General features: G+C 47.0%; 2 protein-coding genes across 4 annotated transcripts; both read left to right on the top strand.

Moving 5' to 3' along the window:
- The first annotated feature begins 22,935 nt into the window (after window positions 1–22,935).
- LOC146194707 (uncharacterized) lies at window positions 22,936–139,349 on the top strand. Of its 3 annotated transcripts, XM_084596101.1 has the most exons (8): window positions 22,966–23,079; window positions 29,513–29,568; window positions 30,248–30,356; window positions 52,549–52,658; window positions 52,921–52,992; window positions 73,569–73,604; window positions 75,320–75,424; window positions 100,221–100,353. In XM_084596101.1, exons 3-8 carry the CDS (start codon window positions 30,343–30,345, stop codon window positions 100,328–100,330), a joined length of 447 nt encoding a protein of 148 aa, XP_084452227.1. In that variant the 5' UTR covers window positions 22,966–23,079; window positions 29,513–29,568; window positions 30,248–30,342; the 3' UTR covers window positions 100,331–100,353. The 3 variants fall into 3 exon arrangements, 2 of the variants coding, with proteins under 2 accessions (XP_084452226.1, XP_084452227.1); XR_014705472.1 differs by lacking the exons at window positions 29,513–29,568; window positions 75,320–75,424; window positions 100,221–100,353 and adding exons at window positions 133,692–133,793; window positions 139,135–139,349 and having other exon boundaries at window positions 22,936–23,079; XM_084596100.1 differs by lacking the exon at window positions 29,513–29,568 and having other exon boundaries at window positions 22,936–23,079.
- Window positions 110,910–114,174, top strand: LOC146194708 (uncharacterized). Its single transcript, XM_084595945.1, has 3 exons — window positions 110,910–111,066; window positions 111,145–111,325; window positions 113,590–114,174. Exons 1-3 carry the CDS (start codon window positions 110,910–110,912, stop codon window positions 114,092–114,094), a joined length of 843 nt encoding a protein of 280 aa, XP_084452071.1. The 3' UTR covers window positions 114,095–114,174.
- Window positions 139,350–144,179: the final 4,830 nt, after the last annotated feature.

Here is a 144,179-nt window from a genome sequence, read left to right as displayed (position 1 = left end):
TGACCATGCAATAAGAATGTGCGCGTCTTCTGGATGCGTTATTAGTAGCTTGAGTACCCGCTAACAATAGAAAGCGTTACTGATATACCCTCGAAGATAATTCAGTGCAGATGGACAACGGTTACAGTGGCCACGTCTGCAATACAGGTGGTAATAGCGAAATTAGAATGGCCACTCGAAAGCATCATTCCCTGCGTCCGCCCCCGAAGCGGGTAGACGCACGCAAACAAGACAACTACGAGACTCCCGTCGGAGTGCCAGGTCGCGCCACGATCATGTAGTCAAGATCAAGCCATGAAACAGCACACTGCTAATACAAATCGACATTTCGATCAGGGAACGTCATTGCAGCGAATAACGATCCAGATACGCACTTGCTCATGGTCACTTTTTGCTTTTGGCATATCTTTTTTTGCGGCTGTGAAAACCCTGCCTGAGCATACATCATTACAACTACAGGGGGTGGAACAAGAAAACATAACGAGATAAAAAAACATTAAAATCAGGTTGAAGCTAAATTCATAAATGAGATGCAAGGTAAAATGAGCAAACAGACGCGATCTCGTTAGTATCCTCTTGCTAATTCATCGTTTGAGAGCTCACTTTCGGACGTTTTTTACACTATGTTAGACCATGCACCCTTTTTCGAAGCAGTCTATTGCTGAGAAGGCCAGCCCCCGGCCACGTAAAAGATTAAGGTTATGATGCATTTGGCCCCACCCGTTCGTAGACATGTTGTATTCTCCTTTGCAAAAAGGGCCTTTCTTCTGGAGACATTTCCTCCGTGGACGTTTTTGTGGGCACCCTTAGGGATATAGCAAGCAATGTTTTCATTCTGTATTTCTTGAAAACTAAAAAAAAAAAAAGTTAGAGAGCACACAGCTAAATGTACCCACAAAAATCGGGCATCGCTTCCCTTTATGAGATACAGCTGAGATGCGGCTAGCAATTTTCATGAGGGTGAGTCACGTGTGAGCCTATTCGAGACGCACTGCAAGCGCTAATCGCGCCCGCGTGATTTAAATTCCTAATAATCAAAGCCCGGAGCCAGTGAAATTTTCTGCCTGATTTGTTAAAAATTTTCGATTACGTTTTATGATGCTTGTCTTAATATTTATTACCGTCATTTCCCCATTGTCATCTATCATTCTGTTTCAAACTATGTCCATTGCGTTATTTACCTTCCTGTGTATTGTGCAGTGCCATTCTTGCAATGTGGGTCGCCAAATGTAGGCTGCCGTCGTTTGTCTTCATGAAACAATAAACCAATCTATCTGAAATAGTTTAGAGCCGCTAATCTACACAGTGTGCAGGTTTATAAGAATAAATAATCACATGTGCATCAAAGCTGTTTCGTAGGTACCCTACGCAGACAGGCGGACAAAAAAAAATGTAATTGCGCTTGTCAACCTCCTATTGAAATACGAGTTTTTAAATTGGATACGGTCACATTTCCAGACAACTCCTATTTTTAGAAATCCTCTAGACTGCGTGTGTTGCCAGATATTGAGCTCTAAATATTCAGTTTTGGTACTCGTACTCATGCGCGTCACGATGGCCGCCTAAACGGCTTCAGCTAGGAAGAGGTGTTTCACTGCACTCCATGCGTTACTGACATAAAGCACTAGTCTTTACTTTTCGCTTTTGGATGCCGAAGTGCAAAAAACGTCCGGATAAAAGGCTTACCATCGAGGATGTGTTTCGTGCGCTCCCTGTCGTGCGTACGTATTCACATGAATATAATGGTAATCTTCGGTCCTGATGTCTCGCAAACCGCATGTGCACTGGAAATGCAACCGAATGTAGTAACCTAGGGATGAGGGTGTCTCTAGTTTTATAATGTGAAAATGCGCGGTAGCAGATGTTGGGTATTGTATCGCTGATACTCACAACATGCTTGAACGTAATGGGCAACAAAAGAATCTAATCGTGTCTAATAATACTTCTACATTAGGTGCAAAGTGCATGCAAGGCATAGATGTCCTGCTGTTATCTCATTGTGAAAAGCTAGAAGAATTTTCTCCCTCATTAATTGGGGCAAAACAAGGATCTTATAAGTTGGCGAGCCACCACAGAACGAAATGATCGCTCAGAACCCTGAATGGTCGTCCATAGAAGAAGGGGTATAAATTGTATTTGCCGCAGATGACGGCAAGCCATCTTATTTGTGTTGGAATAATTGGCTTCAGCTTTTGACCGTGAGCGGCTTGCGTACGCGATAACGTTTCCCTGTACATTAATTTCCTAAAAACTATTGAAAATCTTGATGGAAATATACTTGTCAATAATAGTTGATAACAGTTGTTAGAGATTTCGGGAGACGCAATTGGGGCAACGTAAATGGCAACTTAATTCAGCTGCTTTCTTGGAGGCGACGTGTTTACGCTCGTGCCATTGTTATGAACCTACGGCGGTGATGCATAGCTGGTAATATTGTTACCGGATAATATTGCTACAATATCATAGAAATAAGTTCTTGCCTTGCAACTTCCGTTAACTTTCTCAGCAACTTTCTACGCTCTAGAGAAACATTGTTCACTCTATACGTTGAGGCGTTAGTTAATACTCATCAATTTAAGCCAGTAAATGCGTTATTGACGCAGTTTGCTGGTAGGTCTAGGATTTGATTAAAAATTTATAGCGAGCTATTATTTTTAGAAATAGTTCTTAAGATTTCGCAACGTAATTATATTTGCGGCATTCACGAAATGAATAAAATTTTCGTGGAAAAAAAAACAAAAGCCTTGAGGTCGTAGGAACCGCACTTAGCAAAACATCCACTCTTCCACTTACTGCTGTTGGCCCGCTTTTTGCAAACTTCAGACTACAGATTTTATTACTGAGGTTAATATACCCGGTAAAACACGGTACTTACTTGCCGCTAAAGATTACATAATTGGATCCAAAAGCGCAATTTTAGTTTACTCCCCGGGATTAGGATAATTTATTCTTTGAAAGAACCAAACGTTATCAATTTTAGGAAATTTCGAAAAAGAAATGGCTACTTTTTGATGGCCAGCTGCACATCTCAAGTCAAGATTTGATATCACCATTAAGTAATAAACTAAATAAACCTTTTTTGATAAATGGCCTACTTCTCAAAGCAATTGAATGGCATGGACGTGTCAGCTAGAATCCCGTTCTCTAGAAAATGTGGTGTGCCATTAGGTAGGAAAACATTTCCGACCGTTACGTTAATTTCTAATTCGACATTTGAGTGCAGCTCATTGCCTGTTTCAACTTTTGCGTAGATTGAGACAAGAATTGGTGCTAAGCATGTATGTAGAAAAATCCAAGCTCCTTCCCTGAGCAGTAATATGAACAAAGGAGGGGGGTTTCGGAGAGCCAATACTGCTGTCAGGTATCTTCATTGCTTCACTAGGCTGAGGTTGGATAGGGAGGATGATTGGCGGAAAGGAAGTAGGTTTCCGTCGCGCGTCGGCGGCGAGTGCATTGTTTTCACCCTGTCCTTTCCAACAATTCGTGACAAGGTTTTTCATGCCGCCTTCAAGTGCATGCGTCTTGGGCGGATAACTTCTGCTGAATTTGGTCAGCATAGAGCGACCGCAACCGGGCAACCTTCTTACTTCAACTCTGCCTGCGAATAATAAAATTGTAATTTTCAAACATATTCCTTCTTCAAGAAACAATCCCCCAACGGTTCTTGTTTTTCATGAAGGAAGAATTGTGGCCGGAGAAATAGGTGGAGATATGCACGACTTTCTGCACTAATGCCTAGTTCTCAAAGACGAGGTCTATGCAAGTATTTCACGAGGTTGCCTCACCTGCATGTGGGAGCGTTAAAAGTGAGACTAACGGTATATTCTTCCGTATAAGTAGTTAGAAATGTCTGTTTGTCTTTACATCCATATTAAAGTTCCTTGCTACTTACATTGGTGCGAATAGATGGATCGTGTTGCTAGAAGAGCTCGGGCTCGCGCCACACATTGGAAATTTCTTTTCCTTAGCGTGCGTTATTTGCAGTTGAACAACTCATCATAGTGTTATTTATAAATATAGTTAGTTTACAGGAAACGAAAGTCGCTGTATTTGACACATTTTCTCCGGCATATATGCCTAGATGGTACACTGACGGACCTGTCGCGTGGCGTTCCATGGCGCGCGATGAAGTGTGGGATTGGAGATGGCAGCAACGCTAGACAGGGACAGATCTCGCAGCATCTTGCGAACAGATCTCGTACATGCGAGATTTTGACGATGGCTCAGAAAGGCTTTCCACTTAAAGTGCGTCAGATACTGTGCTTTTCCTTTCCTATAGACCGCTTTTGCGACGGGGTGGAAATTAGCTTTGAACCGGAACACGCAACGCCACTCATCCTGTCTGGCATGTGGGATGCGGTGATAGGAGCGGGGGCGCCAGGGCACTATACGGAGATATTTTCGCGTGCGTCACGCTGTTGTTTGCAGAGAAAGCGTCTCGAATAGTCTAAAATGGCCTGACCTGCTCAGATTACGTGAGTAACGCGCAATCCTTACAGTCTTTTCATATTTTTTAAGCTTTTCTAAAGCGGCACCCCACCCTCGTCCTTTCTTTTCGCAATTTTCTATCCTTCCCCTCACTGATTGTTACATTTTCGCCGGCCGCAGTGTAGGGCCGTGCCCGAGGATAATCACTTGCAGGTGCGCGTCTATGCACGGCGCCGCCACCCGCCTGTCTGCGTCTGGTATTGTAGAAGCGGTCCCCCTTCTACAAGTGTGCCGCGGGTGGGGAGAGCCAACCGGACCGTCGGCGCCGGATTTGCGGGACCGTTTTAGCCGAAGGTCATTCATGGGAACATGCGTAGCGGAACGTGTTGCCGGGTGCTGGCATATATGGCACCCTTCGTACTGGCCGGTAGCGAGCACCCAAATGACCCTTCGGCCCTTTTTATTTACACTGCGACTTTGAGCAGTGCGAAAGGAAGTTTATCCTGTCTGCAGGAGCAGGCTGGCCGGCTTGACAGGTGGTATCTTCCGACGTTGGCAATCACGGCACTTCCTAACATAGCGTTGAACCATAGCGGCAAGCTTGGGCCAGTAGTACTTTTGCCGTACTCGTGCCAAGGTGCGCGAAAAAACCGAGATGTCCAGCAGAAAGCTCGTCGTGGCATGCCTGCAAAACGTCGGCACGGAGCAGCGTTGGGAAAACCAGCAGATACTGAATGTCTGTGGAAGCGTAGATTTTCTTGTATAGGACGCCGTTAGGCAAGCAGAACGACGAAAGGCCATGCGTGAAAAGGCGAGGCGGCGATGAGGCGGTTCCTTCGAGGTAATCGATCAGGGGCCGCAGTTCGGTGTCGTCTTGCTGCGGTTGAGCGAGATCTGGCGTCGAAAGAGCGCCGAGGAAAACGGAGTCATCTGTTTCAATTGAAGAGCACCGGATAGGGTCTCGGGATAGGCAGTCAGCGTCACTCTGTTTCTAGCCGGACGTGTACAGAATAGTGACGTCGAACTCCTGTAAGCGGAGACTCCAGCGGGCTAACCTGCCTGAAGGATCTTTAAGATTCACCAACCAACAGAGTGAGGGGTGGTCGCTGACCACTATAAACGGCCAACCATACAAATACGGCCGAACTTTTGTTACCGCCCACACAACTGCAAGGCACTCCTTTTCGGTAGTAGAATAATTCGCTTCGGAACGAGACAGGGTGTGGCTGGCGTAAGAAATTACCCGCTCATCGCCCTCTTGCGACTGAACGAGAACTTCGCCGAGGCCAACGTTACTGCATCGGTATGCAATTCTGTGTCGGCCTCCTCGTCGAAGTTGCCAAGTACGGGAGTCGTTTGAAGGCGCTTGCGAAGCTCTTCGAAGGCCCTTTGCTGCTCGTCGGCCCAGATGAAAGGCTGGTCGTCATTTGTTAGAAAAGTCAATGGTTCCGCTATTCGGGATAAGTCGTGCACAAATCTCCTGTAATATACACAGAGGCCCAAAAACGGACGTACGGAACTTTTATCAGTGGGGGTCGGGAAAGCAGCTACGGCAGCCCTCTTCTCTGGATCAGGGCTAATTCCCTCAGCCCTCACGACGTGACCCAGACACTTGAGCTGTTGGAATGCAAAGGGGCATTTTTCTGGTTTTAGTGAGAGTCGGGGCCCCGCAAATGGCATTTAGCACGGCCGTCAATCCTTTGAGGTGCTCCTCGAAGGTCGAAGAGAAAAGGACAACGTCGTCAAGGTAGACGAGGCACGTCTGCCATTTCAGGCCGGCTAGGACAGTGTCCATAATTTTTTGAAAGGTTGCGGGAGCGGAGCACAAACCGAATGGAAGTACCTTAAATTCGTACAGTTCATCAGGAGTAATGAATGCGGCCTTCTCTTGATCACGTTCATCGAATTCGATCTGCCAGTACCCACTGCGTATATCGAGCGATGAAAACTATCGGGCGTGGCGGAGTCAGTCGAACGAGTCATCGATTCGAGGCAATGGGTAGACGTCCTTTTTCGTAGTTTTGTTAAGCCTCCTATAGTCGACGCAGAATCTGAGTGCTCCATCCTTTTTGTGACGAGCACAACTGGTGAGGCCCATGGGCTTGTGGACGGCTGGATCACATCACCGCGGATCATTTCATCAACCTGCGCCCGAAAAGCCTCTCGATCTTTCGCCGATACTCGGTAAGGGTGTTGGCGGATAGGGCGCTCGGTTGGATCAACTAAATTCGATATTTGGTTAGTGACGTCTGTTTCACTTTGGAAGTGACGGCAAAGCAGTCACGGTAAGTGTCCAGAATTGCTTGAAGGCGGCGTTTCTGGGTAAAAGACAAAGCTGGATTCACGTCAGTTTGAACAGAATGTCCAGTGCTCTCGGGAGGGTTCTCGTTGGCCAGCGAAAGGCCGCCTGGGCGGATGGCGCACTGACTTCGTCAAAATAAGCGATAGCTGTACCTTGCGGTAAATGGCGATATTCGGCACTGAAGCTCATTAAAAGCAGCTCAGTTCGTTTATTTCTTAAGGCAAAGACCCCCCGAGCGACGCAGACTTGTAGGCTCAACAATAAATACCCGTTCGTTTCCGCGAGGCCTTGAAAGGCGGGGGGTTGTCGCACTGCAATGTAACAAACAATCTGGTGCGTGGAGGTAGAGTGACATGGTCGTCGTACACTCGGAAAACTGGCCTGCCTGTGTAGTCATCGCTGTGCTGTCTGTACTCGTCGGAAATTGCGCGGTGCCTGGAAAAAGTCACCATGAAGTCACGGAGGTCGATGGCTGCGTCGTTTTCTCTAAGAAAATCAAGGCCGAGGAGAAGGTTATTGGAGCACGCTGCTAGCACAAGAAAGAAACACGAGAAAGTTACGTGGTGAATCAAGACACGAGCGGCGCACACTCAGAGCGGCGTTACTACATGCCCCCCGGCTGTCCTTATCGGGGCTCCGTGCCAAGGAGTCAGGGCTTTTCGCAGAATGGTAGCAAGGCCATGATTCATAACGCAAAAATCAGCGCCGTCGTGTTGTGGTTATCAATGACTATCGGTATCTCGGCTGAATGTAGCTCACCGTCGACAACGTGCGGCGTGTCAGGGATCGTCGGGCTGACGGGTCGTTCGTTGTGTCGAAACGCGGCGTCGAAGGTAAACTTCTGTGATCGTCGAAAAGTGGTCGGACTGGTGGTCGGAGCGAAGGATCGGAGGTTGGTCTGTGTGATCAAATCGGTGAGCAGAGGATATTGGTTGTAGTGTTCGTCGACGGCGGCCCTATCCCCGAGGGTCACCGTCTTCTGTTTTCCCGGTGCGGACTTGCGGACTGTCTGAAGGAAGAACGGCGGCTGGAGGAAAATTATCTCGGCGACAGTGACCTGGACTGGCGGCGCTTGAGGGACGCAGGTGGGACGTTGTCGCTGAGGTATTGGTCGATGTATCGAGGTCGCTCGCCATAGCGCGGCCGGTGGGCATCAGGGGGAAATCCGCTTAAGCCCATCCGACGGTACGGGCAGTGGCGCAAAACATGACCGGCTTCGCCGCAGTGAAAGCACTAAGGCAGATTGCTCGGCGTGCGCAACGCGTGTGCCTTGCGAACGTATAGTCGAGCTTCCGGCACACCAGTCGAGACTCGATATTGGGGTGGAGGAAGAGCGGGAGGAGCAGGGTTGCAGGGTGCCGATGGTTCAGGCGCAGGGGTACGCAACACATCGCTGTACGTCAGGACGTGTGGCGCAGGCGGCTGGTGTGACGTATACTGATGGCACTGCTTGGCGGAGCTCTTCGCGCACAATATCCGAGATGCCCCCAACACGTGGATGTTGCTCGAGAAAGGGCAGCTTCTGCAGCTCTTCGCGCACGATGCGTCGGATAAGTTCGCGAAGGGCTTCAATGTCGTTTCCGGCCATTGGCAAGCGGAAGTCTACGGCAGCGATGTTCGCAGAGCGATCAAAATGTACAGATCGCTGATTCAAGGCACGCTCGATGCTTGTCGATTCTTTCGTAAAATCCGCCACAGTACGTGGAGGGTCCCGTACAAGGCCAACGAACAGCTGCTCCTTGACGCCTTGCATAAGGTGGCGTACCTTCTTTACCTCCGACATAGACGGATCCGCCCGGTTGAAAAGGCGAGTCATTTCTTCTGCATACATGGCGACGCTTTCATTAGGCCGCTGTGCTCAGGACTGTAGAGCGAGTTCGGCCATCTCTTTTCTTGCATTGTTGCCAAATGTTCCGAACAGCTGACGCCGGAAATCCTGCCAGGTGGTAATGGTAGCCACATGGTTTTCGAACCACATCTTGGCGGCATCCTCTAGTGCGAAATAAACGTTCTGCAATTTCCACTCCTCGTCCCACGCATTAAACACAGCTGGTAGCTGGTCAGCCAGTCCTCAAAGTCTTCGAACTTGTCGCCATGAAACGGCGGGGGCATACGCGGAGTATGGCAGATCAGCGGCTGGGCACTCACGGGAAGCTGAATGGTCGGGATTGCTGCTGTAGTCATCGTGGTTTGCGGTGGGGAAGCAAGAGGACCACACTCGGGAGCTAAGCCTCTCAAGCGACGGCTCGCCTTGTGCATAGGTGTCGTGTCCACGGTGTGTAGATGGGCGTAGGGGGTAGCCAGAGGCTCTTCGTACATGGGATCTACCTGGAAGATCCACCAAAAATGTCACAGAAGCAGCGAAACTGGTTTAGCAGATTTACTCACAACTGAGCAAAAGCACCGGCAAGATAAGGTACGGAACCGATTGGCGGGCGAGCACCGAGAGCGAAGAAGACGAGCGCGTGCCAGTCTCCCGAGCTCGCCACATGGCAGCGCCAGTAAGATAACATGCGGCAATATGGAAGCTTCAGCTATGAAATTTTGTGTCCGTTTCGAGAGCCTGTTATTACCTAAATCTGCTTCGAAATGTGTTATTCAAAATAGCTTGGAAATATGAGCTGCTTTGATATGCGTTATGATTCAATGTCGCTGGCTTCCATTGCTCATACATGAATTTTTACATCAAGGTGCGCGTACCAAACCAAGAACAAAGTCAACATCAGCCTGCATAAACGAGCTGGTTCAGGCTGCTCAATTCAAATCACCTTCAACCCTCTCAGTGCCCAAAAATTCTTTGCTTCTTATACCGTCGCATTTTATAGGTGTATAGTCACATTCAAATATTAGAAAATGCTGCAGCATCTGAAAAACTCAACCAACTCTAATCATTTCAATTCCTCTATAATATCGTGCTTGTTGAACGAATCACGAACTTGGCAATGCTGTGTAGTTATAAGAATTTCTTCAGACAAATGTCAGTCGCGCTCTCCCATGCTTTAAGGAGGACAGCGTTGATGGTTTTTTGAGCTGGTATCCTAAATCTTTTAATCGATAGACAAGAAGATCGCGAACTTCACAGAGGTGTAATATATTCTCAGCTGTTGTTCACTGCTTCCTGAACAAAGTATTGTATACTTAAGATGTTTAGATATGTTGACAATTTTTTGTTTATTTTTTTCCAAATCACAAGTCTTCGATCCGCACTGAGTGTGTGAAAATTCTTCTCTCTTCAGACAATATGACAAAGAATAGCCTTTTACATATGAACGTCGACTACCGTTTCGCTGCAGTTATTAGACCTCAACCTTCAGTTTGGTTTTCATCTTATCTGACCGCTGTTTCTCCCACTAATAAATAAAAAGCGGTCGCAGGAGGACAGCTTGAACTGCACATCATGTTCATTTAGTTCCACTGAAAATTGCAGTGCTCTATTGACGAAGCGCTCCGGGGTAGGTTGCGGATGGCGGAGAAGAAGCGGTTGGTTGGATGGTGTCCGATGGCATCCTGGTACCAAGCGTTCGGCTGCGTAGCTCCAGGATCAGTCCTCGTACACTCCAATAAGATTATAAAGAGCTCTATTGTAAGGAAGCTCGCTTACCAGGGCTAGATCAAGACAGAGTCTTGCTAGACTTGGCTTGATCGGCTGGTGCTCGAGCATCGCGCCAGTGCCGCGAAGCGAGATTCCGTTCTCTCAATGGTATGGATGAATGGATGGATGGACGGATGGAATATAGGAGCGACTCCTTTGAAACGGGGTGGTAGAAGTTGCTATCGTGCTCATTATCGCTCTATTTTAGATTGGTTAACTTTGAAACGGGGTGGCAGCAGTTGCTATCGTGCTCATTTTCCCTCTATTTTAGATGGGTTCACTATACCATCACTCACCTTATTGAATTTGTTTTCTACATTACTAACGTTACGGATCATGCTGTGTAGGGCCATGGAGCTTTGCTGTGGAGCCATGGAGCTACGGAGCTTTGCTGTGTAGGGCCACCCAAGGTCACGGCATAGAGTTCTGATAAAATGGGATTCACTGGTAAAGGTAATGGCAACCCACTACAGTATTTCCTGCAAAGAAATCCCTATGACCAGTCACAATAGCAACAATGATATGGCGCCGGAAGATGAGCCCGCCAGGTTGGAAGGCGACCCACATGTTACTGGGGATGAACAAAGTGCGATTCCAGTAGCTCCAAGACGAATGAAGCGGCTGGGCAAAAGCCAAAAGGACGCTCAGTTGTGGGTGTGTCAGGAAGCGACCGGAAAGTCCGATGTTGTAAGGAGATACATCACATAGCAACATGGAATGTAAGATCTATGACGCAAGGCAAACTGGATGTCGTCAAGCGAGAAATGGACAGATTGAACATTGATATCTTGGGTATCAGCGAGTTCAAGTGGACCGGAATGGGAGAATTTAATTCTGGCGACCATTATGTCTTTTATTGTGGGCACGAATCCAGGAGAAGGAATGGGATTGCGCTCATAGTAAACATAAGAATGGGCGAGGCAGTGCTAGGGTACAACCCCAAAAACGACGGAATGATTTCACTTCGGATCCAAGGTAAGCTTTTCAACATAACAGTTATCCAAGTCTATGCACCAACCACTACTGCTGAAGAAGCTGACGTTAAGAGATTTTATGCTGACCTGTTGTGCCTTTTAGACCGCACTCCCTCATCAGACGTCCTTTTTCTCATTGTAGACTGAAATGCTAAGGGGGGAATGAAGAAATATCCGGAATTACAGGCAAGCTCGGTATCGGTGAGGCAAATGAAGTTGGGCAGAGGGTAGTAGAGTTTTGTCGAGAAAATAAACCTGACCATAGCGAATACTCATTTTAAACAGCACAAGAGGCGCCTGTACACATGAACTTCACCGGACGGTCTGTACAGGAATCAGATTGATTATATTCTTTGCCGGCAGAGATGGAGAAGCGCTATGCAAGCAGTAAAAACAAGGCCTTGGGCCGATTGTGGCACCGATCATCAGCTTCTTGTAGCAAAATTTGAGCTTCGATTGAGGAAAACGCAGAAAACCAGAAGTCCTTTCAGGTATGATCTGGATCAAATTCCATCAGAATATGCTGTTGAAGTGAGGAATCGCTTTCAAGAATTAGATCTAGAAGACAGAGAGCCTGAAGAGATGTGGACTGATGTGCGTGATATAATACAAGAAGTTGCTACTAAGGTTGTTCCAAAGCAAAAGAAATGAAAGAAAGCAAACTGGGTATCAAGAGGCTTTGCAAATAGCTGAGGAAAGAAGGATGGCAAAGGTTATGGGGGAAAAACAAAGATACAAGGCTCTCAATGCGGATTTTCAGAAAATCGCAAGAAGAGATAAGAATGCCTTCCTGAACATACTGTGCCAAGCAGTTGAGGACAACAGCCAATTGAGGAACACAAGAGCTTTGTATAAGACAATCAAAGATATCAGAGGAAGCTTCTGTGCTAAGCTGGGCATGATAAAGGACAAACGAGGCACGGACCTCACGGAAGCCTCAGAGATAAAGAAGTTCAGTTCAGTTCAGTCGTTCAGTCGTGTCCGACTCTTCGTGACCCTATTGACCATGTCACGCCACGCTTTCCGGTCTCTCACTATCTTCCTAACATCACATAACTTCATCTGCAGTGCCTCGAGGATGCCATCTAACCATCGCGTTCGCTGCCTACCCCTTCTCCGGCAACCCTCAACCTTTCCCAACATCAAATCTTTCTCCAGCGACTCCTCTCTTCTCATCAGATGACCAAAGTAGCTGAGCTTTAACTTTAGAATTTGACCCTCCAATGAGCAGTCAGGGTTTATGGTCGACAATATTGACTGATTTGATCTTCTGGCAGTCCAAGGAACTCTCAAGAGTCTTCGCCAGCACCACAATTCAAACGCGTCAATTCTTCGGCGGTCAGCCTTTTTCACAGTCCAACTCTCGCATCCATACATCACAACTGGAAAGACCATAGCACGAGTTATACGGATCTTGGTTGGCAGACTAATGTCTCTGCTCTTTACTAGGCGGTCAAAGCTAACCATTGCTCTCTTTCCCAGAAGCAGGCGTCTCCTAATTTCATGGCTGCAGTCTCCTTCCGAGGTAATCTTGGAGCCCAAGAAGAGAAAATCTGTCACTGCTTCCACTTCTTGTCCCTTGATGCTCCAGGACTTGATAGGGCAAGACGCCATGATCTTTGTCTTTTTAATGTTTAGTTTAAGCCCAAACTTCTCACTCTCTTCTTGTACGCGCATCAGAAGTCTCTTGAGTTCCGCTTCACTTTCTGCAATTAAAGTGGTATCATCCGCATATCTAAGGTTGTTGATACGTTTTCCAGCAATCTTCACTCCAGCTGAAGACTCGTCCAGACCGGCCTTCCTCATGATGCACTCTGCATATAGGTTAAATAGGCAGGGCGACAGTATGCAGCCTTGCCTCACTCCTTTCTCAATCGGAAACCAATCAGTAAGACCATGCCCAGTTCTGACTGTGGCCTCTTGCCCTTCATACAGGTTCCTGAGGAGACAGATGAGGTGAATTGGAACTCCCATCTCTTGGAGAGCTTGCCACAATCTGCTGTGATCTACGCAGTCAAACGCTTTCGCATAATCAATAAAGCAGAAGTAGATGGGTTTCTGGAACTCTCTTGCTTTTTCCATGATCCAGCGAAGGTTGGCAACTTGGTCTCTAGTTCCTCTGCCCTTGCGAAACCCAGCTTGCACGTCCGGAAGCTCCCGATCCACATACTGCTGCAGCCTACCTTGGAGGATTTTCAACATCACCTTGCTAGCATGCGAAATAAGCGCGATCGTGCGGTAGTTGGAACAATCCTTGGCACTGCCTTTCTTTGGAATGGGGATGTAAACTGACCACCTCCAATCCTGTGGCCACTGCAGGGTTGTCCAAATCTTCTGACATAATGTATGCAGAATGTTAACAGCGTCATGGTTGAGGTTTTGAAGCAACTCAGCTGGAATGCTATCAATTCCGCTAGCTTTGTTCTTAGCAAGGCTGGCTAAGGCCCATTCAACTTCACTCTTCAGGATGCCCGGCTCAAGATCAGTTATCACAACCGTCTTATGTTGGGTTTGCACATTCGAGTCCTTCTTGTAGAGTTCTTCTGTGTATTCCTGCCACCTCTTCTTTATCTCTGCGGCTTCAGTGAGGTCCTTGCCTCGTTTGTCCTTTATCACGCCCATCTTAGCACAGAAGTTTCCTTTGATATCTTTGATTGTCTTATACAGAGCTCTTGTGTTCCTTAATTGGCTGTTGTCCTCAACTGCTTGGCACTGTATGTTCAAGAAGGCATTCTTATCTCTCCTTGCTATTTTCTGAAAATCCGCATTGAGAACCTTGTATCTTTCTTTTTCCCCCATAACTTTTGCCATCCTCCTTTCCTCAGCTATTTGCAAAGCCTCTTCAGATAACCAGTTTGCTTTCTTGCATTTCTTTTGCTTTGGAACTACCTTAGTAGCAACTTCTTGTATTATATCACGAACATCAGACCACATCTCTTCGGGATCTCTGTCTTCTAGATCTAATTCTTGAAATCGATTCCTCACTTCCACAGCATATTCTAATGGAACTTGATCCAGATTATACCTGAAAGGCCTTCTAGTTTCCTGCGTTTTCCTCAATCGAAGCTTAATCTTGGCAACAAGAAGCTGATGATCGGTGCCACAATCGGCCCCAGGCCTTGTTTTTACTGCTTGTATAGCGCTTCTCCATCTCTGCCGGCAAATAATATAATCGATCTGATTCCTGTACAGACCGTCCGGTGAAGTCCATGTGTACAGGCGCCTCTTGTGCTGTTGAAAATGAGTATTCGCTATGGTCAGGTTGTTTTCTTGACAAAACTCTACTAGCCTCTGCCCAGCTTCATTTGGCTCACCAAGACCGAACTTGCCTGTAATTCCGGATATTTCTTCACTCCCTACCTTGGCATTCCAATCTCCTATGAGAAAAACGACGTCTGATGATGGGGTGCGGTCTAAAAGGCATTGTAGGTCCGCATAAAATCTCTCAACGTCAGCTTCTTCAGCAGTAGTGGTCGGTGCATAGACTTGGATAACTGTTATGTTGAAAGGGTGACCTTGGATCCGAAGTGAAATCATTCGGTCGTTTTTGGGGTTGTACCCTAGCACTGCTTTGCCCATTCTTCTGTTTACTATGAGAGCGACCCCATTCCTTCTCTTGGATTCGTGCCCACAATAAAAGACATAATGGTCGCCGGAGTTAAATTCTCCCATTCCGGTCCACTTGAGCTCGCTGATACCCAAGATATCAATGTTCAATCTGTCCATTTCTCGCTTGACGATATCCAGTTTACCTTGCGTCATAGATCTTACATTCCATGTTGCTATGTGATACATCTCCTTGCAACATCGGACTTTCCGGTCGCTTCCCGACACATCCACAACTGAGCGTCCTTTTGGCTTTAGCCCAGCCGCTTCATTCGTCCTGGAGCTACTAGGAATCGCCCTTTGTTCATCCCCAGTAACATGTGGGACGCCTTCCAACCTGGGGGGCTCATCTTCCGGCGCCATATCATTAATGGTATTGTGACTGGCCATAGGGTTTTCTTGGCAGGAAATACTGGAGTGGGTTGCCATTACCTTTGGCAACCCACTCCAGAGATAAAGAAGAGGCGGCAGGAATACACAGAAGAACTGTACAAGAAGGACCCGGATGTGCAAATCCAACATAAGACGGCTGTGATTACTGATATCGAGCCGGGCATCCTGAAGATAGAAGTTGAATGGGCCTTAGCCAGCTTTGCTAAAAACAAAGCTAGCGGAATTGATGGCATTTCAGCTGAGTTGCTTCAAAACCTCAACCATGACGACGCTGTTAACGTTCTGTATACATTATATCAGCAAATTTGGACAACCCAGCAGTGGCCACAGGATTGGAGGAGGTCAGTTTACATCCCCATCCCAAAAAAAGGCAGTGCCAAAGATTGCTCCAACTCCCGCACGATCGCGCTTATTTCGCATGCTAGCAAGGTGATGTTGAAAATCCTCCTAGGTAGGCTGCAGCAGTATGTGGATCGGGAGCTTCCAGACGTGCAAGCTGGGTTTCGCAAGGGCAGAGGAACTAGAGGCCAAATTGCCAACCTTCGCTGGATCATGGAAAAAGCAAGAGAGTTCCAGAAACCCATGTACTTCTGCTTTATTGATTATGCGAAAGCGTTTGACCGCGTAGATCACAGCATATTGTGGCAAGCTCTCCAAGAGATGGGAGTTCCAATTCACCTCATCTGTCTCCTCAGGAGCCTGTATGAAGGGCAAGAGACCACAGTCAGAACTGGGCATGGTCTTACTGATTGCTTTCCGATTGAGAAAGGGGTGAGGCAAGGCTGCATACTGTCGCCCTGCCTATTTAACTTATATGCAGAGTGCATCATAAGGAAGGCCAGTCTGGACGAGCCTTCAGCTGGAGTGAAGACTGCTGGAAAACGTATCAACAACCTTAGATATGCGGATGATACCACTTTAATGGCAGAAAGTGAAGTGGAACTCGAGAGATTTCTGATGCTCGTACAAGAAGAGAGTGAGAAGTTTGGGCTTAAACTGAACATTAAAAATATAAAGATCATGGCGTCTTGTCCCATCAAGTCCTGGAGCATCAAGGGACAAGAAGTAGAAGCTGTGACAGATTTTCTCGTCTTGGGCTCCAAGATAACCCCGGAAGGAGACTGCAGCCATGAAATTAGGAGACGCCTACTTCTGGGAAAGAGAGCCATGGCTAGCCTTGACTACCTAGTAAAGAGCAGAGGCATTAGTCTGCCCACCATTATCCGTATAACTCGTGCTATGGTATTTCCAGTTGTGATGTATGGATGCGAGAGTTGGACTGTGAAGAAGGCTGATCGCCGAAGAATTGACGCTTTTGAATTGTGGTGCTGGCGGAGAATCTTGAGAGTTCTTTGGATGGCCAGAAGATCGAATCAGTCGATATTGTCGACCATAAACCCTGACTGCTCACTGGAGGGTCAAATTCTACAGTTAAAGCTCAGCTATTTTGATCATCTGATGAGAAGGGAGGAGTCGCTGGAGAAAAATTTGATGTTGGGAAAGGTTGAGGGTCACCGGAGAAGGGGTAGGCAGCGAACGCGATTGTTAGATGGCATCCTTGAGGCGCTGCAGATGAAGTTATGTGATGTTAGGAAGATAGTGAGAGACCGGAAAGCATGGCGTGATATGGTCCATAGGGTCACGAAGTTCGGACACGACTGAACGACTGAACTGAACTGAACGTTACGGAACTTTTCTCCTTTTAAGCCACCAATCTTCTAATCGTTTTTCGCTAGCTTCCACCGTAGGTTTAATCATCCGGCCACTGGTATCTCTAAACCCCAGAGCATCGACTTCCGGACAGAAACTTTTAATTCGATTATAATATGTTAATCGTGCCTGTGGATTTACCACATACTGTATATGTGTCATCTTGCTTGATAAATTTTTTTTGTAGCTGCGTGTTCTAAGACACCCTGATCTAGCTTCAAAAAGTAAGGCACTGCCTCTTGAGTTATGAACGAAAACTCTCTTCCTGATATGCCTTTTGCCTTTCTGTATCGTTCCACACTGTTTCAATACACCCCAGGTGGTCGAAATTTCTGGAGCCCTCCACTACGGCGTCTCTCATAGCCCGAGTTGCTTTGGGACGCCAAACCCCACAAACCAACCAAATGTTTTCCATCGAATTTATCAAATTTTTACCTTCTGTGTTTTTCACCTGTTGCTTAACGCTCTTTATTTCTTCGTCACTGTGACCAGCATACTTACTGGTTATTTTCCAAGTTCTTTTCCTCCAATGTGAGTCAACGTTTTTTAGGTATAAGTATTTAAATACTTGAGGTCCGGCTCAACCGGAAACGAAACATCGTGGCTGCTGATGTGTCATCGCAAGAAGCCCGTGATCACCTCCTGACCCTCAAGTCCCTCCTCGATATTCCCGTTCGCTCGTTCGAGGCTTCCCGCATGGACTTCCATGTGGGCACTATCTTTGGCGTCGATCGCGAGGTCCGGGAACAGGACATTGCCGAGGGCATTGAGGCTGATGTTGAGATACTCGGCGTCCGTCGTCGAGGCCACCCTGTCTCCGTCCGCTTTGCTGCTCCTCCACCTAACCATGTCTACATCAACGGGATGAAGTTTGCTGTTCGACCACTGAAAGCTCGTCCCCTCCAGTGCACCCGCTGCGGAGCCTTTAATCATGTCTCCGCCGCTTGCACCAGGCCTGATCGCTGCTCCATCTGCGGCGGATCACACCACACTCGGAAGTGCACTTCTAGCACTCCCAAGTGTTTTCATTGCGGAGGTCGGCACAGGGCTGCTGATCCCTCGTGTCCCAAGTGGCGACACCAACAGCAGCTAACCACGGCTCTCCGCAAGACAGCAACACCTGAAGATCGGCGGCAAGTGCTCAACGAGCTCCGCCCTCTTCAGCCCACTGGGTCTGGGTCTACCCAGTTCGAATCCTACTCAAAGGCTCTCCAGTCACGGAGTCCCAAGCACCCCAGCGTACCAGCTAGGGAGCCCCCTCAGCAACCTGTGGCGGTGGATATCCAAGCCACACTCACTTCGGTAACCGAAGCGCTACGACTTGCTGTCCAAGCGCTCATGACCCAGCTCCCACCCAACTCTGGCGCTCGCCGATTGGGAGAAGCTGCTGCTCTCATTACTGGGAGCCCTACCACTCGCCATCATGGCCAGACGTAGGAACAGACGCAACCCTGTTCCCAGGAGACCGCGTGTCTTGCAGTGGAATACCAACTCCCTGCGAGTACGACACGCGGACCTCAAAGATCTAATCCTCCAGAAATCTCTGGAATCTTTGCTTTACAGGAGACCCGAGTCCCAGCGGAGAACCTCCGACTACCAGGATTCACCGGGTACTCTGGCCGCTCATGCTGCTCCAACCAGGACTGCAGTGATGCCCCCTGCCTGGATCCTTCGCATCCACAACACAGGCCCCGCACAGCCATCTATGTGAGGAGTGACATACCCCACACACTGATGGATGTTGCCCAACCTGACCTAGGACAACTGGAGATCTGTGCCGTGCGCGTCCGTATGGGTGACACGGACACCACAGTTGCTTCAGTATATGTCCCTCCAGGAGTTCCTTGGGACCCCTCCTGCCTCATTGCCCTTCATTCCCGTCTAGGTAAGGATGTCCTTATCTGCGGGGATTTCAACTCCCACCACAGGGCATGGGGCAACCAGTCCAGCACCACCCGAGGCAAAATGCTCTTGGACGCCATCAATGCGGCTGGCCTTCGTTTCCTACAACCTACCTCCCCAACCTTCATTCGGCCAGGACGATCTTCTTTCATCGACCTGGCTCTCATCTCTGATGCCTGCCACTATTCGTGGGCCAGAGCACCTGACTCTTTGGGCTCGGATCATTTTCCCATCTTCCTTAACCCCTCTGTGAGGGGTAGGAGGAGGGAAAAGCTCTACCCCATTACCAAATGGGCCGAGTTCAGAGAACGAGTGAAAGACATCCCACTTGCAGGTGACTTCCTGGATTTTCTTGGACGTTGTGCCAAGAACTCCACAATCACCTGCGCAGTACCACTACATGCACCAGTCCCGGACCTACGTCTACTCGGACTTAGGGCCTCCAGACGAAGGGCTGAGCGAGTGGCCGAGCGCACCCACCATCCCGAACATTGGAAGGCCTTCCGCAGGATCGATGCTTGCTGCCGTCGTCAGGCCAATCGTCGTTCCCGGGAAAGCTGGGCCAGCATTTGCCGGTCCATACAGTCAGCCAGACAGTCCTCTACTGCCTGGCGCATCCTCAAATCCCTTTTGCAGGTTGCCTCCAATCGACAACCTGCCCGGGGAGCAGCCATCGCAAGAGGCATTTCCTTTCAAGACTTGGCAGAGCAACTTGCCGACTTCCTTTCCAAGTCAGCCACGCCCCCCCCATCCGCTGGACTTCCAGTGGCGAATCCCCCTTCGCCCCTTCGGGCTACCCCTTCACCACCAGCAGCTTTGGCACAGACCATCTCTGCCCTCTGCAATGAACCCATTGCCCCTCATGAGCTTCAACGTGCCCTCAACCGCTCGAAGAAGAAATCAGCTCCTGGCGCTGACGGACTTACACTCCAGATGCTCCATAATCTGGATGCCCCGGAGAAGAAGCGCCTCCACGCAGTCTTCAACGACACATGGGACAGCAGCATACTACCGGACAACTGGAGAAATGCCATCGTTGTTCCCATCCTTAAGCCCCGTAAGCCGGCTAAACAACTATCCTCCTACCGTCCTGTATCTCTCACATCTGCAGCCTGCAAGACCATGGAGTTCATTGCCCTGGAACGACTCACATGGATCGCCAGAGCAACCAACTTCCTTCCAGAGATGCAGACAGGATTTCGGAAGCACCGCTGTACTGCAGACTCTATAGCAGATGTGGTCTCCACCCTTGAGGAAGCCAAATATACGGGCGATGTTGTCTTCCTGGTCCTTCTGGATGTCCAGTCCGCTTTTGACAACCTGCCCCATACCATCATTGAGCAGGCTCTGGATGCCCTTGGAGTGACTGGGAAACTGCGTAGCTTTGTCTCGGCATTCCTCTCCAATCGCACCTTCCAAGTTCGAGTTGGGCAAACACTTAGCTCTCCTCGTCCTGTTACATCTGGGGTTCCCCAAGGATCAGTCCTCAGTCCTTGGCTGTTCAACCTCGTCCTAGCTGGCCTGCCGAAGTTCGTTCAGCAGATCAGAATCCACAAAGTTTCCTGCTCCATCTATGCAGATGACATAGCCCTCTGGATCCGAGCTCCAAAGAGACGTATTGTCTCCGCTAGGAAGGCTATGCAACAGGCACTGGACGGCGTCCAGTACTTCCTATCATCTAAGGGATTGACCCTCTCGGCTACCAAGTCTGAGGCCCTCGTCTACCATCCCAGAGGAGCACGGAGTTCCCGCCGTCTTGCAACTTTGCATATCGAAGGAACCCCTCTTCCATGGAAACGCCAGGTGAAATACCTAGGTCTCACAATTGACGAACGTCTCACCTGGATCCCAGCTGACAAAGCCCTCATTCCCCATCTTGATCGTGTGGGAAGAGCAGTCCAGCGTCTCCTTGCAAATGGCAATGGTTGCTCCTCCACTTGGGCAATCAAGCTATTCGAGGCAGCGGCGACTTCGGTCATCCTATATGCCCTTCCCTTCGTCTCCCTTCGGTCGACTCGAGTCATTCGTCTCGACACGATTCGAAGGCGTTGGATTAGAAGATTCCTCGGAGTCCCTCAATCCTCACAGATTCCCGCTACCCTTGCGGAAGCTGGTATCTACCCTCTGGATCTTCTCCTCGCCCAGAGGGGACTGACTCACATTGATCGTCTCAGCCATGCTCCAGATGGTGCCTCACTCCTAGCACGGCTGCACAGCAAATCCCATTCTCGTATGGGTAAGCTGTATACAGTGTACAGAGAAATCATCGGTCCTGTCCCAGGTTTCTCAGTCCTACCCCCTCCACCCAATCGACCCCCAATTCCTGTCTTTTTGGATACGGATGGTCACACCAAACGTCACACCCCTGTAGCTGCCTTCCAGCAGACAACTGCAGCCCTCCTTGAGGAGTGTAGAGAATCTACACTCCTCTTTACGGATGGCTCGGTTCGACCCGCTACCTTCCAAGCAGCTGCTGCCATGACAGCACCGCAGCTAGACCAGTCTAGGTCCTGCCGCCTGTCATTCCCTGCCAGTTCAACAGCTGCTGAGCTGGCCGGTCTACACCTAGCCGCACAGTTCATCGCTTCCAGTGTCCCTCCTGGACCTGTGAATGTTCTGTGCGACTCCAGATCTGCTCTGCAGCTCCTGACTATCTACCACGGCACCAACCTCTCGGTGAACATTCTCCGAGCCCGTTTCCTAGCCCTTCAGGACTCGGGGTATCAACTGGCCCTACATTGGGTTCCAGGACATACTGGAGTCCAGGGCAATGAAGAGGCGGATGCCTTGGCCAAAGCGGCGCATGACAACGGCGCCCCAGTCACTGAGGCTGTCACACCTTTTGACTTTTCAAGACCCCTCTTGAGAAGGTCGATAAGGTCTTTCCATCCTGACCGTCGTATTGCCGCTGGTGAACGTCTCCAACGGCTCTCTGACAAACTTTCACGGAAGGACAAATCCCTCCTCCTACGACTTCGAATAGGCTGCACGTGGACTCCGTCCCGCATGTATGCCTGTGGCCGAGCTCCCAGCCCAGCCTGTCCCTCTTGCGGCAATACTGGCACACTGGGACACTTGCTCCTCGTGTGTCCAGCCTCCGCTGGCCATCGCCAGAAACTTCTGAATGGCTATCGGAATCTTGGTCTCCCTGCTGATACGGAAGGGCAATTGCTCTTCCCAGCTCGGAACCAACTTTCTGCTCACCGGCTCCTCCTGATTTATCTGGAGGAGTCTGGCCTCAGCTCTGTTCTGTAGGCCTACATGGGCCTATAGTGCTTCGTGCGGAAATGGCGGCGACATATGCGGCGTCAGCAACCTTCCCCTCCCCATCCTTCCCCTAATCCCAACTTCCCCTTCCCCCTGGTCACCAAGAGTGATGCCACAAAGATGGCTAACATAAGACGTGACCAGTACCCCCTCCCCAAAAATAAACCATAGTCACCACCACCACCACCACGAGGACCCGAGAATAAAGTAGGCTTTTAGTTCCGAACACAGAGTTAGCACCAGCGCACCTCTCGAGCCAACAACCACTTTGTCGTCATCGGCACCAAGTAAGGCAGTCGGCGTCGCTAGGCACGTGGCAATATAATCTTTCATAGAGTAGAATCAGTTTCGAGTCTTCGCGCATCCTTTTATTTTCGTTTGTCCGTGGTTTTAGTGCAATTGCCCTATTCTCACAATATGCCTCAATCAACTAGCCCAATCTACTTACATTAGTGTGTGACATACCGGGTTTTCGGAGCAGGACTCACTTTCTGAAATGTTTTATTTTACTAGAGATGGTGCACGTTAACTGCATAAAAAGCTAATATCTCTTATTACGCTCTGCTTTTGCGAATATACAGATATCATAATAATAAATATGGAAGCATTTGCCATGAAATTTTATGTGCGTTTCGTGAGCCTGTTATTAGTTCATTCTGCTTCGGAATATATAATTCAAAATAAATTGGAAATATGAGTTGCTTTGACGCGCGTTAGAATTCAATGTCGCTGGCTTCCATTGCTCATACATGAAGTTTTACATCCAGGTGCGCATACCAATCCAAGAATGAAGTCGATATCAACCTGCCTGTACGTGCTGCTTCAGGTTGCTCAATTTGCATCGCCAGAGACCCTCTCAGTGCCGAGAAGTCCTAATGATTCTGCTACCGTCGCATTTCTCAAAGGTATGGTCAAATTCAAATATTAGAAAACGCTACAGCATCTGAAAATTTGAACCAAATTTAATCATTTCAATTCTTATATAATATCGTGTTTGGTGAACGAATCACGAACTTCAAGAATTTCTTCAGACAAATGTCAGTGACGCTCTCCCATGCTTTGAGGAAGACAGCGTTGGTGGTTTTGTGCGCTGGTATCCTAAATTAATGAATCGATAGTGCGCAAGATCAGAAATTTCATCAATGTGTACTATATTCTTAGCTGTTTTGACTTCTTACTGAACAAATATATTGAGTATTTAAGACTTTTAGATGTGTTGACAATATTTTTTATTTCTTTACCTAATCACAAGCCTTCGGTCCGCACTCAGTGTGTGAAATTTATTGTCTTCATACATTACAAGGAATAGGGTTTTACTTATGAACATCGAGCTACCGGTTCGCTGCAGTTATTAGACCTCAACCTTCAGTTTTGTTTTCATCCTATCTAGCAGCAGTTTGTTCCACTCATAAATAAGAAGTGGCGTCCTTATGATTCCGCGTACTCCGATATAGGTAAGAGCGTCATGACTATATTTAGCCTCGAATCTTTCCTGACAGCCATGCAGGCATGCAATGCACCCCTCTTTTATTGATCAAGTTAACAGCCGTTTTTCCTCCCGCTTCCCCGACGCGGTTATAGACACTCTATCTGGACATCCTCCCAATCAATCAATCAATCAATCAATCAATATATCTTTATTTCGCAATTTTAGAAGGTGGAAATCTGTCCGGAGAAAAAGCTGCATCACTGCAGCTTGACTGCGCTCCCGCCACCCTTCAGCAGTGGAAACGCGTTATACCAATAAGTTAGAAATAAAACAAATATATTACACATCCCGTACCAGTGCACGAGCATATGGGCATGCAAAAATGAAAAATCGGAGTGGTATTTGAATGAAAAATAAAATGCTCATAACACAGTTGTTATAAAAAAAATGAAAAGTTAGTTCAGAGAATAATATTGTAAGGTGAGAAGCATTTTTTATATACTCCACTCTGCATAAGGTGGAACAGTAATGAATACTGAAAGTAATAAGATAAAACACAAAATGCTTAAGTAAAAATAACAATAAGCTCAAAAATACAAGTTAAAATGATCGAAAAAGAAAAAATAGCGTGGTACCACGAGAGAAAATAAAATAGGAAAACCTACATGATTGGAAAAGAAATGTTCCCTAACTTTCATACAAACAGGCTTGTCAACTCTTCTTTTTTGTTAACGTATTAATGTCAACTTTTATTAAGTAGTAGTAATTTAGAGCTATTGGCAATGCGTACCGAATTCTCTGTTGCCCATATGTAGTGCGGGAAAATTGAACCGGCCAAAGAGGTTAGTGACGAAAAGAATATGTTTTTGTGGTATGTTCAAGATGTATAAAGTCGAGAAACACATCCAATCTTCCCTGAACAGCTTTATTATAAGAAGACAAGAGCGTGAGATTGTATAAGACCTGAATTTTATGATTTGGTATTTTTCAAAACGAGGTCCTGGTAGTTCTAAATAAGCGGTATTTGATAAACCTCGGACCACTTTTTTTTTTGCACTAAAGTGAATTTGTACGTGATTTCACCTGCGATGTTGCCCCATACCAGCACAGAATAACATAGGAGCTAAAAAGCGCGCCATACAGCAACCTCTTAATCTTGTCGGGATAGTATGAAGGTGCCGATTTATTGTTCAACCGCTTTACTTTATTTACCCAATAAGGACTGAATGTGCTGCTTCCTTGACCTGTGTTCATTGAATATAATGTCAAGAGTTTTCACAGATTTTTTGATCGAAGCCTTGTAAGGGTCAAGGGTAATGGATTCAGACATTTCAACCACCGATCCCAGCGTGCGAAATAACACGAACTTGGCTTTTTATTCGTTCAGTACGAGGCAATTTTAATTGGACCATTCATCTAAGCTGCAGCACAACGCATCTGCCTCAATAGTAGTGTACAAAAGATACTTTCCTGAAATAAAGACGGGGCAATCATCGGCATAGACAACGAGTTCGCAATTTTTATTTATTTCCTCTGTGTCGTTTATATAAAATAGGAAAAGAATAGGTCCCAAAATACTTCCCTGCGGCATCCCTCACTCCACATTTCGCAGGGGTGATTTGTGTTCGCATTTTGCAGTATATTGTGATCGATCCATAAAATATCAGCGAATAATTCCTATAATTCCTATCCTACACCTCTGCATTCACAGCGCTTCATTTTACCTAGCATGATTTGCCCAGTAAAAAGCTTTGCTGGAATCCAAAACTAACCTAGTGTCATAATATATTTTCCATGTTTTCTAACATTATTTCTGGGCCAAGAGTGCACTTTGTGTGGAACGGCGTTTCCCAAAACCGAATTAATGGCTTTTTATCAGATCATGTTTGCTTATGAAATTATCGATTCGTGCCTTATTCACCTTTTCAAATCCTTTCTAGAAGATAGGTAAAATTGAGACAGGACATTAGGTAGAAAAAATTCTTATGTTCTTATCCCCAACTTTATAGATTGCCGTAACCTTCGTTACCTTCATGTTGTTTAGAAAAATGCCTGTAGAAATCGCTTTGCTAAAGATATGCGAAATGACAGGCGTGATAAAATCTAGCACGTACTTGACGGGCTTAATTTGGAGGTCGTCAGATTCACGACAATTCGTGTTTTCGAGACCTTGAAACATTCTTTTTTGCTTCTGCAGTAGATATAGGTTGAAACAAAAGAGAATGCGGAGATCTAGGGACACACGTAGCAGCTGTAGAGATGTTAAATGTGTCACCTATAAGTGCAAAGAAGTAATTAAAGCAGTTTGCAAGTTCTTCTCGCTTTAATATAGTATTATTAACTACAAGGTTATCGATGATGTTTGATACATGCAACCCGTTTAATGATGAGTTTATTATCTTTCAAATAACCTAGATTTTATGGAGGCTGTCATTATCAAAAATGCGTCTGTAATATCCTTCTTTTGAAATTCTGACTAACTTGCTTTAACTTATTTCTAAATTACTTAAGCTTTATCCACTTACTGTGATTCCGAGACTTAAGGAAAGCCTGAAACATTTTATCGTTATTCATTTAAGTAGGTTACGAAAAACCTAAGGTTTCCTGGATTTTTTGCTCTTACGAAATGTTTTCATTGGAAAGAAAGAAGAATAGTACTGCTTCAAAAGCTCTTGAAATTTACAACAATAAGCGTTAAAATCTGTAATCAATACTTCGCTTCAATCAACGTGCATTATTCTCCCTCTGAAATCTTGCAATAAAAGTGAAGATATATCGCGTTACTTAATTTCTGCTGTTTTCGTTTCTTTCTTGTTTGCATTCTGTAAACAATCAAAACAAAGGGATATTTCAGGTCACAACCTAGGACTTTGGAAATTACTTGGTTGACATAAGAATTTGTTACAGACATGTATATCAATAATATAGATGAATTCCTAATTTTATTAGGGACGTTATTTCTTTACAAACCTCACAAAATTGTAAAAGTAATAGGAATTCAATAGCCGAGCGGTAATCCTTTAGGACATCGATATTGAAATCGCCACCAAGTGTCAATGCATACTGATTGTCGTTTGCATGCGAAAACAAATTTACAAGAAAATCAAGAAACGCTAGAATGCTACCATTAGGAGGTCGATACACAACGCCGAACATGCTGTTTCCGTTTCTAATGCATAAAAGTTCACAGTCACTAGAAGCCTTAGTAAATTTAGTTGATAGCTGAAATTCCGACATATTTATTTGCAATGACACACCACCATGTCGACTATACACCCAATTCTTGTAGAAATGAGTGCATCCTGGAAGCATGAAATATTCTGGGTCGTCTGTGCACCATGTCTCGGTGAACATCAACTAAAAATTTGCTCCACAAGAATCCAAACGTAGCACTACCTCTTCCCTTTTTGGTCACAGGAACCTCGCGTTTAGGTGGTAAAATTGAAGCCATTTACTTTCATTCGTGTTTCATACGATATTTACAAGTTCTTCTGGGGTAATATTGTCGTTAACCATGATTAAACAGCCCGCTGACGTTTCATGGCCAGGGTGAAAGGCCTCATTCAGATTTCAGTGTTAATCTTATCAATGACACTCTCATGCTGGATTAGCACAGCGAAAGACGCGTTGGTTGGTCGTGCGAAAATGGATCCATTCGTAATTCATACCACTCACGCTCTCGCTTTCGGGCAATGGTCACTCGAAGCAGCTGTTTCACAAACGGACAAAGGTGCTGATTTACCTAGATTGGCGACCCCTGTAACGCGTCTTGTTGCTGATCCTCGGATGATGAAGGCAAGACCAGTACTGCATTGGTCAGCCTTTTCTTTCGCGATTTTTCCGACATCTGATGACGCTTATCTCGTTTGAGAAACTTTACAATTAGGTTCGTCTGTTTCTTGTCTTTAGTTGGTACTCTGTGACCCATATCAATGTCAGTACCTGCTATCTGCTCACGTATCGCCTCGCCTATCCTTTTCAGGATATCGGGAAAGATTTCGTTTGGTGCTTGCAGAACGCCTTTGCTTTCCAGATTCTTGTTTCGCGAGTATTGTTCCACTTTTACAAGGTCGGTTTGGCATTCCTGTAGGCTTTTTCAAGCGTGCTCACTCTCTGCAAAAGCGCCTGATTTTCTTTCTTCACAGCGGTATTTTCAGCAGCTGTAGTTGCTGCCTGACAATTCGCCTCATCAAATCTTGTGGTGATAAATTCCACGTTTTTTCTAAATCTCTTCCAATTCGGCACAAACACTGTGTTCTTCTGTAGGCATGTTTCTGCCTATCGCGTCTTTGAATGCTGAGAATTCGGTTTTAAGTTATGCATTGAGATCCTGGAACACTTTGCCAACTCTTTTGTCATATTGAATCAAAGCAGCATGATCAGAAACAGCACACCAACTATACCATCTTTGTTTTTGGCAGCAGTGACAGCGAAAAACAAGCAAAATCAATAAGTCTAAGTTGCAATCTGCAGAAGATGCGGTTAGGTACAGCAGATATCGCTGTCACCACTGCTCCAGGTTATGCGCTGATTATTTTGCGTGCAGAATTGACGACGCGGTTAAGCCAGCACATGATCTTTCTTGCTGACGAGATGCGCAGAGCATATCCGATGGACAGGGATGTGCAGCTCTTTCCTTGTGATTTCTGCTCCGGTCGGTGACGGCCAAAGATAAAGGCAGACTCACAGAAACCACATTTGTGATCACCACGGCCACCGACGATCCGGGCTCTGTAGGTCTGCACTGTGCAATGTGCAAAAGATGCGGTTAGGTACAGCAGATATCGCAGTCACAACTGCCAATGGATGAAAGGAGGTGAGAGCAGCAATACCCCAATGGCCGCATGCTCAGAAATAAACTGAAGGCTACAGCATATAGGTGCAAAGTCGCTTCAGCAGAAAGAAAATAGCAAACAGGCTCTGCGTCCAAGAACTTTTTTTATTGCCACGAAAGCTTGCCGTACTATGCTGGAGGATCTGTGGCGAAAACGACCAACAAGTGAAACTTTCGTGAACGGTGACATAAGCGTGGTTTATGGAATCCCGCTCAGTTGTGGATGGTGTATGGTGGCTGGACAGGACAATGCGTGAATTAGCGCACAATGAAACATATTCATGCCATTCGTAATAGAGATGTCGAACTTGCCCCATCACATCATTTCGTCCAAAGGCTTTTAGTCAATGCTCAAGATCATTAGGCTTCTATGCGGGAGGAAATATAAAATAGCCTATCAGCTATCACAGCAATTAGAATCGTGCTTCATTTGGGGAAAGGGTGATCAATATATCAGTAACACGTTGGGGGTGGAGGGAGGGGGTTAATGATGTACAATGCTGAATGTAACTTCCTGAGCTGCTCTTGCTGACCGGATTGTGCAGTTGTGATTTAAAATCTTTATCTCCTCCTCTCCTGCTTAGTCCCTCGAGTATAGTGTATATACAAGTATTAACGACAGGGATTAAAATCAGTTAACTGTTTGTACGCCTTCACTCATTTTCCTTTTCTTCCTATGAATGCATTTTTGTGTGCGCAACTGTTTATTAAATAAAACGTTGCGTATGTTTTCATCATATGAATAGGCAAAGCGGATTCATGACGCAATATGTCTGGCAGCTTTGTTACGTACCGCTGTCTCATTGACTGTCGCTTCGTAAATATATGATTTCTTGCTGGTTACACACTAATAAAGCCATGCTTTTAATTAATTACCACGGTGCATGCTTTTTCATGACGTGGCAGGTGCGGCGATCCTGCACTTTTCTCTCCTAGCAAGAGCTGTAATCAAGCGTTAGGACTAAAATGCCGTAGAATTAAAGCACTTTCATTTATTGTTACTCATCATTCGCCCATATTTTTTGGACATGCTCAAGTGGCCATTTATTGAGCATCAATCTCATATCTGTTGCAGAATCATCGCTTGGCTCTCGTCGGTGCTCTTGTCTTTCTGGTTCCTGTTCAGCATCGGTACATGTAATTTGGCAACATATTTCGTCGTGACTATATCCAAAATGTAAACTGCGAATCACCCTCCATCTAGGAACGAGAATACATTATCTTTAAGAGCCAATAAAATTACAAGTACGAACAGCCAGTATGCCTGCTTAGGTTGAATAGTTCTCCAGTGTAGTACGTTTGAGGCTCTAGAGCAATTGTTTCAATTCTCTATTTTAGTGCCAATACATTTTAGCTCAGCATCAACACATCAAGCTATAGAACGAAATATGAAAGTTGTAACTTTAACAGGTGGGAAAGTAGCAGTCTGCAGCAGAGCGTAAACGGCAAAGTCGAAATAACTAAATTCTGGTAACTAGACTGTTCATGAAAACCATGAAACAAATTTTAGAGCCGAAAACCTTTTGTTGGAAAAGAAAGTCAACAAACTATCGCTCTATCTGACACTATTTTAAGAGAGAAGGCAGGGGTACCGTATAGCAGAAAGATGTGTAGGCTATTCATATTACGAACTCATCGATGTTCGTGCGATTCTAAATGCGCGAGTTGAAATTTTGATCATTAATAGAGGTCATTTTTTCTGAATTGTTGTATAGTCGGGCTGGTGGTGATGATGACTGTGAACTTTATTTTTTAAATCTCAGGAATTCATATCTTTTTGTGCTGTCTTGCGCATAAAACCTCCTTGCAGAAAGCACCTGCCAGCATGGATCCGTTTCCTTTAAAGGCGGACTGTACCCTGCAGACAGTTGCGCAAAAGTGACATGTTATGGATCCCAACGACAGATGACTATTGAAACGTAAGTTCTGGTTATTACACCCATGCGTTTATTGAATTTATAATGATTGCCCTCCTATATCGTGGTTTCTACAAGTGCATCAAATTCATCAGGCCGCATGGAAGCGACCTAAGTAGCTGTAGATAATTCCCACGTCTGATGTTAAGCGTTAATATCTTTTAGATAACCTTAAGATCAGACGGAGCCTATATCCGAGCCTCAAAACGGCAATATCCGGGCACCTGACTGATTTAGCTCGGTTTACCAATACTCAGGACACATAAGTCCTACAAGGTCTGTGCGCTTTCAAAAAAATAAAATGGAGCGTCCGGGGTCCCCAAAATTTCATCTTATCTGAAGATGGCCAAAAGTGCCGACCGAATCAGTGCTGAAATTCAAATTTAGGGCGGCCGTGGCCAATGTCAAACCATCGAATTTCTAAAATATAGCTTTGTCCTGATTTTGCTTAAATTACGTTCCAAATAAATTTAATGCATTCTCAGAGATTCCATGCAATATTAGGCGGCCAGTCCTAATGTTGGCTACCAAGCTCCTAGAATTTGATTTGGTGTCCAACGTAATTTTACTCTGGACAATTCAGTTGTGGTTTACAAATTAATTTAGGTCACTCCAAGCATTCTCAGCGCATCGGCCCAGTGAAGCCTGAGGAAATGTATAGCAGGAGGCTCCTTGCGGAAAGCGAAAACCTTTGAGTTACATGCCGCTGCTGACAACAGCTCACTCTGCTTAACAATGCCATGTTTATGTGGTCGCTGACGACGACAAGGCTACTAGGGACCTCGTTACCATTTTATACTCTCTATGGGGCAGATGCTGTAATTTTTTTCACAGGTGCTGTCTGGTTCGCACAAACTTGAAAAACGGAGACCAGCGTTTTACCTTCGGGAATGCTTGAGATTCCTCATAAGCTATTATGTATGATACACGAAAATCTTTGGCACTGGAAAATATAAAGCAACAAGAAAACACTTATTTTTTCAACCGCTGGCAATGACCACCGAGTCTTAACTTAACACAAACACGCAAAAAGTTACTATCGGATTTATTTACAGAGGAGCGTCCACTTTAGCCGGGCGTGTGAGCATAAAGGTTCCAAGCCTACTCTTCTACCCAGCCAATCCACAGTCCGGGTAGGCTTCAACGAAAACGACATTTAGCTGAGCGACATACACGCATTCCGACTATGCCGAGTTTCTCGAGGAATTTGATCTCAGTGAAGTGAGTAAGAACGATGAACACGCAAGTCCGACCTGTGGGATAAACCGCGGTTACTCATGGAGAGAAAAACATTACATTGCGTATGAAGCCGTGTCTCCCAGGCCCCCTGGGTTCTCTCCCTAACATACAACAGTAAAATCTTCATGCCTAAAATGTCCATAAGGCTGCGTGGCAGGCAACAATCTTCTGTCTTGAGGGCCATGTCGTCTAGTTCTCCGATATTAGTAGTGGCCCGCAGGGTCGAGGCGAAGCCAAACTGGTCAGGAGGATATGAGACAGGTTTGCGTTCTATGCATTGCACAGAGAACAGTAAGGTAGGATGGGTCGGTATCCAAGCAGCACACCACCACTGGACCGGCAATGGTTCAATGCTGGAACGCAGTGACATCACTAACGGACCTGGCTCTCGGCGAGCTCAGTACTTTTTCCATTGCTGGACCATCCTTCATGCCAATATCTGTTCATTATGCGGCTTGTTTAGAGCTATCATTGATATTGATACGTGGCAAGGTTAGTGCACGAAGGTTAGTCCAGGATGACACAGCACACAAAGAACAGAATCCCAGCAGCGTCAACCTTCTTCTAGCACTAAACGTTGCTACCACTTTGTCGTCTTCGGTGTCACTATTTCTGGTCGTTGTCTTCTTTAACGTCCAGCGATGCAGGGCATATATGTCACATTACCCCCCCCCCCCCGAAATGCACAGTCCCGGTGCGCACTAGAACGAACTACTGCAGGGGTAGTACGGCTTCATTCTGACGACATGAGCAATCTCGGTGCGTGGCATAGAGGACTGTCGCGGCGGATGTACAGGGGCGACCTCGTATGTCACAGGAGTGACTGGCCGTAAAACACGGTAGTGTCCTGCGTAGCGTGGCAAGAGCTTCTCACACAGCCCAACTTTACGAGCGGGAGTCCAGAGCAAGACGAGAGAGCCCGGAGAGTAGTAGACATCCCGGTAGCGAGAATCACGGCGCCGTTTTTGAGAATTCCGGTAGGAGGCCAGTCGTCGGCAACAAAAACACGGGCGGCGTCAGCTCGGGAGATGGCGTCACGAGCAACTTGCGTTAGCGGTGGGAGGCAATACGCTGTCAAAAGGAAGGGGAGGGTCGCAGAGGTATAGAAGATAAAACGGTGAGTACCCCATTGTGTCGTGACAAGAGGAATTGTACGCGAACGTTACAAACGGCAAATTAATATCCCACTCACGGTGATCATCCGAGATATACATAGACAGCATGTCCGTGAGCGTGCGGTTGAGGCGTTCGGTAAGGCCGTTCGTTTGTGGATGGTGAGCGGTGCTTAATGGAGCAGTACCGAAGAATTTCGTCGACTACTCGAGCAAGAAAGCAGCGGCAACCGTCAGTGAGCAGCTGGCGTGGAGCACCACGTCAGTTGCACAGCTGGTGGGTATTGCTCGGGTGACAGCGTAGCGCTTAATATAGTCCGTGGCCACTGCAATTCATTTATTCCCCGACGCAGAAAGCGGGAAAGGCCCGAGGAGGTCAAGGCCAACTCGTGAAAATGGGTCTACTGGGATGTCGTTCGGCTGCAGGGATCCAACAGGCATAGCCGAGGGCTTCTTCAGTTGCTGACACCGGTCACAAAAAGCAACGTAACAACGAACAGAGCGATAGAGGCCAGGCCAAAAGAAGCGGCGGCGGACGCTATTGTACGTACGAGATACGCCAAGATGACCTGTTGTGGGTGCGTCGTGCAGCTGTTGAAGAACGGTGGTACGCAGGTGTTCGGGGACTACGAGCAGAAGCTCGGCGCCATCTGGTCGCATATTCTGTCGGCATAAGGTGCCGTTGTGGAGCACAAACAGAGCAAGGGTAGCATCAAGGTGATCAGTGCTCAGCGGATTGAATATGCTGCAAAGCTTGGGATCTAAGCGCTGCTCATGGCGAATGTTTGAAAGGTCAGAGATCGCCATATGTGGCATCGTCGCACTCGCTCGCAGGTGGGGGATCTACCGGGTTGCGGGACAGGCAATCGGCGTAAGCGTGCAGCCGGCCAGACTTGTGGACGACAGAAAAAGTGCATTCCTGAAGGCCCTCCGACCTAGGCGACCAGTAGGGTCGTTCAGCGTAGAAAGCCAGCATAAGGCATGGTGGCCGGTGATGACGGAGAACGGGCGGCCAAACAAGTAAGGGCGAAACTTTGCAATGGCCCACACGAGGGCTAAGCACTCACGTTCAGTGGTCAAGTAATTTCGTTCAGCCGCATAAAGGAGGCGACTGGCATAAGTAATGACGCGAGTGCGATCCATCTGCTGCTGGGCGAGTATGGCACTAATACCGTAACCACTGGCGTCGGTGAGTACCTCCGTTGTTGCCAAAGGATTGAAATGTGCCAGGAAGGGCGGGTTGGTGAGGGCTGCAATGAGCGCAGAAAAGGCTCGGGATTGTTCTTGGTCCAAGCAAAATGGAGCGCCGTTCTTCAAAAGAGTGGTCACTGGATGAGCCGTCTCCGCAAAGTTAGGTACAAACTGCCGAAAATAGGAGCAAAGCCCAAGAAAACTACGCACGTCACTGGTACAACGGGGTGCAGGAAATGCAGTTACAGCACGTATTTTGTCTGGATCTTTTGAACGCCACGGGCGTCGACCACGTGACCGAGCACCTTGAGTTCACGTCGGCCGAAGCAACATTTCTCCTAGTTCAGCTGAAGGCCAGCTCTTCGGAAGACGCCAAGAATGGCATCAAGGTGATGGAGATGGCTCTCGAATGTAGAAGAAAATACAATGACGTCATCGAGATAGCACAAGCACGTCGTCCATTTGAAGCCGCGCAGGAGAGAGTCCATCATGCGCTCAAATGTTGCGGGCGTATTACACAAGCCAAAAGGCATCACCTTGAATTGATACAGGCCATCGGGAGTGACGACGGCGGTCTTCTCCCGGTCCCGCTCGTCGACTGCGAACTGCCAATAACCGGAACGTAGATCAATGAAAGAGAAATAGCTAGCACCGTGCAAGCAGTCGAGGGCATCATCTATCCTGGGGAGCGGGTAAATGTCTCTGTAAATTTCTGGAGGTGTCGGTAATCAACGCAGAATCTCCAGGTAGTGTCCTTTTTAACAACCACGACAGGCGACGCCCAGGGACTGCTCGAAGGCTCTATAATGTTTTTTGCTAACATCTTGTCCACTTCATCTTGTATGACGCGTCGTTAAGAAATGGTGACTCGATGAGGTCTTCTATGAAGTGGGTGGACGTCTCCGGTGTCGATACGATGTGTAACGAGGGACGCTTGTCCTAAGGGGCGGTGACCAAAATCGAAAATATCGCTATACGAATTCAGAAGACTCGTAAGCGCTGTAGCACGGTCAGGGCGAAAATTAGGTGCAACCATTCCTGACATGGGGGCTTCCAGAGATGGGGACGGTGCAGGTCTTGTCGACACTTTAGCAGTAGGGTCAGGTAAAAGAGCGGTAACTGTGACATCAGACAGTGGGGTCAGTTCGGCGAGAGTAACGCCCTCAGGAAGAACGTGCTCAAAAAGGCCGAAGTTCAAGACTGGAATAAAAGCGTTTTATTTTCTGCGTGCGCGATGATTTGAGGAAGAGCAATTCTACACTACCAGTGTCACGTCGGTTATGGGACAAACAACGTAGTCGCCATCAAGAACGGAGGGGAAAGGCGACATGAGCACGTACACTACAGCTTCTGGTGGCAGACGAGTAAATGTAGAGGAGCGGAGTAGGAGCGTTGAAGTATCAGAGGCCTGTTTTTCAGGACAGAGTGGCAGGTCCAGATGAAGCAGTCCAGAAGAACAGTCAATGAGCGTGGAATGTGCAATTAAAAAGTCGAGCCCTAATATAACGTCTTGAAGGCAACTGGCGAGGACTAAATAGGAGACGGATATGGCGGTCGGCAATGGAAATTCTCGCAGTACACATACCAATCACAGTAGCTGTGTTGCCATCAACAACACGAACGGTAGATGAGGAAGCGGGTGTGATGACTGTTGAGGTGTTGACGGCGCGAGGAACTGAGGACGGAAATGTGGGCGCCAGTGTCAATAAGGGCAGAAACTGAGACTCCACCCAAAAAATGTCAGTGAGGTTACGTCTGGGTGCGAGGGTCAGTACCGAGAAGACAGTCCGTGTCGGTAATGCAGCGTCACTCCCGGGCGCTGCACTCGCTAGTTTCCCGAGTGGGCGCCGGTGTATGACGGGGAGGAGTTGCGACGACGCAGCGGTGAACGAGATCGACGAGACCGTGGAGATGGAGATCGGATGGAGTGACGAACACTTGACACGGCTTCGATGTGAGGTTCATCTGAGTCTGGAGGGAAGTGACCAGGTCCATCATATTCGGGGCGGAGCTATTCAGGTGGGGCAGGGAAGCGTCGAGGTCCGTAGTAGTACCGACGGTCAGCGTTGTAATAGGAACGACGTGTGAGAAAGGTACGACTGCGGCAATAACGGGAAGTGTGGCCGGATCGACAGCAAATAAAACAAATTGGCCTGTCATCTGAGGTGCGCCACTCTGCAGAATTGAGACTAACGTAGCGACGTGGGGGAGCTTGGCTAGTGGTTGCAGCAGCCACTACAGGAACAAGATGCGATGGTGATGAGGGCGGTACGGGGTTGGAAGAAAGACCGACGTTGGCAAGTTCCTGTCGGACAACAGCCTGTATCATGGCACCGGTGTCAGGCACTGGAGATGGTAATGGTGCTGGAGCTAAGGCCTCGAGTTCTCGCCGGACGATCCGAGTCATTGTTGCGGACTGAAAAGGCTGTTGCAGAGGAGCCAGATCATCGCAGGATGATGTAGCTGCAGTGCTCGGAAGGCGCTCAAAGCGATGTACCAGGCGTCATTGTTTAGCCTGTTCGAATCTTCGGCAAACTTGATGCACCGACTCGACGGTAGAGCAATCCATGCAGAAGAGGATGTTGAACGCGTAGTCTGCGATGCCATTGAGGATGTGCCCTACCCTTTCACATTCTAGCATGGAGCTGTTCGCCTTCCGACGCAACGTGAGGACGTCTTGAATGTAGGCCAGGTAGGAAGGACTCCGTGGTGGATTGGGCGCGAGACGAAAGTTCGGTTTTGGCTGCGGGAGCCCGTCCAATGGGCTTCCCGAAAAAGTCGTGAAGCTTTTGCTAGCAAATTTCCCAGGTCACCAGCTCGTGCTCGTGATTTTGAAACCATGTGAGAGCGGTTCCCGCCAAATAGAATATTAAATTGGCCAGCATGATGGTCGCATCCTAATGAATGTTCCTGCTGCATCGCTCGTATTCATCCAGCCAGTCGTCAACATCTGTCTTGTCTTCGCCATTGAAGATAGGAGGGTGGCGGAGTTGTGTGAGGACGAGTGGTTGCGCCGATGTTGTTGCGGTGGTAGGAGCTCCCTCAGAGGTCAGAGTGACCGTTGTTGACACTGTGATCCCGGTAGGTGGCGGCCACTGCGCCAATCCAGCTTTCGGCTGCTGAAATAGATTTATGTGTGCACACGGGTATCTTTATTCACCTCCACCAAGATGATACGTGACAAGGTTAGTGCACGAAGGTTAGTCAAGGATGACACAGCACACAAAGCACACAATCACAGCAGCGTCAACCTTCTTCTAGCACTAAACGTTGCTACCACTTTGTCGTCTTCTGTGTCACTGTTTCTGGTCGTTGTCTTCTTTAACGTCCAGCGATGCAGGGCATATATGTCACAATATGTTTTGTTTAATCCTCCATTAATAGCCTATGCAGGGTAACCTTCTTAATCTATTGAATTTTCCAAGGTTGGAAAACCCGAGACTTTCTTGCATAGACCTATTACAGATTTTTTTCATTCATGCCGCAATATAAGCCTGCGCATTTTATAGGCATTGTCGAGCCTCGCAGCTTATCGTCGCATGGTTAAGCGACTTGATTTTACTATTTTAGACTGCAAGGAGATATGCACAATTAAATTTCTCTGTGAAATGATTAAGTAAACCTTTTTATTAGCAAGCAACTAGAATGAATAGCAGCTTACCGGTATCGCTCAAGAGGAAAGTATACAGCAGTTGCATCTTAACTGTACTCCCCTATGGGGCTGAAATGTGGAAGCTAACCAAGAAGGCTCTATTTAAGTTGAGGACAACGCAGAGGGCTTTAGAACGAAAAATGGTAAGGATAAAATTAAGAGATAGGAAGCGTGCAGAGTGGGTCAGAGAAATAACTCGTTACTGACATTCTAGTGGAAATCAATAAGAAGAATTGGGCATGGGCAGGACATGTAGTGTGGACATGCAGTGTGGACATGTAGTGTAGGGACATAGTCGATTTGGATAACAGACTGGATTCGAAGGGAAGGAAAGCATATAAGGGGGCGGCAGAGATTTAGATGGGTGGTTGAGGTGAAGAAATTCGCAGGGTCAGTTGGATGCAGCTAGCACAGAACCGGGTTAAACGGAGAATTATGGGAGAGGCCTTCGCCCCTACAGTGAGTATAGTCACGCTGATGATGATGATGACGATGAACTAGAATGTATTTATAAAATGAGACAACTAAAGGATTAACCTGCCGTCGTTTTAAAGTAACTTAATACTCATAAGCGACCCCTGGATATTGCCGCGAAAGCTTCAAAACTGTATTTGTTGTTTTTGAACAGCCGCCGGCACGTGTATCAAATCTGTATTCTGTGTTTGTTCATGCGCGTTGTCGCGATACGACGCGTTATCATTTTCTTTGTCGCGAAGGACGCGCCGAGATCTGTCTCGAAGATTTCGATCACTTGCGTATGTTTCCACAATGTTCCAGGGTGTACTAGTAGCAGTTTGCGACGTTATCTAGATTGTTCTGAACAGCCTTCAAATTGAGCGTTGACGAGTGTGTCGGACAATCTTTGTTCGACGATCGACGAGCACGTTTATTGCTATCGCCGCCGCCGAGTTGCTTAGTTCTTTTGCGGGCGCAAGTCAGGCCAATAAAGAGTTAATTTCAGTACCATCAAGCCTGTGCCTTCGTTTGGTGTCAACGGCCCGCTCACCACTACGTGACATCTGGTGGAGGTTCTGTGCCTATGATCCTTCACGCGAAGACCCCAGCCTTGTTCCTGTTACCCCGGAGGAACAGCCAACAGGCCACCGAACCAATCGCCGGCTTCAAGGGCTCCAACTTGAACACAGTCTGCTGCCGCACCCCATTCGATCTCGGAAGGCATGGACGCTGACAATGGCCCAGCCTACAGCACCGGTTATTTTCGTTCAACCCCGCGAGCCCCCCTGCTTCCATGGACGGAGATGCAGAAGACTGGAAGGACCTTTTCGACCATGTGGTAGAATTAAACGGCAGAAACAACGCCGCGAAACTCAGGCAAGTCTACTTTGTTCTTCAGGGACATGCCCGAATTTGGTTCGAAAATCATGAGGCAGCTGTGAAGGATTGGGAGATTTTCAAGGAAGCGTTTTTGACTGCTTTTTCAAGCGTCGTCCGAAAGGAAAGAGCCCAGGCCCTCCTTCAGTCTAGACTTCAACTTCCTGATGAGCCTGTACCGGCGTACATTGAGGAGATGAAGCGCTTCTTTCGCCGCGACGACCCTAACCTGACCGAATGCGAAAGAGTCAAATTTTTAATGCGAGGCGTTAAAAAATCGCTTTTTTTCAAGTCTTGTCCAAAATTATACAAAACCCGTTGCGGAATTTGAAACGGAAGCGTCTACCATCGACAAGACGTTGGCCACCAGGATGCGCCACTACGAGCGACCATTTCAGCCGGACTACTGAAGCCACTACGCCATCGCATCTGCAAGCGGGGGTGAGAACCTTCGGGACCTAATCCCGGAGATCGTGCGAGAGGAGCTCCGCCGATTGATGCCATGATCGCAACAACCCCAGGTGGCGACGCTCGCGGACGTCGTCAGCGAAGAGTCCAGCAAACGCTGGGCGTTCCTCAAGCGACGAATGCGACAGTTCTAGCCCAAGAGGCAACAGCGATGAACTACGCTGCTGCATTACGTCGCCCTGCGCCCTAACGTGATGACTTTCCGAGCCCTCGCCGGAAAGGCGAGGGCTCCTGTTCCTGAAAACCAACCCTTGGCCTCCGCCCTCCAAGCCTACCAATGACCCCCAAGCCCCGGAAAGTGCGACACCTGGAGGACAGCAAACAACCGACCATTATGCTTCCATTGCGATGAGGCCGGGCACATTCTGCGCCACCGCCCGTACAGACAAATCGTTCTCCGCGGATTTGCAGTCGACGCTCCACGAACACGCCCATTTGAACGATCGCAAGAAATCAACAACTATATGCGTAGCGGTGAGATTGCGCCAACAAGCCGTCGGTTCAGGTCTCCATCGCCGTACAGGGCCCGCTTTGCGTCGCCATTCCATAACTACTATGAAAATGTGCGCGGAAGGTCTCCAAGCCCGCGCAGGGGAACTTTGGGGGGGGGGGGGGGAGACCAACCTTTGGAGGTGAGGTTACTCAACGGCGACAAGACGAAGATCGTTCGCCGCCGACGACCACTAACGACTAAGCAGCCATTTCATTGCCGCTCCACACGCCGACATCGACGACAACGCGACCAGAGTGCAAGCTGACACCGCCGCCCAGCGAAATAACAACGGTACGCCCCGGCCATGATATGAAGAAACGACGGAGCCGAGATCGGAAACCAAGGCCCACGTCCAATGCAAGCACGCGAATAAGATACCTTGAAGTTATTGTCGACGGTCGCAGAGTCACTGCCCTAGTAGACACCGGAGTTGACTATTCAGTCGTCAGTGGACCATTAGCCTCTAAGCTCGGGAACGTTACCACGGCTTGGGATGGCCCGCTAATTCGCACCGCAGGTGGCAACCTGACTACTCCATCGGGACGATGTACTGCAAGAATAACCGTAAATGGCCGTACTTGCCCCACCAGCTTTGTGGTCTTGAAGCAGTGCTTCTGCGACGTGATTTTAGGCATGGACTTCCTAAATTAACATAGGGCTATCATCGACCTGCGATCCAAGCTCATCAAGCTCTCTGCTGACAAAGCCATTCTTGCTACGACGACTTCGACGCAACACATCGCACTAAACGTCCTCGACGGAGAATTGACCGTACCGCCCCGATCAAGCATCGCAGACTGCGTAGGTAGCGCAAACATCGAAAGCGCTGAAGCCATCGTCGAAGCAAATATACAGTTGCTCTTAGAACGAGGTGTCGGCATCGCAAGAGGCATCGCAAAATTCGGGAGAGGTCAAGCTTAGGTGCTGGTAACAAACCTCACCCGAAGAATACCGGCATCTCAAGATGGGCACGAAGATCGCTTTTCTCGACGACTTAGCAGTCCTCAATGATGTATTCACTCGGCACGACCAAATGCTGGAAGACGCACCGGACCAATTTCGACAGCCCACATTTGACATCAACCCAGCATTGACCCACAGCAGGAAAGACCAGATTCTCAGTCTTCTTCGAAGCTACGGGGAGTCCTTCTCGTCGTCATCGATGGTACGACAAACATCACTTGCCAAGCTCCGCATTATAACGGACGAACACGCCCGACCTCTGCGCCAAAGTCCCTATCGTGTATCGCCGCGACAACGCCAGGCCATACGCGATCAAATTGAGGAAATGCTGCGTGATGACGTAATCCAGCCACCGAAGAGCCCCTGGGCTGCACCCGTCATTTTGGTGGAGAAGAAAGGCGGCACTCTTCGCTTCTGCGTTGATTACCGCCGCTTGAATAGCGTTAATAAGAAAGATGTCTACCCGCTTCCCCGCATCGACGACACTCACGACCGGCTCTGCAATGCAAGGTACTTCTCATCGATGGACCCGAAGAGCGGATATTGGCAAATTGAAGTCGACGAAAGAGATCGCGAGAAGACTGCAGTCATCACATCAGACGGTCTTTTTCAGTTCAAGGTTATGCAATTTGGCCTCTGCTCCGCACCAGCCACGTTTCAACGAGTAATGGACACAGTCCTGGCAGGCTTGAAGTGGCAAATTTGTTTGGTATATTTGGACGACGGTGTTGTCTTCTCATCAAACTTTGAAGACCACCTAAAACGACAATCAAGTCTTTGCGACTAACGCTAAAAAACAGAGAAGTGTCACTTCGCGTACGAAGAACTGCTTTTCCTAGGTCACATCGTTAGCAAGGATGGTATTCACCCAGACCCGGAGAAAACGGCTGCAATCGCACAATTCCCACCGCCTGCCGACAAGAAAGCTGTGCGCCGATTCCTTGGGCTGTGCGCTTATTATCGACGATTTGTCAGATCCGTTTTGCGCATCGCCGAACCGTTGACGCAGCTTACAAAGGCTGACGTACCGTTTAAATGGGAAGCGCCGCAAGGAGAAGCCTTTGACGAACTCAAGCGCCGCCTGCAGTGCCCTCCTGTACTTGGCCACTTTGATGAAAACGCCGAGACCGAAATTCACACCGACGCGAGCAGTGTGGGCCTACGAGCCGTTCTCGTCCAGAAGAGTGCCGGACAGGAGAAAGTAATCGCCTAAGCTAGGATGTCCCTCACAAAAGCCGAAGTCAATTACTTGACGACCGAGAAGGAGTGCCTCGCGATCATCTGGACCACTTCTAAGTTCTTCCACACCTGTACGGCCGACCATTCAAGGTAGTAAGCGACCATCACGCGCTCTGCTGGCTGGCTAATTTGAAAGATCCCTCCGGCCGCCTTGCCAGATGGAGCCTACGACTTCAATAATTCTACTTGACTGTAGTCTATAAGTCAGGCCAGAAGCATTCCAACGCAGACTACTTATCACGCGCTCCCGTCGACGCTTCCCCGAAGGACGATGACGACGACGCCTTTGTGGGACCGGTAAGAGCCAGCAGTTTCGCAGAACAACAGCGATCAGACCCTGAGCTGAAAGCGCTAGCCGATTACTTGGAAGGAAAGACCGCTTCCCCTCCTGGTGTGTTTAGGCGACATTTATCATCCTTCACGTTAAACAATGGCCTCCTCGTGAAGAACTTCGCACCCAAAAAGACCGCTTAGCTTCTTGTAGTGCCTAAAAACCTTCGGCAGGAAATTCTGCAGGCGTTGCATGATGAGCCCACAGCAGGTCATCTCGGATTTGCGCGCACGTTGCGTCGAATCCAGGAGAAGTACCACTGGCCGCAACTGCCTGCTAAAGTTCCCCATTACGTGAAGGCATGTCGTGAGTGCCAACGACGTAAGACACCGCCGATCAGACCAGCGGTTCTACTAAACCCGATTTAGCCCCAATCCTGCCCTTTAAACAAATTGGGATGGATCTCCTCGGCCCCTTTCCATCTTCTTCTATGGGTAACAAGTGTATCATCGTGGCCACTGACTACCTTACCCGTTATGCTGGAGCAAAGGCACTACCCAATGGTACCGCTGCAGACGCCGCCAAATTTTTTGTCGAATAAATTCTCTTGCGACACGGCGCCCCAGACGTGCTCATCACGGACAGGGGAATGGCGTTTACGGCAGAGTTGACGGAAGCCGTCCTGGAATACAGTCATACAAGCCATCAACGAACAACTGCGTACCATCCCTAGACCAATAGCCTTACGAAGCGCTTGAACAAAACGATCGCAGACCTCATCGCCATGTACGTTGATGCCGAACACAAGACCTGGGACGCCATCTTGCCGCATGTGATCTTTGCGTATAACAAGGCAGTCCAAGAGACGACCAGAGCGACCCCGTTCAAGCTTATGTACGGCAGGGAGCCCACGACGCTCGTCGCAATGCTGCCGCACGTGACCAACGAGGCCAACCTTGATGTCGCCGCCTACCTGCAGCGTGCAGAGGAAGCCCAAAGACTGGCACGTCTGCGTATTGAAGACCAACACCGTACCGACAGCCGACGATACAACTTACTACGACACCACGCAGAGTACTATTCAGGAGACCAAGTGTGGGTTTGGACACCATTTCGCCGTAGTGGACTAAGTAAAAAGTTGTTGCATCGATATTTGGGCCGTACAAAATCATTCGCCGTGTCGGACCACTGGACTATGAAGTGATTCCCGACGAAACGTCAGCATCACAACGGCGACGCGCACGCCTAGAAATTCTACATGTGGTACGACTGAAGCCATAATACGCGCGTTATGGAATCTGTAGTGTTTATATTTAAGTTGCTTTTTTCGCCCGTCCCCTGTGTCTCGCTGTGTTCTTGTCCGTTTAGCGCTATGTTGCAAGAAAGCCTCTCCCATATTTCTCCACTTAACCCGGTTCTGTGTTAGCTTCATCCACTAGACCCCTGCGAACTTCTCATCTGCCCACCTAACCTTCTGCCGCCCCCTGCTACGCTTTCCTTCCCTTGGAATCCAGTTTGCTACCCTAAGCGGCCATCGTTTATCCTCTCTTCGCACTACATGTCCTGCAGATGCCCATTTCTTCTTAATTTCTACTAGAATGTCGGTAACTTGAGTTATTTCTCTGACCGACTCTGCACGCTTCGTCTCTTAATGGTACCCCTACCATTTTTCGTTACATAGCTGTCTGTGTTGTCCTCAAGTTAAGTAGAACTCTCTTGGTTTACCTCCACGTTTCAGCCCCATAGGTGATGACAGGTAAGATGCAACTGTTGTATACTTTCTTCTTAAGTGATACCGGTAAGCTGCCAGACATAATCTGCGAGTGCTTGCCAAATGCGCTCCATCCCAATCTTATTCTTCTTGCATTTCAAAACTGTATTTGTTGTTTTTCATCAGCCGCTGGCATGCGGCCTTATCACTGTGATTCTTGCAAGCGTATAAATTCTGTATCCCGTGCTTGTTCATGCTCGTTGTCGCGATACGACGCGTTATCATTCTCTTTGTCGCGAAAGACGCGCCGAGATCTGTCTCGAAGATTGCGATCACTTGCTTATGTTTCCACAATGTTTCAGGGTGTACTATTAGCAGTTTGCGACGTTATCTAGATTGTTCCGAGCAGCCTTTAAATTGAGCGTTGACGAGTGTGACGGGCAATCATCGTTCGACAATCCACGAGCACGCTTGTTGCTATCGCCGCCGAGTTGCGTAGTTCTTTTGCGGGCGCAAGTCTGCCAATAAAGAGTTAATTTCAGTACCATCAAGCCTGTGCCTTCGTTTGGTGTCAACAGCCTTGTCACCACTACGTGACAATATGATGCAATAAACAGAGGAACAGTTATTTTGACGGAAGTTAGGTGGTCCAGGCAGTTATGGCTACGCTGCTATGAGGAATCCAAGTGTTCAGAGGCTGAGTTAAGATGGGAACAGTGTCTGGCTGGGAATGACGCACTGGCATAGTGAACGGCTTGTTCCTGCCCCCCCCCCCTCAACGTAACGATTCTTGAAAACATTTCCAGATAAAGTGCTGAGAATCAAAAACAGCAGTATCTGCTGTCCCGCCAGCATCTCTAAAAAACATCAAACCAAAATCAAAACACAGTCTTTACTGCACCTAGCAGAAATTAGGTTGATGGTTTAAGTAGACAAACATGGAATGCAAAAAAACTCAACTAGGCCTACCCCATTTACCCTTGTTCAGTTCTTCCGCATAGCATACGTATAGGTGTCATTGCGCACAATCTCGTACTGGAGGCATCGTACACTAGTCAAATATAAATAAAAAAAAATGACAGAGATCATCTTAAAGGGACACTAAAGACACACAAATATGCTATCAAAATCTAATAAACGGCATTTTATGACAGTGTCGCCGCATATCCGGCAGAAAAAAGTCGAATTATTGCCGAGATAATGCGATAAAAAGAGTCGTTTTTCTTTTTGTTCCCGCCGGTCGAATTCAAAGCTTTCTTCTACTACGTAGTAGAGTAGGAGGGCGCACACTGTGGCGCAAGAGGAGACTCCGAGATTGCTGTTTCGCGGAGAATACTTCGCAAGTGCGTGCCGAGTCGTGATATCCATTCGAAACGCACTAAGGGTAGGGGGATCTGCTGCTCCTAGCTCGTATTTCAAGCACCGCAAGCCCAACCCGCACTATCCGAGCACGCACGAAGTGCCTGAGCCGGAACATAACCGAAACTAAAGTGAACGCCTGTAGCGCCGTGTTAGCTGAGAGACCAGCAGCATCTACCGACAAGCGGACGAAATGAGTATATTTTTATAACTGCCTTACAACAATTTACATTATCTTTTCGTGTTTTTGCCGTCGTTTACGTGTGATAAAAGCATGCTATCATATTCGAGACAAAACAGACTACCGCATTCAAATGGTCAATGTAATTCGCATTTGTCAGCCTCCGGGATCCCTTGCGAGTCACGTGATTTGTTGTTGTGAGCCTCGGCCCTTTAGGCTGTGTCGGCGATACCTGTATTCTTGTTCTTCCTCTTGAGTAACCTATAACAGCTCTGAGTTCATTAAAAGTGGCTTTCTTGTAACCAGGAACTGGCATTCTATCGATGCCAGCCCACTTCATTTTTCTCTTTAGTTTCCCTTTAAGAGACAGTGCGTTGAGCCTAGCTGAGGAAGATGCACAGGTTTAGCGAACGACTTGTTCCTGCGCCTCCTCGATGTAACGAACCAGGCCACGACTTGGGGATGAAATTCTGTGAATCAAATACAGCCATTTCTTCATTCGCGAATGCCATCTGTAACAACAAAAACAAAATCAAACCACAGGCATTACTGCACCAAGTAGGATTCAGAGTGATTATTTGTATCAACAAGCAAAAAAAGCGAAACATGGAGAGCAGACGTATATGTGTCATCGCACATATTTTCGTGCTCCTGGTGTCATACAGCAGTAAAACATAAATTTTAAAACATGACAAATATGCATCCCTTATGAGAAATTGCGTGGAGCCTGGCTGGAGAGGGTGCATTAGTTCAGCGAAGGGCTTGTTCCAGCCGTCCTCTCGATGTCAAAAACCCGGCGACCATTTGCGGATGAAATTTTGTTAATCAAAAACTACCAATTTTTTGTTTCACAAATACCATATGTGAAAACAAAAGTTAACAATAATAAAAACGCAGGCCATATTGCACCAAGTAGAACTCAGACTGATTTTTAAAACAAACGAGCATAGAACGCAAAAAAATAGACAGCATACGTATACCTGTTCTTGCGCATAATCCCATACTGCAAACAACGTACAGTAGTCAAATATAAATTTTAAGAGATGAAAGAGGCTACTTTTTGGGGGAGACTGCGTTGAGTAACAGCCATCAATAATGTAGATTATTCCGTTAGTTGGGTATGCTGCTCGTTATTATGTCGAAGTAATATTGTAGGCGGGTGACAGGTGCAATTCAATCATCTACAGCGCTTTGTAAGCAGATGAACTCACATGGCTTGAGCGTCTGCTCAGCTTAAAGAGGATCAGCTTTTTTTCAGTTAACCTGAATTAACTGTAAATTCTCAGGTAACTAACTGCATAATAAATTACATCAAGGCCACATCTTTAACCCTATGCACAAAATGATGGCAGTGCTGTGAGAAATGACGGAAGAGATAAACAGATTGCAGCAAAACATGTGAAGTGCTACAAGAAGGGAATATTTCCTGGTACTTTTCGAATGCATTGTTAAGGCATCTAGAACAATATACTTTTGTTTTGACCTAATCAATATGTTTTTAAATTCCAATCAGCCGCGTGAAACGGCCATATTAACAAATTCAGAACTTAATGTCAAAACTTCGCTTCTCTACATTATGGCGCTTTTTTACCGCGTAGAGGTATGGCTTTTTTTACCTTCATTGAATGCTTTTTTGATAACCCCATGCATATTCGCTAGCACAGGTTTCTACATATGCTGAGCGCCTCAATTTGGGAGCACCTTTGATATATGCAGCGTGAATGAATGTAAACTGCACATCTACAACACTCCGCATGCTGTACAATGACATGGTATAACTGGCACTAATAAAACATCGACACAATTATCTGAAAACAGAAATTTTGCATTTGAAGAAATTGATTTGAGCCGAAAGTCGGCATGGCAAAAGGAGCACCATGAAAGCATTAAAGGCTGCATTAAGACCATTATACATACAAGTGAATTCGCTCGCCATTTGTTCCGATACGTCGCAAAAGAGCATTAAGTATGGTTACAATGACTCAAGCTGGAAGAACGATGAGATTCCCACAAGTTTGAAATATTTTGCAGGATCGATGCCGATTACGGCGAAATTTGCTCAATTGCCTTTGAATGAATGGAAGATACCAAAGTTCGCAACAGATGGCAGATTACGTGGTAAAGGTAAATAAAGTTTCGAGGATCAAGGTTTCAAAGAAGGCAGATGAAATTCTTACCATTCGGTCAGCGTTGCCCAGGGCAGAGTACACGTTGTCAAACAGCCCATGCCGCTCTCCGTCGCCATACTGCTCACAATTTGCGTCGCCGGACCACAATTACATCCATGGAAGGGCGCTCAGACCCCGTAAGGGAATCAAAAGGCAGTAAAATTTGGAGGTGAGGTTGCTCAACGGCGAATTAGCGAAGATCCTCCACTGTCGCCGACGCCGCCGACGCCGCCGCTCTTCAGCCGACGCTCCTTATGAAGACTGCCTCAAAGCGCACCAACTTCAAAGTGACACCGCCGCCACGTACGACAACCCGACCAGTGTGAAAACCGATACAGCCGCCCAGCGACGTAACAACGGTGTGCCCCGGCCGTGACCTCAATAAACGATGGAACCCAGATCGGACACTAAGGACCACGTAAAATGCGAGGACGCGAACAAGTGATTTTAAAGTTGCTGTCGGCGGTCGTCCGGTCACCGCCCTAGTCGACATCGAAGCTGACTATTCTGTCATCAGTGAACCGTTTGCCTCCCAGCTCAGTAAGGTAACGACCGCTTGGGATGGCCCGCCGATTCTCACCGCTGGTGGTAATCTTATTACTCCATCGGGACGATGCACCACCAAGTAACTGTGAATTGACTCACGTACCCTACCAGGTTTGTGTCGTGCAGCAGTACTTCGGCGACGTGACTTTGGGCATGGAATTTCTAAACGAGCATAGGGAGATCATCAACCTCCCATTGAAGCGCATCAAGCTCTCGAAAGACAAAGCGATACGTCTTACAACGATTTTGATGCAATACGATGCTGTAAACATCCTCGACACAAATGGACCGTGCTGCCCCGTTCCAGCATCGCAGTCTTCATTGTAGCGCTGACATCGAAACCGCCAAAGGCATCGTCGAAGGAAACGGCCAATTATTACTACACAGAGAAATTGGCATTACAAAAGGCCTTCTCCATTTCCGTAATGAACAAGCACAGGTACTCGTCACGGACTTCACCGAAAAATACCGTTACATGAACCGGGGCACGACGACCGCATTTCTCGACGAAACCGCGAACATCCGAGCTTTATTGGCCCTTTCCGAGCGACCCTTGAATACGCACCGGACCAATGCCTTCAGCCTACGTTCGACGTTAGCCCGACATTACCCTATCGCTAGAATACCAGATTCGCAGTCTTCTCCGAAGCTACAGTGAGTGCTTCTCGTCATCATCGAGCGTGAGACAAACACACCTTACTAAGCACCGCAATATAACACACGAACACACCCGGTCATGCGCTAAAGCCCTACTGCGTACCGTCGGGACACTGCCAAGCTATCCGCGTGCAATTCAATGAAATGGTTTTTGAAGACCTTATCCAGCCATTAAAGAGCCCTTCGGTGGCACCAGTCATTCTGGTAAAGAGGAAGGACGGGACACTTCGCATCGGCGTCGATTACCGCCGCCTAAGCACATAATGAAGAAAGATGTGAACCTACACCAGCGCATCTAGGGCACACGCGACTGACTCTCAATGTGAGGTACTTCTCATTGATGGGCCTGAAGAGCGGCTATTTGTAAATTGAGGTCGACAAAAGAGATCGCGACAACCCCGCATTCATCACTCCGGACGGCCTTTTTGAGTTCCAGGTGATGCCATTTGGCCTCTGCTCCACACCACAGAAGTTTCTACGAGTAATGAACGCTGTGCTGGCGGGCTTGAAGTCGCAGATTTGTATGATATACTTGGAGGATGTCGTCGTCTTTGCACCGAGGTTTGAATTACACACTGGCAAAGCCGGCGAACAAAGCTCGCAAGCGCATGGCAGTCCGCTTCTTGCTCCCCTCAAGGTTGTCGCCACAGGCTTCATCCTAGCTACAGTGCTCTTGGCTTCCACTCTAGCAATTTTTATAACCTCCTTCGGGGGGCAGAGTCCCGCAGCAAAGGGAGTAAATGCACTGATTCCTTATATGACTCATTTTATGTCATAATCGCTGCACACTGGCATAAAGGAGTCAAATTGTTGTAATTCCCCACGTCCGACTCCCTTTTTTCAAGAGTGTGACCGTGTCCCACCAATTTTATTTGCTGACACGTTTGTAGTGCATGACCGAATCCCCTACACCTCATTGGCCAGCTGAGATGCTCTAGACTCACGTTAGTGCAGCGAGGAAGTGACCTGTATCATATGCTCACGGCCTGAGTTGCAAGCTCTTCCAGTTTAGTGAAAAAGTATGACCTCCTCCGTCGTGGCTTGCCATGGCTATTTTGTGAGGCGGGAGACCGGCAAAGCGTCTGCTTCAACGGTTTTCGTCACAGTCCAGGACTACCCCGCACGTCCACCAAATTATTACGGGGGTGTGTTTATTATTTACAAAATGGGTGGAGTCATATGAATGGTTGATGCTTCCACATTCCATCGATATGTTGTTTGTGGGAGCATGGGCGCGGACCTGACACCGGTTTAATGGCTGCTCAGTCATCTACCTCTACTGGTCGACCTTCTGAATCTTCCTCTTCGGAGAGTAGACGTTGGTCTACGCCATCTAGTGCTGGACTACGAGGTAGCAGTGACAACATGGGGGCACATTCGGAGGGTGGACTAAAGATAACAGTTTTCAAAACCCATTTACAAGGTCGCATTTCAATGGAAGGAAGGTTCGCGAAGCTGGGGCCTTTTGCGTAGACGAAGCGTTGCAGTTGAGAAATAAAACGTACTGATTCTAGCCATCCGCATACGTGCCGAATCTCGAAATGGCTTCAAGGAATTTGGTGTGTATTGAACCTCTATTTAAAATCGATTACACTAATGTGGGACGCTCGCACTGTCACCGCTCAAATCAAATACAAAAGACAATGAATTTGGTGTGTATTGAACCTCTATTTAAAATCGATGACACTAATGTGGGACGCTCGGACTGTCACCGCTCAAATCAAATACAAAAGACAATGAATTTGGTGTGTATTGAACCTCTATTTAAAATCGATGACACTAATGTGGGACGCTCGGACTGTCACCGCTCAAATCAAATACAAAAGACAATGAATTTGGTGTGTATTGAACCTCTATTTAAAATCGATGACACTAATGTGGGACGCTCGGACTGTCACCGCTCAAATCAAATACAAAAGACAATGAATTTGGTGTGTATTGAACCTCTATTTAAAATCGATGACACTAATGTGGGACGCTCGGACTGTCACCGCTCAAATCAAATACAAAAGACAATGAATTTGGTGTGTATTGAACCTCTATTTAAAATCGATGACACTAATGTGGGACGCTCGGACTGTCACCGCTCAAATCAAATACAAAAGACAATGAATTTGGTGTGTATTTAACCTCTATTTAAAATCGATGACACTAATGTGGGACGCTCGGACTGTCACCGCTCAAATCAGATACAAAAGACAATGAATTTGGTGTGTATTGAACCTCTATTTAAAATCGATGACACTAATGTGGGACGCTCGGACTGTCACCGCTAAAATCAAATACAAAAGACAAATGAGTACGAAACCCGGGGTGCCTCGCCTCATACCGCAGCTATAGCAAGTTAAGTTTACTACATCTGTCACACACATGGCTAGCAACAGCTCCCATTTTAAATACTCGCCAGCGTGAAACGTCAACTTTGGATCTCATCGTTAGTTGTTCTGAAGGAACGCACGGAACTCGATAGAGTATATGTGATTAATATAAAGGATGGCCCTCAAGCTGCCGCGAACAAAATATTATTGAATTTTGGTCGAAATTCAGGTAGTAAATGTAAGTGGAAAATACAATGCGCATGTATGTACTACATTGCAAACTTTGAACGTGCATTAAAATACTCGCGTAATTATTAAATACTCCTCTGTTGTTTACACGTGGGCAGTGCAGATATATAATTTAAAACAGAAGCCATTGCTACTGCAATCATTCTTCCTTTAGCAAAGTCCATTGCGTGGATGAAGCGCATTTGGCAAGCACTCCCAGATTATTACTAGCCGCTTACCGGTATCGCTCAAGGGAAAAGTGTACAACAGTTGCATCTTACCTGTACTCACCTATGGGGCTGAAACGTGGAGGCTATCAAAGAGGGTTCTGCTTAAGTTGAGGACAACGTAGAGGGCTATGGAAAGAAAAATGGTAGGGATAGCGATAAGGGATAGGAAACGTTCATAGTAGGTCAGAGAAATAAGTCGAGTTATTGACATTCTAGTGGTAATCAAGAAGAAAAGGACATGGCAGGACATGTAGTGCGAAGAGAGGATAACCGATGGTCGCTTAGGGTAACAAACTGGGTTCCAAGGGAAGGAAATCGTAGCAGGGGGCAGCAGAATGTCATGTGGGCGGATGAGGTTAGAAAGTTCGCAGGGGTCAAGTGGATGTAGCTAGCACAGAACCGGGTTAATTGGTAGAATATGGGAGAGGCCTTCGCCCGGCAGTGGGTATAGTCAGGCTGATGAGGATGATGATTGCGTAGCTTACCGACAAAAGACAGGGCATATTGTGGCCTATCTTCGATAGGGTATAAGGCATACCAGCAAAAGAAACATCTCATGTATGCTGTAGAGATATAGCCTTGTGTTGAAGGATGCTACACATTTTGGTCACCATTATATTTTGCATGCAATAGTTGCCTATAGGATTTAATTGTTATTTAAAGTTGTTACAAAACGTAGCAAGTAATGACAATTAATTGTTCAACAATTCGGGTGAAGTTGTCACAACCATGCAAACATTTCTGGTAATCAGGCATAACCATGTAAAGATAAACATTTCAATCTTCACATAAGCCGAATAATGATTTTTATTGTCCTGCAACGGGTATCTGACCCAGATGCTATTCTATTCAAGAATTTGAAGGGCTCTGCAAGCGGAAAGAGATACGTGCTCGGAAGACGGGCCAGTTCCCATACTGCTGCGACGTGTACACTTGCAGGGATCAAGGTAAAAAAAAATTGCTTGCTTATTGAGACAGATAATATTGAATTGTGGCAGTTTGAACCGCCAACCATGTTCTCTCTGTGCGTCGGGTGGAACATTGTTTATTGCCATAATAATTTGTTAGCTATCTATGCTCAACGTTTCTAACTGTGGCGGTGCCAGATGTTAAGTTCGTCAGGATGCATTTCACTTCTAAGTGGAATGGTCACAGAGACATAATCGATATATTTCATTACCGTGAATATGGTTTGCAATCTTCTGACAGGTATTTCGCCCGGTGCAGCTACGTCTCCGATGGAGCGGATCCTGCGAGACGTAGTCACTCCTTCAATGTTAAGTAAAGCAACTTTGTTACACAATTCAGAATAATTTCTGAGTCTCTATCGGTGTGAATATTTGCCTCTAATTATTGCCGAATAAATGTGATGCAGTTAAGTGACTGAGCACTTACCACGTCAAACATCCCATTATATGTGCCTGTCATTGATCCAGGCAAAGTATTTCATTGACTAATTATTTATTCCTTAATACCCTCCGACTTGAAACATTAGAAAAGGGAGTAGGTTAGATACAAGGAGAGGTGCAGCATGACATAAACAATACAGAAAATCGAGTAATCTCGACAACAAAAGGATAAACAATGTAAAGATTTATACAGAATCTTGCATAGCACATGGTATAATAAGATGATTAGCAGAAATGAATTTAATGATTACACATTGAAAAGCAGCGAGGTAAATAAATCACACACAGTGAGTAACCTATTATATGCAATGCTAAAAATGTCAGGATAGTATATGGTGCACACCGCCCACCTAAATAATGGAAGTTTACTAATAATTGCAATGCAATAAAGAAGGGTATCCCTGTATTTCGATGGGCGCGGGATAACAGAGTCTAAGAATTCTTTGGTACTACACATGATTGCGCCAACTTCATGAACATGAACTAAGCGGGAAAACCATTGTAAAGTTGAAATGAGAAGAGAATTTTGAAGAGAATTTTAGTTATATCTCACTGTAGGTAGGTGACATTTCATTGTTCAATTGTTGATAGAAAATATGAATCAAACGATGTTTTTTGAATTATTTTGATCAGGTTAATAAATTCAAAAGTGCATGAGTAAAAACTGTCGAATAATATTCCATTTGTGGATGGATTAAAACAATAATTTAGTGCTTGAAGTAGACGAATAAACAGCTCGGCGTGAATCTTTCAGTGTCGGTTACAAGTACCAAGAACATCGAGGCACACGCATGACGTGGTCGATTCAAGAGCGATAGCGTTATTGTGATACAGGGTTAAGTTGCTTGTCGCAAGGCATATGCGCAATAATTTACATTTGTTAACGTTAAGCCTGTTTGATAAGTTTCGCACCAAGAAGAGAGATGGTCAATATCAGTTTCAACGGCACGTACGTCAACGTCGGCTGTTAGTTCACGGAATATTGAGCAGTGTTTAGCAAATAACCGAACAGATAACGTAATGCAATTAGAGACGTCGTTAATGACTACAAAAAAGTGTAAAGGGCCAAGGAAAGTGCCTTATAGTACGCCTGAAACAACACGATTTAAAGAAGGGTATATGCTATTAGCTGTTGCGAATTGCTGTCGCCTTGTAAGAAAATATTCATGCCGTTATAGTAGGTTTGAGCGAAACATTCGCGTAGAATTGATACCAAATTTAAAAAGATGCTATTGGTTATTGAGCGACCATCAGAATGCCACGTAACTTATGAGTGAAAAAAAAAAGAAAATTGTGTTTTGCATGATTCCCGAATGGCCGCTTCCATCTAAAATGGTGGCCGATATTCTTTGGGCAGCGGCAGAATTTTCCGCTAGCAGTAGAAGCTTGATCTGACTCGCCGGGTCGGGGCTGAGCAGCAGTTTCACAATGGTCACGGTCGCATATTTGGTTTGGTTTGGGGGGTTTAACGTATACCAAAGCAACTCAGTCTATGAGAGATGCCGCAGTGGAGGAATCCGGAGATTTCGACCACCTGAGGTTCTTTAACGTGCACTGACATCGCACAGTACACGGGCGCCTTGATTTTCACCTCCATCGAAAAGCGGCCGTTGAGGCCGGGATTCAATCCTGCATAGATCCTGCATACTTGGGAACAGTAGTCGAGTGCCGTAACCACTGCGTCACCCCGGGGGGTAGTCGCATATTTGGCTCACAGGTAGGGACCATGGGTTTTTCCAGAGCATGTAGTTAGATCGGCTTTGGTGTCAACGTTTTTATATGTGCATTGATAAGGTCCTTCCGAATGTCATCTACATAAATGAGGATTTCGATATATGCTGCCTTGAAGTTTACGCAAGGTTTGACTAGTCTTTGGCGAGGGTTTTTCCGCACAGTTTCCGCACTCGGATCAAAAGAATATTAAGCATAATTCGGAAGAGATTAAAGCGTTAAGAGAGGAGAATGCATATCTCCGTAAAAGAGTCGACTGTCTCATTCAAGAGATGCAGGCTCAGAGAACAGGGTAGGTACAGTAGGCCCCAACCTCGCCGGTCGTAGTGCAACGATCCCCATGCCCCTTAGACGTGAGCCGCGAAATATTACGAGCTTTCGTGCAGCTCGTGGACGCTCTCATGATTTGCACCAAAGAACAGTTTCGCCAAGGTCCAAATCAACCTGTTAGAACAGAAAGTCACGTTACTAGAGCAAAATGTTGCGTGGCAGGACCAAAGTTTCTGAAACCACGTCAAAAGCCAAAATACACACCAAATAAAAAACAAGGCCCGGGACAGGCTCATACAAGAGCGCCGTTTCGACACTGAAGGCTCCAGTCCCAACAATGCCCAAAGCCATGGCTAAACAAACACCACTAGAAATCTGGCAGTCGAACTGCAGCGAGTACCGCCAAGAACAGGGACTCCTAATGCACTTTCTACACACGCAAGACTCCCCACCCAATATAATAGCTTTACAGGAAACTAACACGACATCGACACTCGGGATATACGTGCTACGATACTGGACGCACGGCAGCAATGCTCAGCAAAACGTTAGTAACCATAGCCCATCACCCAGTTCCCAATACCAAAATTTTGGACTTAGTGATCGAAATTATTCCCAAAAAGAAGGCTAAGGAGAAGAGAGTCTTTCTTGTAAAGATCTACATCCCGCCTCGCCAACGGGACATAAATTTTCATAAACTCTTTCGATTGGCCGGCAAACTTGATAAAAGCAACGCGCTGCTCATTGTAGGCGACCCTAACGCTCGCGGACTGATATGGGAATACTCCACTAATAATCAGAAAGGTATAGAGGTCGAGGACCCGGCGGAAGCGATCCCATGTACCCTATTTACAGATGAAACTCAACCCACTCGCCGTGGCAATTCAGTCTGCCAGGATACGTGTCCGGACTTAAAGTTTGTCAGGGGGGCGAAACACGAAACGTGAGAGAATCTGCTGGAGAATCTCGGCAGTGACCACTATATCCTGAAGATCCCGATATCAGCCATCAACATCAAGCGCCAGCTCGGCACGGCCAAGATCACCAACTGACCGGCCTTCCGCAAGGCATGCACGAACCTGGAAGGGGGAATTACTTCCATAGATGATTGGTGTCAACAACTCAAAGACATCCAGAAGCTGTACACTCAGGAAGTGGATCACACCGAGCAAACATCAGAGGTAGACTCTCGGCTCCTCAGGCTATGGAAGGCCCGCCGTCGGCTCACCAAGCGCTGGAAGAAGTAGCGCTTTAACAGGAAACTCAAGCTCAAGATTGCAGAAGTCACCAAGATAACGGAGGAATACGTGACCCAACTGGCCAGACAGAGCTGGCAGCAGTTCAGTAGTTCACTGGACGGCACCCTCAGCATGGCCAAAACGTGGCGTATACTCAAGACCCTCTTCGACCCTACCCAAATCAGGGCCGAAAGCGGGGAAGCTATCCGCAGACTCAACCACACCTTCGAGGGTACGGAGGAGGAACTGCTAGATAAATTAAAAGAGAAATGCAATGCACGACCTTGCCTGCGGCATACGCGAAGCCATACCTGGGGAACGGAACACCCACCTGGACAGGCCGATCACCAGGGAAGAAGTGTTTGCGGCCATAAAGGTATGCATGCGCAACTCTGCGGCGGGGGCAGACAAGGTTCAGAATGCACTCATGAGAAATCTCAGTGACGAGGCGGTCGACCAATTGCCCACCTTCTTCAACAGGCACTAGGCCGCAGGAACGCTTCCTAAAGAGTGAAAGCATGCAGAGGTCGTAATGATCCCAAAACCGGGTAAGAAACTCCAGATCGAAAATCTCCAACTTATCTCACTCACCTCCTGCCTAGGCAAGCTTAACGAGCGTGTGGTTATTCGGAGGCTCCGAAATTACATGGAAGACGAAGAGCTGCACCCCGACAGCATGTTTGGCTTCCGAGCTTACCTGTCCACCCAAGACGTCCTCATACAACTCAAAGAGGAAATCCTCACCAATGACTCGAGTGTAGGCGAAAACACGGTCATGGCCCTCGAAATCAAAGAGGCCTTTAACAAGGTTAGCAATGCGGCTGTAATGGAAGGACTCGACAACCTCCACTGTGGCGAGATTCACAGCTATGTAAGGCCTTTCTCTCCTACCGAACTGCAACGGTTGGGCTCGGAGACCTTCGCAGCGATAATTCTCGACCACCAACAAAGGCAAACCTCAAGGGTCCGTCATCTCGCCGCTATGTTTCAACGTGACTATGATTGGACTCGCGAGACAACTCCAGAAGATCGAAGGCATACAGCACGGCGTGTACACTGACGACTTAACGGTCTTGGTTACCTCCGGGTCGCTTGGCCAGAAAGAAGAACGACTGCAAGCAGGGGCTACCTGCGTGGAAGAATATGTCTGTGCATGAGGACTCACCTGCTCCACAGAAAAATCCGAACACCTTCGAAGTCACAAAAGGAAAACAAGGTAGGGACCCTCAATGTATTCCTCGAAGGACAGCTACTTCCCATACGGGACAAGGTACGAGTCTTGGGAATGTGGCAGCAGAGCAACCAGTGATGCGGTCATACGCTCGGCTTTCTCAAGCAATCGACCACTCACGTCGTCAGTATGATCACGCGCATGTCGCAGAAGCGGAGCGGCATGCGAGAGGGGCAGATAGTTAGGTGGGCGGTTGAGGTTAAAAAGCTCGCAGGGGTCAAGAGGATGCAGCTAGCACAGAATCGGGTTAATTGGAGAAATATGGGAGAGGCCTTCGCCCTTTAGCGGTTATAGTCAGTCTGATGATGATGATGATGATGATGCGAGAGGAGGATAGCCTGCGCCTGGCTCAGAGCCTGGTGCTCAGTCACGTGGGCTACGCCCTCCCGTATTTCAACCTCAACAAAGAAGTCGAAAGTGAAAATATAATCCGCTGTCACCCATAAATATTTACAAGGATTATTAACAATGCGCCCTTAATGGTGCGTACAATCCCAGACAGTCTTAGAGTGGAGTGGGGGTAGCTGTTCCAGTCGCAAAGGAGATGCCCTCGATCTGCGTGGCAAGCTCAGCCGGAACTCAACTACCTTGTAGTGACAAAAGGGGGCGGCCATTTGGTGCCCAGCTTTCACCTGTTCAAGCCAGAGTAAGGGTGGGAGTCAGAAGTAACAAACAAAACAAACTTTATACACAGCAAGAGACAACACAAAGGAATATACAAACACTAAAGTTGCACAGATGAGAGGTTCACGAAAACAACGCTAAGCATAAAACTACAGAGGCTTTACAACACAGATCAAACACGAGAGAGTCACATAGGCAAACAATAAATTGTTCACCGTACACTATTGCAGTCCGACGCCTCGAGTGTCAGGATGTGGCCGCCATGCAAGACGAGCGCCGCTCTCTTGCAGGTCATGGGCTTGCCAGCAGCGGGTGATCCCCGGTAGTGCAGTTCTCGCACTTGCGAACACGCCGCAACCACTGACTGACTGACTGGCTGACTACACAAGAGGCGCGGCCTCCATAAATAAGACGCTCCGCATCTGTGTGTTACCGCGCGCTAAGGCTAGCGCGCATACACACTTAGCTTCGCTGGTTAGAGCGGTCCCTTTTCCTCCCGTCGAGCTCCGCGTCGTCACTGGCTAGGACCCGTAGAACTTTCTGGAGACCTCTGGCACTTCCAGACCGTCATCACCGTGTGATGAGAAAAAGGGGCGACGGTGACGCGTACAAAGCTACGTGCTCTCTCGCATGAGGAAGGAGGTCTCTTTTCCCGAAACTTCCATGCGACACCGCCGGGGCCTCGCGCCGCGCCGGCTTAACTAAAATGTGCGCCCAGTTCGTGACATCCGCAAAGCTTACAAGACCGGCCTGTACTTACCAATGAACACCTTCAACGCAAAACTACTAGCTCTTGGAGTTCACAACGCATTCGAAGAGATCACAGAAGCCCAACTCGTCACACAGATAGCCAGGCTCCAGCAGACACCTACGGGGCTCTCGCTTCTTAGGCGACTGGGGCTAGGCAGTACTGCGAAAATCTAGAATTGTACTGCGAGCATACCTAAAGCTAAAGGCTAGCACCCTTCCCCGGAACATGGACCCCAACGTGCATGTGGCCCGTAGAGCATCCCGGGCGAAGTATTTACAAAAAATATAGCTAAAAAATTCACAACAGTTTACACGGACGCGGCTCCGTATACAGGAAGTTCACATAACAGCGCAGTGCCTGTAGCTATTGATTCCAGCTTGAAGGAATTAGCTTGCGCCTCAGCACGGTAACCGAAGAGGAGCTGGCCGTTGCTCTAGCGGTGGTAGCCGGGTATCGAAGCAACACGTCCCTTACCATTCTTACAGATGCGAGAGAAGCGTGCCGTAACTACATGAACGGCCGCATAGGTCGCGCCACGCTGAGGCTCCTCCAGAGCGCGACCCCTCGAAAAGTCACACACAACATGTACTGGGTGCCAGGACACACCGTCATAGCGGGGAACGAACGAACCGATGAGGTAGCTCGAGAGTATATAAGCCAAGCTTCCTCCAATAGGACGATCTACCCGAGCGAGTCGGCCCTACGTGCTCAGACAATCTCAACTACTATAAGAGGGTACGGATCCGCTATCCGTCTCCTCATCGTGATCTAAATCAACAAGAGGCAGTGTACTGGCGAAGACTGAAGACAAGAACATTCCCAAATCTGCATATCCTTAGCAAGATTTACCCGGCGTAATATCGGGACATTTGGCAAGCACTCGCAGATTATGACTAGCAGCTTACCGGTATCGCTCAAGAGGAAAGTGTACAACAGTTGCATCTTGCCTGTACTCACCTATGGGGCTGAAACGTGGAGGCTAACCAAGAGAGTTCTACTTAAGTTGAGGACAACCCAGAGGGCTATGGAACGAAAAATGGTAGGGGTAACATTAAGAGATAGAAAGCGTGCAGAGTGGGTCAGAGAAATAACTCAAGTTAATGACATTCTAGTGGAAATTAAGAAGAAGAAATGGACATGGGCAGGACATGTAGTGCGAAGAGAGGATAACCGATGGTCGCTGAGGGTAACAAACTGGATTCCAAGGGAAGGAAAGCGTAGCAGGGGGAGGCAGAAAGTTAGGTGGGCGGATGAGATTAAGAAGTTCGCAGGGGTCAAGTGGATGCAGCTAGCACAGAACCGGGTTAAGTGGAGAAATATGGGAGAGGCCTTCGCCCTGCAGTGGGTATAATCAGGCTGATGATGATGATGATGATGATGAATATCGGGACACCTGCGCGTGGCATGGTAGCAAACTTTTGTTATACCACATCACGTGAGAATGCAGTAAAAACGATAGCTTTTGTAAAGACCCGAGTGGGGACCAGTTGGAGAGCCGGCTCTCCAGTGGCGATCTGGGTGCCAACAAGGTGCCACTGGGTGCCAGCATGCCCAGTGACCAGCAAAGCTCAGTGGAGGCATAGAATAGGGACACCGACCCTGTGAAAACATGGAAGATGGACCTCTTGTTTCTCGTCTGCTACCAGCAAAAGACCTTTCTAGAACAATTAATGTATTTTCTATCCTATCCTATCTGTAGGAGGCACCAGTGTCTGGTAAACTAATAATGCTGCAGGAGGTCGCTATATGGCGAAAACCTGTCCATGGCGAAGTATTCCCTTGATGCTTTCCCGACAGAGTCGGTGGGATATTTCGTAGCTTGATTATGAGCCACCTCAAAACTATCAAAGGAGGCATAAGAAGGCGTCCAGACTTAGAATGTTGCAGAATACGTACTGCTTGGGGAGACATTCTTCACAAAGTGTACGGCGCACGGAGGAATAAACACTCTGGTCACAAAGGGATGGCGCCCCTGCACCCGATACTGCTTTATGTGTAGGCTGTGGTGTGTGTACGCATTTATGAGTGCCGTTGTTGCAGGCGCCAGACGATTAATATTTTTCCTTGCCGATCACGTGCTCTCGCGCCCGATTACATGTTTGTGTACCGTCATCTGTGTTCCATTCGTTTACATATCCAGTTGAAACGCCTCTGACTGCGTGCGGGATTGGGAACGTATTTCGCTGCCTTATATTAACTTCCGTTGTTTTTTATGCTTATTGCAGCATGTCTTAGGGTCAATATATATAGGAACAAGTGATAGGTACCAATACGCATGAACATTCACGCTATGCACTGACATGAGGATTCACAGTGGTTACATGTAGCGAGACAAGGAAAGAAGTACATGATCGCAGGACACTGACACAACAAGATTATGGTGTAGTTTGTACACAAACTGGCGTGGTCAATGAGATTTATCATCGCCAATTCGGCCTAAATACCACGATGATATGAATGTTGACTGCCGAATTAAATGGGCGAGACCATTCTCTAAGGAGCTCGTCCTTACCCAAAAAAGTTTTCGGAACAGTAAATGATGATGATAACTTTATTATTCCACAAGATAAAGAGGCCCCCAATCCCCGCCCCCGGCACGCAAGCCTGAGGGACGGGAGCCGAGAGCTCCGCGATCAGAAGCAGGCAAAGAGGGCTTGGTTCTTCGCTGCTTCTTCCGCCAGGCGGATGGCTTGTTGCTGTAGGGCAGGAACCTTGCTCCGCAGCAGGGCTTTCCAGGCTTCTCTAGAATTTGTATTTGCTTTAGCCCCTGGAGAGCTACCACATTCCCAGATTATATAATCGAGAGTCCCTCTCTCCCTACTGTGCTTGTATTTATCATTTTCTCTACCGTCCATCTGAACGTAATATGCCCAGACCGGGTTTCCAAAGTTCCCAGCTTGCTGGCGCCGCCATGCGACTGCTTCCCTATTGTCATACTTTAAGCTCTGTTGGCATCAGTCTCCTGCTTAACCTGCTTTTTCAAGAATTTTTGTATAATTTTGCAGACGCTCGCCCATATTACGGCTGCTGGACGGCTCCACATTTTCCCGGAAATAGAAAGCTCGGGCTAACAGGTGGGCCGCTTCGTTGCCATGAACGGACACATGTGCAATGGTCAAATTAGACGGAGTTTCCTTTTTAGCTGTCTGCTGGCCAGACTCCTTGCCGCTTCCGGCGATACTATACCCTTTCTAAAATTTCAAATGGCCATTTCTCTATCGCCTATTATGAAATTGGCTTCCGTTCTGATGCAAGCGAGCGCTACAGTAAATAAAACATTTATGACGTAGACTGCTGACTGGTGGCTACACCACAGGACGCCGAAATCCACTTTCCAACCAAGAGCATACTTGTGTGTCATCGGAGTACAAAGTAGTCATTTTAGAAGTGAGCCTTGGCAAACTAGTCTATTAAAACGATGTAGTTTAAGGCGAAAGCCTTTTTAGGCTCATGGAAATAAATCCAGAGCGCAAAAATTTAGAGCCAGATTTGTACGGTCTCTGTATGCTGGTGAGTCACTTGTGAATCATTCTCATGACATTAAGCGATAAATAAAAATCCTTCCTCCATCGGGAATCGAACCTTCATCCCCAGTATCCCCAGCCTAGTGCTTTAACCAGCTGCGGCGCGCCCTGGTTCGTGAATCGCTATTATATTTCTTTTCTACTGTGAGGATGATAGTAGCGATGACAGTGATGCTGAAATTAATGATAATTACAATCAGGACAGTAGCAATGATAACCACGGTGCATATATTTGAAAATAATACTGAGAGCAAACGTGATGCATCGCGTGCAGCAGCAACACTCAGGATTTCGCAATTCTGCAGTGTACATTCCACAGTGGTCTCGAAATCTTTATTGTAATTTACCGCATACAAGATTAAGTACTCTCACAGTTTGTTCACGTGTGATCACATTAAACTTTGCGCTGGCGTACTGTGCTTATTGCTGGGCCTGGCTAGGGCTCTGAGGCGGAGATACGGGGATGTGTTAACGGACCCTCGTAGACTTCCGCCGCCAACTGGTATTGTTCGGCGCGCTCCATGAGCGCTATGCATGCTTTTTGGTCAGCAACTCAGCATCTGGGTTTTGATGACTGGTTGCTTTGTATCCAGCGGCGTGTCTCACGGAAGGATGGCACTGGCGTCTTTACAAATGTTTGAAAAAGCGTAGAAACGTAGGCGTCAGAGACACGACTAAACAAACCGGTTCTGGGAAACGCGGACTGGGTGTCTGGCTGGTTCAAGAACGCCACGCTGCTAAGTTGGGACGTGGACCCCAACCCGGCATCTACTTTAGGCGGTTGATTAGGGCGACCGCGGTTTCTGAGATATTTCTTGGAGTCATAAGTATGCTTTTGTAAGCAGCAGTAAAATATATATGTGTGCTATCCTAGAAGAATCTCCAAATACTGTTTTCACCATCACCAACCGAACAGCACCACCGTACCGATATTAAAAATCTGATGCTCGTTTCTGCAGCTGCAGGAGTCCGGTTTCATCTCGCAGCAAGCGCCGCTAACACTCGTCGCTGAAAACAATTTACACTCTTCCATTCACTTAGTGGATCTGGCACTAAACTGGGGACTGAGCAATCACCGTAGACTTAGAACACATTCTTTTAGCCTCTTCGTTACGGTGCACTGCATTCCCCTATGCATCAAGTTCCGTTCGTGACCAGGCCAGTCACGATGCAAGATGACGCACTCACATGCAAGTGGAAGCCAAATTTGGAACTCTTGGCTACTTTACACAAAAGGCTCACTTCCCGTTCTCCTATGTTTAGGAGACCCGCCAAGCTGCAGCAGATTTATAATAAATACTCATTAGCATCAACGTGATGGCATTCACATGGCTACAAAGCAAGGTGTGCCTGGTTCTTAACAATTTTCTGCTACAGCTGAGTAGGCCGCTCTGTAGCCATATGGCTGTGTTGAGGGAATGCTTGCGAGGAACCGTTCTCCTATCCCATTTTCCGTGTACGCAAAAAGTTAGGCTGCTTTGAGCTTCCATAGGTCGAGACCATAACCCAATACACTCGGTGAGTAACACCATTCCTGAGGTGATAAGTTTTCAGGCTTCTCAGAAACATTGGTTCTTCAAAGAGAAATGATAAACAGCAAAGCCTGCTATCCGGGCCTTGGTCTGGAGCTTTCTATTACTGCACATCGTTCGCTGGCAAATGTCACACAACGCACACTGATTGATGTGCCTGGCCTTATCAATATTTTACCGCGCAGTATCTAATACTCTGTATGGAACTTTGCATTTCTTTCATTAAACAACAGCATTCACATTTTACTACAAATCGCTCATAACTCCTTCCTGCGCAGCACAGGTGCCAACTGCGAAATGCGATATATATTTCGTCTTTCCTTTGCCATACAACTATTGCTCCATCAGGGTGGCGCAGATGCCCTACCACTGCACCAGAGCACCCGGGTTCGATCCCGACTGCCGGGGGCACCAGGAAAAAGAAGACGCGTCAGTGTGCTGTGTTATGTCAGTGCACGTTAAAGCTGCCCAGAGTCCAAATTATTCCGGAGCCTCACTAGGAGACCTCCTTCTCTCGTTTTTCAGTTTCATCCTATTCTTCCTTCCCTTAAGGCCCGGGTGAGATCTCCAAAGAACAAGTGTGACAGATGCAGAATATCTTTCTTTTCCTGTGAACGGATTATTATATGATTTCATGAACGCATAATCGTTGTCATCGTGATCATCAGCGGCAGCAGCAGCGGGACTATACCAACTGCAGGGCCAAGGCCTCTCTCATTATCCTTCAGTTAACTCGGTCCTGTGCTAGCTGCACCAATTCACCCCTTCGAAATACTTCGCCTAATCCGCATACCTAACTTTCTGTCTTACCAGTCTGTTTTCTTTCCCTTTGAAAACAATTTGTTACACTACGCTATCATCGGTTGTCCCCTCTACAGGGAAAATTGACAATCATCTAAAGACCGCGAGCCGCCTCAGATGAAATTAGATATTTGCACTAAGGGACAAGGCGGGCAACTTCATCAGGAATATTAACAGCATAGTCAACGTAGCCGAGGAGTTCTATGCTGATTTAATAGTAGTCGAAGTAGCTAGGACAATAATGAGATAGGCAGTAGTAAAGTGCGTCAGACGTTCCTCCAGAAACGAAGGACGAGGTTAAGAGAGCTTTAGAAACAATGAAAATGAGGAAAGCAGCTAGAGGGGGTTAGGTAAATACAGATATGTTGAAAGGCAGGTGGATATCGTGCTATAAAAACTGGCCACAATTTATATGCATTGCCTCGTCAACGACTGTGCAAGGGCCGTGGAGAACGCCAACATCACCTCAATTCATAAAAAGGGAAACTCTAAGGACGGGAAAAAGTGCTTGCCAAACAGCTTATTATCAGTTACACACAAGATGTTTACTACGTCATCACTAACAAAATCAGGACAATTTTACACATCAATCAAGCAAGAAATAAAGCATGTTTTCAGGGAAGGTAGTCTACTCTCAATCGTATTCATACCATTACCCAGGTGATATAAAAATGCTGGGATTATAGCAAGCATTTATATATAGCATTATTCGACTACGAAAAAGCATTTGACTCAGTAAATACCTCGGCAGTTATACAGGCATTGCGAAACTATGAAGTATACGAGACGTATGTGCATCATGTGTGTAAAGTATGAAGGCCTCGCCTTCAATGAAACTGGTCCGCGAGCCCTGGTCTCGCCCGACGAGTGACAAATCCAGTCTCTTAAAAACACCGGTTTATTCCGGATAAACAAGAAAAGCAAAACAAAGAAACATATGGCGCTACAGCGCTGAGAACAGGCTGTTCATGCGCGCGACAATAGAACACCAACGGAAAGCGGGAAGAATGTCAGGGCCTTACTGCGGCGAAACAAAACACACTGCGGAGAAAATAAAACGAGCAATAGGGCAAAGCGCTAACGGCGGCACAAGAAACATTGCTCCTCGCGGGACAGCAGCAACTCACACGAATACGCCTAGGCTGTTCCTGCAGGCGCTGCTTCCATCTTTGTGTCGGCGATCTTGCAGTCTTCCGTGCACACCCTGCTGGCCCATGACGCTCGCCGGCTGCCCCGCGCCGGCCTCTCCGCCGGTGCAAAAAAGGCCCAGCGCCTTGCTTCCGACGCGCTTATCTACCGTCGTCTGTCGCCGCTAACATCACGCCCTCAAAATTATCTGCTTGCTCATGCGCACCCGCGCTGCCCGTGCAAACACAATACAAATAGAAAGACACGCGCGCGGTTTAAAACATTTAAGGGGGCTGCGGAGCCCCACAAGTACTAGAATATTCGGAGGTCGTGGGTTCGGTTCCCACCATCAGCACGTTGTTTTTTCTTCTACTTTGTGTTTAATTACCTTTCCCCTAATCAGATTACATTAATAATTTCTGTGATTATCCAAGTAAACATTAAAACAAAAAGACATAAAAGTACCATCCCCAACGCTTTCCTCGGCCTCGCCGCCTGTTGGCTTCTTTCCATCATATATATTGTAATAGGGCGTTTATTGACGCTCAGATGGAGAGCTGCGAGGACAGGACCTTGCAACGGCGAGCCCAGCGTACTTCTTTTTCTTCGTCGCACAACGCACAGGTGCATGTCGATGGCTGAAGTGCTGACTATCACAGTACATTTTCCCCCCGGGTATAAAAAAGGAGCCATCCTGGTGACTTATGGCGCGGAAAGCACGGCGGGGTCATAAAATGGCTTCAATCGGTTCACGTGAACTGTTTCACGACCACGGCGACGCAAGGCCGCAGAGGGCGTGACGGGCTCAACTACGTAGTTGACTGCAGATGTTTGCTGGAGGACCCTATATGGCCCGTGGTAGCAAGCAAGAAACTTCTTTGAAAGGCCAGGGGTTGTGGAGGGCACCCAGAGCCACACCAGTGTGTTCGGGAGATATGACGAAGCTTCGCCGGTATCACGGAGGTATTTTTGTTGCCACTGATTTTCTGTTGTGAGAGAGCGGGCGAGCTGACGGCATTCTTCTGCGTACGTGACGGCATCGGATAGTGGGGAAGATTCGGAAACGTCAGGGCGGTAGGGAAAAAGTGTGTCCATAGTACAGGGTGGCTCGCGCCCGTAAAGGAGAAAGAATGGAGAGAATCCAGTAGTGGCCTGTGTCGCGGTGTTATATGCGTAAGTAACAAACGGTAGAACTTGGTCCCAATTGGAATGGTCGGTGTTCACGTACATAGCCAGCATGTCACCGAGAGTGCGGTTAAAACGTTCTGTCAGTCCATTCGTCTGAGGGTGGTACGAGGTAGCGGTGCGGTGTATGATGCGGCATTCTTTCAGGAGAGCCTCAAGAGCGTCTGATAAGAAAACGCGTCCGCGGTCACTGAGCAGTTCGCGAGGGGCACCATGGCGAAGAACCAGGTTTTTCAGAATAAAGGCAGCCACGTCGCGTGCGGAAGCAGAGGGCAATGATGATGTCTCAGTGTAGCGGGTTAGATGATCCACAGCCACAATAATCCAGCGGTTGCCAGCTGAAGTTGTAGGAAGGGGACCGTATAGATCTATGCCGACAGGATCAAACGGACGGGTAGGACAGGGCAACGGCTGCAACGAAGCAGGGGACTTGAGAGGAGTTTTTCGGCGTTGGCAAGACTGGCAAGAACGGACAAAATGGCGGACAAAGCGGTACATTCCACGCCAGAAGAAGCGTAGACGCAAGCGCGTGTAGGTTTTTAACACTCCGCCGTGGGCGCACTGGGGATCAGTATGGAAAGCAGCACAAATTTCGGCGCGGAGATGACGGGGGATGACTAAAAGCCACTTCCTTCCGTCGTGAAGATAATTGCGGCGATAGAGCAGCCCGTCACGAATTGAAAAATGGTGAGCTTGGCGAGCAAGCGCCCGAGACAAACGACCTGGAGAGTGACTTGAAAGAAAGTCCAGAAGTGTAGATATCCACGGGTCGCGCCGCTGTTCCGTGGCCATGTCGATAGTGGCAAGCGAAGACAAATCGTAGGCGCAGATCTCATCAGACAACGAAGAGGGAGGCAGCGGGGAGCGCGAAAGAGCGTCCGCGTCAGTATGCTTGAGGCCTGAGCGATATATGACACGAATGTCATACTCTTGGAGGCGAAGAGCCCAGCGAGCAAGGCGGCCGGACGGGTCCTTGAGGGACGCCAGCCAGCACAGAGCGTGATGATCAGTGACCACATAAAATGGTCGGCCATAGACATACGGACGGAATTTGCCGATGGCCCAAATAATGGCCAAACATTCTCTTTCCGTAACAGAATAATTGGACTCTGCCTTGGTCAAGGTGCGGCTTGCGTACGCCACCACATAGTCTTGGATACCAGGTTTGCGTTGGGTGAGAACGGCGCCTATCCCAATACCGCTAGCGTCAGTGTGAATCTCAGTTGGCGCATTCGGGTTGAAGTGGCGGAGGATGGGAGGCGAAACTAAAAGACGGCGTAAAGTGTTGAAGGCGTCATCACAAGCAGGTGTCCATGAGCAGAGGTTGGAGCTGCCGGAGAGGAGCTGGATGAGAGGAGCAATAATAGAGGCGAAATTTAAGATGAAGCGGCGAAAGTAGGAGCACGGGCCGATGAAACTTCGTAGCTGCTTCAGTGATTTTGGGCGTGGGAATTCGGCAACTGCACGAAGTTTGGTGGGATCGGGAAGAATGCCATCCTTAGAAACGACATGACCTAGAATTGTTAGTCGGCGAGCAGCAAAGCGGCACTTCTTCAGATTCAGTTGGAGGCCGGCGGTAGCGAGACAAGTGAGAACGTCCTTCAGTCGGAGCAGGTGGGATTGAAAATCGGTAGAAAAGACTACGATATCATCGAGATAGCAAAGACAGGTTCGCCACTTGAATCCACGAAGCACAGTGTCCATGAGGCGTTCAAATGTGGCCGGGGCGTTGCAAAGCCCAAAGGGCATGACGTTGAATTCATATAATCCATCTGGTGTGATGAAGGCAGTTTTAGAGCGGTCAGCGTCAGCCATTGGCACCTGCCAGTAGCCAGATCGTAAATCCAACGAGGAGAAAAACTCGGCGCCCTGCAAGCAGTCTAGTGCATCATCGATGCGTGGCAGAGGATAGACGTCCTTGCGCGTGATCTTGTTGAGCCGGCGGTAGTCGACACAAAACCGGAAGGAGCCATCTTTCTTAGGTACCAACACAACTGGAGACGCCCAGGGACTGTGGGATGGCCGAATGACACCACGACGGAGCATGTCGTCCACATGATCAGCAATTACTTGGCGCTCCGAAGCCGACACGCGATAGGGGCGCTGGCGCAAAGGTGCAGTTTTACCGGTGTCGATGGTGTGCTCTACGACAGACGTGCGGCCCAAGTCAGTTTGAGGAAAGTCGAATGAAGAAGCGAAGTTCTGCAAGAGGGCGACAAGTTGATCACGTTGCGTAAGTGGAAGATCAGCATCAATAGCATGTTGGAAAACGTCGGAGGGCGTCGAAGCGGTCGCAACATCGCAAGAGCACAGACTAACGTCGAAGGAGGGGGTTGAGTCAGCAAGAGTGGTGATATGACTGGGATCAAGTTCTTTAAGGCGTCCAATGCATTCGCCACGGAGCAGGACTGCTGGGCAAGAAAATGGGTTCGAGGCGTAAAGTGCACTCTTGCCGTCTTGAATTTCGAGAACTGCGAACGGAAAAAGGAGGCAGGGATGACGGGAGGTGGCTTTGGTAGGTGTAAACATCGCAGTCAAAGGAGTTACCCACTCACAAGACAGTGGTACGAGGGCAGCAGAGAACGGAGGAATGTCGGTGTCATGGGCGACGAGAAGTTTTGCAGTGCGGGGAGGGGTATCACAGAAGGGGGCATCACAGAGGGGGGCGAAGGCAATTTGCGCACGAGCACAGTCAATAACGGCTTGATGAGTCGATAGAAAATCGTATCCGAGGATGATATCATGCGAGCAGTTCGGCAGAACAATAAACTCGATGGGGTACAAGACGTCTTGAATGAGCACACGGGCTGTGCAAGATGCGGAGGGGTGAATGTGCTGTGATGAGGCGGTGCGGAGCGAAAAGTCGGAAATCGGAGTGGTCACTTTGCGAATTCGACGGCAGAGCGCTTCACTGATGACGGATATGGCTGCACCGGTATCGACGAGAGCGAGAACTGTGGCGCCTTCTACAGAAACTTTGATAACATTAGCGGGACGACATGGAGGACTTGAGGAATTCGAAACAAGCGCAGTTCTTGCCCCCGGAACTGCGACTGTTAGTTTCCCTCAACGGTGCTGGTAGAACGTCACAGCATTGGAGAAAGCGATCGGCGCCGAGGAGAATGTGATCGACGAGTGGTATAGGTTTGGCGATCTTGTGGGACAAATTGAGAACCGGGCGGAATCATTTGCGAGCGTGAGTCGGTATCGTACGGGTAAAGTCGAATGTCAGGCTGTGAAGGTTGGAGGCGCTGGCGACAAAGGCGCGCAACATGGCCCGGCCGACCGCAGGCATAGCAAATCGGAAGGTTGTCTGTAGTACGCCAAGGTTTCATAGGATGTGGGCGGAACCTTGAGGGTGGGGCTTGAAACGAAGGCTCAGCATGCGGCGGTGAACGGTAGGCAGGGACCTGCACATAGGAGCCAGACGTGGGCGAAGGTGGTGGCCTAGCCGTTACTTGGGCATACGTGAGAGGTGCCGTCACAGGCGGCACCACGGGGTTGGACGGCAAGACATCAGCGACGTGTTCTTGCACGACACGGCGTATAGCAGGGGCCAAAGATGGAGCCAGTTCAGGAACGAGGCGGCCCGAATCTTGAAAATGGGGAAGAAGTGAGATCTGACGTGCGACCTCTTCACGAATAAAATCTTTGATCTTTTGATTCAGCGGGCTCCCTTAAGAAGTTGGCGAACCACCCAGGGCTAATGCCGATACGCCTTCGTCGCACACACTGGAGCGGCGCCTAGAAGCGCGCCGCTTGCGGAGCTCGTCGTAGCTCTGGCAAAGCTTCACGAGTTCAGTAACGCTGGTGGGATCTTTCGCTACCAGCATCTGGAAGGCGTCCTCAGAAATGCCCTCGAGGATATAGCGGATTTTGTTTGCTTCCGGCATGGCCGGGTCGACTCGTTTGCAGAGATCAACGACGTCTTCTATGTAGCTGGTAAAGGTCTCATCAGCGCGCTGAACACGATCGTGTAAACGTTGTTCGGCACGAAGCTTACGCACTGCCGGTCGGCCGAACACTTCCGCGAAATTCTTTTTAAATGTCGACCAAGATGACAGGTCAGCCTCATGGTTGCGAAACCAGAGGTTCGCCACGTCCGTCAGATAGAATATGACGTTACTGAGCTTGTATGAGTCATCCCACTTGTTGTAGCTGCTTACTCTTTCATACGATGACAGCCAGTCGTCGACATCTTGATCGGCCGTGCCGCTGAACAGGAAAGGGTCACGCTGGCGCACGACGCCAGCACACATGATCGTGGGTGGAACGGCCGGCAGCGTCGAAGTGGACTCGTCTTGCATGGCGGTCGTAGAGGGTAGTGTACGGCTTCGCAGTTCCAGTTTGGGTGGGATCGTACCCAGCACCTCCACCAATTGTAATAGGGCGTTTATTGACGCTCAGATGGAGAGCTGCGAGGACGGGACCTTGCAACGGCGAGCCCAGCGTACTTCTTTTTCTTCGTCGCACAACGCACAGGTGCATGTCGATGGCTGAAGTGCTGACTATCACAGTACAATATTATATATATATATATATATATATATATATATATAGTGGCTCCACAGCAGCCATAGTTCTGAATAAAAAAAGTTACTAAATTCCCATAAAGAATGATGTTAGACGAGGAGACACGGTCTCCCTAGTACTATTTGCAGCAGCTTGCTCAGAGGAGGTATTGAGAGACCTAGAATGGGAGCGGTTAGGGATAAGGGTCGAAAAAGAATACCTCAATCAATAATGTTGGCTTCACTGATGATATTTCTTTGCTAAGTAAATCAGTGGATTAACTGTAAAGAACGTTGATGACCTTGACAGGAACAGCAGAAATATATGCGTTATATTCAATAGTCAGTAGACTAAGGTAAAGTGATGTTCAACAGCCTCAAGAAGGAACAGCAGTTCACAATCGGTAGCGAAGCACTGGGAGTGGTAGGCGAATATGTCTACTTAGAACAGGTAATAACCGCAGATTCAGGTCATGGAAGGGAAATCACTGGTAGAATAAGACAAGGATGGAGCGCCTCTGTCAAACACTCGCTGGTTATGACTAGCAGTTTACCGGTATCGCTCAAGAGGAAAGTATCTACATATACCTATGCTCACTTATAGTGCTGAAATGTGGAGGTTGACGGATAGTGTTGTTCCAAAATTGAGGACAGCGCAGAGGGCTATGAAACGAAAAATGGTAGTTGGAGCGTTACGAGACTGGAAGCGCGCAGAGTGGGTGAGAGAAATACCTCTAGTTATTGACGTGTTAGTGGAAATCAAGAGGACGAAATGGGAATGGGCATGTAGTGTGTAGAAAGCATAATAAAAGATGGTTTCCAGGAAAGGGAATGCATTGTCTGTCACACTTTTTCTGTGGGTACCTGAACCGCCCTGTCAGTGAAAGAATGAAGTTGGCAGGGAGAATGAAACGAGAGAAAGATGTGCCGTAGTGAAGGGTGTGAGTAATGTCTCCACTTGGTGATTTTTAACATGCGCTGAAATCGCACTGAACGCGGATGCGCCTTCATTTCGCCTCTATGGAGATGCAGCCACCGGCGATCGGGAATGAACCCGGCTACTCTGAAGGACCAGACGTGCGTCTTAGCCACTGCGTCACCATGGCGGGGCCTTCAAAAACACATATAAATAACAAAATTGAGGAAGCGAAATGCAGTGTCATTAAGAGCTATCGCGTCTACGCTATGCTTAAGATGAATATGAGCGCCTTCCTATACAAACTCTCAATGAAGATTGCTAAATTTCTTGTAACCATAGTATATATATCAAAGCATTTGCTCAAATAAATAGTTTGCTGATCCGCCTACATAGCGCAGTCGTGAAAAGGTCCGGCTACTATGCAGGAGTACTCGGGGTCGAATCCCATATCCACCAGCTGCATTTTTATGTAGGCTAAAGGGAGAGGCATCCGTGCTCTTTGCTATGTCTGTGCACACAAAAAACCTCAGGTCGTCGAAAGTTCTGAACACCTCACTACGGCGTATCTCATAGCCTTAGTCGCTCTTTGACATTAAGCGTCATGAAGACGAAGCCGTATGAAACCATGCGTAAATCTCTAACACTTTTATAAATTGACATATATCCCCTAGATTGCTGTATTTTGGTTACATGAACACATTAGCATGCTAACCCCATAATGCAGCCATAAGTTTCGTTATCACTTTCTACAATCAGAATTTATAAATTGATCTAGATGAACAGAAACGGAATTAAGAACAAACCTATACATCCGCACTTCCTAAGTGCATAATTGAGCGGAATAATATTAATTCGATTTTTCTCTCAGCACACATCAGTTTGAACAATTCTGATGTGGTATGTAGTAAGGCTATACCTCCTATAAAAGACCTCACGTTTCCCTGCAGAGCTGGAGAGTATGTTTGCCTAAATTATTTTCTTCAATGCATTTCATCTTTTGCAGTCCGCGTTGGAAATACTTATCCAGAAACAGAGACAGGTGAGCTGTAACTTTGTTCTTACCTCGAATACGCATTTAAAGCACTGTGCTCTATTATCAATCTGTGTTTTTCATTTTATTGAAGTCCCATAATTACTAAAATACTTCAAATTACCAGGCGGTGTCGCATAGTGTAAACCGTTGCTATTGAAGGCACATCTCAAAAGAAGTAGCAAGAAATCTAAAGGCATAGGCAAATTTTTATGCCATCTTTTAAAACCTTGCCTGAACACGTAGACCACAGAAGATACTGCAAGAGAACTGCGGAAGAATATTTATAAAGCAAAAAAGGTAATTCAGCTATAAGCCTAAAAACATTTTTGTTCAATGGCACGGAATAACTCGTAACAAGGGAAATGAAGGTCCTACCTGAAATATGATGCCAGTGAAAATAACTTTGGCTAGGTTTGACGCCAAAATTTTTCTTTTAGTCCACTATTTTGAACTTAATTAAAGGAGATGTCTTCAAATGTCGTGCTCCGGTAGGCGGAAGTGACAGCTAGTTTTTGAATGAAACTGTTAAGGCTAGGGCTTTCATTAAAGCCACTATTCCTGATCTTTATTTTGCGGCTTTCAAAAACACATGGCAGCAAAACTGCCTTCACCCGAAGCATGCTCATGCAGCCTCTAGATGGTTTCGTCAGTGTGCAAATGAGAAAGCAATACTACTGATAGGTCACATTCAAAATTATGTAGGTTGCTGTAGCAGAGGGAGTCTGAAGATTCATTGATTCGATCTCTTTCGTGGCATGGGAAAATTTGAAATAATGCAAATTTCGCTATGTCCGTGTAACCTGCAAGGAAGGCTTACGCATCGGCATCATGGTGGTTGTAGTGCTTTGTTTTCTTGAATGCAATTCGGGACGGAGCGAATTAGGTTTAATTTTCATGACGGCGTCATTTCGGTCGATAGCGTCAAGAGCGGCATCACTATTATTATGAAAATGCGGAAGGTGACGGTAGCTTGATAGATGCCAGAATCACTTGCGGGAAGTACGCTATCGGAAGAGGTTGGAGGGCATTTAAATCCCTTGAAGAAGATTATATAGATTACATGAGGAAAATCCTTAGCAGTGGTATGACGACCATAGGTTCCTCGGCAGGGGAAAATTTTTTAAGCTAGCAGCGTAATTTCTATGATTGCCTGCAGCAACGTGGGCAGCATGTCAAAGTTAGAGATGAAAATTTGCATTACATGAAGCCAACCAGAGTAATGCCTGTGATTAGTTGTGAACTATTTCACAGCGATTTGGCAAATAAGTTGCGACCATGGTAATTGAAGTAGAGGAAGACAGGGCCGTCATAAAAAATCTCACCTCCAAATTAGGTAGCAAAAATTGTCGCGTAACTGGCGAAGCGGAGTGGTACTTGTAAATTATTTGAGGCAGGTCGTCATATATAGCACGAAAAATGCATTTCAGATGTTTCTTGCAATAAACGCTAACGTAGAAAAAGGGGCCAGTTGAAACATCTGCGCTTCCGGACTGCCTAGAAGGTAGGATGTGGGACCTTCCCTGCAGTTACGTACTTGCCTATTATATTTACACGTCGCACCTAACCGATTTTTGGCGCGCCAAAATTATCCGCTCAAATTTCCATACTGGTGCGATTCGTAGAGTACACGTAATAAGCAGGTCTATATCGCAACAATATACCGCTCACACCGGACAATCCAGAACAGTGTGGAGCTCATAACGAGCAGAATATTTTCGCAGGTCAGACCGGACACACCATGTCCGTTATCAATATCAGACAGACTGACCAATGGTGTATGGACCTCACACAAGACAGACGCAGGAAAATCCGGCCGACCATGTCCGGTAAGACGCCATGAAAGACAAACCTTTTAAGAATGGATATCTAACTCGAACCTCTCCTGTATGGAGCGCATATACCGTACAGACCATGTCGAGATAGGAGCTCAAACCGAACGATCCCGTCCTGCATGCAGCTTATACCATAAAGTGTGCCTAAGTTCAGAGGCCAAACCAAGCCAAAGGACAAAGCTCCAACGGAACGAACCAGCCGAGCATGGTAGAGCGGGGATGGGATGAACACGTGCATGTTGTACATTAATATTCTCCTATATATGCGAGTAGGTGCATGGTTTTATAAATACCTCGCAGCTATGAGTGCTTTTATACCGGCTGTCACGGAACAAAAAAATACCTTATGTGCAGAAAGGCAAAAGAAAGCATGTGTGACCACGACGTTTTGATTCTTAGAACGGCCCTGATTTTTCGACAAATAGAGGGTCAAACGACAGAGACTCACAATCTCGCTGTCCACTCCCTTTTCAGAGAAAGAAGTGTACGAAAATCTATCTCTCGGTACTCTACCTCCCTGGAGAGTCTGTATTCCTCTCTCCAGTATTTTTCTAGAGAAAAAGAGAGATGTATGAAAGGAGAGAGAGAAGTTGAGAAAGAGGGAGAGGTTGGAGAGGTTGGAGAGGAATTATTATAGGGGAATAGTGGAAATAGAATGAGTTAGGGAGACAATGAGACAGAGAAGGGAAAAAGAGACAGGGAAAAGTATGAGAGGGGTTGACAGGGAGAGGGGTTAAAGAAACTCACGTAGACGAAAGTAACGGCGTACAATTCGGTTGAACGCGAACAAAATGGTGATGTTTAGTACTATGCAAATGCTCGAGATTATGGTTTGTCTATAATCGCCTGCCAGCACATTGAAACGCGCTGACTTCAGAGGTTCTACACAGTCCCTCAAATAAGCTCAAACTTCGTCGGGGAGGGATTCCAAGGGGTTTAGCCACTGATCGGCCTTAAGATGCTCCCACTAGGTAGACGCGCCATGCATGCTGTAGTGTGCCCATCACGGCCGACAAGCACATCAACCACAAGCCCGGTTTTCCACAGCTGTCTTGAAAAATCAGGCTGGTGAACTAGGACGAGAGTTCCTTTTTTCAAGGCGCTAGATGAGCTTGAGACTGATAAATGAACAGAGCGAAGACCAGTCAGTACTCTCGTTTCCACCTACGCCAGAAGCGATCAATCAAAGTTTGTTGGTGTCGCAACGTCGAGTCAGTTGGCCAGATGTGGCAGATGTTGACTGCATGCTACTCGCCGGGCAATGGACGGTAAACACTTTACCATGAAAAACAAAGATGGCGTGAATGGCTGTGGCCCGTCAGCTTCTTTTGATACGTAGGTTAGAGGTCTTGCGTTGATCATGGCTTCTATCTCTGTAAAGAACGCAGTGAGCTCCTTGAATGTACAAGAAGCTGTTGTCTAAAATCATCTTCAGAGAAGTGTTCACTGAACGAAACATTCGCGCCCAAAACCCTTCCCACCTGGCGGCTCTATGACATGCAAGCAAGTTCGTGCGTCGACCAAGCAGAGGGTGCTTTCTTGAGCTAAGTAGTACCAGTTCGCCAAACCGCGCTTGACTTAAAGACGTTGGGGCTCACTCCTCGTGTTAGGAGGCCGAAGGGCTTGTCTGCTCTAGAGAAGTGATTGCAGAGTTCGGGATTCGCCAGCTGTTGAATTTGCAACACGCGATCGGAGATGAAACGTTTTCACTGTTGAGCAGAACCCCGCACCCAGTGAATTTCGATTGTCGAATCTGACGAAAGAAACCATTCTTCGACTTCGAGACTGAGTGATCGTGTCAGGTAGCCTTTTAGCCTAGAGCCCATCAGCATTCCCATCACTTCAATTCTTGCGAGGAAGATCTTCTTCCAAGGGGCAGCCCTCGATTTGTACATGATCAAAGACATTGTCGGCTTGCCTTCTTGACATGCAAGCAAGTATGCGACAGCTCCGTAGGCCTTTGAACTTGCATCTGTGAAAATGTGCACCTCCAGTTGATCGTCAGCAGCGCTCTGAAGCCATCTTAAAACGGTTGTCTCTGTTAAGATGTGCTGCGCTGTATGCCACTTCGTTCACATTGTTCGCACCTCATCAGGCAAAGGTGCATCCCTCCCTGTCAAAGCCCAATAATTATTGCATCTGAAAATCAGTTTAGCTGTCACAGCAACTGGCGAAATACGCAAAAGGAGATGGTAAATGCGTGCTGACACTTGGAAAATAGGTTTCTGTGTTGCAGTCTCGATCTAGAAGTTCCAAAAATGGGTTCCATCGAAAAAGCCTATCGGCCTTCTTTGTACCACACAAGGCCAAGCGCGCGTGTATGCTGGATGTGGGGCTTTCCACTTGTCATGTAGGACATCTCGTTTCTTGCATTTCAATGAGCTGTTGTAGCTTTTTCTAATTTGAATTCGGTTTTAGAAGAACCATGCTTGCTGCTTTCATCAGGCTCAAAGCCTCTCCATAGAATTCTTCAGCTTTTGTTTCTGATTGTTTACCCACGACGAAGTTGTCGTCAAGACAATTTTTGTTAAGCGTCATTGCTCGGTCATGACAGTCGTTAATCGCATGGAGATGATGGCTAACTGTTGCGGTGAGTAGAAATAGACTATTGGTCCCCCCGAACGCAACCCTTGTCATCCTCCAAACTTCTAGCGCAGGGTTCCGTCGTTCCCTTTTTATCAATTGCTCATATTAAAAGAAGCGTGCCGCATCACAATATTTACTTCTCAATACAATCTGCAGAGAAGCATTTTGAATATTTGCAATGAGTCCGATGCGGTGCTCTCGGAGATTTAGTATCCTTTTCAGGATATTCGGGTTTATGTTCGGTCCTGTATCTAATGCTTCGTTCAGTCCCACGCAACCGACATCGCTCTATGAGTCGTCAAAAAACCCTATGATCTTCGTTGAGAGGCTGTCAGGCCGCAGCACAACTTGGTGAGGCATGTAATTGTTCTGATCTCAATTTTGCTGATTGAATTATTTGGAACCCTCTCAGCGAATTCCTGTTCGAGGTACTGACGCATTGCCTCATCGTACTTGGTCAGCATTAGTTTCTGCGTGAGGCTGGCCAAGTGTTTTTTTCTCAATTCCTTAATTATAAGCAAGAGGAACGTTCACGAGCTTCCATTGAAGAGCTACTTCGTACCTTCCGTCGGTGGGTCTAATGGATGATTGAGAGGATTGGTGAACCTCGTCGTGTCCTCTCTGAAGTATTTATCCGAAATGTGCTTTAATTGCCAATTGACAGCCCTGTAGCTTCTGCACTTCGCCAGTGACTGCAGTGCCCAGCTCCGATGATAATGCTAATGCCATTTCTTGCTAACTGCGTAGGTGGCGAACGTCTGCAATATAGGCCACGCTCTGTCTGTCCTGTTGAACGACATCCTCAGGGAGCTGAAGTTTCTCAGAAAAGGACTCGGGTATTTCCAAGGCCTCGATCCAGGGAAAGATCTATTCGGTCGTGCTGGCTCCTCAACCAAACTCGAACTCGTCTGCACTTTTCTTTCATGGTAGCACCTGTTCCAACGAAAGGGTAGATGGTACTATCTTCCTGGCCCAGAACCTCTACCTTCCACCATCAAAAACTGCAAAGCGAGAGTTCTTCGCTGGCTGCCCTTTTGCCACACTTGAGTTGTCTGAGGCAAAACAGTCAATGCTAGTTTGGCCTTAGTTGTCACATGCAGAGTGCAACTCGGTCACCTTGCTATCTGATCTGATATCTGACCTTTTCCATGTTGGGTCCAACATCGGAGAGACGTGCTTCCTTCCACAATTTTCTCATTTGACTCATTTGTTGCGACACTGCTTAGAAGTGTGTCCTCTGATTGCGCACCGGAAGCATCAGCCGGCTTTCTGCAGCTTAGTTTTCTTTTCTTCCAAAGAAAGTAATTATTTGCAATCAAGAATAACATGAACATTCGATGCGCGAAATTCTCAATTTTCGGACGGCTTCGACTGACTTGTTAACAATGAAGCTTCCGATCCCTTAGGAGTGTTCGGCCGTTTAAAATTTCGCAACCTTTTATTCTCTTTTCTGGATTTTTAACTTGCCTCCTTGCTTTCCCACTGAGCGACTTGAAGTGCCTTCTCTCAACTTTCAACTTCCAACTTCAAGAATTATAGGAAGCTCTCTATCTTCAGATTGTCATTCGTTTTGTGTGAAGACTGGCATTTGTGAAACTTGAGGACGAAAGCATCCGGTGGCTTTCTGTACAGTGCGGAGCACACCATGGCTCCATAACTACTGCATGCACTGCAAGAGTCCTCAGAGCTGTCATATTACACTGCAGGTGATCGTAGAGTTGTCCTAATGAGATCACCTCATTTGTTTTGCGCACTAGTGGTAGCTCAAGGAGCTGTGCCAGATGTTCTTTAATCAGGACAGCAAGCCGACCAAAGCGTTCCTTGAGGAGGTCGATTGCGGCGTTGTAATTTTCTCCCGACGCCTGAGTGCCTTCCGCAGTTGACAACGCCTTTCCTGTAAGCCTTGAGCTCGGGAAATGAAATTTTGCCTGTTGGTGAGCGCAGTGTTGTGTACGGCGTGCTGAAACTGTTGCCAGAGCGGCTGCCATTCTGTCCTGCCACATCGATATCCTTGAAGCTACAACTTCGGCAGTGTAACAATTGATCTATAGCCGTACCCATCTTCCTTTGGAGGACCTGTCTATCTCTCCGCCAGTCATCTCTTTAGAAGAGCTTTTTTCATTTCCTGGTCCAGTTTCGACATTACGCGACGATCTGGCCACTTATCTCGACCGTGAGGATGTAGTCTTCTTCAGCGTCGCTGTCTGTTACGTATCATTCTATAGCTGCAGCCACTTTTGTAAGCTTCGTCTGCAATGCACATAACTTGGCCAGCAAAATGTTTACGCTTTTTTCGTCGGAATTGCTGCGGAACGATGCGTCAATGTCCGCGAGCAGCGTCGTTACTTGAGCTCTCATCGCCGCCCTCGTTCGTTTCAGGCGCTTCATCGTAGCGTCTGCGGTTTCGTGGCAGGAAAGCTCTGCTGGGCCCCGACGCGCAGTTATGTTCGTAGTAGAGCGTATAGGTGTGGCCATTTTCTGGCACGTTTATGGTGAAACGGCGGCGCACTCGTTGTTGACGCTTGTGGAACGTATTGCTTCTGGCTTTCGTATTTCATCTAAAACGAAACTGAGTCAACAGTTAGCGGGCTTCGTCGCTAAAATAAAATCACGGAGACAAAATTAATGACGCAGACGTCGTATGAGCGTGAACAAAATACTGACGTTTATTGCGACGCGGATCCATGAGATGATTTCTGTTTGTTCATAATTGCCAGTAGGTACATTAAAAGCCGCTTACTTCAGAGTTTCTACAGGGCAGGAGAATGGAAAAGCGAGGATTAGGGAGTCCCTTTTTATTTATTTCTCTCCAGATAGACACTTTCCTTCTTTCTCTTTCTCTCTGCCTGTGAGAGAGTGCACCACCTATCTTATTACTATCATCATATATCACTAACGTAACTATCGGTTACTATATACCTGAACCTCACTGATATTCCACAGAGCCCTGCGGAATCTTGCCAGCACATCTCACCCACAATTTCTGCGCACGCTTTTTGCGGACGCCACTTACGAGCTGTTAGACTTTTGGCGGAAGCCTTCAAACTGGGTTTGTTGGTTGAATGTATAACATTAAATTCATGGTGCTAAAGTTAACTAAGTAAGAAAGAAGCAGAAGGTGGTACACTTTCAACAATATTACTAAGAAAAGAACACAATATATATGCTGCAGGTGAAGGTTTTTCCAACGTGCTACATTCTACCAATTGTATCAAGGACGGCGTATTAGTTTTCTGCAACATCAGTGTAACCGAGGTTATGCACACCGAACACAGTCCCTTTGAGTGTGCTCACATTCAATCAAATGTTGGGTGATCGCATTTTCGAATTTTTCAAGGCTATATACTGCCAAGAACGCGCGCTACTGCTCCCATACTCGCTTTTTCTTCAATGTAATGAAAGACTGGAGCCAGTTATAGTTTTTAACAAGTTATGCTTCAGAACTCTTTTAATACATCGGATTCATTTCGAATGTGTGGAATCGAACTTTTGAAAGTGTTCCCGCCAGTAACAAGGACGTTATAGACCACTGCTCTTCCTGCTACGAAGGACAAAGTTGCTTCTTTTTGCGTTCAGATATTTATTTGATTCGCTGAGATATTCTATGACGCAAGCTGCAAAGATTTCATGGCATAAATAATATGACTCGGTCCTTATATTTTATGGCTATCCTACTCAGTTCATAGGAAATGCGGTGGTGTATTAGACAGCTACAGGTTCCCCCTTTCTTCAGAATAATCCCTCCTTGCTTTTCTTCTTTTCACTTTTTGTACTAGCGTTTCAGAAACTGAAGACAGTAAATTATTGTGAAACCCTGCCGATTTGAGTTTTGTGATCTTTCTCGAGAAGCTAGCGCGAGGCGCATGGCAACATGACGTAGAGACGAGACTCTGGGCAGAGTGTACGCAATAGAACTATTGTAAATGTTGCTTCGTGGCACGCAGACTGTATATCCAGCGTACCTGATTTTTTTGGCACTCATTTGTATATCTAAATACTGTAAAAAGCTGTCTAATGTAATATCTGATGAATAGTGTAAAAATTTCCTGAAACCGTAAAAAGTATTCAAGGTAGATCAGAGCAGGCTGCGTTTCGTCAAGACAAGCAGGAAATTCCTGCGCATCTAAAGTTCTAAATACACCTTTCTCAATGTAAATTATCGGCTAAGATTAGGCATACATCTCTAAGAAAAGATTTGCACACGGTCGGAGCAATAGATGATCCAATGCGAACGCTGTCTCCTCTTTTCCACTTACATTTTATCATTAATGAAAACAGCACTGCAGAAGAGGTAACATTCCCAGAGCCATTAAATTATCAACTAATATTCCATAAGAATACTCAGAATACACTGAACATTCTTAGAAATTCAGGAAATGACTGATCTCAAGTGTTCTTTATGCGGTATGTAACAAAAGAAGTCAACAACATATACTCCAAAAATTCAGTCGGTTGGAAGTTGTGTTTAAAATTTGAACCATTTCTAACGCATTCTTCACCACAGAAGGGTATGCAACCAAACTAACGCCAAAGTTAGCAAATGGAAATGCTAACCAGAATTTAAAATGATCCTTACTCACTTACATTGCATCCTAAGGGGGATAACTTTCTTATGAATGTTCGTAGTAAAGAACACTTACTTCGTATAATACGTTTCCCGAGCTTCAAATTTCCAAGCTTTCCATACAACGAATTGGAAACATTCGATAATTTTGTCGGCCTAAACTAAACATGACGGAAGGTCTTAATGAATTGCACTGCTTTTGCACTGATTGTCATAGCTGACAATACACACCGCAGCCGTCTTTATCTGACTGCATTGGCCGCTGACCATTATCTTTGAAAAAGGCCACAAACTTGTCTCAGAAATTCCGAACTGGTCCCCACTTTTCGACATTCTTAAGAATGCAGTCCACACCATTAAACAACATCAGTCTTCATCTGCTGGCTGCGCTTTATTTGCAGCCTGTCAAAGCTAGGCGCCTAATAACCGGTGGAAGCGGTCCGCTAACATTGTTCGGTCTATTCTTAAGAGATACAATCACACCTCCTAGAATATGAGCTTCCTCTAAGATTTCCACTTTGCCTGCAGCTGCTACATGCTTCTTTTTGTTCAGCAAAACCGCTTATAACACCAGAGGATGTATTAACGGATGTCTTTGAGGGCCGCAGCAGTTAACGACTTGCACCGGTTTAGAGTTTCCTTTATATCGTAGGAAATGCGATGATTGAAGTTGCCAAGTTTCTTCTTGCACACAACCAGTTTAAAGAAATGCAAAGATGCTATCGCCCGACAGTGCACCCAGTCTTATTAAATTGAAAAAAAAAAAACAGGTCACCAAGAGCGAGCTCTCGATTACTTTGATGCTGCACATAAATTTATATCTCCTTGATGGATTTGGGATATTATAGCACGCGGCACAAAGTCATCTACAGGATGTATATCCTGTGCGTATGGTCGTGATAAAGTATTTTTGGAAGTGCAGGGCTGATTTCTGCTTCTCTTCTCGCAGTGTCCTCCTTTTTCAGGACACAAATATGGTATGACCACGTAAATTCTTTCACATCCCATTTTGCACGTTCTTCTTCCTATAGCGTATACGTTCATGACAAGGAACAATCGGCGCAGCTCGTCTGATCTCGTGGTCACCATTCTTACCGCTTACCGACAAAGGAAAGGCTTGGAACGCGAAAGTACAATGAAAAGCGTAGGCTTTTGCTAGCAACATGAAAATACCGTCAAGCGTAGCTGAAACACATCACTGACCCCCGAATTAAGCACTCTCAGCTGAATATCAGATGAGGATTCCTTAAGTGCGCTTAAATGGGCAGAAGACATAGTACTAAGCGAATCATTAGTGTGGCCGCTTCTCTGGCAGCAGGTGAAGCTAAAAGATGCATTGACACGAATTATTTCTCACAGTATCTCTGTGTGTAGCAAGAAATACATGCATTCTAAAATGCTTACAGAACAGCCAGTACAAAAAAATTTTAGCTTGAGATTCGCCTGCAAAATACAGATGCGGTATAATGATGTAACATATTCGTAACCTTTCGTGGTAGTCACGAAGCATATTCAGCACGTTTAAAGGGCGATCCATGATACAGAACCGCAGAATCTGCTCTTGGGGAAAATACACAAAGTGTGAAAAAGCTGTCATGATAGAATAAGTGGAAATGAATTACAATTGTCAGCGGCTGTCAGCTGAGGAACGAAAGGGCAGCGGTTACGTCCTTGCTGTTGCTGTGCCTAGATAGTATCCTGGAGGGCACATATTAAGTTTCAATTGTGTTTCTTTTACGTTTTTAAATGTACGCATGCTATTTTAAAGCTTGACAGATGTTTTTCGTGCCCTAGCCTAATTTTTTCACTAGAAATATACTTCTTTGAGCCACTCCCCATGAGCTATGATTACTGTCGTTGGCATAGAATTTGGTAGCTCAGGGCCGTCCTCTAGACTTTCCTGACATGTGTCAACTCTGGCGATGCACGGAAACGGCAATTTTTGTGCTGGGGAAGAATCATTTGAGTAAATGACTTAGGTCTATATTAACTCGCAAAAGGACTGTGAACAAGCACTCGATACTGAATCTATATGCAAAGCGAACGTGATGTAAAGATTTTGCAGTGGAACTCCGGAGATACAGCAGTAAGCAGCCGGCTCTTCGTCTTTTTCTATTTCAAGAAACTGATCCACTTGCAGCTATTCTGATTCAAGGCTTCACCTAACTGCTAATAAACTCCAAGACTATATGATTTGCTAGCACGGTAAATTACCTACTACGTTAGTGCACAAATTATGCGCTGCTGTACTATATGGCCCTGTAGAGACGGATATTTCGTAGTAATATTGCGCCAGTATCGCTTCCCAAGAATAGCGACAATCACACAAGCACTTACTGTCAACATCCCACCTAATAAGGCATCCAACGCTACGATTCCTCTTTAAAACAATTCTGATCTTAGAGGGCCATGCCCCTTGCGTGATTGGGGGGCGTCTTGAACGCACCGCGCACTTCTTCTGGCAACACTGAGGCGACACAATAAGCAAAAAATCTGGAAATATTTCTTCAAGAACGTTACCTATGTTTCTGAATCCACTTTATGTACGAACTTTGAAAACAGTGTACAGAGGGCTACGTGCCCAGACATGATCTTCGTCATGACTACAAATAATTGATTTTCGCGGAATGCTGAGAAGTACCTGGGAATCGATCATTTTAAGCTTTCTCTGAAGATAAGCAAAATCGCTTGCGAGCGAGACATAGCTATCCCAAGGATAGCAGCTGGTAGAGGTCCGCAGAAGAAGAAACAGCAGACTGGTGAGCCAAGCCATCTAGGTTATGCGAAGCAGACATCTTTTTAAACAGCAGATGGAGAGAATAACGGCTTAATCGCAAATACAAGAAAATATAGAGAACGGAAAGAGAAAGAAGTCCGTACGTTGTTGTTAACCCAAACAATAAGAGTGGTTTAGCTTGTGGTTAAACCTGGAGTTACACGAGAGCTATCTGCATGGCTACGCTTAGGCTCGGATTATGGCTATCAGAATCAGAATCAGAATCAGAATTTATTTATTGGTTCAACGCAACGAATGAATACAAATATTGGTAAGTACAGGAGGAGGTCCCAAAGCCAATGGCTGCACAGGGGACCTCCTGTTACAAGTATACAAAACAAAAATAATTAAGTGCGAACAACAGCGGATGAAAACTGTAACTTATATAATATAAATGTGGAACACGCAGAAATACATGATAGCGTAATATAAACAGAATATCAATTGAGAACATGTTATATAAATGCAAAAGAGTGGAAAACAATTGAATGTGGCATAAGTAATTTTATCAATTAAATTTTTTTTTTAATTTTTTAGCCCGATAGCAGAAAAGTACGAAAATTACGCTTGAAGGCATGAATATTAGATGATTGCTTAATTCTGAATGGTAATGAATTCCACAGAAATGAGCCAGAGAAATTAACTGTGGATTTGCCGTAATTAGTTCTGGGTTTTGGCAGTAAAATATTATTTTGGCATGAAAACCGAGTGAAGCTATGTCTCGGGAGCTGGGTACTATTAATTATTGAGATGGGAAGTGATCCATTCATGAATTTAAATACGAGGATGCCAATAGAATAATGAAACATGGATGATACTTCAAGGATGTTATGAGCTTGCAGCAAGGGCGCAGCACTGCACAAATGGCTGTTAGAAGTAATGATGCGTATGGCTTGATTTTGTATGTGTTGTAGCGGAGCTATGTGTGTTCTGTATGTGTTTCCCCAAGACGAAATACAATAGTTCATATGGCTATGGATGAAAGCATAGTAGAGAGAAATGCGCGTATGTAAACTGAAGTAGTTTCGCACCTTGATGAGCACCCTTATGCCGTATGCTAATTTTTTTAAAAGGGAGGATATATGTCTGTTAAATTTTAAGTGACAATCAAGATCTATGCCAAGGAACATCGCATGATCAGTGGCAAAGAGTATGTGAGAGTTAAGGGAAATATGTAAAGATGCAGGAATAGCCTTGAGAGGAGACGAAAAGATGACAAAGCTAGATTTGGATGCATTAATTGTAAGCATGTTATTTCGACACCAGGTTGCTATGTTTGCTGCATCGGTATTCAATTTGCGTGTTAAAGAATCTATGCACGAGTCAGATGCTAGTACGGTAGTATCATCAGCGTATAATATACATTCAGAAGATTTAAGGCACGAGGGAAGATCATTAATAAATAAAACAAAAAGAAGTGGTCCAAGGATGGAACCCTGAGGAACGCCAACATTAGTAGTCTTAGGTGTAGAGTAAGTATCAGATATGCAAACTGCTTGGATTCGGTTTAGTAGGTAGCTACGGATAAATGAAAGTGCAGGACCAGATACTCCAAGGGCATTTAATTTATCTAAAAGTATGTTGTGATTAATTGAGTCAAATGCCTTCGAAAGATCAATGAATAATGCGCCAGCTAATTGACCACGATCAATAATATCTTTAATCATATCAGTTAAAGAAATTAATGCTAATTCAGTTGAAAAACCAGACCTGAAGCCGAACTGATTAGAAGATATGATGTTAAATTTTGTGAGGTATTTTGTCAGACGGACGACAAACAGCTTTTCAATTACTTTGCTAAAAAAGGAAAGAATAGCAATGGGACGATAGTTACTTGTTAGGCGCCTGTCACCTTTTTTGAAGACGGGTATTAGTTTGGCTTTTTTTAGTGTGCTAGGGAAGATACCGGTCTTGAAGATTAAGTTGACGATGTAAGAGAACACATTGCAAATCAGAGAAGATATTAGCTTGATATGGAAAGAATGGAAGTTGTCAAGGCCTGGGCTTGCATCTTTCTGATTCATAATGACAGTGCGCACCTCATCAGGAGAAACCGGGAAAAGGAAGAAACTATGAGGTAGACGGGGGTACATGTGAATGGGGCGAGTAACGTGAGGTTGATCGATGACAAATGAATCAATGAAAGCATTCGCAATGTCACTAGTATCACGATAAACATGTGTGTCTGTCTGGATTTCCTTTATAGGAGCCGTAGTAGGAGTTCTATTTAATAATGAATTGATCACTTTCCATTGTTTTTTAGAATCACTACCAGCTTGGTTTATTTCAGATTCATAATATTTTTTCTTCGCAGTTTTGAGTAGCCTGCCAAGTATATTGCTATAAGTTTTATATCGTGTCCGTAAATTAATATTAAATGGCTGCTTCTTAGTCTTTTTATACAGATTATCCTTTTTCCGTAGACATTTCAAGAGACCGGTAGTTAACCATGGGTTGTAAGGGTTGTGATACCTTTTTCTGCAATATGTCACTGTTGTAGATGATGTATCAAGAGCTTTAGCAAGTACAGCAGTGAATGCTTCGTAAGCAATTTCAGGGTCATCAATCAAAGTAATTGGTAGCCAATCTATGTTAGCAATTGTTTCATAAAATAGTGAGGAATTCAAGCGTTTCTTAGTAACCTGCACATGATTATCAACGGGGATAGATTTTATTCGTACAAAAATAGGGTGGTGATCTGTTAATTCAACTTCGACTACGCCAGCATCGGGGGAAGTAATTAAGTTAGAAAGCGCATGATCAATAAGTGAACTGTTTCCGTTATTAGGGCATCTTGTAGGTACTTTTAATAGGCATTCGAAGCCATGGCCATTAATGCAGTTGTTGTATTCATGATATGAAGGCGTTGAAGCATCTAGAAGGTTGATGTTAATGTCACCCATGATAATGACATTTTTTTGTTCTAGTGAAAGCTTATTTAAAATTTCTTCAAAAGCCAAGCAGAATTCACTAACGGATGATGAAGGAGATCGATATAAGCAACCGATGATAATGTTTCTTGAATCTTGTGATACAAACGACTTATCGAGCTCAATCCATACAGACTCACAATTAGTCGTGTTGATTGACAAGTCCGAGCGTCTGAGGTAATGGAACTTAGATGATATAAATATAGCAGCGCCACCATGGTTACTATCCCCTCGATGACAGTATTCGGCTGAGTAAGATGGAAAAGAGTGTAAGTATTGGTCGTGGGAGCTTAGCCATGTTTCACTGATACAGATAAGCGAAAAATTGTGATGAATCGATGATAGGAAATTGGAAATGTCATCGGAATGTTTGCGAAGGCTACGCGCATTGAAATGAATAAATGAACGGCACGGGACAGAAAGAAAGGCTTCAAGCTGAGAAGGTGAAAAGTAAGTCGTCGTTGCAAAACAAAACAAAAAAAAAACAAAAAAAAACAAAGAAATACGATTACTTATTATGAATGGGCAAGCTTAGGAAAAGATGGAAAGATCAGATTCGCTACAGATACGGAACACGTCACTGTCGTCGGTTTGGCGCGCTTTGATACGACAATTGTCGGTCCACAGAAACTTCCACTTTTTTTCTTTCTTAAGCTTTAGGGCTTTTGCAAACAGTTTTTTGTTATCTGGCGAAAGATGATCATTAACAAAGACCGGGTTCTTGACTTCTCCTTGAAAGCCAAGACTGCTAGTGTTCAGTCTGGCCTTTCGTGCCTTTCTCACAAACTCGCTTTTGTGTGACCGAGAGTAGAAACGGGCTACGATGTTTTGTTCGTTCGTTTTTGTTGGTACACGATGAACGATCTCTAGATCAGTGGCCAACACAGGACATTCAATTTTTTCGCCAATTGCCGACACGATGGCCGTGCAATCCTCGCTTTGTGTGTAAGGCACTCCCTTGATCTCAATGTTGTTGAGTCGGGAGTATTGCTCGAGATCAATTACTCTTTTTCGAAGAGCATCGTTCTCAGCTTTAAGCGCTTTATTAGAGGCGGCGAGATCAATCTGCCGGTCACGCACGTCTTCAACCAGTTTGTTGAATATCTGGAGGCCCGCCGTCATTCCCTCAACCTTTGTGTTAAGGCCACCGAAGTCGAGTCCCTCATCAGTCAATTTTTCCTTGATGTTCGTTATAAGCTCGTCAACAAGTTCATGCAACTTTTCATTGAACCTAGCTTCGAGGCTTTCGATTTGCTTAGCAAGCTCAGCATTCGTCGGCATTGTGATTAAAGCAGTCAGATTACTGGACAAAATATTCAAAAATGCCTAAGCAGAGGAGCAGCAGCAGCAGCTGTGGTGAAATACCTAAATACACTAATATGACAAGAGGATGCCAACAGCACCAACCTGAGGAATGGATGAAGAATTAACAGTGTTCTTGCTTGACCACAGCCGCTGCTGCTATGAATCCGGAGCCATGTCGGCGGCGACTTTTATAAGGAACGCCGGCAGTCCGCGCAGACGCAGGAGGTCCCGTCCAAGCAGCCTTGACTGGCAGGAAGATATGAAGATGGCACGTAGACGGACGGCACGGGCGGTAATATTCTGGACCACTGAAGAGGACAGCAGCCCAGCAGAAACCTGAGGAATGGATGAAGAATTAACAGTGTTCTTGCTTGACCACAGCCGCTGCTGCTATCAAACGCTGCAATCGAACATATTGTTTTACTCTACGGTTTCAGCTTTATTTAGGAGGGGTGACTTTTGACACAGATGCGCGATGAGGCGAAAGCCTCTATCGAGCGGTGGTCCAAGGCCCTCCATTACGGCACCTCTTTACCCGATAGCGTAAGCTGCCCACCAGCATATAAAGCACCTTTCTAACCTAGCCCTACGAATGTGTCTGCGTTTCGTAGGGATAACATAAATGCAAGGGTTGTGGCAGGTTGATTGTGATATCACCTTGCCATATGAAATGAGAGGCCCGAGTTGGCAGCTCCTGCCAAACGCAATATCAGGAAGCCCTACGTCCAGTTAGGGCTCGGCCATGCCAGCTGCCAGCTACTGCCTCCTACGACTTCTTCGCTCTTCGGACACGCAAAGGCAGGCACGAACAGGCACGGCGAAATGGCGAGAGTGCGGCCAATGTAGCTGTCGTTGTAGAAAACCAGAATACGCTCTACGATGTACCCAGAAATGTGGCGCAATAAACACAATCACAATCAGTTTTCTTTCCCTACTCGAGTTTTACTTTACGTCTACTGTTGTGTCGTTTAAGACATATGTAAGGGCAGAGAAGGGGCATTTGTATACGGTCATGCATTGCCCCAGTCTTATGTAACATCGTTTTATCTTGTGTTGACAGAGCAATTTATGCATCCCTTAATGGTTCAGGTTTTAAAATATTTAGGTATGTTGATTTCTTAGTCATTTTGAATAAGGGCGCTGCAGTGATTCAATGTGTGGAACGCGTCCTTTCTATTTTTAGGATACAAAGAAAAGGACTTACTTTACCCATGCACTATCTGTGGACAAAAAGTTGCAGTTTCTAGATTTAAATATAAAAATTTGTGTTAGGGAAGTGTGCTGGAAGTATTTTCCCAGGGCTAAAAAAGAGGTATTTCCATATGGTTCAGCCCATTCAAAGACTTAAAAGAGCAACAGCTTCCCATTGTTTGGAGTCGGCCCTGTTAAAATCATGTGAACATATTGTAACAGTACAGAAGAAGATGAACTTAGAACACAAGTGAAGGAGAAACAAGTTGAGAAAAAAGACTCTCGTGCTCAGCGCTCCGCTTGTCGGAGCGCTTGTTCAACGCTCGGACGTCTTACCCCCGTCGCAACAAATTGGTGGTCAGATGCTGGGTATGACTACTGTTACGTTTCTCCACCGACAAGTGGGACAGCTGACGCGGCCACCGCATAGCAACAGGCAGAACCGCGAGCGGATCGGCCATTTCGACGCCGTTCATCGGCCGCGCAACGCTTCCTCCCGCCGACAAGTCTCAGCGTGTTCCTGCCACGCGCCAAATGTGTGTGCGTGCGTGTGTGTGCACAAGCTGGCCAAGCCTGGAGATCGAGGGAAAGTGCGTCGCCCTCTCCTGTCTGCAGGAGGTGGAGGAGATGAGGTCGGAACACCTGCGATTGAGTCATTCGTCGTGAACCAACATGTTTGGCTCTCCCTTTCCTGTGTGGGTTTACCCTTTCCCTGTGAACTGGAAAAACTATAAAAAGCAGCGGCCGACTCCGCTGAGAGAGAGACTACTTTGACGCGCCGTTGGCACGACGCTAGACACCAGCTGTGTGAGAGTGTCTGTAATCTCTCCGGGTCAGCTTCACTGCCCGTTTCTTCCTGATGTTACAGTAAAGGTTGTTTCGTTAAAAGACGCCTCGTCTTTGCTGGTACCTTTGATGCCGTCCGCCGTCCACGGAGCCGCCAGGCCAACGCTACCGAGGGGCCGCGCGCCGCAGCGGTGCGCTACCCCGGCACTCGCGACCCAAACCTAACAACTGGCGTCAGCGGTGGGTTGAGCACGCGACCCCAAATGTAACAACTGGTAGGCATCGGTGGGACGACCAAGCCGTAACCGTGGTTGGAGGGACGAGCCAGGCGATACCGTCGTCCAACAACTGGTGAACAGCGGAAAGCGGAGAGACGAGGACGACCAAGCAGTGACCGTGGTCGGTGAAACGAGCCAGGCCTGACCGAGGTGCAACATCTGGTGTGAAGAGCGGAGATGTCACAGGCGTGACTCGTGAATCAAAGCAGCTCAGCGGAAAGGCGGGAGCAGTGCAACGAGCCCTGTGTGATGACTGGTTGCCTGCAGCGGAACGACTGCGTTGGATTCTTGGCTGCGAGGTTTGGTGAGTGCGGGACTTTGTTCTACTGAGTTTTGCCAGGCTTTTGTTAAGTAGAGAACAGAGCTGGTAATTGTGTTGTCGTTGTTGCTGGGTTAAGTGCAGCAAGGCAATAGTGGGCAGTAGAGAAGGCAGCAATCCGAACAGCCATGGGTTTGGATTTGAAGTCGTTGCGCAAACCGAAATTGCTGGAGCTTGCGGAGGAGTTGGGTCTGGATTTGTCAGACAAACTCAGAAAACCAGAAGTGTTAAAGGCTATTCTTGAGTTGGAAGCTGAAGATGACGAGCTTTTGGAATGCCTTGAGATCATTGACGAACGTCAAGAGGATCGTGTGCGTAGGGAACGTCACGAGAAAGAGGACGCCCTCGTAAGGAAACTGATCCAGCTGGAGATTTCAGCACATCGAATGAGCGTGGAAAAGTTTGACGCTTTCAGTGCCATTCAGCGTAACGGTTCGATACCGCGAGACGGTACGCCACCATTCCTCATCGCCGAGGATATGGTAGATTATTTGGCAGACTTCGAGAATGTCTGTAGAAGTAAACGTTTCGAGCGAGATAGTTGGGCGCAGAAGTTGGTAGCTCTTCTCTCCGCTGAAGCGTCGGAAGAAATGAAGCGATTAGTTGGCGACCGGTTGCAAAATTACGATGAACTAAAAGAGTCATTGCTGATACGATATCAGATAACGCCTCATGATCTTCGGAAGAGATATGAGAGCGAGAAACATTGTGACAAGTCATACTTTGATTTGGCCTATCAGTTGAAAGCCGCTGTAAGTGAATGGCTAGACAGTGCGGAAATTCCGAAGCAAATCGAACTTGCACCGGAGTGTGAGACACAGCTTGGGGAAGCGGCCGAGCAACGTGACCGCAGTAGTGAGCCGACCGATTCTCGAACAGAAGAGCATCGTGTTACCTTGGTCGAGCCACTAGCTGAGACGGTTAGCACATGCTTAATCGGCGGGAAGTCCGAAGTGACGCCGTTAAGCGAGGTGAACTGCACGCCGACCCAAGTAGCTGTAGGAGATACAGTTCCATCAAATGAGAGTGGGGAACTGGTAGTAACTGAACCGTCTCTCGAGTCGAAAGCAGAAGCTTGTGTACAGCGCGACGGAGATGGAAATCAGCTAGGAAATGAGAAAATTTCGGTTTCCGAAATCAGCTGTGTCGTAGAGCAGGGCACGCAGAAAAACGAAGTGCCGATCTGGGAAACTGCGCAGCCCGCGAGTTGTGATCAGCCAGGGCAGACCGACGAGGAGTGCGCGTCCGCTGTAGAGAGCGAGACTTGCGAAGGCGACAGTGAACGACCAGAGCAAAGTCAGAATCGTTCGTGCCCTGATACCACGCTAGGTTGCATTCGCGAAAGCAACCCCAGTGCGAACGCGGACGTAGCACACATGACCCTCACGCTATCCGAAGCGCCCCAGCTGTCGAATGAGCTTGATCGTGCGCCGGTTAGCGCTGAACAATGCGGCTCATCGGAGGACCCGTGTAACGTGAGTGGCGAGTCAGAGGAAATGCCTAGCTTGAGGGCTGGCATAAGCGGTTGTTCGGATTTGACTGAAAGTGAGTCATGCGATGCAGCCGCGGCGCCGCCAGAGGAAATGCCTAGCTTGAGGGCTGGCGTGAGCAGTTGTCGTTCGGACTTGACGGAAAGTGAGTCATGCGCTGCTGGCCGCGATGCAGACGCGGCGCCGCACTTTGACCACTCAGACGACACCGGTGTCCTACTAGCTCCGGTTACCGCTAGCTTGCCAGAGCTCGCGCCGAAAGAAAGTAGGACTAGAGTATTCAAGTGCTGCCACCGAAAAACGCGGAAGGGCAGGCACGAGAAAGATTGCTGCCGTCGTAAGGAGAGCAAGCTCAAACGGTTGCAAAAAGAAAGCAGAAGGCTAGTATTCCAGCGCTGCCGACGGAAAACGCGAAAGGGCAGGCGCGAGAAAGAATGCTGCCATCGTAAGGAGAGCAAACTCAAACGATTGCAGAAAGAAAGCAGAAGGCTAGTATTCCCGCGCTGCCGACGAAAAACGCGGAAAGGCAGGCGCGAGAAAGAACGCTGCCATCGTAAGGAGAGCAAACTGAAACGGTTGCAAAAAGAAAGCAGAAAGCCTGTGTTTCAGTGCTGCCGCAGAAAAAAGCGGAAAGGCAGGCGAGAGAAAGAATGGAGCAAGTGTAAGCTATCGCGAAAGAGAAAGCGACTATCCCAAAGGCACAAATGCGCCCGTGCCCAGAAAATGCGTGACTGGTGCGCAACACGTAAGGAGAGGGATAGGTTGTTCCGAAATGTGAGTGATTCATGCTCATGTGTTTCTTCGCACAGAAACAGGAAGGTACGGTTGTTCCGAGAAACGGACAGCCGAAGCTTTAGTGAAAAGGGTGATCTCAACGGTAATGCCGATGGCTTAAGTCGGAGCCCATAACATGAGAAGAAGCCCCAGTTTTCACTTCTTGGTGTTTTTCTTCCTGGCATAGGATTTTGAACATTTGTATTGTATTATCTTTGTTTGAAATGCTGTTTTGAAAATGCGATTTTCAAATTTGTGGACGCGTTCCAAGTGCTGCTAGGCTGCCCTTTAATGTAGATGGGGGCATAGGAGGGAAATAGTCTGGCAAAACTTGGTGAAGTTCGTGCCGTGCTTGCTGGCTGACCAGTTGAGTTTTTAGCGTGGTTGTGATGTTGTGGGTTGTCAGAAATCTCTCCTGAAGACAAGTTGCAGAGTGCCTTGGAATCCCGGACTCGCCAAGGACTTCTTCAGGCCGTTTGAGCTCAAGAGAAGCTGAGTTGGGCGACCCCGGTTAGCAGCAACATCCCGATCCCTCCGGACAGCGGATGCAGTCCCCTGCCCTTCGGGATCTCCCTTCCCCGGCGGGGCAGTCTGTTACGTTTCTCCACCGACAAGTGGGACAGCTGACGCGGCCACCGCATAGCAACAGGCAGAACCGCGAGCGGATCGGCCATTTCGACGCCGTTCATCGACCGCGCAACGCTTCCTCCCGCCGACAAGTCTCAGCGTGTTCCTGCCACGCGCCAAATGTGTGTGCGTGCGTGTGTGTGCACAAGCTGGTCAAGCCTGGAGATCGAGGGAAAGTGCGTCGCCCTCTCCTGTCTGCAGGAGGTGGAGGAGATGAGGTCGGAACACCTGCGATTGAGTCATTCGTCGTGAACCAACATGTTTGGCTCTCCCTTTCCTGTGTGGGTTTACCCTTTCCCTGTGAACTGGAAAAACTATAAAAAGCAGCGGCCGACTCCGCTGAGAGAGAGACTACTTTGACGCGCCGTTGGCACGACGCTAGACACCAGCTGTGTGAGAGTGTCTGTAATCTCTCCGGGTCAGCTTCACTGCCCGTTTCTTCCTGATGTTACAGTAAAGGTTGTTTCGTTAAAAGACGCCTCGTCTTTGCTGGTACCTTTGATGCCGTCCGCCGTCCACGGAGCCGCCAGGCCAACGCTACCGAGGGGCCGCGCGCCGCAGCGGTACGCTTCCCAGGCGCTCGCGAACCTCAAACGTAACACTACCCTCAAGACGCATCCTCACCCGCTGGAGCTTCGTCGGAGCCGTCGCCTCGCTGGTCTCCCACCCTTCTCAGCAAGAATGCAGCAGACTACCCAGCAGCCCCGAACATCAACACGGGACACTACCCCCGTCTCGCGATGTGCCGCCGACCACCACGAATGCGACGCTACCGTTTCGCGAGCCTCGTTCCTTTGCCGGCCAAGCAGGGGAAGATGTTGATGACTGGCTCACTCATTATAAACGTGTGAGTCGCTATAACCGGTGGGATTCAGTGGCTAAACTAGCCAATGTGGAACTTGGACAACTTGGGAAAGTTTTGTCGAAGCAATCAAGGAATGTTTTGGTGACCTAGCTGCAAAGAAGAAACAGGCTGAGCAGACACTTGCTCAGAAGGCCGAGGCAGCCGGAGAAACTTGAACCGCCTCTTCAAGTTTTGCAAGACCGCCGACAGCAGGATGACAAAAGACGATAAAGTAAGCCATCTGCTCAAGGGCATTGCGGAAGATGTCTACCGCATCCTCATTTCCAAGGAAAACTTGAGTTCGGTCTCTGACGTGATCTGGCACTGCCGAACATTCGAGGCCCTAAAGACTCGCCGTATTACACCGAAATTTGGACGGTTCGCAAATGTCACTACAGTGGCTAGTATTGAAGAATCGCCATCTCAAAGTCTCCTGTGCGCCATCCGTGAAATGTTTCGAGGTGAGACGTCACGACGTGAGCAGCTTGCCCGGCCCAATGGCTTCGGAGGCTTCCAATGGCTTCCAAACTATGGGGTTACGCGCCCGCCGATGTCAACGAATGTCACCGACTTTGCCTGCCGCGAAGACCTATACACTCCGCGACCAAGACCAGAAAAGAGTTTCCAACAATTCTCTGCCATCGCACTTACTCCAGTCGTACATCGCGCCGACCGCCGGACAACTACATCGTCCCGGAATCACCATCTAGATATTCGTCGCGGCCTACCATGCAGGAACCCGCTGACACGCAACTTTTTGACCGACCTTTTCAGTGTGCTATCGGTGTGATGTCGCGGGCCACATTTCTCCCTACTGCAAGCGGCGCGCATCGTTGCGGAATCCTCTGACGGTATCGAACCGAGGAACCGTCCAGCCCTACATCGACAGCTATCGGCCAGAACGTCCCGCCCGGAGGGGCCGTTTTCAAAAAGAAGGGCTTCGCAACCATTCGCCAGCGTCTGATCGTAGTGTGACACCACCTCCGTCATTTCGTGTGCGCCGCTCCCCGTCTCCATGGCGCCGATCTCCGCCACCAATGACGGAAAACTAGCCAGCGTGGCCAAAGGAGGTGAGGTCGCTGGATATGCTGCGGTGATACCTATTATTCCTTCGTCTGTGTGCATGTTAAAGGACAAGGTCAATGTGATTGTTTATGGTTTGCCAACAATGGCGTTGGTAGACACTGGTGCTACAGTTTCAGTAATAAGTTTAGATTTTAAGAGCCTTTTGAAGAACAAAGTTATGCGTGTTTGGGACAAAACTGCAAATGTTTATGGAGTAAGTGGAGAGTTATTGTATCCGGTTGGGATATGCAGCGTTAAAGCTTCTTTGGGGGCACAGTATTTCCGGCGGAGTTTGCAGTACTGCCCCGATCTACACACGACGTAATCTTGGGAATTGACTTCCTGCGTATGTGCTGCGCTATAGTTGATTGTCGAACGGGAGAGATAAGTGTTAGTAGTTCTCTTCCTCGTGAACTTTTTGAAGAGACGTCCAATTATCAAGACATTTTGTGTGTGTGATGAAGTCGTCATACCGCCACTTTCTGCAGTGTGTGTCCAGGTGTCGTGCTCCAATGCTATTAACGACTCTTTTGAGGCTACTGTGGCGCCTCTTAATTTACAGTGCGTAAAGAAAAATGCGTTAGTACCGCATTGTTTGGTTCGCGTGAAAGAGGGCCGTACCGTACTGTGGACTATTAATTGCTCATCGGAACCAGTTATTTTTCCAGCGGGCTGCAAACTAGCTTCATGTAGCGCAACTCTCCCGAATTGTGTAGCTGTCGTTGCTCCTTTCATAGACAATCCCGCTACTAACTCCCCTGCTGACGAAAAGCTTCTTCTGATGATCAGCGCATCGTTGAACACCTCACAGCGAGAGATATCGAAGAACCTCTTATCCCAGCACCTACCCGTCTTTGATTTCGCGCAGTCCGACGGCTCGCAACGTTTTCCGCTGTCGCGCGCACGCCACAAGATTGACACGGGATCTGCCAATTCGATCCGTCAAAGGCCGTACCATGTGTCGCCATACGAGCATAATATATTCAACGACAATGTGCAAGACATGAACAGGAAAGTAATACAGGAATCCTGGCTTAGTCTTGAATTCCAAAAAGTGCCGTTTTGGTGAACGTCAAGCGCTGGTTCTCGGGCATCTCGTCGACCGCGATGGAGTTCGGCCAGATCCGCAGAAGACTGTAAGAGTTTCAGCATTCCAACAACCACAGACCTAAAAGAAGCTCCGCAGTTTTCTGGGGCTGTGTTCCTACTTTCTACAATTCATCCCAAGGTTTGCCGACGTCGCCTACCCTCTGACATCCCTTCTACAAAAGGACGTACCTTTCGACTGGACCTCAGATTGTGACGCGTCTTTCCGTCAACTTAAGTTTCTGCTTACGTCACTTCCCATACCACGACACTTCAACCCCTCCGCTCCGACTGAACTCCACACTGATGCAAGTGGGATTGGTGTTGGCGCTGTGCTTTTGCAATGTTCGACAACAGGCGAGCGTGCAATTGCGTATGCAATCTGTTCCCTCAGCAAACCTGAGCGTAACTACTCTTACGGAGCAGGAGTGCCTCGCTGTAGTTTTCGCTGTTCAGCGGTTTCGGTGCTACCTCTATGGACGCCGGTTCACGGTTGTGACGGACCATCATGCCCTGTGTTGGCTTGTCAACCTTCGTGATCCATCTGGTCGTCTGGCACGCTGGGCCCTTCGTCTGCTGGAGTACGACTGCACTGTTTTGTACAAGAGTGGCCGCAAACATACCGATGCAGACTGTCTTTCACGTCTTCCTCTTCCTACGACCTAATGTATGCTTTTGAATTTTATCTAGTCTGCCAGCCTCGCTGTGATACCATAATGTCGACAACTACCAACTAGCCAAGCAAACCACCATGCATGGATATCTAGTCTATCACCTTAACCGCTCCGCCACGATTTCACAAAAAAATTCTCAGAAGCATTGCGGCAGGTGTGGTTCACTGTCGTGTTATTATTCTGTTTCTTTTTCCTTCTCCCCCTTTACGGAAAGCTTCTCAGAATTGTTCCCCTGCAAATATACTCCTTATCAGGACCTTTTGGAATAATAATAATGGTTCACATGAAGGGAAAGGCACAGCATCTGTCACACTTGCACTATGGATACCTGAACCGCGCCGTAAAGGAAGTCAGGAAGGAGGGAGTGAAAGTTGAAAGAGAGAAAGGGGAGCCGTATTGGAGGGCTACGGAGTAACTTCAACCACTTGGTGATCTTTAACGTGCGCAGACATCGCACAGCACAGGACGCCACTTCGTTTCTCCTCCATCGAAACGCAGCCGCCGTGGTCGGGTTCGAACCCGGGAACTCCGGCACAGTAGTCGGGCGTCTTACCACTACACCACCCCGGCGGGGCAACCTTTCGGAATGCAGGTTGCTTCTCAAGAAAGGTGTGTCCGCATTAAAGCTGCTTTAGGTGCCGACAAATCTTTACAGAAACAAACATACACTCGCCCTAATGTTTTGAAAAAGAAATGAGAAGGAAACAAGACGTTTCGGGCCCGTACTGGTCTCTTGATAACATGAAGCGCTGCATGGGACGACAGCGGTTTAAATATGGTTAAAATTGCATAGCGTCCGATTGTAGATCTCTGGAAGATTTCTACGTTGCATTTTAAGAGCATGCCTCGTGTTATGCTCTTAATAGTTTAGTAAGACACTTAACGGGGCAGGTTGGGGCATAGCTGTCAAAAAGTTAGGCGCAACAGAGGAAACTCACAGACAAGATAGGACAGAACTTGCGCTACTTACAGCACTTTATTGGCGTGAACAAATAGCAGTATATATAGCACTGGGAGGGGAAAGGGCATGAACAATATGTGACTGCTCATGCGCGAGATCTCAGTAGTGGCATAAAGAGGTACACAGGTGACTCGGCTGAAACTAAAACATGTCTGAAATCTTGCATTCTTTTTAGAACATCACGATCGAAGGGACGCTAACACATGCCCTCCCATTCTTAATTATATGGCGGGCTTCTATAAGTCCACAAGCCATAGTGTCGTTACTTTTGCAGACTATTCTGTAGTCCTGTAGCCTTGCCTTACAAGCCTGCTTTTCTGTCCCGCAATCCTTGCAGTGGAGCGGCATATTCGAACCTGTACCATTCTTCAGTGACGATTTGTGTTCTCTTAAACGATCATTAATTCACCGCCCCGTTTGTCCGATATAAACTTTTCCAAACGTCAGTGGGATGCTCTACACCACCCCAACCGCACAATTCACAAACGGGTTAACATGCTTCGTTTGACACACTTTTTTTTTCACCATTTTCAGGATCAGTCATTCGGCTCAATGAAGCGAGTTTCCTAGAGGAAGAAAAAACAACGGGAACTTCGTACTTAATTGGCAGCAACATGCTTCAAATTATGTGCAAATTTATGTGAATAAGAAATTACCACTGGTCTGATTCTCTTTTTTTGGAGTTACGTCTTCGTCTCTTGTTCTGTTTCGTTCTGTTTTCACCTTCTCTAATAGCGCTTCGCTCACAGAGCTCACAACCGACGAAGCAAAGCCTGCCTGTGTTAGCTTGCGGATCTGATCGTCAAAGCTTTCTGCGCTTTGTGTCTGCATGACGTTTTTAGAGATGAATCTAAGAACATCGTGGCGATGGCTCGTTTTACTGTCTTGGAATGCGAGGAGTCGGCAACAGTTCCTTACGGGCACGGGGGAAGTACTTCCAGCAGACGCCTTCGTAAGTAATGGTGATGTTAATGTCCAAAAACTGCAGGTTATTTCCCTTTGGAAGCTAAAAAGTAAAATCTAAACAACTCGCGTGATTTTTAAAACCAGCTAAAACATCCTCCACAATCTGAGGGTAAGTCAAAGGTGACTATTTGCTGAGAACAATTAAAGAATCATCTACGTACCTAAAACTCTTCAGAATTGTGTTCTCGTCAAATGCACCGGATAAGGCTTTGTCAATACCCGCAAGAAAAATGTTGCACAGTATCGGTGCCGCGCAAGCCCAATACAAGTTCCATTCGTCTGTAGATAAGCCTGATTCTGAAACGAAACATTCGTGGAACACAGATAAAATTGTAACAGTGAAAGGAAGTTGTCAAGCGATATCCCGTCGGAAATCTGAAAGGCGACCTGGCCGTTTATTTCAATGCATTTAGAGACGGATGCCAGCAACTGTTGTTGTGGGATAGAATAAAACAGCTCGACCCATACCACTGAAAATAAGTATCCAAATGAATCATTGTCGCGCAAGCAAACGGAAGGGCAGCAATGAATCGGTACAAGAGCCCAGGAACCCTTTCAATGTCTCAACCTCAATGCACGGGGTATACTTGCTAAATCGGGGGATATTGAGAGTATTTTACTAGCGCAAAGACCTGAGCATCATAACCGATAGGTGGTCACACGATTAAATTAGCGACTTCGAAGTGACCCCCCCGGCTACCGAATATATCGAAAGGATAGAAGTTCTAGAGGCGGAGGAGTTGCCAAAATGTTAAGAGATACAATGCATGCAATTAGGATGCCTGACATATCTGTTATTGAGTCCATCGTTATTAAAATCTGCTTGAAGGAGCTTAATCTAACTACAGGGCATTTTACACGTCTCCTAGCACTGACACTACTTTTTTGATGAAATGAATTGCTTTTTATGCGAGTGCTCAAAATATTCCAATAACTTACTTTTAGGGGGTGATGTTACATTCCATCAATCGATTGGACTAAAGATTTTCCTGAAGCGTTGTCAAGTTTTGTAGAGCCGTTTGTCGATATCATTCTTTTCCATGACTTAATCCAGCCAGTCAGGCAGCCTACACGTATTCAAAATGGTACCGCCTCTATTTTAGACTTATTTTTTGTATCGGGTGAATTGCTTCTAGTGAACCAAAACTGCAGGTCATGGACGGCATATCAGATCATAAGATAATATGTCTAAACTTATATCTCAACGCCATTACGAATTGCAAGAAAGAAAAGCGTTTATTTCCGAACTTCCCGCGTGCTGATGACATTGGTGTTTTGGACACACTAGCTAGCTCCTTTTCATATTTCACTTCTTGTTAGGAGTCTGATTCATGCTGTGTCAACAGTTTATGGTTAATTTTTAAAAACCTTGCATTGAAATGTGTGAATGAGTATGTGCCACGTAGAGGCAAATTTGTACACAACAGTAATCCACGGATCACTAAAGAAATTGTATGTCTAAAACGGAAAACGAAAAAGATGAGAAAAGCATCTGGCAGTGCCCCTCTGCGGCCGACGTTCTGAAAATTACCGGCATGCGCCAACAGCTAAGAGTTCAATAAGAACAGCAAAATATCACTACCAAATGTATGTATGTATAACTTTATTAGGGAGCCGGCAAAACGCGGTTAAAGCGTCGTGACGCTGGACAAGCGTCTACCCGGGGTTAAGCCCTACTCTGCACTACCTCATTTGGCTCGGTTGTGGTGGGTTGTGAGGCTTGTGCTTTTCGAGCGCACCCCGGGCCTGCTGGACGGCCCATAGACATGTCCTTGTCTGTATTCTGCACAGCACTTTGAAGTTCCGGCGGGTATGTACTGGATGCAGCTTCGGTCAGGAACCTGGCACAGTCCCACATGATGTGCCATTGGTCCCCCGAACCCACTTGACATACACTGCACATATCCCACGTGTAGATGTCTTGGTGGAAGACGTGTAGCACTACCGGGGCTAGGAGTGACCCAGTTTGCATTTGCCTTAGGATGACCGCCTCCTCCCGGGTGAGGCGGCGGCATTGTCCGTCGAGCTAGGCGGTAAAATTTTGTCACTTCCTTGTAACTGGTCATTCGGTCTTTTGTTTCGAACCACCATTCGGAACGGTCCCTCTCGGGGGCACGGAAGGTAAGCGCTTGCGCCGCCGAATGGGCCGTCTCGTTGTGAATCGGTGAGGATGAACAATCTCCCGCGTGCGCCGGGAACCACTCGATGCGGATAGTGTTGCCGCGGTCTTGAAGCTGGAGCTTACTGACGATGGCGGCCGCCGGCGCGCACACTCGCCCCTTGGCAAAGTTGCGCACAGCGTTCCTCGAGTCGCTGAGCACGGTGCGACACTCCGCCTCCGAGATTGCCAGGGCGATGGCAACATCCTCGGCGTCTGTGGCGTCCGTGCACCACACGCTCGCTGCTGTTGTTTTGATGCCGGTAGCCGCCGTAACGGCCACTGCCACGAATCCTTCTCGCTTGTATTCCGCAGCGTCCTAGAACTGGGCGTGCGGGTCCTGGGCGTGTTGCTCGAAGAGGGCTTTGGGCTGCGCCTGCCGCCGTTCTTGGTTGTACTCGGGAGGCATGTTTTTCGGGATGGGGTCCACGTGGATGTGGGCCCACGCCTCATCGCTGATATTGTACGATTGCCGACTGGGAGCTCGGGGATTGTAACCCAGGGACGTCAGTATACTGCGGCCTGCCTTGGCAGTAGAGAGGCGCTTGCGCAGTGAGCTGCGCCTCGGCTGTTTCTTCTAAGGTGTTATGGACGCCGAGCTGCAGGAGCCGAGCCGTACTCATGGTCCCCATTCTTCCCAGCGCCGTCTTGTAAACCCTTCTGATCAGCGTGTTTATCTTTGTCCGGTCAGCGGCCTGCCAGTTGAGGTAGGCCGCAACGTAGGCGATGTTACTGATCACGAACGACTGGACAAGGCGCAGAATACTGTCTTCATGCATGCCTGCCCGTCGTGTCGAGACTCGAAGTATGAGCCGGATAGCGTCCATTGCCTTGGTGGTAATCTTGTTGATGGTCTCGTCGTTGTAGCCGTCCTTGTTTAGTAGCAGGCTCAGGACCTTGATCTTGGGAACTTCGGGGATGCGCTGCCCCGATGCAGCCACGAACTTTATGTGATCGCACTCTCGCGGTGGAGCGCGTTTCCGACCCCGTTGTAATGGTGTGAGACGAACAGCTAGGATTTGGCGGGCGAGCACACTAGGCCTGTGCCGTTAAGGTGTTGCTCGATGGCAGTTACAGCCTCTTGGAGCTGCTGCTCAATGCTGGTGTCGGTGCCGCCTGCCGCCCACAGGGTAATGTCGTCGGCGTAGATCGTATGCCGGACGCCGGTCCCTTCTACTGGCCTCGCTACCCCGATCATGACAAGGTTGAAGAGCAACGGAGAGATCACTTGAACCTTGCAGGGTACCCGTGCTTCCGAGCTTGTGTTCGGGAAACGTAAGGCATCCGGCGTGCAGTTCTACCGTGCGGTTGGTCAAGAGGTCTTGGATGTAATTGTAGCTCTCTACCCCCATGTTGAGTCTCGATACTTGTGCTAATATGGCTGTGTTTGGCTTTGTCGAATGCGCTTTGTAAATCAAGTCCCAGAATTACTTTGCTCTTGTGTCTTGTCGTCGATTATTTCTTGTTTGAGTTGTAGCATGGCGTCTTGTGTGCTGAGTCTGCGCGTGAAGACGATCATCGTATCCGGATATGTCTTCCTTTTCCGGGTACTCCTGCCACCGGTTGGCAAACACGTGCTCTAGCACCTTGCCCACGCAGGACGTGAGCGAGGTGGGACGCAAGTGACCGATGTCCGATGGCTTGCCCGGTTTCGGGATTAGGATTGTTCTTGCCGTTTTCCCCTGTCGGGGGAGCTTGCCCGAACGCCAGCATTTGTAGTAGTGGGTTAGGTTCTCGATCGATGCATAGTGGAGGTTGCGTAGCATCTTGTTGGTAATAAGATCGGGGCCGGCTGCTGAGCGGGTGTTGAGCTCGTGCAGCGCTACCCGTACCTCTGACATGGTAATGTCTCGGTCGAGCCACGCGTTCGGCAGCAGCCCGTATGGCGGGTGGGTTTCCGTTGGCGTGTGTGGCAGATACTTGGCTTCCAGGGCCTTGATAACGACGTCTTTTCTTTATTGTTGTGCGGCGGTGTGTAGGAGGCAGGCCAGGCCATCGCGCTGGTGTGACTTGGTCTTAGTTTCGTTTAGGAGGTGCCGAAATAGATTCCATGTGCAACCACGATGTAGTTGCCCGTCAGCTCGGTTGCAGATTTCTTCCCTCTGCTGACGGCACAGGACCGTGCAGTGATGTTTAAGTCGGCCATCTTTTTTCTCAATTTGCGATTCAGCCGTTGCTGCTTCTAGCGCGCTTGTGTCGAACGTTTGGCCTCGATGAGATGGGCCAGACGACTGTCCATAGCTATGATGTCCTCGTCCGTTTCAATGGTCTTGGTGGCCGAGTGCACTGCATCCCGGAGCTCTGCCGAGCAGGTTTCAATGTCTGTGATGTCTTCCGGTGTGGTTGGTCGCCCCTTGCGGAAACCGTCCCAGTTCGCCATTTGTGTGTAATGCTGTTGCCCCGGAATTGATTGGGAATCGTAATTTCGAGGATGTAGTGGTCACTTACCAGGTCAACGCCGGTGATGCGCCATGTTACGTTGCATGTGTGGTCGTTCTTGATGAATGTAAGGTCTGGTGTGGTGTCTTGTGCTACGGAATTGCCGGTTCGGGTAGGATGATTGGGATCCGTGATCAGGGTACAGTCGTGGTCCAGGGTATCGTGTAGTAGGTCCCGTCCCTTTGCCGTGTTTTTCATGTAACCCCACGCTGGATGGGAGGCGTTGAAGTCTCCTCCAATCAGCAAAGTGTTTCCTTTGGCCTGGGTGCTGGCTGTGTGTCGCAGGGTCTTGAATTTCTGTGTTTGGTGCATGGGGTTACTTTATATGTTACCTATGAACAGACTGTCTTTCCGTTGTTTGCTTGGAATGATTTCGGTGAAGCTGTATTCCACCCTGCTGCGGACGTGTCTGAGTTGATTTTCAATGAACGTGAGCCCTTTGCGGACGAAGGTGCAGTGAATCCCTCCACTGGGCTAACGTGAGCGCGATACCCAGCGAGGGTTGGGTTCGCCGTCGCCGTTTCTTGCAGCAGATTGATCTCAGGTTTCTTGGTTAATGGCCCGGCGGGGTGGTGCAGTGGTAAGACGCCCAACTACTGTGCCGGAGTTCCCGGGTTCGAACCCGACCACGGCGGCTGCGTTTCGATGGAGGCGAAACGAATTGGCGTCCGTGTGCTGTGCGATGTCAGCGCACGTTAAAGATCCCCAGGTGGTCGAAATTACTCCGTAGCCCTCCACTACGGCTCCCCTTTCTCTCTATCCACTTTCACTCCCACCTTCATCCCTTCCCTTACGGCGCGGTTCAGGTGTCCACAGACCAAGTGTGACAGCTACTGCGCCTTTCCCTTCCTATGAACCAACCAACCTTCTTGGTTACCGTGGTGATGTGTTGTTGGAGCACTGCTCTCTGCTGTGGCAGTTCCACTGCCAGACCGTAAGGCCCGGTAGCGATCCTATTGTGGCTTGGAAATCGGGCATGATTGTGATGGAGTTGAGGCTTGCGTCTGTTTTTGCAGATATGGGTGGTTTGCAAATTGCGCAGCAAGGATGGGGCTGCATACTATGGGCTTGAGGATTTTTTCAATGAAGTCGAAGCGCTCCTGTATGGTTCCGTAGGACGTGGTGATTAGTTCCTTCAGCCGCGCCGGGCGGTGGTCAGTGACTGCAGCCGTGTCGGTGTAGGTGTTGGTGAGCGCTTCAATTTTGGTTTCGAGCTGAGTTTTCAATTGGGTTAGGTCCTTATGATGTCGTAATGAGGTGCGCGCTCGTTTATCGGGGGTTGGGTCAGTGATTTTCTCCCCTTTGGGCTCGTCGTGTGATATGTCCATTGATTGTGTACCTTGTAGGGTGATGGCGTGTCGGTGTTCTCGGGGATAACGGAGGGTGTGTCACGGGTGACTGAGCTGAGCCAATGGTTGGCTGAGATCGCCGTGCTTGTAGTTCTTTCTTGACGTCGGCTAGCTCTTGGGTAAGCCGGCGTGTGGTTTCCAACAGAGTCGCGTTGGCGACACGGAGTTGTTCGAGTTCCTTGCGCCCGACTACTGTCCGGAATTGCCGGGTTCGAACCCGACCTCGGCGGCAGCGTTACGGTGGAGGCGAAACGAAGAGGCGTCCATGTGCTGTGCGATGTCAGCGCACGTTAAAGATCCCCAGGTGGTCGAAATTACTCCGTAGCCCTCCACTACAGCTCCTCTTTCTCTTTTTTCACTGTAACTCCCACCTTCCTCCCTTCCCCTACGGCGCGGTTCAGGTGTCCACAGACAACAAGTGAGACAGTTACCGCGCCTTTCCCTTCCAGTGAACCAATTATTATTATTAACCCTTCCAGTGAACCAATTATTATTATTATTATTATTATTATTATTATTAGGGGCTAGTAGTCAATTCCTGCCAGCTGCTCTGTGTGCTTCGGCCAGTAGTGGCGCTCTTAGAGCTTGCGTTGCTGCTTTTAACTTCGCCCTTCGCTGCGTCCGCCCAACTGATTCTGTCACGGGAGCGCGAACGCTTTGCGTCGCGTCTGTTCCTGTGAGATGAGTCACGGCCACGCGACGCGCTGCGCGACGCTCTTCGGGATTCGGTATGGGAAGCACTGCGCGAGTGAGAGCGTCCGAGAGGTGGAACATGTTGTGGTGGTGGTGGTGAAAAACTTTATTTAGTGGAGCCGCGAAATACTCGTTACAAGGGCTGGGCCGGCTCCTGATCACGGGTGGTGGCCAGCAGGCAGTGCCTGACGGCGACCGCTTCAGCCCAGGCGACCAGTCTCCTTTGTGGAGCCGGTTCTGAGCTGGAGACCGCGATCTCCCAAGCCTCGTTGTCCGTAAGGCGCCATTCGGCCGGTGGTTGAAACTCCGGGCATCTGAACATAATATGTTCGAATGTAGCTCTCGGGGCCTCGCAGAGGGAACATACGGACTGATGAGTAGAGGGGGAGAAGAGTGCCAGCAGTGCTGGGGAGGGAAAGGTGCGGGCTTGAAGGTGTCTCCATGTTATTTGTTGTGGTTTAGTTAAGGAGGGGTGTGGGGGAGGGTAGTGAAGTCTTTCAGACCGGTAGTGTAGTGTAATGTCGTTGTAGGTGATCAGCCGATCTCTGGCACTGCCTAGGTCCTCGGTATCTGTTGCTCGGTCGACGTATGCTCGAGCAGCAGAATTGGCCGCTTCGTTACCGGGGTTGCCGGAATGGGCTGGTACCCAGACAAGGTCTATGGGTCGGGGTGTTTGAACGTTGGTAGTTAAGATTTTGTGAGAGGCAGCATGTAGCTGGCCTCGGGCGAAATTTTGTATGGCAGTTTTAGAATCGCTGAGGATAAGGGTGGCAGTGGAAGAGACTATCGCGATGGCTATAGCGGATTCTTCCGCTTCTACGGACGTTCGGGTAATGATAGAGGCTGATGTGATGTGTTCGAAGCGGCTGGATACCGCGCATATCGCATAAGCTGCGCGGTGTGGATATTCTGCGGCGTCCACGTAGACCGTGTCGGGTTCGTTCGCATGTGCTATGTGTAGAGCACGTGCTCTCGCTTTCCGTCTGGCCTGGTTATGAAGGGGATGCATGTTTTTCGGAAGTGGGTGGACAGTGAGGTGATCGCGGACTGTCTTTGGAACTGCATAAGTTTCTACTGGAGGGGCATCTAACGGTCTAAGTTGGAGAAAGGAAAGAATGTAGCGACCAGTTGGGGTAGTGGAGAGCCGTCCTAGTTGGGCGATGCGGTGGGCTTCCACCAGTTCGCTGAGGGTGTTATGAACTCCCATGCCTAAGAGTCGATAGGTTGGGGTGCGCTTAGGTAAGCCGAGAGCTGCCTTATAAGCGTGTCTGATGAGAGCATCCACCTTGTCGGTCTCTGTTTTTGTTAGATATAAATATGGAATCGAGTAAAGAATACGGCTTATAATAAATGCCTGTACTAAGCGTCTGAGGTCATGCTCGCGCATTCCACAGTGCTTGTTGGCTATACGTTTGATTAGGCGGGTGATCTGATGTGTTGTGTTAGTCAGTCTGGAGAGTGTATCCGTGTTAAGGCCGTTGTCTTGTATGAACATACCTAGTATTCGAAGTTTGTGAACTTGTGGTACTGGCTGACCATCTACGGTGATGAGCATAGGGGGTGGGGGGTGTTTCCGCGGGCTTGGGTGGAGTATCAGGAGCTCGGATTTGGTGGAGGAACATGCAAGGCCTATTGAAGCTGCGCATCTTGACACCATGTCTGCCCCCTCCCGAAGAGTTTCTTCCATGCTACCTACATTCCCAGTGGTGGTCCACAGGGTGATATCACCTGCATATAGAGAATGGGAGAGGTTTGGGATCTGTGACAGCTTTTTAGCCATGGGAATGAGTGTGATGTTAAATAAAAAGGGGGAAAGGACTGATCCCTGCGGGGTGCCTCTATTACCGAGGGTAAAAGTGGGGGATTTTAGGGGGCCGAACCGAATTTCTGCTGTGCGATCCCGGAGAAATGCTGAAATGTAGGCATGTGTTCGGTTTCCCACATTCAGAGTGGATAGTGCATCCAATATAGAGGAGTGATAGACATTGTCAAATGCCTTTTGCAAGTCTAGAGCCAGCAATGCTCTTGTGCGTTTGCAGTGTCGGGGATGGAGAATTTCTTCTGATATCTGTAGCATGACATCTTGGGTGCATAGGTGGCTGCGGAAACCCAGCATTGTGTGAGGAAAAAGGTCGCGGGTTTGCATGTGTGTATGTAGCCGATTCAAGACAACGTGTTCAAAAAGTTTACCAAGACATGAAGTTAGCGAAATGGGCCTAAGGTTTGAAAGAGTGAGCGGTTTGCCGGGTTTAGGTATAAAGGTAACCTGAGCGTGTGTCCACTCTGAGGGAAGCGTTCCCTCTTGCCAGTGTTTGTTAAAGAGTTCTGTTATTGCCTGGATGGAGTTTTCATCGAGGTTTCTAAGTGTTTTGTTCGTGACCTGATCGGCTCCTGGAGCAGACGTAGTGCAGAGTTGGAGCATGGCTGCTCTGACTTCATACTTTGTGATGTCTTCGTCTAGCTCATGGTTTTGGGTTCCAAGGTACTGTGGTAAGGGTGTCTTCGGTGTGGTTGTGAGGTATGTATCTTTTAAGGATTGAATAATGTTGTCGTTGTCCATGTCTATGCCATGGATAAGACGCGTCACATTTTTCTGCTGTACATTCTTGGCGTGATCGGGTTCAAGAAGGCATTGTAGCAACCGCCACGTGTCCTTAAGTCCTAGGTTTCCAGCAAGGCGGTCGCATACTTGACCCCATTGCTGGTGACTGAGCTGTGCCGCGTGCGTCTCCATTTCCCTTATGAGAGCGGAGATGCGGAGCTTCAGGGCGCGATTGTGTTTGTTTTTAAGCCATCGCTTCTGTAAGCTCGAGTGAGCTTCCCACATATGGAGTAATCGGCTGTCAATCACCTCCGAGGATTGTGTGCACGGCATTTCCGATGTGGCCATATTCACGTCCTTGTTGAGGTTAGCCAGCCAATTTGTAGTGCACCAGTTATCGCTAGCTAACTGGTGCACAACATGGCAAGTGAAAATGAATACGAAAACAGTAGCAATGGCAATCACTCGTAAAAGGAAGCCCCTAACCTTTCCCTACTCCATTAATAGTCACCTCCTAGCATCCGTTAAAGCTTTCTGGAGGCAAAAACCTCCCGAAAGCAGTTTCCCAGCATTTCAATCAGAAAGACCATAAGTTCGAAGAAATTAAATTATATATTCTCCAGTCAGGCTTTAAATCTGCAAGGGACAGAAAATATAGAGAGGCGTATCTAATTCGTAAATTTAGAACATTGGAACCAGCAGGAATAAATATATCTAAGGTAACGTTAGAATCCCTTAAGGCTCAACTCCAACGACATATCCTGGGCGTCGGCGCTCAGCGTCGGCGCTGTTGGCGTATGCAGGAACCGGTTTGCGCATGCGCACGGTACGAGACGCCAACAAGCTCGTGCGGAGCGCCGAGATCTGTCCTTGCTAGATTTCGGCGTCGGCGTTCACGCAGGCGCCGGAAGCTGCTCACCGACGTAGGTCTCTCATTGGCGCACGTCTAGGCGCCGTACACCAATGAGAGGACAGGGTGGCCGCGACATCCGGATTGGGAATTCTCGCTGGCGCGGAGTCTTCGCGTGCTTTTCTTTTTACGTTTTGTTCATCGCTTCCAATCTTCCCACGTGGAAATGGCAACGAAAATAAACAACGAAGCGCTGATCGGCGCTGTAGAGAGGCGGCCATCGCTGTGGCTTGCCGGGCACAAGTCTCATAAGAACAAATTGATAAAAGAAGCGCTGTGGAAGGAAGTCGCAGCGGAATTATTGCCAGGAGTGCCAACCGAAGGTAAGTTGATAAATAAGCATGACTAACTGCAGTGATTAATTGAAATGTGTTTCAAACTGTCGTTTTTTAATCATGCAGAGGGTGTGATAATAGTACAAAAGAGGTGGAAATCCCTTCGGGACAAGTTCCGCCGACTCTACAACGACTCACAGCAAAGAAAAAAAAGCGGCGCCGGCGCCGAAGAAGTGGCCGACAACGACATTTCTTGGCCATACTATAATTTGCTGCTATTCCTGAAGGACACCATAGACAGCAGGCCGTAAGTTCACTGATAATTATTGATTTCCATATCGAGCTGTTCGCAAAAATTGTTAATTTTGCCTTGCCAACGCAATTTACACCTGCGTAGTGAAGCAAGCATAATCTGGCGAAATGCACGACTTTGCATACAAACGTGAGCACAAACATGTACAGCCATGTTTTGAGCACTGGAGCTATTGTATGCTGAGTAAAATGTAAAAATGTTTAAAAGCAGGTTCTGCTTTTCGTGGAGAGTTCGCGCGCGCCGACTGCATATATCGCGGCGATATGAGCTACACCGCGCACCGGCCGCTCGCGCGGTGTATCTTTAGTTTTTTTATTTTTCTCGACTTTGCCATCAGGAATAACGAAAAAAAAAAAAAATCTACATCGCGCGAGCGGCCGGTGCGCAGTACGTGTAGCTCATATGGCCGCAATAGTAGATCTTGGCCTCAGTCGGCGCGCGAAAAGCAACGAGCAATGGTATGATGGCACCGATCGCTTAAGACAGAAAAATGAATTGCAGGCAGAATCATACATTTATTTATGGCTTTCTATTTTTGGTTACTGTTTTCTAGCAACTTTTCCAATCAAATAAATTATGCAGTTTTTCAGGCTGGTTGCCTGTTAATGAAAATGGTCATATTTTGGTCGCATACATTCCTACTGATAACTAAGATCGGTAATTGTGCATATTTTAACTTGCTCAAGGTACTTTAGGCAAGCTTCACCATCACACTTGTCAGCTGGTAGAAGCCAACTCTATTTGTGATCGCGTTATATTCGTGCAAAATGCGGTACTTCTTTCAAAATATTTCAACCTTTATTTCTTACTTTTGTTAGCTCATGAACATGTTTTAGTCTTTCTTGTCACCATTAATTTTTATGGAGAAATACGTTATGCAGGACTACAAACATCAGTGTGATCAGCATTATAATAAAACACTAAGTGTAACCACAGCTTTAATGATGTTGTAATGGGAGGAATCCTCGTGGAAGACCTATATGTGTTTTGGTTTGCAAACTTGACCAGTTAAACTTGTCAGATTGAATTGTGCTCCTGGTTTATGCTTCTTTACGGAAATGGCAGATTCAGAAAAAATTCCTTCACTGCTCTCTGCTATTTGTGCCTAATTACTCAAGCTGGCCTTCAAAACAACAATGAAACTTGGAATTATTTATAATACTTGGGGTTGTTCGACATCGCCTGATATTGCGCAGCACACACATAAGCATTCCATACACTTTTTCTTCCCGTAAACATTGATTCTAGCACTATTTCTGGATGCAGTGACGCTTGTCTAGCAGCAAAAAATGCATTATTGCAGAGTTTACTTCGAAGCGTTTTCCACCACTTGTATTAGTCTCATGGTATTTAAACTAAAAATTGACTCTGTGGGGATAGTTAGGACCTGCATAGCTGTGCAGACTTGCATGTCGATCTGAATTTTCAAAAAGCTGTCATTAGACATAAAAGTATACTTCTATTTTCAGTGAAAGCAGCATTGTTGTTTGAATGAGGCAGTCAATCAGAAGTTTATTACTGCAAATGTAAAGAAATGATAGCAAGGCACTAAAATAAGCGCCTTCCCGATATGTTGCACATCATAGGCCTTGCAGATCTGTCAAGCCAAACAGAAAGGCTGGAAAAAGAGTACTTTTTATTAGTAACTCAATGACTTAAATTCTAAGGATGGGTAACCAGCTATAAGGCTTCCATTTATTACAGTTCCTAGAGTGCCATCAGAAAAATAGATGCAAAAGAATGAAAGGCAAAGCACTGCACTGATGCTATCAACACCTGTATTGAGCTAAAACTTAGGACACAGCAATGCACTGTGGAAAGAAGAAACTAATAATATTACAGTTTGTCATATACTAAATTTGACTTTTGGGGATTGTAGAAAGGCATTCAATTTAATCCGTACAATGGCAGCCACAGAAGCATTACAAAGAAATGACATGGTTTTAAAAAGGTAAAAGGGTTTCGTTCACATATGAGAAACCCATGTAAATTGGATCATGAAGCAATATAAATTTAATAATGTGTATGAGTCTGTAAAAAAAAGATGCAAAAATGGCAAGGATATACAGGAAAACAATACAGAAAAACAGCGTACAGGATGGAAGTAAGTTCAGGTGCAATGGTCCTAAGCGACCGGTAACAAGTGACTGGCAAAAGTTTGCGAGATGTACAGAAAACATTTTTACAAGCAGTGACATGTAGTATGCAAGTTCATGCATTGTATACATGTTTTATGTTTGCTCTTTTGATATATGCAGGACTTCAGGCAACTACAAGCCTCGGCAAATGAGCAAAGAAGCTGGGTCCAGCAGCGCATCAACCTCGGTGTCCGAGGCGCACATAATGCTGAGCGCCAGTGCTGTTCCCGAGGCCAGTGTAGTGCTAGAGTGCAGTGAAGGGCACCAACACAGCACCAACACTGTAGAAGTTGAAGAAGTGGACGCTTTTGAAGACTGGGATTTGGATGCCTTGTCTCAGCACGCTTCTCCACAGCAGCACTCGCCAGTGCGGGAAGTTCTTATGCCCCAGCCAGTGCCTACACAAGAAAAGAGGCGTAAAAAACATACAAATAAGGCTGACGATGCCACGTTAGCCAGCCATGTTGGGAAGCTTACAGATGCACTCCACACAATAAGTAAAGAGCATGATGAATGCGACCTTTTCGCTCTATCTGTAGCGAAAAGGCTAAAAAGGCTACCGGCGGCTGAGCAAACCCGCATGCAAATAAGGATCCTGGAACTTTTCCAGGACCTGTCCCAATAAAAGATGGGCATATTGATATGCATTCCCACATATGAGTGAATGAGTCTTGCTTGAACATTTAACTGACTTTTCATCTGATGCACAGAATATGAAAAGCACGAATAGCTGCTTTGTTTCTGAGAAAAGAATCAATTATCTCTAGTGCATGTAGTACAAAGGCAGCACTAATATGGCTAAAAAAATTACAGGTGTTTGAAGAAGCATACATGCATTAAAATCCCTAGACAAGCTTGCAGGAACACCATGATAAAAAACAACTGCCCATGCAAGTAGCATGCTAAATATGTGTACACAGTTAAAATAGCTAGCCCCAGTGTGCCCGTAACAGTTCTAACGTATGTTAATTTCCAAGAATAATTTCCTCCTTGTAATAGACTTGGCATGAAAACAATGAGCATACTCTCAATCAATAAACCCCCATTGGATGGAAATTCTCATCCTGCCCATCTTTTTCATGCGGAGCATTGATTGCTTTTTTGTTTTAGCCATGCATGCATACAAACTTCATCAACCCAAGGCCTTTCCGTCCTGCTCAAAAATTTGACCCTATTATGCTCATGGATTCCTGCTACTTCACTTCTTGTCAGCTTATTGCAATAGAGACAACACAATATTCAAGTGGCAAGGAAATACCCTTGCTACGATCAGGTTTGTGAAAAAGGAAAGATACATGAAGATTCAAGCACTTAAGCCTGGCAGGAACTTGTTACCTGGTTTAGAGAAAAGCCATAGCCTGTCAGCTTTGCTTGCTGTACACAAAGCTATCCAACATTTTTGTCACAGAGAAATAGGTACTGCATATAGGGAACCTGCACTGCATAGGTAGCGCTGTAATTGTCCTGCAGCGTGACTCAAAAATGCTGCTGTTAGCCACTTGGTTCACGATAAATGACCGAGAACGTTCAGCAGCATTAGAGATACGCGTTTGACAGATATTGTCCTTGCCCAGGCGCTTTGAATGTATCCTAATTATCTGACACACGTCACGCAAAGCTTCGACAGAGCGTGCTAGATGATCCTGTAAGCTCATGCAGGTGGCGTGAAAATGCCCTAAAAAGCTAAAAAGCCGCCTCAGAGGTATTTGCTCTTCTCGCTAGGATATGTGTTACGGCGTGGCGATCGACACAGCAAACTTCATTGCAGGTTGCCTATAGCAAAAAAAAAAAAAAAAAAAAAAGATATGTGGGCTCTTTTCTCCACGTCAGTAAGCATAATTCGACTAATCTTAAGGTGTTGAAGAGCCTCGCGTGAAATGATATGTGCATGGTGTGCAGTCTGCTGTGGATGCTCAAATTTTCACTAGAACCTCCAGCTTTTCCCCTTACTGCTGGCTCCAGTAGTTGGTGTTGTCTGCTGTTAGCAATAATGCAACAAGAAATCATTGTAGTAAACAGAGATATTGCTATAGGAAACAGTGCCATGACTGTTCACTTTTGTGTGGCCATACTTTGTAACCAGAACAAAGTGGGCTCGACTGAACCACCAAACCTGAGTTCCCAAATAGCAAAGCCTGTAAGCAGAAGGCACAAGTTAGAGCAGCACATCTTTATATGCTTAAGCATGTTACCTTTGCTAGCACGCATGAGGCTACTGGTTCGGCACTCGTCTTAATGCAGCATCCATTGAGACTCCTGGTTGCTGCCACTGCCAGGAGACTTCGCCAACAGTGCTGCAGAAGTAGGCAGCAAACAAATCTCTAGCTGTAGCGGCATCAGAATGGTGGTTCCTGGCGTGTGTTGGAGCAAGTGAGAAGTACCGGGGCTGCGAACCATCCCCCAATGCCCCTTGGATGCCTTGCCGCCAATGTCCTCCCACAACGTTCCCAAATGCGTCCTCTCTGTCTGTGAACGTGTCCGCCCGAGGATTTCTCACAGTTAGGAAGTTGTGCAAGACACAAGCGGCTTTGACAACATAGTCAACATTCTCGGGGCGCAGTGGGATAGTCCGCAGTAGTACTCGCCACCTTGCTGCAGTTATGCCGAAAGCATTTTCAGCGCACCTTCTGAAAAAAAAAAAAAAGACAATTTCAGCCCATAGTAAAGTGAAAAGCTTGCCATGTTCAGCAAACATATATTTAAATACATGCAGACAGGGGTATACGGATACAGTCAAGGGAATATGATACTATGAAAATGCATTTATTCGAACTTCTGGCTTCAAACCCTATGCGAGAGCCAGCATCCTGGTGCTATACCATAAAGAAAGGCTGTTCTCCTAGTTTTTGTTCTGCTGTTTCAACTTGGCCGGTGCAAGGGCGTGCTCACTAATGTGAAGGTCTTGTTTGAAGCCTGTGGTTTCTTATGAAAGTCCAACTCTCCCAACTAAACTTTCGAAAGAAGAAGCTGTCTTCATTCTCTATCCAGGCATGCAAGGAGTTCAAACAACGCTTACCGAGACCAAATTTTTCATTTTACATATGTCTAGGCTTCCAGTTTCCTACCTTCTGACCATTTCCAAAATGATACTAGGACAAATGTGGCTCCAGCACATGCACGCTGCTTTGCCAGCATTTTCTATCACCGTCAGATTTCCAGCGTCCCCAGCCAAAAGCAGTGTGAAAAACATACTGGCTTCATACTGGAAGATGCTGAAGGGCACTGGTTTTTACAATAATGAACCCAATTACTTTTGCACAGATGCTTCGGAACTAACCATGGAGACTATTGAAAAATATCTCATTTCAATTTGGGATAAAGTAAGAAATTTGAAAATTACGCCTCTTTCTATAACCTGATTACAATTACACTTTATAAAGTCAGATCAAACAATGCTAATATATACCGTGCTCTGCTCAATCTGTAATTGAAGATCCGCTTCTGGTCATTTAGGCACCTTGACGGGTATGGCCGCATGAAGTCCGTGCGCAGCTGAAATGCCTCGTCACCGATGAAAGCATACGGTGCAACTGTTTGTGACTTGGGCAGTTTCCCAAGCCTGGGGATGTCGAGAATGCCATCATTCAGGTCACGACCAAAGTCACTTTTCTTTAACGTTCCACCATCACTAAGCCGGCCTTCTGCGCCCACATCGATGAGGATGTACTTGCAATGGCTGTCCACAACTGCCATGAGCACCACCGAGTATGTGCCCTAAAATGACAGTACACAATACAATATAAATGTAATGACGCAAAGGCCAAATTCAACTGCAATAAATAATATAGCAGTCCATGCATCTACTAAAGCTCCGTAGTAATGAACAAACCTTTTGTGCCGATCGTGTGAAATGCACTGTTGAAGCAACTTTAGCTTTCGAGGTGAGGCATAATTCACAATGAGGTATAAGCTACCTTGATAAAAACCTGCAGTAATAATTTACATTGTGGCCTGATAACATAATCAGACTTGCTACGACTTGATGTGAAGAATTTCGCACCTGTCAAAATGCACCTTACCATGCACATGTCACAAACTTTAACCTACTTGCCCAATGATAAAGCTAACTGCTTTACTCAACTATGATTTGCCCAGCTATATCTTGTTCCAAATGTCTAATCATGAATAATTTGGTTGATGCCAGTTCATGGATACATGACTGCCTAATGACAATAGTCTAATATGTGCAATTTTACCTTGTAGTTGTAGTATCGGCTTCCAGAATTTGGAGGGCAAACAATGGCAACATGTTTCCCATGGACTGCTCCCAAGCAGTTAGGGAACTGCCACCGAATGGCAAAATCTTCGGCAATTTCTTGCCACTGTTCCTTTGTTGGAGTCTGAAAGCAGACAGCAGCGCTATTTTAAGACGGAAAGCAGCAATCTGGCAAAATATGTCATCTTAAAGAAAGCCAAAAGCCAACAACAGATATGCATAACACAATTTTTTCAATTTTCACAGCCAAGAACCTTCTCAAAAGTACAGCTTGACAGACATGATAACAAATATGTTTAGAGCCTCTTAAGTCGCCCTCTTTTAATCAAGTTCCTCTAATGCATAAACCTATACCTGCACTCTGTGGCATAGATGTCCATTACATCTGCTCGTATTTAATTGTAGTTTATAAGTATTATAGGATAATCCTGTCCTGTACAGCCTGTCAATAATATACAGCCCAGCGTGTTCACTTCTAAACCCTGTATCAAGGCTCCTGTAAACAATACTGGAATATAATAGACAAGCTAGAGACGAGTTCGGACGAGATTTATCATCTACAAGGTTTGGAATGCTGGAGATGTGCAACGAGCCCAGATATGGTGCTTAGAATCAAAACCCGTGAGCCGTATACTTCTGACAAAGACTGTACACAATGTGCATACCAACTCGTAGCACTGCAGTCAACAGACTGGAATGTAATCAATAAGAATGGTATATTGGGACACAAAAACAGTTTTGGATTTGCTAGCTGTAAGCTAGCAAAGAATAGACCAGAAACTAGCAAAATGTTAAGAGAGCTGGGAACTCTCACAAAGCCTCTGTGAAGCTTAGAACAAAGCACTTTAAAATGAAGGGTGCATATCTAACAGTCTACTTCTAATGACTTTCATAGCAGAGTAGGTGAGCATTAATGAAGTTGTGCAGTAGTACTTGTCTCACCATACAGAAGTTTCAATGAAATGCAACGGGTGACAAAGTTTTCAGCAAAGGTGCAGCTCACCTGCATGAAAATTTCTTTCAGTCGTTCCCAGATGGCCCGGCATGTTGCATGAATGCAGCGCCTCGCAGTCTCGATTCCCACACGGAACGCAAGTGCAACGTTGCAGATGTCCTGTCCTGAAGCCAAGTAGCTACAAGACAAACAGAATCAATACATGCAGAAATTTCATCTTGATCGTTTGGTTTTTGTTCGACGTTTGAGTTTTTCAAGCATCTTTTGCACAGATAAGGCAGAGAAAGGAATTTCCTTATATGAAACTTCTAGGTTTTAACAATGCAATGTTACATGTTTAGCACATTATTATGCTAATTATGCCAACATGATATAATTGTGTAAAACTATTTAATACATCTACCCAAAACGAAGCATTACTATGACAAGTAGGTAACAGGGATCACATAGACTTGTAACAAACCTGAATGGAAAGGTGTCCGAAAGAAAGATGAGCACTTATTTATTGGGTGTTATGAAAGAATAATATTTCAAGAAAACAAACATGGTACCAGCAGTCAATAAATCATCTGTATTTTTAACCTGCTTTGCGCCATAGTAATATTTGCCACAGAGAAGCATGTGCATCTGCCTATACTGCCTGCCTGGAAATAACACTCGCACTCTAGCAAAACAATTGTGCTTCTAATTGATAAAACAAGGTGCGATGAAAGGGGAGCATATTTCTCCTGTTCTCGCGTACTGGGTGGCACACGCTCGGTAGATGTCACTTACTGCAGTGTAATCACAACAAAATTCTTGCATACACTGCAAAACACTACTTTATATCTGTTTTGTCCCTTGTTATAGGCATTTAGCACTCCTTTTTATACATTACCCTCAATAATTGCAAATTTGCTGGTCTCGGCTATCTTTCTCAATATTTTTCCATTCATGTTCTTCATATTAAGAACAGCACGCTACTGAATGTCCTAATGCTAATTCTTGCAGAGAAGTACACTTTGTCTTTGACACCTTAACTGACAGAACTCGAGCTCTACAAACCTTAGTGCTATTGCCAGCCTCTCTCCTGGCTCCAGGGGCTCTCTCACAACGTGCTGCCGTGTGAGGTCCGTAGCCACATAGCCTAGGAGCTCGTCGAACAGCTGTGGGGTCATACGGAAAAATTTGAAGAAAAGACCGTGGTCCCCTTCACGCATTCGACGCATCTGTTGAGAAAAATATGTGGTTTGTTGGTCCAAGAAACAAATGCACATCAAGGCTGCGATAATCTGTAATATGTTATGGCAGGCCTGAATGTTACGGATAATATCTACAATGAAGTGAAACATTTTTCTAATATATTAAATAGTTCTCATGGCCAGATTCTGTTAAGGTGAGCACTGCACTTCTACTACGGCACTTTAATTATCTTGTCATTGTCTCAGGCAGCACAAAAATAACAATGTTCAGTAAAAGCAATAAAGAGTCGAGCCTGCTAGGATCAGCACCTCAGCACTTGTTCCTGAACAATTCGTATGATGACAGTCCTTCACATAGGATGCAGGAAACTTTGACGCTACTACTAGTCTGTGGCTGCATACAGCCAACAGTGCCACCAATGCAGCAATCTTGCTGACCAAGTGCAACTCAAAGCTTTCCAGTTGCTGAGTGTCCAGCGTCCTATCCAAATGGCATGACAGCTTCTACAAATATGTATATGCAAACACAGCATTTCATGTTGCTGCATTAATAGAGCCCACATTTATTTTGCAACTAATATGCAAGAATGAAATGACCCTTCAGATATCAATATCTAAATCATATATGCACTATTGCATGCCATTACAAAATCTGCAATAGTAAATTGCTGCTTGATTTTGTTTGCATAACACTCAGTCTCACTGGGACAGAACTCGTTGCATCTTGCTTTTCCCTGAACATAGTGGCCCATTTTTCATGTGTACGTGTGTGTCTGCATGTGTCCAGCATACCATCTAAACAAAACAACATAGCAGCTTCAGTTTGGTCAACAGGCACTAGTGCAGGGCATCACGATATATGAACTGCTGCATAGTTTTGCTTAATTAATTACATCACTCACATTTAAATTCCTTGAGTGAGGTTACTTGCAAGTTATAGGGTTTACCACATCGAAACAACTCGCGCTGTGCGCTCAGCGAATCTCGCTTTCTCATCCAGAACTCTTGTCCTTGTGTCACGTCTATGAGGATAAGAAGAAAAAAAAAGGGGGGGGGGGAGTCGACATCTGATTTTGCATAAAAACCTGACACAAGGACGAGAAGAAGAAAAAAAAATTGAGGAGGAGAATATGCGACACCTGACATGAGAACATGCACAAAAAAAAAATGGGGGGAGACATATATTGTATATTAGAAACATGACATGCGGACACGCGAGAAAAAAAAATGGGGAGGGAAGCGTGCAATAGCTGACATAAATCTGACATGTGAGAAAAAAAAAAATAAATGGGGAGGAGAAACAACTTATAGCGTGAGTTGCTTCGAGATGGTAAACCCTACGCGAACATTCCCGTGAGAAATGAGGGTCGTTGAGCTATGTGGGAACTCACACAATTATTTTTTTTTTTTTTACTAGACGATCGCAAACTACCGAAGCTCGAGTGGACGAAATCAATCTAGTAACAGTCCTCAAGCAGCATAAGCTCCGAAGTTGTCTGTAGCCTGCATACGTACGCTAATGAAATGAATAGCCCCAAGTACTTACAGCTGTGTGGTAGAGTCCTTCTTGCTTGCGCGCCATAAACACTGGCCGAACCCACCACCGTGGCTCTTTCCGCTGGCGTCGGATCTCTCTCCTCCTCAGTATGAGGAGAAGTGCTACCCTTATCGCGAGCAGCACAACACGCCTTCTTGCGCTCACTGCTGGCATGATTTGAAATAAATGTGCAAGCACACGGAGTCGAGCCTTCACAGCAAATTGGTTGACCTCAGCCGTGGAGGAACAAAACCAGAAGACTCGTCTCAGCTGCGGTGGCGGAAAACGGGACGGATTGATGTTGCGTCGATGGCGTTGCAGATTGTATTGAAAAGCCGAAACAAATGTTAAAGATGCGCGTTTATTTGTGTAGAAGTAGAATGTATAATCTGTAATCAAGTTTCATATATAAATTACGTCTCTTAATGCTTTAAAAAGCAGAAATCATTCAGTGAATGTTAAAACTGTTTTGGGCAATGTCTGCTTGTTAGGTCTAGCAACAACGCAACCAGCCCGAGTACAAGCGTCAGCAGTAGGCGCCAACGGCGCCAGCGCCGAGTCCCATGGAGATGCGCACCGCTCAGCGTCGGCGCTCAGCGTCGGCGCTGACAGCACGGACGCTGAGCGCCGACGCCCAGGATATGTCGTTGGAGTTGGGCCTTTAGGTATATTCCCTCTCCATCATAACTATTCGGGAAAACAATCTCACATAGCCTTAATTGTACAGTTTATTCACTACGCAAGTATACCCTATTCCCTTCCGCAATAGCATAACCCTACACGTTCCTCTAAACACATTTCCTCCATATCACTTGTTGCTTGAATTTGTCCTCAAAATTTAATTTATTTTTATTTTTTTTATTAATATTTTTCTCTCTTTTTTTATTTTCTCATGTCAGTTGTGGTTCCCTGTGCGCTTATTATCCTGTGACTTTGTAGTTCCCCCCCTTTGCAGAATGTTTTAGGAGTTGTCCCCCTTAGATATATGCCTTATCAGGGCCCTTCCCAAACCCTCCTTTTGTAAGATGTATCTGCACCAAACCCGCCTAAGTGGTGACTAATCATCTACCCGGTACTGTGATTTTTTTTTTCTCTTTTTTTCTTTTTTTTCTGGTACTGCCGCTTTTACTTCTTTTGTAGGCCACAGGATCTCTGGTTCCAGGTTGAGATACATACTTAGGGTATTATTATTTTTCACTATGCGGTTATTATCCTGTGACTTTGTACTCCCCCCCTACCCCCCTTTTAAGAATTGTCCCCCTAGATATATGCTTTATCAGGGCCCTTTGCATAGCCTCCCTTTGTAAGGTGTATTTTCACCAAACCATCTTTAGTGGTGACTAATCACCTAACCGGCATTGTAGATTTCCTGGTACTGCGGCTTTTACTTCTTTTGCAGGCTACAGAATCCCTGGTTCCATGGCTGATAAGTACATACTCAAGATGGCTTTTTTCCCACTTCATGGCCCACATTATTCTCACCCATCCTCTCCTCCCCACTCTTTCGCACCCACTTTCCCCTCCCCAGCTTTTCTTCTTCGGAAGCAAAAGCGTATTAAAACCCCTGCCAGTGAGGATCACTATGCCCAGACGAAGACAAGCCCACTTGTCGAAACGTTGGCTCATCTGCGACCTGAGGCGTACCCTATTTACCCTGTTCAGTTCTTCTTGAAATAATTTCTGTTAACCCTCATCCTTAACTGCTCCCATTATAACGATCGCAGGTCACATCAGTCGTTGTCAAAAGTGCGCAACTTGCCTGAAAAAAAGAATTACTAGGCACCGGAGAAGAGCGATTAGGTGCAGTCTGTGTGGTTTCTTTGCAGCTTTGACTGACTTGTTAGCTTCCGGTTAACATAGGAATCGTGGCAGCAGTTGTTTTTTAATAATGTCGTTTATTGCCCAAGCGCATAAAGGGATATGTAAAAATAAAATAAAAAAGGGCATTAAATGAAAAGAAAAAAGGTGTAGCAGCTCACATAAAGAAGTAACGAGGCTGAGGCCCCCGCGTCCAAACAATGTAGGATAGGTTTTTCGTCGGAAGACCCACTGCCGTAAGGCGCCGAATTCTCGGCGGCTTTAGTGCAGGGCGAACCCACAAGTGGTGAGTTTTCCTGGCACTGAAGCCGTCTTCCATGTGTTTCCGACTTTTGCTGCAGATGTATCAGCGCTTACATGGTATCGCGCGAAATAGACAACTAGCACCCCGAACAAAAGTAAATCATGAAAGATGTGGCTTTACCCGTCCGCTGATAGAGCACTTCATATAAAGGAACTTGAGATGCGACTACAGGTAGTGTATCGGTAAGCCCCATCAATTATTAGCGTTGAAACACACTTAATACAAGCTTAACACACTACCGTCCCATGGCTATTAGAGCGGTAGAAATGCTCCATGGTGTTGCGTTGAAATCCACTCGACCGATTCGGGGAAATTAAACCTTCATCCGCGCCGCATCTCGATTCGCGAACGGTATTCTAAATAACCGTTGCCATCGCGGTCATGTGCGCTGCACCCGAAAGCGCAGAAACCCGGCGTTTCAAACAGAAGAAACTTCAGCTAGAAGTGCGAAAGACATACGACGATATGCACCGCGAGTGCGTTGCTCGCAGCGCTGGAAAGGAGGAACCTGCACAGCCGACAAAAAAAAAGCATGAGAGAGCACGTGAAGGCGCTCGGCCAATGGGAGGTTAGGACGCCGGAGGAAAGCCCAGGTATAGTGCTCTAGAATATTGGGCAGTGTGACGACCGGCGCCGGAGAGCGGGCCGCTTTTACGATGACAAGAACCGACTCCCGCGAGAGGGCGCGACGTGCAACAGGGGTGCCACGTTCGCCGCTCGGCGCGTAGCGGTCGCGGGATAGCGGGGGTACATAGGAGGGGTGCGGTTCTCTTTGGAGCGATTTTCAGACGCTACGCAATTAGTGTGATAATTAATAAAGAGGCTACTTATTCCAGGTGCTTAAACTGATCCCTGCCCTTCTTTTACGTCTATCTGGAGACATCGTGCTCGCTTGGGTAGTCCTTCGGTGCAGCGCGCGATGTTTCAATTGCTATCTAAAAGTCTCAAGATTTCTTCCTGCGGAGAGTTACAAATCGTACAGATGAGCAATTTGTACTTAATGTTTGCAACGAAGCGTGGTGTTTTGCATTCTTTCTTCCCGTAAGGGAATAAAGGCTACTGCCCAGTAGCGCTATTAACACGCGGTGAAAAACAGTGTACATGCGAATCAAAGCTTGTGCTTCGTAAGGCCTTTTTAGGAACAATTATTTTTTACAAACCTTATTTACGAACACCTGCTTACATTTTGCAGCTTGCGCTTATTAATACATAAAAACGTTTATCTTAAATCGTCAGTAATCTGTGATATATCTCCTAAATCGGTGTTCTTAATTTATGTGCCCCGCTTATAGGAATTACAAATACGGTGTGCGAGCAAAGCACATTTATTCACTACCGTACTAATTTAAAGCACTGTGGTATTTACCAGCAAAAAAAAATAAACAAGGTATACGCGACTCAAGCATTTATTCTTTGTTCGTGATTAACATATACGTATATCGTGGACATTTGTTTGCGTCATCATCATCATCAGCAGCCTGATTATACCCACTGCAGGGCGAAAGCCTCTCCCATATTTCTCCACTTAACCCGGTTCTGTGCTAGCTGCATCCACGTGACCCCTGCGAACTTCTGAATCTCATCCGCCCAACTAACTTTCTGCCGCCCCCTGCTACGCTTTCCTTCCCTTGGAATCCAGTTTGTTACCCTCAGCGACCATCGGTTATCCTCTCTTCGCACTACATGTCCTGCCCATGTCCAGTTCTTCTTCTTAATTTCTACTAGAATGTCGGTAACTTGAGTTATTTCTCTGACCCACTATGCACGCTTTCTATCTCTTAATGTTACCTCTACCATGTTTCGTTCCATAGCCCTCTGGGTTGTCCTCAACTTAAGTAGAACTCTCTTGCTTAGCCTCCACGTTTCAGCCCCATAGGTGAGTACAGACAAGAAGCAACTGTTGTACACTTTCCTTTTGAGCGATACCGGTAAGCTGCTAGTCATAATCTGCGAGTGCTTGCCAAATGCGCTCCATCCCAATCTTATTCTTCTTGTTACTTCCTTTTCATGGGGCGGATCTGCGGTTACTACCTGTCCTAAGTAGACATATTCGCCTACTACTTCCAGTATTTCGCTACCTAATGTAAACTGCTGTTCCTTCCCGAGGCTGTTGAACATTACCTTAGTCTTCTGCATATTGATTTTCAAGCCTACCATTCTACTTTTCCTGTCTAGGTCATCAATCATTATTTGCGGTTCATTCCCCTAGCTGCTTAGCAAGGCAATGTCATAAGCAAATCGCAGATTACTGAGGTATTCTCCATCTACCCTTATCCCTAACTGCTCCCATTCCAAGTCTCTGAATACCTCCTCTAAGCAAGCTGTGAATAGTACTGGGGAGATATTGTCTCCTTGGCTAACTCCTTTCTTTATGGGAATTTTGTTACTTTCTTTATGCAGAACTATGGTTGCTGTGCAGCCACTATATTTGTTTGCGTGCCACTAACCAAAGCAATAAAGTCTTGTACTCAATAAAGTCTTGTACTACTACTAACCAAAGGGTGAACCAGCTATTTAGATGAAAAAAAAACAAAAAAAAAGTCTAGTCAAGCTAGGGCATTACTTCAAATAAAATGTGACAAATTAAACCTGTCACATACGTAATACGTTCATAGTAGGCACTACAGTGCGGACGCTTTACTAACATCAAATGCTACAGAGCAAACAAACAAATAAAAGCACTGATAATTGCGCGTCGAATTGGCAGGTATAATGCAGTTCTTGGCGCGCACCGAGAGAAAGCGGAAAAATGCTAAAAAGATGACGAGCATCTAATACGCAAGCAATTCATGTAATGCCAAAATCAAATGCGGACATAATGCGTTTTTATTCTTTGAGTGTGTGGTATGAGGAGGGGAGGGGGGGGGGGGGGGAATATGAATAATCTATTGGATATACTTGCAACTACTGCTTACCGGGCTATATATAATCGGGCTTCTTGACGCGGGTGCTCTTTGCAGTACTAACCAGACTATAATTGTTAACAAGGTTGATATTACACGTGAAATACTTCCAAGGGAATTTAATTATTTTCCTTTTGGGAACTCTTGTCGTGATTCGCTTACTTCGCAAAGAGCGAAGCCGCAAAAACACATTAAATTTCATTGCTTCAAGTGGGAGCTTTTCTGGTGCTCCAAGGAGGTAAACTTTTTGAACCTTCAAATTTTACAGGAAGTTTGCAAAATCTGAAGTGCAAAGCAGTCGGAAAGGACCGTGCATCCGAGCCAAATTTTTTAGTAAATTGCGACCTAGCTTCGAACCTATGACGCTATTTTTGTTCGTGGTGAGAAACCGTGCCGGCCTCACAACTTCTCTTTCGCAGAAGGATGATCTAGCGGAAGCGAATTGAGCGTACCCTATAGCCTCTGCGTCCTCTATTTTCCATCGTTATTTCTTTTTCAACGCTATTCATTTCTTTTTGTGAACATAAAATAGGACTACAGCGATCTTCTGGAGGCAATGACTTGGATATGACCGGTAGCTTGCGCTCCCTAGAATGGAAACATTTTCTGGAACAATTAGGTCATTGTTAAACTATAACGCATTGAGATTAAATGTCTTAAGTATAGCGCACATCTCTTGGTATTTATAAAGCTACCCGTTGCGACACTGTTTCAGCTTATGGAGAGAAAAGAAAATAGTGTATTCTTAGATTATAGTGCACAGTTTCACAAATTGTCTCTTAAATTTCGACGCTTCTATCTTTATACGCGTTCGATTGCAGCCTGTTTGTGTGCTGCTTTCCCCTTCCAGGGTCTTCATTTGGTTCTTATGCTCGGTTGTTTCCTCTTTTTTATTGTTTTAATATATCTCCATTTTTCTTCGTCTTTATATGCCTGCTTTCTTTGTCGTGCTTTTGCCGTGCCGCACGAAACTTCCGAACCTTAGTTCACATTCGCGGTCGCTCTTTTCACGGCGCTGCGTGCCTTCCACCAACCCCTTTCTCCCTCCCTGGTATCCGACACGTTTCTTTTTATTTTCCTGTGCAGTCTTTACCTCCCACTTCTTCCACCTTTCCTGACAGACTGTGTTCCGTTATTCAGTAGAAAGTTGGCGTGGTGTCGTTCGTTTTTCATGTCCTTACTTTACTATATCTCTACCTCCATGCGGGGTATTCCACATTTAATTCATTCCAACTGAATGCCGACTTCTCTTGTGGCTTCAGTGACGTACTGTAGTCGGCATAGTTGGCGTGGGAAACAACAGATTATACCATTTTGGACTGTTTTGATAATGGGGTTACTGTGACCAGTTTTAGTCAGCGCTCGAACGCACGTGTTGTATGTTTCACTTCTTCATACATCCTGCCTCCACACCATCCTCGTTTGAAAGCTACTACAGTTCTGGACATGAATTAGGTGCTTTAGGAAGGCTAAAGCAAGCTGTACGGCGAGTGAAGCGTGCTGTGCGAGTCGTACGCTGGCCCTCTCCAAGCTGTTTTCTTGGGAGCCAACTCCTGTCATGTCACTTCCCCGAGGTGTTGCAGACGGCCAAAAGGGAAAATAAATTATGTGATTAACAGTAGTGAGCCCCATTAACCGGCATATTTATAAAATCTTGTAGGGAACAGCTCGAGAAGACGCACAAGCAAACAAGAACGTACAGTGCGCGCGATATCCACCCTACTGCACAGCGCTCATACGCGGGCGCCCGGGCGGCTGACACACCAGTTGCTGGTGGGGTCCTCTGCGCTGCGGCGCCTCCGTCATCGCAAAAGCGGCCCCCCGCTCAAATGCATTTCGCGGCGCGGTCGACACACTGCCCAATCTTCTAGAGCACTATAGCCCAGGGGCGGAGGCGGGCGGCAAGTTTAGTTCATTGAGAGGCTTTAGCGTGTACAACCTTCCGTTTTTAGCGCCGATTAAATTCGATTTACGAAGCCTGCCGCCCACTCATTAATGTTGTAGAATTCCTCAATCTGGCCAGTGTTTACCAGAAACACTACGTTTAGCTCTCGTCCAGAAACCCAGGGGGCAGCACTCGCGGCGAACAGGCAGCGCCACGAGTGAGCGCCGGAACAGTTTGATAGGCAGACGCGCGGCCGCCTAGGCAGGGCGCGCGCTTGAAAAGGCGGCATGCGCAACGAAATGGTAGCAGTTTCAGCCAGCTCGAACGACGTAGCGAAGCACAAACGATGCGAGAGCCACACGACACAAGACGCAGAGACAGGGACGAGCCCTGGCCGCCCGCTGGGCGTTTATTTCTAGGCTGGAAACACGCGAAAAGGAAGACGACAGGAGAACCGCGCGCAGTTGGAAAAGGCCGAGCAAAAAACAAGGGGGTAGGAGGGTGGGGGCGTAAAAAAAACGGTAAAAATGTAGAAAAATACAAAAAACATTTGTGGCGAACGCCCCTCCTCCCAAGTGTGGTACAGCTTCACAAAGGCCAGCTCGAACGCCCCAAGCTGGGGTGGGTGAGAAAAAAAAAAAAAAAGATTCGGAAAATCGAGCGGCCGAGAAGGGTGGAACGAGTATGGGAGAAGAATAGGAATGAATGAAGCTGTAGTCGAAGAAGAGAAAAAAACCTAAAAAAAAGGGACAAGCCTGAAAACTCGAGAACGCGATTACCGGGGCCTGAAGATGCCGCAGGCACTTACATTACGCAGACGGATTTTGAAGAGCTTAAGCTGTTTTCTGGTGAGGTGGCTGCCACTTTTCTCGACGATAAAGGAAAGGATGGCAGATGGCACGCGGTCGCTGATACAGCGACACAGCTATGAGACTGGAAACTGCCTTACAGCACCGCGCAAACGATCTACAGTTTCATACACATACATGTTTTCCTCTCTGTCACTTGTCAGAATTGTAGCATGCTTAATTTTCTTTTTCGTTGAAAGAACGTCCTGCCTCATCCCGACTTGAATGCCAGTTTTCTTTCGTTTTTTTTTTTAACGATTCTTAATGCCTCCTTAACGGTACTTTCAAGTCCTCTGCCACAAAATTAAGTTTTGACAGGGGAAGGTAACAGGTGGCAGCCAGCCGCCCGACCACTTGTTTGGAGCAGGATGGCATGTAATGAATTCAAGATCTGTTCAGAGTGTCCACGAATAAGTAAAAACAAACAAACATTTTTTTACTTACTTTTTACTATAGTCTCGATTGAGCAGCATCGCATGAGAAACAGCTTATCATTCGAGGTACAACAACTCAGTAGACATCGAAATGTCATTAACACAACTAAATGAATAAAGCGTATAGAATGGCACCTCCTGAATCACATCTACCGAGGAGGGCGAAGTGGACAGCGAAGGATGGCGAGGAAAAAAAAATATCAGGCTGGGGGACGGACAAAGGAAGCCGCCCAAGAGGAGAAGGAAAGTAGCGGCATAAGCGTGGAAGGAAAGGGTGTGGAAAGAAGAAAAGGAACGAGCTGAGAGGAGGAAAAAAAATTATGAAAGCAAGCAAGCAATCAAAAAAAAATTGCCAAGGCAAATTCGCGACACTAATGCGCAAGACATAGTAAAACACGCCATTTAAACACTCCATTCCTGTTGATTACTCTGTGCACTGTACTGGTGCTTATGCAAGCTGTCGTAGACAGGGAAATATAGGCCACAGGACAGCATAAATAAAAATTATGCAATGAACAACTGCATCCACGAGCGCGGCCCACAGGCGCGCACGGCGATCCCAGTAGCGCTGATGCCTGTGAGTTGCCCAATTTCTTTAAATATTTTTTTTGCGGGTTGAGAAAGGATGCTAATGCAGGTGAAGGTATAGTCTGTCTTCTTTCGGGAAAAAATGCTTCGTGGTAAATCTGGACGCGGCAATACCCGGGCATGATTGCCGGCTCACTGCTCGTTGGAAGGCAGCGATTCGCCTTAGCGTCGCTTCGCTTCGTAAAGCTTATTCGGTGACGCGAAAAATATTTTATCAGGCCAGTGAAAATGTGTGCAACAGCAGCAATGCCAGGACTGCAGCCTAGCAATTCATTTGTGAACATAGAATGCCGCGAATCGAAAGAACGAACGGCGAATGCGCCCCACGCACAGCAGATCCGCCGCTTCTCCGCTGCACGGCGGGGCGCACGTCTCCCTACCAAACTGTTCTTCCCACCGCGAAGGGCACTCGCGTTGCACCGCGAGTTACTCCTGCACGGTGCCTACAGGCCTCCTAACCACAGTAAATTCTGTGGCATTCTTTTTATGCCCTTTATTTCTTCGACGACGACTGCTAGATTAGCCTCACTAGTTAGAATGAAACGTTCTCATGGTCAATTTCCACTGATAGCCTGCTCGGAGGCAGAACTTTTTAGCCCCTGTAACTGCGTTACAGGTGTGACCAACGCCGAGGTCAGTTGCTGCGTAGCCGATGGGGACTGAGTATCCATAGCAGGTTGCTGCCAATTACTACACCAGGGTGGCCAAATTGTATTCTGTCAGCATGTGTGTTACCATGAACGTTCACCTTCGTCAGGTAGCAGCCCAAATCTGTTTAGCCATTCCATCAACACGGAATTTCAGCTTTCCTTAATTGCATTTTTTTCTTCGGTTATTCGATTTTAATATGTGTTATATCTAACTCATTTTCCTCATCGCCATCCAGCGTCCTAACGCTAGACAATAATTATGGACGCGTTCGCATTATTCCTTATACTAATTGTTAGAGTGCTCTGTTAGAGTACAAGTAATGGTCTTGATAATATCATCTTTCCTGATAATATCTTCCAGCTCTTGGCGACACATTCAGTTCAAAGCTCGTGACTCCACGCAAGAAGCAAAAATCCTCTCACAATAAAATTCCTAACGCGAGAGTGCGCCAACTAAATGAGAAGCGCTCTTTGCGAATGCATGCCAATGTGAGTATGACATTATATGCCTGACGTAAACGTGGCTTAAATCATCTGTTCAAATTGGTCTTATCTCTCAGATCATTATGCTGTCTTTCGAGCCGATTAAATATATTAGGACAAGATTTGATGTGGGAGCGGAATCCTGATAGCACGCTGTTCTCTGTGAGTGAATTTAGGAGACCATATCAGGAGACGTACGACCAATGTGTACGGCTGGAAATTTTAACATGTGACGAATTGCACTTTCTCGTCGGCTGCTACTTCTTACCGTCAAATTTCGGTCCTAAAGTTTTTACCAATCATGTTTTGGATATTGGGAAAAAATTGATTTCTTGAACTACAAACTTCACATTTATGGGGACTTCAATCTTCCTTAGGTAGGCTGGGCCGCCGTATATGAACTGCACAGCAATTCGAAAAAAGGAGGAATGTTTAATTTATTTTAGTTTTTTCCATGCGTTCCATCAATGTAATGCAATGAAGAACTGCCCTCTCAACAGTGTAGGTCTAATTCTATTTAATGTGCATCGTTTTGGCATGCACGTAGTGCGTGATTCTTTAGTTCTGGTAGACAAATGTTATTGCCCATATACTCTGTCGGTCTTTTTGCCTGTTTATCCAGTGCGTTAGATCGTGCAAGAAAAATTTAGGCACGCATGTGGCAATTACCTTAGGATTTATATTGATCTTGACACCTACGACTGGTCCGAATAAGCTCGATGATATAAACTGAGGCTTCGAGCTACAGACATCGGTTATAGAGGGGACAATGAAACACTACATCATCATCATAATCATTAGCCTGACTATAGCCAACGCAGTGCAAAGGCCTCTCCCATATTGCTGCAATTAACCCGGTCCTGTGCTAGCTGCATCCACTTGACCGCTGCGAACATCTTAACCTCACCCGCCCACCTAACTTTCTGCCGCCCTCTACTACGCTTTCCTTCCCTTGCAATCCAGTTTGTAACCCTAAGCGGCCATAGGTTATCCTTTTTTCACACTACGCGTCCAGCCCATGCCCATTTTTTCTTCTCGATTTTGACTAGAATGCCAGTAGCGGGAGTTATTTTTCTGACCCGCTCGGCACGTTTCCTATCCCCTAATGTTGTCCCTAGCATTTTTTTTTCCACAGCCCTCTGTGTTGTCCTCAACTTAAGTAGAACCCTCTTTGTTAGCCTCTACGTTCCAGCAATACCTTAATTCGAAGGAGCCTAGATTTTCTTGGTGGTTTTTGCGTAATTTGAGAAATTACTTTTTGAAGAAACAGCAGTATCACGAACACTACGCGAAATCAGAAATAGAAATGTGGGTACCAAAGATATTCATTGTGCAGACAAATGGTAAATAAAATAAATTGGAGGGTTGCAACGCTGCTAAACCGAGTGTAGAGCGAAAGCATAGGCTGCGGGTGACAGAGCGTTCTTCTTCTGTTAGACGCAAGTGCTGGCTTGGGGACCGTGGACAAGGAAACGGCACACAGCGGCGAGCGGTTAGACCTGGCGTAGTATTGCTCTCGCAAAAAAAAATGATTGCAGGTGATGGATCCGAGTGCCACAATGTTCTCAAACATAACTTTAATAAGGAAACAAACTTTTTCTGGAACTTTGCTCACAAGCAAAGAAATCGTAAGGTTCGTGCTAATGTGATACAGACGCGTGATGGTATATATGCAGTTTTTGCTCATCAGCTCAGCGCTTGATTTGTGCACCATGATAACACAAATACTGTTATCACTCTTGATGACGCTTCTGTTTGTTTAGCCTATGAAAATATTGCTGACCATGAATTTCTTTCAGCCTTTCAGAAAATTAAGGCAAAGCTTCCACAGGTTTGATCAGCGGATGCGCTAACATTTTTCGTTCTGTTTTGTCGCATTTGTTCAACCCATCATTGCGTACCAGTGTTTTTCCATGCCTTTAGAAGCTTTCAGTAGTTCTTGTAATCAAGACTGGTAGTGCTGGTGACAATAAAGAGTTCTCTTGCGAAAGTTTTTGAATGGCTCTGTACTAACGTACGATCTTATACTTCAACCAGACGATCTCAGCTCTGCCGTACGGCTTCATAAAAGGATGATCTATAGAAAAGAAGCTATGCAACTTTCTTGAGTATACTGGACCACACCTGTTTTATCGTGGTCACGCAGATGCAATCTACTTTGACATGGCAAACGCTTTCGAAACAGTTTTCTACAAGGTACTTCTGGTGAAGACAAAAAAGCACATAATTTTCCGAATGTACTGCAGATGGCTAAAACCCTACCTTAGCAATCGTCGTAACATGATTGGATTTTACGGCTCTACGTCCAAAGAATTTGTATAATCTTCGGGAGTGGATCAATTTTAGAGCTTTGTTCTTTTAGTATATGTTAAATATTTGCCCTTACGCTGCCACGAGCTCGAAAATTTTGTTATTTGCAGACGACTAAAAATTATTCCGTAAGATTGAAAATATTAATGACTGCCACCGATTGCAAGCCGACATCAAAACGTCAGCAATGGTGTTTGATTAATCGCTTAAAAGTGAGTATTAGGAAGCTTTAGTCTTGTCTCCAGATAGGAAACACGACACTGCTGTTTGACTAAATACCTTTTGCTTGTCAGATTTCTCTTGTCGCCCATGCACGAGGCCTTCATGTTATAGCATCAAGGCTTGATGTCAGACTGCACATATGTTCAACTGTGCTACGCTAATTTAGAATTATTGGTCCTATTTCGATACTAACAAAAAATGTATACGGTCCGAATATATGCGCACTTTGTACTGTGTTCTTGTGACACCACGTCTGAAGTTCGCTTCAGTACCCTGCACTCTTAGAAAAAAAAGGTAGTAAAATGGCATTAACGGCTGCCGTTACTAACTTTTTTAACCGTTACTACATTTGTACTGTATTGTAATGAAACTTAGTTGTTACTACCATAATCAGAAGATATGTGATATGTACACAATAGGAATATTCAAGTATTCAACACTTCTGATTACATTGCTGCTCTATTTCGTCTTTATATTTATTTATTTTTCATATCCTCAATCGCCTAGGCATTATAGAGGCAGCACATCGATGGCTCCAGCTAACTCGCCTTTCGTCTTCTTGATGCAGTTCTTCTGCGTGTTGCTTGGCCAGGCTGGTGTTCCGCCTGGCCTGGCCGATACCGGCCCGAGAGGAATCCTGCCACTTAACCTGCACACTTGGCCTCCTGGAACGTACCCCGTCGAGCCACTGCATGCGGGAATCGGCGCACTGCTGGACGGCTTCTCGACAAGATTTACCCGACCCGACCAACACCCATCCCCGTATCTGAAGATACGCCTACCTCAACGTTATCAGGCGATGGGCCTCACAGCTGACCGGGATATAAAGCCAATTCACCCAGAACTGCCTTTCAGTGGGTTCGGCAGCACATCGATGGCTCCAGCTAACTTGCCTGTCGTCTTCTTGATGCAGTTCTTCTGCGTGTTGCTTGGCCTGGCTGGTGTTCCGCCTGGCCTGGCCGATACCGGCCCGAGAGGAATCCTGCCACTTAACCTGCACACTTGGCATCCCGGAACGTACCCCGTCGAGCCACTGCATGCGGGATTCGGCGCACTGCTGGACGGCTTCTCAACGAGATTTACCCGACCCGACGAACACCCATCCCCGTATCTGAAGATACGCCCACCTCAACGTTATCAGGCGACGGGCGTCACAGCTGACCAGGATATAAAGCCAATTCACCCGGAACTGCCTTTCAGTGGGGTCGGCAGCACATCGATGGCTCCAGATAAGTCGCTTTTCGTCTTCTTGATGCAGGTATCTAACCGGCATTGCCTTTTTGCTAAAAAAACACGTTTTAGAGGTATTGTTGTGTTGCCGAGCCCACGCTGTCTGCGCAAAATTGTTTCTGACAGTGCTCGAGTGATTATGAACTTGCGCTTGCTTGCGGAAGACGTTGAGACGAACCCAGGGCCTTTTCACTCGAGCGACTCTTTCTCCTGAACTGGTCAAAGTATTACATGATCTCTAGAGCAGGCAGTCATATTTAGCGAGCTTAAAACCATTAATGCAAAACTATGTGATTATGAGAAAACCTTCGGAGACTGAAAACCAGACTAGAGAAAATTGAAACAGAGTTCATGTCTCTACCGTCCTTGAAGTCAGAGTTGAGAGATATGCAGTCGGCAACAAATGAGTGCATGGCCCAGGTATCTGCCCTGTCCGCCCGCGTTGTAGATGCTGAAAATAGGTCCCGCCGCAACAATCTAGTGTTTTACGGTTTGACGGATAGCCCAAATGCATCTTGGTCAGAAAGCAAGAAGCTAATCACTTACCACTGTCATCAGTTTCTTGACGTTGACTTGCAGTCACGTGATATTGAATGTGCTCACAGATTGGGTACTTACTCAAATGGCAATCGCAGGCCAATCATTGTCAAGTTTGTTGATTACAAGGACAAAAGCCAGGTATTTTCTTTGTGCAAAAATTTTAAGGGAACGAATTACAGTGTCAGTGAAGACTTTTCGCCTGAAACATTTTTGCACGGAAAAGCTGTATCAGTTTGCAAAGGAACACTACTATAAAATTAAACTACTACAAGACAAACTGATCGCGAACGGCATTACATTCTTTTATGATCATATCGCACAAAAAGTGGTTGAAAAATCATAGCGCGAAGCGCTAGTACAACGCAACATTCCCAATGTTAGTCATTCCCCGATAAATTTTTTGTACACTGATATCCGCAGTATTATACCAAAACGTGATGAAATTTGCAGCCTCATATCGTCTTCTTCTTGTGATTTGCTGCTTCGTACAGAGACATGGCTTAATTCATCAATACTTGACCTCGAGATTTTGCTTTCATTCCCTCATTTCGACATTTTTCGCAAAGATAGACCTGGAAATACACGTGGCGGCGGTGTTCTTATCGCAGCTAACTCATCATTGCGCTGCACACCGGTCAGTGTTCCTACCCCCCCAGAAATGGTTTGGATTTGTTGTAATACTACCTTTCGGCGCCTGCTAATTGGTGTTTGTTACCGCCCTCCATCTAATGACGACTCCTTTATATCTTTATTTCATGACTCATTGCAAGCGCTAACGACTATGTATCATAATACCCATTCATGATGGAAAATAGTGCGGAAGTACACGAAGAACGGAAGGAAGTAAGACACGGACAAGCGCTAACTCACATCATATCATAATACCCCCGTCGTTATTTTTTGGTGATTTTAGTTATCCTTCCATAAACTGGATCAATCCCGCTTCTACATGTCAAAGTGCAACAGTGAAAGTGAATTCGTGAACACGTGCATGGCTTTCGGTCTAACGCAGCTTGTCAATGAGCCCACTCGTATTACACAGCTCTCGTCTAATATTCTTGACCTAAATTTAACAACGCATGCCGATATCTGTTCTTCGCTTACTTTTCTTCCCTCCCCGAGCGATCACGCTGTAATCAATGGCTCGCTCCACTGCAGCTTGGTCAGGAACAAAAAAACTAAGAAAAACCTAACACTCTATGATAAAGGTGACTACACAAGTATGAATTCTGAGCTAGAATCTTTTTTCGACACTTTTGCAGCCACTTATCAAGAGAGTCCTGTTGACGTTAACTGGCAACTTTTTAAAAACGAAATGCTCCGTCTAATCGCAAAGTACATCCCCACTATCACAATAACAGAGTGCGCAGTCGCCATGGTTCAACTCTGCACTAAAACGTTTAAACAATAAGAAAAAAAGACTTTTCCGATCTGCTAAGCGCTCAAGCAATGCCTCTGCATGGTATAAGTATTTCTGCGCCGCTAAAGAGTATAAAAGACAATTACACTCCTCTAAACAAAATTTTTTCAGTAACACTCTGTCATCTATGCTGCGTAATGACCCCAAAGGTTTTGGAAGGCAATCAGTCCTTCCGTCTCAACCAACATTTCTTTGCTTCGTAGTGACGGCAGCAATGCACAAGATCACGAAGTCGCTGACACGCTGAATAACACTTTTTGTGCTGTTTTCACTAAAGAGACCTCTGTCGACCTCCCTTCGCCACCAGAACAAGCTCATCCCCAAATGTATCCTCTGAATATTGACCCGAACGGAATTTCTAATATCATTGATAAACTAAAGAATTCATCCTCGGCGGGAACCGACGGCATTAATGCTAAGGTGCTTAAGAACACTAAACATGTCAGTAGCCTTGCTTTATCGCTCATTTTTCAGCATTCGCTAAGCACTGGTACCATTCCCATGGACTGGAGGATCGGGAAGGCCGCTCCTCTCTTCAAGAAAGGTAATCGCTCGTCACCCAGCAACTACAGACCAATATCGCTCACCAGTGTTTGTTCAAAAATTATGGAGCAAGTTATTTATTCCCAGGTTGCAAAATTCCTTTCATCCAATGGCTATTTCCATCCTAATCAACACGGCTTCCGTCAAGGCTACTCTTGTGAATCTCAGCTTGCTCTTTTCCTTCACGATATTCACATGAACCTCGACCTTAGCATACCCACAGACTCCTTTTTTTTTAGATTCTGAAAAAGCCTTCGATAAAGTTCCACATCGCCATTTGCTGTTTAAACTATCTACCCTTAATTTAGACCCTTGTGTATTGAATTGGATCAATAATTGTCTAACAAATCGTCTCCAGTTTGTTGTCAACTCCCATTCATCTACCCTTTCCCAAGTCCGGTCAGGCATTCCTCAAGGTACTGTACTTGGCCCCTTACTTTTTTAAATTTATATTAATGACCTGCCAAATTTCATAACATCTAACATACGGCTGTTTGCCGGTGACTGTGTAATATACCACACCATAAATAACCAATCTGACGTCGCTATCCTGCAGAATGATCTGCTTAACGTGCAAGAATGGTGCGACACCTGGCTTATGAAATTAAATGTTAATAAAACGTCTCATGTCTCTTTACACCGTCGGCGTAACTACTTACCTTCTACCTATCATCTTTACGATTTTCCTATAACTCAAACTGACACTATCAAATATCTAGATATTCGTATGTGCAGTGACTTATCCTGGTCCAGTCGTATTTCGCACATAACTGACTCCGCTTGTCGCGTTCTTGGCTACTTACGCCGCAACATTTCATTAGCTCCCCCTTCTGTCAAACTAATTGCTTACACTTCGCTTGTGAGACCCAAACTTGAGTACGCTCAAGCTATATTCGATCTTCACCAAACTAATCTGATCAAATTTACTGGAATCTACTCAAAATCGAGCTTCACGTTTAATTCTTTCAGATTACTCCTATCGCACCAGTGTTACCGTACTAAAATCCAAACTTGAACTTCACAATCTAGCTTTACGCCGAAAACTATCTCGCCTTTCTCTTTATCATAAGTGTTATCACAGCTTGCCGCCTAACAACGTGCTCATCCGTCCAGCCCATTGGTCATCTCGTCATCTCCACTCCAATGCCGTCTATCCCCAGCGCGCCCATACGACAACATTCCAAAAGTCATTTTTTCTCCGCACTGCCCTGGATTGCAACGACCTTCCCGACCACATTCCCTCACTAAACGACATCATCATTTCAAGACTGCCATCGAAAGACATTTTTATTGTAACCGCCGTACTCCAAGCCCACCCGTCATGTAATACCCCTTAAATGGGGCCTTTGAAGATTCAACAAATAAAATAAAAATAAAAGTGCGGTTACATAAATAATAACAAACAACAAGAGGCAGTTTTATAAAACAAGCACAATACATACAAAATTTCCAACAAGTAAACTAGGACAAATGCAGCAAGATTTAAAACAAATTACAGTGCCGATCCCTTTGTTTGAGATAGCACAGTCTATACGCGGTACGGATTTCGTTGTTTGTCTTCGTGCTCTGATTTTGAACTTTTTTTTTCTTTCGCGCAGAGCGATCCAACACATTTTTAAAAACTCCATTGAAAGGCACATAACCAGGACTGAGATATCCGCTTAACCACTCCCTTCAGAAAGAGACAATTTCATGACGGCGGAAGATGCGTGCAAAAGCCACTTTCCCCCAGCCTGCCATGCAGCTTTGTGCCTAATTAGAGGCCTGGACTACGACTGTACGCTGACTTTCAAAAAAAGAAAAGAAAAAAGAAAAAAAAGATTGCCTAAACTGGCTTCCGAAACTGTAATATAAGTGCGCAGACGAGACAAAGAGGAGAAGTGGGCAACGACGGCGCAGAACTGACAACTGATTTAATGGAAGAACGGAAGAGCATATATATACACACACACTTGGTGTACCCTCATGCGCATAGTCAAAATTTATAAAAATATATCAGCACATGTAAAACGCCCCCCATCACACGCACGTGGTGAAAACTGCCGACGCACTATCGATTATGCAGCATAGTCATCTCTTTTTCTGTTAATGCGACGGGCGTTTTACTGACACAAACATTTTGCTTCCGGTTAATATGGAAAGCCTCGGCGATTTCTCCAGTAGTCTGGGCTTTATGAAGAATCAGTATATCAGTATCAACATTGATACTAATATTGATGATATTAGTGACATTGTTGATACTAAAATACTGTTTCATTTCTCGCTGCTGTGCTTGTAGTTTGACTTATAATCCGTACTCTTGAAGGGAGTTTAGGAGGATGAGGTTGGGACGAAGTAATTTTAGATGAAAACGAAAATTAATGATAAGAAATGGATCGCAGATATCCTAGCCAAGCATTATGCAGCAATATATGCTGCCTATGTTTTCCTACTAGGCTGCCTTAGGGCAGTACTTCTCCCGCGAGATATATTATTTATTTACAGATATGCCATTATTCATGCCCGCCACCGGAGCATGACTTGGATCAAGCACGAAGGCCACGCCTTCTAGAAAACGATCCAGTTTCTCCTAAAAACTCCGGTTTATTCCGAATAAATGAAAAAGCATTCAATAAAGGGCAGTGTAACGAAGCTGTTCAGTAAAAGGGTCAGAACATGACGCTACCTGTCATTGTTGTAAGGAACAACGGAAAGAGGTTACCACCGCTACTTGATCGAAATTAGCTGGAGCGTCTCAATCTTGACTGGCTGGAAATTGGGCAGGTGCACTCGAAGACAAAGTGGCGGTTCTAAAACAGAAGTACCCTCGTGTTCTTTGTGAAATTGGGAATACAGAAGTTACACGTAAAAATTGTTCTGACACCTGGTACAGTTCCTGTATTTTGCCGCGCTAGACGTGTACATTTTCCATTGCAGAAAAAGGTTGAACAATAACTGTTCGAGCAAGTCGAAACAGCAATGCCGCAGCCAGTAATGGTCATTGACTGGGCTACACAGTTAGTCACAGTGTTGAAAGATGGCAGTGTTAGGTTATTTGGGGACTATAAGATAACCGTAAACCCCTCATTGAAAACAGATCAATACCCACTACCCACACCGGAGTTTTTGCACACTGGTTCAGCAGGAGTAAAGGTATTTTGTGTGGTAGACCTCTCTTCGGGCGTACCAGTAGTTGCTGCTTACTACCAAGTCCCGTCCATTTTTGTCAATAAAAACTAGTCTGGGATTTGAATTGCGACGCCTATCCTACATTGTGGCGAGTGCAACGGCAATATTCCAGTCAATGATGAACGAAGTGCTTCATGGCTTCCCGCACGTAGGATTTGTGGGAATTCAATATTTCCCTCGCCCGCACGACGCTGCGATCACCCTCTCTTTCTTTCGGGGAGCCCTCATATTTCCCCTCCTGGCTTCCTTTCCTCGGCACTGTGGCGGAGAGGGCGGAGGTGAGAGAACGGCCCCCACCTTCCCCCTCCCCTCTCATCTCAGCGGACAGTATCGAGAGATGACGCCGCGTCGCCGGAGCGCGCGGATGCTCCTACGACAGTTAGGAAGAACATTGGGCGCTCCCAATAAACCACTTGGCCCGCTGGCTATGTTTTCCTCGGTGTGACGTTCTTCACGCCCACGGCTGTGGTCAGAGCTAGCGGTGTGGCTTCGGTTCTCAGAGCGGAGCCGGAGCCCCGTGAGACTGCTGCCCACAAAATGGCGCACCAACGCGGGGCCCCACTGCCAGTCCAGTTGGGGAGGCTAGCTCACGAAGAATAGTGGAATTTGACGCAGTTCACACAGTAAGTCGTCCGAAGTCGGCTGGGCAATCCTGGCCGGTATGCGAAGCCTAGCCCGATGGCAGGGGCTTCCAACCGCTATTGCGATACGCCTCGAGTGAAATCGCAGGTGTGGTCCGCCGAACGAGTCGTTCTCAAGGAGATCCTGAGCTACTCGTCAAGCTACTGCCAGTTGCCGACGCTACCCTTTTACACCCGCTCGGAAAAGCCGGCCCATTGGTCCAGCTCACGGTAAAGTGGTAAAGTGCCCATTTGTCCACCCGCCCAGAACCGCCGATGTGGTAAGTCCGTTTTGCCCGTTGGCTCAAAACCGCGCAGTCTGTATGGCGGAGAATGCGGTTGAGAGCACTGCCAAAGCGCGCCGAGCACAAGTTCAAAGTTCAGCGGCTTATGAGAGTCGAGAGCCAAGTTCACTGAAGCGGCGTCGCATGAATATGCGGAGAGGTCACTCGTATTTGTAGGTCAGTTCATGAACAACCAGATGCCGTTCAGAAAGGGAGTGTGTATTATGGACATCTGTGCGATGTCACTAAGAGCGGTGGTACACCAAATTTGCGGAAGGAGGTCGCATTGGGGAGCGCCCTGTTGCTGAAACCTCCAGAGCACGTGCGTCTCTTAAGGGTGGGGATGCCGACTTGAGCTTGCGTTTAGCAGTTAAGACCTGTCAGGGTTAGTAGGAGGGCTAATTTTCTTTGTCGTAAGAGGGTCGCAAGTCTCATTGAAGAGACAAAACCCCGCGACCATTCAGGCCAAATTGCGCTGTCAAGCCATTTGTACTGTAGTTGGCGGTAATTAACTCTAGTGTAGCTGGTATTGCTACGAGTGAGTTGGAGACTTCCTGCTGGTCTATGATTAAGCTTCGCTTCAATACGTGCTAGACAATTACGCCTCAAATGTTGGCAGAAAAGCCGTTATTCGTAAAGGAGCGAGCGACGAGATCGGAATATAGCGCCTCTCTAGGGTGAATATGCGAGAGCGCGTAGCTACCGGAATGTGCACTGGCACGCCATTTCGTTAGCTGTACGCATGAGCGCAAAAGTCGAGACCAATGTAGACGAATAGGCAAAGTGATTGCGCGAGATTATGGCCAATGCCGATGGAAAGGCGAACCGCCGCCGCGGTAAGAACATTGCAAGTCCGATGGCTAGCTATGCTTACGCACTCAGCGACGTGACCGCGAGATCGCGACGAGTTGTGCGTCCAAACGGGTGGGATCGTTAGAGGTTGCTGAGATTGTTTCAGGGCTGCAAGCAGAAAGACCAAATGTCGGCGGAATCGGCGGACCAATGCCAACAGTACTTCCTATCAAAGTAACTGTAGAAGCGGATCCTGCATGTGCATAACAGCGCGTAGGCAAGCGATGCCGAGAGCGGTCTCTACGGGCACCGCTGCAAAACCCGAATCAACGCAGTCGCTGCGACAATGGGAAAAATGCCGCGCACGTGCAATAACGCAAGCAGCGGCTCTGTAGCACTCACAGCCCGCGAAATCGCTGAAGGATTGTCGAATGCTGCGCATGTGAGATCAGGGGCACAGTTACTCCGTGGGCTGGGCTACAGCGCCCTCAGTCAGCGCGATCGCTGAGAGAAGGGGGAGTGCTCCGAGCGTAAGGTCATCCACGCAAAGCAGCAGCGTCGGCTGCCTGTGCAGCTTGAGCTGACGATGGACGAACGCCAGCAGCCTGAGTTCGCACGTGAACGAAGGGAAGGCAGTCCTTTCCGCGATGTTACAGTGCGGAAGGTAGGCGAAATCGCCGAATGCCAACCGCAAGCCCAGGGGAGGTCTCCTGTCAAGTTATCCGGCACGTGTCAATACACAAGCCGGTGACGCTCATTTATGCGAAGCCTGTGTTGAGAATTTTCAAACGGACCGAGCCCGCCGACTGGCCTTATCTGCGACACCGGCACTCCGGGCGCACGTACGGGCCACGCCGTTTGCGCTCAGGCGGCGAGGGCAGCGAAGGCGATGTGTAGACAGCGCGCCCTGTGGCTGCGCCAGCTTAAAAATGTTCTTGGAGAAGCTCGCATTCGAGCTCGACCGAATAACTAGCGAACGGGAGGGCGAGGAGATACCAGTGCACTCTGAGGTCTCCCGCCGTCGTCTGGGATTTCCCGAACTCGAATATGCCGGTTCAACTCAGGTTGGAGAAGAACCCGGCCCGTGTAGATACGCAGGCCGGAGTGGTTGATGCACACGGAACTCTGAAAGACGCGTGGTGCATGGAGAGACGAAGCCTGCTGCCCTGATATAGGACCTGCGGGGTGTCGGCGCGGCCTTAGGCGATCAACGCACTGCGGCCGTGCCGGCGGCCCTTAACCGGATGGTGGGCCAGCGGACGTCTCCCCCTCTTGATCCCCATGACGGCAGCGGCGGTGATTTGTGCGGCCTGCACGCGGAGTCAGCCAGCCCGACGGGGCGGCCGTCCCTGCTTTGGACGCCTGTCCTGCGGCACGGACCTGCTGAGGGATCATCCTTGTAGCTTCTAGGGGAAAACGGCGCCCTGGTGGAGGTCACGATTAAGAGAGGAAGGGTGTGGGAATTCAACATTTCCCTCGCTCGCATGACGCGGCGAACACCCTCTCTTTCTCTCGGGGAGCCGTCATCTTTCCCCTCCTGGCCTCCCCCCTCCCCCCCCCGGTCCTGTGGCTGAGAGGGCGGGGGTGAGAAAACGGCCCCTACTTCCCCCTCCCCTCTCATCTCGGCGGACGGCAGCTTCACTTAGGGAGACGACGCCGAGTCGCCGGAGCGCGCGTATGCTGCTACGAGGAAGAATGTTGGGCACTCCCAATAAACAACTTGGCCCGCTGGCTATGTACGCTTTGGTGTGTCGTTCTTCGCGGCCACGGCTATGGTCA

This window comes from Amblyomma maculatum, chromosome 3 (assembly GCF_055883805.1).
Source record: "Amblyomma maculatum isolate TAMU_Amacu chromosome 3, ASM5588380v1, whole genome shotgun sequence".
Taxonomy (NCBI): Eukaryota; Metazoa; Arthropoda; class Arachnida; order Ixodida; family Ixodidae; genus Amblyomma; species Amblyomma maculatum.
This window is presented reverse-complemented; position numbering and strand designations above follow the sequence as displayed.

Bases quoted from the DNA above. Each gene is read 5' to 3' on its own strand.
- LOC146194708 (XM_084595945.1), top strand. From the start codon at position 110,910: ATGGCAACGAAAATAAACAACGAAGCGCTGATCGGCGCTGTAGAGAGG. The intron at 111,067-111,144 runs GTAAGTTGATAA...TTAATCATGCAG, and splicing joins GCCAGGAGTGCCAACCGAAG to AGGGTGTGATAATAGTACAA. The intron at 111,326-113,589 runs GTAAGTTCACTG...TGATATATGCAG, and splicing joins GACACCATAGACAGCAGGCC to GACTTCAGGCAACTACAAGC.
- LOC146194707 (XM_084596100.1), top strand. From the start codon at position 22,962: ATGAAGTCGATATCAACCTGCCTGTACGTGCTGCTTCAGGTTGCTCAA. The intron at 30,357-52,548 runs GTAAGTTCTGGT...TATCTGACCCAG, and splicing joins CGACAGATGACTATTGAAAC to ATGCTATTCTATTCAAGAAT. The intron at 52,659-52,920 runs GTAAAAAAAAAT...ATCTTCTGACAG, and splicing joins GTACACTTGCAGGGATCAAG to GTATTTCGCCCGGTGCAGCT.